This window comes from Thermobia domestica, chromosome 12 (genome assembly GCF_964235325.1).
Source record: "Thermobia domestica chromosome 12, izTheDome1.hap1.1, whole genome shotgun sequence".
Lineage (NCBI taxonomy): Eukaryota > Metazoa > Arthropoda > Insecta > Zygentoma > Lepismatidae > Thermobia > Thermobia domestica.
This window is the reverse complement of record NC_137465.1, coordinates 79,254,876-79,399,054: the sequence shown is the minus strand read 5'-3', so window position 1 is coordinate 79,399,054 and position 144,179 is coordinate 79,254,876. Positions and strand designations below refer to the sequence as shown.

Sequence of the window (144,179 nt, the reverse complement as noted above, 5' to 3'; positions counted from 1 at the left end):
TAATTTACAATCTAAGCATTAAGTCGCCGCACCCCAAGTTTGCATTCTCGAGTTGTCCTGTTACATTTGATTGTGATGTTGCTCACTAAATCAGTGAGGCACATTAAGACGGTGGGTGTACGATACCACTCGTACTTCAATGCGGGAGTGTCAGAAGTCTAGTCTAATTTCATTGGCTGGTTTTGTGTTCCCCATAATGTGCTACAGAGTTTAATGTTATTACCGCCGCTGCTAATAGTAAATGTCGAGGGAAATGCCCTCTTAGCAGTTGGATGCGGGTGAAGTGGAGAAGTTATGTACTAAAAGGGGGAAGGTTAATCGACGCAGCCGTAGGTCTCTCTCTCTGCAAGGAGATGGTTACGAGTGGTAATGTAATTGGTAAATTTCCTTTGGTGAAGTAGCCTACCAAGGACTTTGTGCTATTGTCTAGAAATGTAAACAACTCTCTTACTGTTAGTACAGTGTGGCTTAATTTATATTGTTACTTACCTTTGAGTTGTGTTGGCGTTAAAAGGTTTGAGAAACTTAAACGGAATACAAAGATTTTTTTCCTGAATCTAGCTATCCACGATCATAAATGTCAATGAGAGTCTTTTGTTATACGTTTATTACAAGGAAAGTTAAATAAACAGAGATGCAAGATATATGGTGTTATCTTAAATGATTTTTTTTTCTTTCCTCGTCTTTTCCTTAGCATTGACAACGCAAGTAGTGTACAAGAATCTGGAGTAAGTAGCGTTGTGTTTACTGGTCTATAAATTATAGTGTAAGAAGGAATAACGGCGACCCAATGTTTTTTTTTCTTTTCTTTTCCTTCGTTTCCTTAATGTCAGCTAAGGATACAAATTCAAGGTAATATAAGACGCAAGGTAGCGCTTTTCAGGTTTGGTTCCCATAGCCAAAATTCTAATTATTGGAAAAGGTGACGCCGCAAGTTTGGCTATCTAGCCATGGAATCGAACTAGCGTAACCAGCGCTTTTCAACCTATGACAACATCTTACAAATTCAGCCACTTCCTCTTTCATATTTCCCCAAGTGAATCCTTTCATTAGCTTCTTTAGAGTCCGATATGTGCCAGCATGACCTCCTACAAGCTTATCATCATGGTAGTACTCTATCAGAACTCTTCGTAGAGCCTTACGGATAAAGATCTTAAAAGGGTTATGGACTGAATTAGTTTTCTTCATAAGAATCTTTTTGTTTAAAACAAAACCAGGAATGATGTCGCCATTTTCTAATCTCTCTATTATTGCTTTCAATTCTGGGTCTTCTCTTTGAAGATCTTCGATTGGTTCCTGAATCAGAGGCAACTTCCATCTATGAGCTAATCTTAAGTTGCTATCAAAGGCCGCTAACCCCAAAGGTCCGTCTATTACTTTAAACTCTTGTGAGAGTGTCAGCTATAACGTTATCTGCAGATCTAACGTGTTTAATCTTAAATGAAAACTGACACAATGTCTCAACAAGAGGGCCATACTTTAATAGACGCTTTGAGTTGCTTAAAATCCAAGTCAGGGCCTTATTATCCGTCAGGACGTCATATTCTTTAACCAAATAGTGTTTAAATCGGGACATAGCTTTTACTAGGCTTATAAACTCTATTTCGTATATGCTTCTATGTTTGTCTGCTTCTGATAATTTTTTATTAAAAAAACAAACAGCTTGAAGTTCCCCGTTACTGTTTTCTTGAGACAAACAAGCAGCTATGTTTTTTCCTGATCCGTCCACATTTAATACAAATCGTTTATTTAGATCTGGGGTCTTTAATACAATATTTTTCACCAATATGTCTTTTAATTTGTCTAGAATTCTTTGGTGTTCCGGACTCCAGACAAATTTATTGTTAGGAGATTTTAATTCACTGAGAGGTCCCATTAGATCCTGGAACTCAGGAGCGAATTTCGCGTAATAACTGAAAACCCCAAGATCTTCATAAGACCTCTCCTATTCCGTGGAGGTGGTATGTTTCTAATTGCTGAAACCCTAGCCGGGTCGATTTCCATCTGATCTCCGGTAATAATGTAACCTAGATAGTTAATCTTTGTCTGAAAGAACAAACATTTATCCGGAGATATGGTAACGTTAAATTCCCGAAATCTTTCTAATACCTTTATTGTAGTATTTTTATGTTGTTCAATAGTATCTGAAAATATGAGAACATCATCAAAAAAAGATCGTACTCCTTCCCCTTCCAAATCTCCAAGTATTTTATGCATCACTCGGTTAAGAATGTTACTACCAGTTTTAATACGTACTGGGACTCTCGTAAACTGAAAAAGACCCTTTGGCGTAACAATTGTAGTGATGTCACGTGAGCTAGAATCTAGTACAATTTGAAAATATGCTTTCTTTAGATCAATCTTTGAATAGAATTGCTTGCCTGATAGGCCAGCTAAACATTCCTCTATGTTCGGAGACGGGAAAGGATCATTTACAATAAGTTCATTAGCTTTAACAAAGTTCCCTACAATTCGAAAACTATTATCCTTATTCTTAACTAAAAAACTACTACTGGCGTAGTTCGAATGGTCAACTTCAATTAAAATACCCTGCCTAACTATTCTGAAATTTGAGCATCAAATTCTTTCTCTTTATTCTTAGGAACAGGGAACGGATTTTGCTTAAAAGGTTTGTTTTCAGCTAGATACAATTTGCCTATACAACCCTTAATACATCCGATTCTATTGGTAATTACGTCAGAGTACTGATCTCTTATCGAACCCATGAAAGAATCTATATCAGGATTCCGAAAACTCCACGATTCTCGAATAGAGTTTTTCACCTGTATGTTTTCTGGGTTTTCACCTGCGGGAATCGATCATAACAATTAACTGAATCTCGATTAATTTCCTCCCCAATATATTTCTTATTCTTCTTTAACAAGTGGAATTTCTCTGACTGCTCGACGTCCACGTCAGAAGCCTCCGAAGAACTAGATGGATCATCGTTCTTAACTTTAGAAGTCGCTGTAGGAACTAAGACAACGTTCTTCTTTTCTTTTTCACACACAACACTACGATCGCGCTTAATCTGTTGTTCATTTGCACCATCCATAATGTTTATTTCTTCTTCTTTTTCTTTGGCTTTTTCTTCTTCTTCGATGGTTTCTGTTTCTTAACATTGGGATCCTTCTCTGAACGGTTTAAGTCTGGAACAGTCTTATAACCAGTGTCACACTTTATATCTTCTTCGGAATTGTTCTTATCTCCTGTCATCAACATTTGTCGAAATCATCGCTAAGTCCACTGAAGATCTACTATGTAAGCTATCTTGATCACTATCCACTGACTTGTGCGTAATGGAAGAGGTTTCTGGACAACCCTGATCCGTATCCATCCTCCGAATTTGCTGGTCAACACTAATGGTGTCTCTCGATAACTCTCCCTCAAATTTCGTAGCCCAAGAAGCTGCGAAACATCAGGAGCATTTATAGTTAATAAATGTTTTTCCAGATGTTGAAGATCGGGGGTCACATTGCACGCCCTTTTCATTAGGACGGATTGAATACGAATCTGCCCTAATAAACATAGAAGATATTCCAGTAGATTTGGTTGATAAGTTCTTCTTTCGAAACTTTCCACCATTCCATTTTTGTTGACTAAGCTGTTCACCAGATCTAAATCCCTTTCGGAATGATTCAACAAAATCCCTGCGATAATTAAATTGCACACGTTTCTTTCCATTACAAAGAACCAACATATGTTTATCGTAATCTACTATCGCCGACGTTGAACGCAGATATGGAATTCCTAATAAACAGTCGCAAGGAAGATTATCAGTTACTCTAAATATCACAGATTGGAAAAATCCGGATAAGTTTATCACCAAAGTCACCTCTTCATCCGTAACAAAGTTAAGACCAGAAGGCGCATTTATGGTTCTTTCTTCCACCTTACGAACATATTCTTCCACATTGCATCTTTTCACCAAGTCTCGATTAACTAAGTTAAAGCTAGAGCCCCCATCGACACAAATATTTGTTAAAATATTTATTTTTCCAATGACGAACGTTGCCACAAATCCGTCCATTTCTGATGGGACACTATTATTCTTTTTAACTGGAGGAAGAAATCGATTCCTATTAAATTTCCCAGAAAATCTTCAAGCATCCGAAACCCTAAAACTATTCTTCATGAGATTCGATTGTACATTAGGTAAAGTAGAATTCGGATTACTATTACAATATTGTTTCTTATTTATTGAAGAACCTATATTCGAACCAGACATTTTCTCCTTTCCTTTATTACTCCACTGCAATTTAATATATTCCATTTGTTCTCTATTTTGCGAAACATGTTGTTCGGATATTTCTAACAATTCCTGTCTATTAGCTGGACAATAATAATTTAACATCCGAAATCGTTGATTCGGATTCATGCCATTCAATATGATACCTACTAGTTGACCTTCATTTAAACCGAGTTGTAAAATATGCATTGATATCATTACGGATTTAACATAATCGTTAAATGATTCTGTCAACCCCTGTTTTCTATAGACCTTTTCACTTATTAGTTAATGCAAAACTGTGGGTGTAATATATCTATACATAATATTATTCCTAAAATAAACCCAATCAAAGTTATTATTCAAAGCTGATGTAACTTCCTTTAATATAATACCATCACATTTAGAAAGAAGTACTGATAGAATCATATTAAATGAATAACTAGTATCTATTAATATTTCTTCGATTTTAAATAACATATCAAAAGTTTGAATGCTATTATTTCCACTAATGTTCTTAAATTCTGACAGTTTATTCTCTAAATATGTCAAAGATTTATGATAGGTATATTTAGTCATCAGCTTGTGTTCTAAATTAAGATCTGAATATACATGATCTTGTCTATTAGTAAAAAAGTTATCAACCCTATCACCTTCAGAACTATTCTCGTTTCTATAATTCGGATTATGACCATGCATTCTGAGACTAGGATTATTTAAACCCACTTTCGGAGTCGAACTCAAAACATTAGAAACTCTCTTATAATAGTTTCCTAGATTAAGATATCTATTCTGTATACCAACTCGTTCTCCTGAGTTACTACTAGAAGTATTCGGAATGTTTCTACTCAAAGGCAGTTCCGAAAAAGTTACTCTAGGATCATTTCTCTTAATATGACTATTGGATGGATTAGCCATACGACTGGCTCTATCTAGATCAACTGAGTTCATCAATGATTGATTATTATTAATAGGAACACTAAACGATCTTACATGAAAACTATTCGCTAATGGAGGAGTAAGTTCCATGCCAATATGACCAAAACTTGAGTTTTGATCTAAACTAGGATAACCAGCAACGTCTACTGTTAAGAAATCTGCATTCGACATATCAATACTAACATATTCTTGTCGAGACTCCATTATTTGATCAGGATTTAAATAAACAATATTAAAAAGAACAACAAAACAATATAAGAATAGTATACTATAACTAAACATATACAAATATTACTATTTTCTACTCTACAATAATACTAAGATGGAAATTTACTCGACCAAAGCAACAACGCTGGAAGGAAAATCGAAATTGTTCAAATATTCCGATAATTATAATAATAAATGCAAAATTTTTCAAAAGCTGGAAGAATATTTCTGTCATAAATTCTTAAATTCAATGAAAAAAACTATTTTATTGAATTGAATTGGTTGAGTCACTATAATTTTCAAAAATAAATCTATATTTAATTTTATATTCCAAATTCAAAAAAAATGGGTAGAATTATAATGTTGGAGGAAAAAATTATTTTTATTACAAATTACTATACAAAAATTATTTTAAAGTATAATTCAATACTCAAAGAAATTATTAGAGACTGAGATCTATTCATGAATATTAATAATAATAATAATATTCTAAACTAAATATTAAAAAAACAAAAAAGTACTTGTATTCGTATCTTGTAACGCCCCTTCCACCTAGCATCCACAGAAAGCTTCCAGTCCAACAACTATTATCATACAAAGTAATAATAATAATAATAATAATAATAATAATAATAATCATCGTCAGACCGAATGTAATCCGATTAACACCTAGTCGATGGGACTTGGACCGGAAGATTTAGTTCTCCATCGTACACTTCGTCAGTGTGAAAGTTAATTATTACTCCAATATTTCCAAATACCACAGAAAATTCCAGCAAAAATAGGAAATAAATTATATATAAAATAAATAACCACAAAAGAAATTCAGTTTTAAATAACAATTTTATTAACAAACTTGGGTTGTGTATTTACACTATTGCGTTAGAATAATGTAGATACACTCACGAAATAACATAAGAAAAAATTAAGTAAAAAATATACTAACGAAATATCTGAGTGATTCTAATATGCAGTAAAGTTTCTTTAGTATTCTTGAATTCTAAATAGAAATATAATTTCAAAAATTATTCTGCAAAGAAGATTCTATTTGTTAAGCAAATATAACTGGAACAAATTAGGTTAATTTCCTCTTAATGTCATAGATTATTCTCAACAATAATTCTATCAACGTTAATTCAAATCAGAATTCATAAAGTTAAGCAAAATTTTAACAATTTACTAGCGCGCTTCTAAGTTTCTCTTTCTTTACGAAAACCAACAAGATCCAAGTTACTGAGACAATTAATTTCAAGGAAATAAGTATATATAATGTCTCTTATGCTGCATTAAATAATTCTTCTTAAATTTGAACACTCAGTCTCAACTTTAAAACAGTAGAATGAAAATGTTGAAAACTTCAATTCTTAATTACACATATATTATTGAACATTTCACGCAATTCTCAGTCAATACTATATTCATATTTCTAATTACTATTTTCAATAAACGTGGAATGAGAATGCTAGAGGAAAATAATTTGCAGTCTGGTTTTTTACGGCAAAATACTCTGAAACTCAATATGGAACGAATATTAACTATAAACTGAAAAAGAAACCAAATAAATCTGGAAATATTGGAATTATAATGATTTCCAAAAAAGGCGATGTTTCTCCCCCTTACTACTTAGCTCTCCGAGAAAGATCAAAATTGCAGAAAATTCTGGGAATTTCCGTAAGGGTGAAAAAACGTTGGAATTGCATTAGCAATACAACCTGGAGTGGATCACAAGTCAGACAACCGGACAAAACATAAAATTAAACAAGCCACAGCGACTACTTGGAATAGGTCAGAAATTTCACTCACCTTGACTTGTTTCGAATACGGATTTACCTTCAATGTGTTACCCTCTCTCTCTTTGGGTAATATGGCTTCAGTCTGAGCTTTTCAGGTATTCGAATAAAATCAAATCGGTGGAAAAACGTCAGTTTTCTTATGTAACGTAATTCTTCACAAAAATCTTTCCGTGCCTTAGTTTCCTCACAAAAATATAAAGCAAGAAAGATTTATAACTGGTTTTTAAGCCAACTAAACCAGCTACTGCCCAATAGGAATTACTATTAATGTGATCTAATCGGGCTTTCACTTGGCACAATAGGCCCCGCACAACACTGCCCTTTAAATTCACTATTTCTCTGCACAGAATTAAAAGAAATTGATAACAAAAGCTTATAAAGCAAATAATTATCTGTGTTATCAATTCACAAGCATATAACACACTCTCAAAGAAAGCTTTCACTCTCCGATTCACTTTCATAACTTAGTAGCCACAAAAAGAGGAAAGAAAAAGAGCCCGTTTGACTTGCCACTAAGTTAGCTTGCGAGAATTGAATAATCAAGAAATAAAACATTCCTTTTTCCACTGATCACTTTGTAATATATAACTGACATATCACCAATAAGATTTTATCGATAGACGTCGATAATACACACATCACACTAACAAGAACAACAACGTTGAACTATTCTCAAATAAAGAGAAACCCTGTCGAAACGAAACTACACTCCATAGACTGAACAATCCTCTGGCTGGACAATCTTCCGGCTATACAATATACTCCGTCTGGGTAATCTTCCGGCTAGACAATACGAATACAGTAGTATTATACAAGTAAAGTAGGAGCGGAACCTACTTTAAATTATAGAGTCGGATACGATGACCACGCCCACTAACGCGACTGCAATCTTTTCCTCTACCAGTCTTTCCAACTGTCATTACTTCAATTTTCAACATATTTTTTATGATTTTTTCTTCCTTCTTTTTTAACTTTTTTTACTTTTTCTTTTCTTTAAAAGAAGACCATAATAAACCAAACGAATGAATCTCACACATCCTATAGTGACTCTTACAATAAATTATAATTAACTCAATCTAATTTACAGTGTTTTTATCATTTATTCGATTGATTACTCTTGTGTCGCGTCCATATTCGTCGGCCTCATTCCGCACGAAGACGACACGGCACACTTCCAACCAAATGTGATTCCCAGATCTTTCATAATGTCTGTTTTTCTCTATTTCCACACCATTGACTTCATATTAGTACCATAATATTGTGTTTTAATTATGTACGTCATAGGTTTTGCTTTCCTTGTGTTGTTTTGAAGTAAATTATTTTTACACATATATTTCTTGTACAGAAGTCTTTCTGTAGCAAATAATTGTCATACTCGTAATTAACTACTCCTTACTCGTTATCATTATTGGCCCCTGCCAAGTGAACTTTGTGGTGGACCGTGTGCGTGGGTTTCCTCGTGGTTCTCCCGTTTCCTCCCACTTTCTTCATTCCACCATTTCATTCATTACTAATCATCACCGTCTCCTTTAGCCTAACCGGTATACGCGTGGGACGTAAAACTCAAAGATTTCATTTCATTTTTCGTTATCATTATTAATAATAATTTTAGTGTTACTAAGATAGTTGTTACCGTTGGAATTAAATACGTTCATATTGGTATTGTGCAACTACTTACTACTGAAATAATTTATCGAATATTTAAGTCTGTAGTTTGTAGCAGGGTGGCCATAGAAGTTAATGGCTTATAGCCCATAGTGTGTCACTGAAATTTTAGAGGATCTTTGAAAAGCAACTTAATTGAAATTAATGAGAAAGATATATTTAAAATAAATTTATTTAATACAAGAACATTACGTTTAATCAATTCCGCAACCATGGTTGAGGGAGGGATGTATTAAAGTACGAACCATTGAAATAGTGCAGAAGCAATAGCTGAGTTTTTTATAAATGTATATATAAATGAAAGTGTACTAGAATGTAACCAACTAGACTAGAAATGAAAGAATGTAAGGATATATATATATATATATATATATATATATATATATATATATATATATATATATATATATATATATATATATATATATATATATATATATATATGAAAGTAACTATATTTGTAACTTAACAACACTTGAACCACCAGACTGATCTCGACAAAAAATTACAACATAGATGAGGTTCGGGCCTGAGATGGTTTTATCATTTCACTTTGAAGGTGCAACTTGGAGGAAGGAAGTGCGGATATATATTAAAAATTATCGATCTTAGTGTCGAACCCATAGTTTTCGGGGTTGCTGAGATGAACACTGACATTCCCGATGCAGCTTAAATTCTAATTCATCACTGCAACTTGGGGGAAGGAGAGGAAGATGTATAAAATGATCGAAAATGACCGCTATAAGTGTCGAATCCATAGTTTTTGCGGTCGCTGAAGTGAACAGTTACACTTTCGATGCCGTTTAAATTCAAATTTACTCCCGCAAATTGAGGAAGGTACATAAAAATGATGCAAAATAATCTATATTAGTGTGAATCCATAGTTTTCGAGGTCGCTGAGGTGAACAGTGACACTTTCGATGCCGTTTAAAAAATTTAAATTTATCCCCGCAAATTGAGGGAGGGAGAGGTATATTAAAATGATGCAAAATAATCGATATCAGTGCGAATCCATAGCTTTCAGGGCCACTGAGATGAACAGTAACATTTCCGATGCAGTTTAAATCCAAATTCAACGCCGAAACTTTAGGAAGGGGGTGATATATAAAAAATGATCGAAAATGACTGAATCTATAGTTTTTGGGGTTGCTGAGGAGAGCAGTGACGCTTCTAATGCCGTTTAACGCAAATTCAGCGCCGTGACCTGGGGACAGAGGAGAGGAATATATATATATATAACCGATATTATAGTCGAATACATCGTTTCCGGGTTGCTTTGATGAACAGTAACACTTCCGATGCCGTTTATATACAAATTCAGGGCCGCAACTTGGGTAGGAAGAGATATATAAAAATGGCTGAAAATGGCCGATATTAGTGTCAAATTAATAGTTTTCGGGGTCGCTGAGATGAGCAGTGACATTTCTGATGCAGTTTAAATCCAAATTCATCTCCGCAACTTGGAGGCGGATTTATATATATATATATATATATATATATATATATATATATATATATATATATATATATATATAAATGATCCAAAATGACCGATACTAGTGTTGAATTCATGGTTTTTGGGGTCCTGAGATGAACAGTGACACTTCCGATTACATTTAAATCCAAATTCAGCACCGCAACTAGTGGAGGAAGAATATGTGAAATGGTCGAAATGGTATATAAAATGGTCGAAAATGGTCGATATCAGTGTCGAATCCATACTTTTCTGGGTGGCTGAGATGAACAGTGACACTTCCGATGCCGTTTAAATCCAAATTCAGCCCCCATTATTACTCCTAAAGGAAGATGATGACATGTAATAGTGAGTCAAAATGACTGATACTAGTGTCAAACTCATAGTTTTGGGGTCCCTAAGTTCACTGGTGACAGTTTTGATGCTCCTTATACCGAAAATGAAACTATTCTCCCCGTATGAAGAACGGGTATTCTGCTAGTCTTTAAGAATAACGAACGGAAGTTTCACATGTTAAATTCTTTAATATATTTGTCGCTGCTCAAATATACGCACTTATGCGGTGTATGTATGTACATGTAAAGAAAATCCTCTCTCTTTTTGAGTTCTTCGAAAAATATACAAATAATAAAGAGGTGTTTATATCAGAAAACTAAAAAGTAAAATTAAAAGATGTTTCTTTAACTATTTTTCCTGCTTGCGAAATACGTTGTATGTATAGATGCTGCAGACACGTTACAGCAAATAAGATTAGCATCAGGCGAATAAATAGTTTTTAAATTACATTATCCGGGTTTTGCCAATATTTCCGAACAAAAGACTTTTTTGTAATGGGTTCGAAATTTACAAAAATTTACACAGGACAAGGAAGATACGTGTCCCCATAAAATAAATACTTGATTTTAACATACTGGCATTAACTAAAATGATTCTGGCCCTGTTATTTTAACACTTCCCTGCCATAAAACGATAACATTATAAGATTACTTAAGATAATTTAAATGCGTATATATTATTTAATCTAACTTCGATTATATTTCAGTATTTTTTGTAGCCATAACTCCATTCTATCACGGTGCTAACTTTAAAGGAATGGTGTAAATTTATTTATTGCCATAAAATTTCCCTATTCTAATACAAGAAACATAACTACTCAATGATCTTAACTGTAAAGTAGTAAATATAAAATAGTTTTTTATTTTAAAGGCATAATGTGTGAAACATTCGAAAATTTCCATTTTCCCAATCTTTTCGTTTTTTTCAGGTTCGGGAAAAACGGTAAAAAACTGGTTTTTTACCCAAAATTTCCGTTTTTTTTCTAGACCTTTGCAACACTAGTCGCACATATTGTGAACATTCATCAGGCACGAAGACACATGATTAATCACTAAAACTCCTATTCGCCAATCATCAGCAGTCCAATGTTCTTTGCCTCGTGCCCATTTGAGGCGCTTCTTTGCAATGATTGGAGTAATTTTTGCTTTCTTTCTTGGCCTGAGTGCTTTTATTCCCTTAATACAAAGAACGCTTCGAACATTTTCAGGTGAAATGTCTACACCATACTCAGCCATTTTTATGCTTAAGTCTCTAGAAGTTGCGTTTCTGTTTCCCAGAGCCAATCTTTTTTAGTTTTTTGATACCTCTTAGTGATAGCTTTGGATCTCACCCACACTTCCAAAGCCTATTTTGCTGACACATTTACTTCTTGCTCATCGCAACGGAGATTTTACTCACAGATTTTTGCCCTACTCCAACTCTAATAGCAATTTGTCGTGTATATTTTCCTTTCACCAGAAGTGTTTTGACAACTTCCAAAAAAGGTCTTTGGCTTTTCAAATTATGCCGCGAATACAGGACTTCATAGAATGAAAGATTAATACACAAAACACGACAAGATCACTTCGAACTGACCCATACGAACTGATGAACGCTTTGAATGTCGTAACCGCTTACGACACAATACTTCAGATTGTAACTTGTTGTTCGAAATCACAACAGCTGTCTAAGCTGAAATACCACTTTCAGAACTCTCTCTCCTCTACTAATGCCATCTGCTGTTCAACGGTGATATCATCACTTCAAGTCTACAGTAAACAAATGAAGAATCCTATATTGGTGGTTTAAACAATTAATTTACATGTTCAAGAACTCCGAAATTAGGACTGCAACATCAATTTCGCATTTTTCGAGAGTGAGTCTAATAATTTGAACACGTCTGTTCCATTGTCTAACGTGTTTTATTGAGTTTTCAGTATTTTAAACAGGTTACTTATAAAGTGAAGAATTACAGATAACATTTTAGGTGCATGACATCATCATCATCATAGGTATTCTGCCATTATTGACAGGTCAGTTGCTACAACTGAGAAGCTTCCGTGCTCCACGGTCTTCTGCTAACCTCTTTCTCTTCGCGTACGATTTTTCTGTTTTGATATCGTCCATCAATTGTAGTCTTCTTCGCCCCTCCCTCTGTCAAAGATGTGTGACAGTTGTAGAAAAGACTAAACATCCTTCTATTAGGCTGCGCCTATGATTCTGTCCCTTGATTCTGTCAAGGTCTTACCCTCTTGGATTTTGTCCTGCATTCATAATCATCTGTTTAGTAATTCTAACGAAGTCCGTAAGAAGAATAACCATATCTTCAAGTTTCATCATAAATTTTAGATGTTATTCTACTTGTTCTTTTCGAAAAAATGACTAGAATACAGTTCTGTCATTAGCAGTGTTATTCACATCACTTTAGTAGAAATGAATGTAATTTTTAACACCTGCAGGGAAATGGAAAATCGATTGATTCAGTAGCAGGAAAGCCGTCTGACATTGTGAGTTAAACGAACATAAAACATACCTAATGCGGCCTAATATCAAGTCATTTCACATCAAAATTTTATTTAATTTTCCAGAAGTTCATTTCCAACATGCTAAGGCTCTCAGTACGCAAAATGTGTCACAGTTCACATCCTCAAGAGATGTTTGGCCACATATTAAGTAAGCAATGCAAGAGAACGCATAAGGAGTACCTTAAGAAAGAGTCTTACTCCTGTACATCACAACTTCTTTTTCGGCATCACTTTATCAGCTTATTTGTCTTCTATACATAAATCTATACTATATGCGATAACACTTCTATTCTCATATTTATATTGTCAATGTACAAGCTTGTAAATAGCACCAATTCAAAATATCAATATAACACTTTCAAATACTTGCATGTTTTTTATAGGATTCATACCAAATCAAAAGGTCAGATAATCGGGGATAAAGGCCGTCTTATGCACCCTCTTGGATTATTTGTTTAATGTGTGGCCAAACATACATTGGGGATGTGAAATGTGATACCTTTTATTTACTGCTAACCTTAGCATGTTGGGCATGAATTACTAGAAAACTGAGAGAAATTTTGTTTTGAAATGACTTTATATTAGAACGAATTAAGTTTGATTTATGTTTGTTTCAGTTACAATGTCAAACGACTTTCCTGCAACTGAGTCAATCAATTTTCCATTTCTCTGCAGATATTTAAAGAAATCACATTCATTTTTACTAAAATAGATATGGATGATACTGCTAATAGCAAAACTGTATTTACTCAGTTTTCCGAGAAGAACAAGTAGAATAACATTTAAAATTTATGATGAAACCTGAAAAAATAGTTATTCTTCTTACAGGATCTCTTACAATTAAGAAGAAAAACATTCCTAGGAGAAATCTCTCCTATACAGAATTCGCACCTTCAAAGATTAAGCAGAACGGAAATTCCCGTTCTGCCTAAAGACAAGAATATTTATAATATTTTTTACAAAGTGCTAGAGGGCTCTTAGGCAGAACAGAAAGACACAGAGTTCATAAGGAAAAGACCTCTCGCTTTCCTCTTCGGAGAAATTGACAGAAGAGTAACGTAAGAATATACTGCATATTATGAGGGGATTCCAAATAGTAAATAGCTTTCCAAAGTGAATAGTTTTTATGTAGAATACGGTTCACTAGATGCTCTGCTTCTGTGATGTGTACATTCGATGTTCTTTGGAAAAGAAAGGAAAAAATAGAAAACATAGAAACATCAATTTAAACACAGAAGCATTATTTACTTGTTAGGAAACTATTTATACTGTACGAATACATTTCACATTGAATTGAAGTATTGATAGCAACGAGAGTATATGCATTCATGCTCTGAGACAGAGTCAGAGATTTAAAAATGGAAACGACTTTTAATAATAATAATAATAAAAATAATAATAATAATAATAATTATTATTATTATTATTATTATTATTATTAGTAGTAGTAGTAGTAGTAGTAGTAGTAGTAGTAGTAGTAGTATTTAGAGATGCAAAAAAGCCGGCTTTTTTGAATCGATGGTTTTTCACATAAAAAGCCGGCATTTTTGGGAAAAAAAACGAGAATTTTGGAAATTTTGGCTTTTTTCATTTTCATGATTTTTCTATCTAAATAGCTTTCTTATAGTATATTCTATAGTTAGATAAGAATTCCATGACCTAAATGCCGTTTTTAACTCTGTAATTCACCATCAAGACGGATGGAGCACATGTTTTACGAATTAAAGCTAACATGAAGATTGTAGTATTTGAGGGCAATTTTACAGGCTATTTAACTTTATTCCTCCCCGATAAACACCACCTTTACGAAGACACTTATGTGTCGGGTGGGGAGGATTGCGTGCTACAGTGAAATTTCGAGCTGTGTCGGTCGTAGTTCACTACCAGAAGGGCCACCCTTACCGAATTGGTCTAAATGGAGTAGCCAGACGAAGAATGTTCTGGGAGAAGGCAGCAGTTCTCCAGTAGCCAAGTTGGCGGAAATCATAGTGATTGGTACGGCAACTTGGACATTAGTCCCCAGGCGTGGTCAGAGTGACTTTAACGGCTGGTATACTGCGAGGTGGAAGGCAACGGGAAACCACCACTCTATTTTCCCTAGTTTGCTGGCAGCAAAAAAGAGAACATATGAACAATGGTCTTTCGCAGGTCAAAATGTAGTTCCGGAGGTAAAAATATCCCCCCATTCGGATCTCCGGGAGGGGGATGGCTTGGGAAGGACTATTGGACGAGAAAGTAATAATGAAGGGAAGACAAACAGAGAAAGAAAGACAAGGAAGAGCAAAAGGTTTAGGATAGGGACGTGGAACGTACGTACTATGTTACAGGGAGGGAAAATTAGAAAATCTTAAAGAAGAAATGAAAACAAAATAATTTAGATTTGGTAGGGCGTTTGTGAAGTTAGGTGGGAAGGTACTGGGGTATTGAACAGCGAAGGATATAGAATGTTTTTACTCAGGTAATGAAAAGGGCGGGTCATAATGGCGTAGGAATAATTCTTGGAAAGCGCTTAAAGGAGAAGGTAGTGAAAGTAGAATTTATTGATGATAGAGTTATGATGTTAAGACTTAAAGGGAAAAACGAAGGAATCTAGTGGTGATACAGACATATGCACCGACGACTTCGCATGCAAATAAAGAAGTAGAGGAAAATAATGAGAAAATAGAAGAAATTATAGATAGGGAGAAGAAGGGGTGCATGCATAATTCTAATGGGAGATTTCAATGCAGTTGTGGGAGAAAAACAGGAAGGTAGTATCGTAGGCAAATATGGTTTAGGCGAAAGAAATGAAAGGGGAGAGGGACTGGTGAATTTCTGTAGACAGAATTCACTAGTAATTGGGAACACTTGGTTCAATCAGCACAAAAGAAGAAGATATACAATGGAAATCACCAATAGACGGCGGAAGATATCAGATAGACTATGTTATGATTCAGGACAGGTATCGGAATAGCTTAAAGAACGCGAAGACCCTTCCCGGGGCTGATATTTTCTCTGATCATAATCTTGTGCTGGCCGCAGTAGATATTCAACTGAAAAACGTAGGCAGAATAAAAGTAGGTAATAAAGTGTTGTATACTGAAAAGTTGAAAAACGAGGAAATAAGAAATCTTTTCGCTGAAAAATTCGAAGAAAAATGTTCAAACGAGGAAAGGATAGGCGCAGGTAATAACGCACGGTGGGAACATATTAAACGTTGCTTACAGCTGGCTGCAGAAGAAGCAGTAGGTTACCGCGAACACAAAACTGCTAAGAAACCATGGGTTACAGAACAGATGTTGCAGAAAATGAGGGAGAGGGAGATGTGGAAACAGTTTGATACAGAAGAGGGCAGAAAGATGTACAGAAAGTTAAATAATGAATTACGAAGAGAAACAGACAGAGCGAGGGAAGAGTTTTACAAAAGAAAATGCGAGGACATAGAAGAGTTAGAAAGAGTTGGGAAATAAGAGGAAATGTACAAGGAGGTGAAATCTATGGAATTTCGGAGGAAACAAGGGGTTTTTATGATGGCAGTAGAAAATAAGAATGGGAAGGTAGTCACCGAGAAAAATGAGTCATAGGAAGGTGGAAAGAATACGTTGAAGACTTATATGAGAGTAGGGATAGACCGTGTAGCCTAAATGTTGAAGTGGAAAATGAGGTAGGCGAGGATGATAAAGGATTTAGTATTCTTCGGGATGAGTTTGAAAAGGCTATATCCGAGATTAGGAATGGAAAGGCAACAGGAATAGATAACATACCAATCGAATTCATTAAAAATATAGGAGACAAGGGAAAGAAAGAATTGTGGCGACTATGCAATGAAATATATGAAACAGGAGAATGGCCAAGAGACTTTCTGAAAACGATTATGATACCGATGGCTAAGAAATCGAACCCAAAGAGATGTGAGGATTATAGAACTATTAGTCTCATATCTCATGCAGCTAAAATTCTGTTCCGAATACTGAACAGAAGGTTATATGGAAGAACAAATAAAGATGTTGAGGAAGAGCAGTTCGGGTTCAGAAGAGGCAAGGCCACAAGAGATGCTATTGGACTATTAAGAGTGATCGGTGAAAGATTAATAGAAAAAGGAAAAGAGGTGTATGTTGTATTTATTGATCTAGAAAAGGCTTTTGACCGCGTGAATTGGGAATTGTTGTTGGGAGTTCTAACAAAGATAGGGTTGGAATGGAAAGATAGAAGACTCATAAGAAACTTATACATGAACCAACAAGTAAGTGTTAGGATAGGGGAAGAACTGACGGAAGAGAGTGCAATTGGAAGGGGAGTTCGACAAGGATGCTGCCTCTCGCCAACACTATATTTAATGTCTATCTAGAAGAGATAGTGAAAGATAGTGAAAAAGAGCCTACATGATGATGATGGCATTTCGGTAGGAGGTAGAATGATCAGATGTATAAGATTTGCAGACGATATGGCGCTTGTTGCAGAATCTGAAGAGAAAATCAATAAAATGTTAGAAAAAATGAGAAAGGGCTCTGAAGAATATGGGATGAAAATAAATGTTAGAAAGACAAAAGCCATGGTGATTGGAACGAAGGGGTCTGTGTCAAATATAAAAGTAGGAGGGGAGAAAATAGAACAAGTGAATAGTTTTCGATACCTGGGTAGTATTCTTAGTAATGACATGAAATGTGAACGTGAAATAAAAGCAAGGATAGGAATGGCGAAAGAAGCCTTTAAAAGAAAGAAAAGTCTGTTTTGTGGGACCTTGAACAAAGAGTTGAGAAAAAGACTCATAAAATGCTTCGTGCGGAGTGTTGTACTGTATGGGGCGGAAACGTGGACATTACGTAAAGGTGATGAAAATCGACTGGAAGCCTTCGAAATGTGGGTGTGGAGAAGAATGGAAAGAATTAGTTGGATCGAGCGGAAAACAAATGAGAGAGTGTTAGAAATGGTGGGTGAGAAAAGAACACTTTTAGATATTATTAGGAAGAGGAAGAGAAACTGGTTGGGACATTGCCTAAGAAGAGATTGTATCATGAAGGACGTCCTAGAGGGTATGGTGGCGGGAAAGAGAGGGAGGGGGCGAAGGAGACTACAATTAATAGATGATATTAAAACAGAAAGATCATACGCGAAGACGAAAAGGTTAGCGAAGGACCGTGGAGCATGGAAGCTTCTCAGCTGCGGCAAGTGACCTGCCAATAAAGGCAGAATACCTATGATGATGATGATGATTAACTTTATTTTAACTTTTAAGTTATCGACATTTTTTCTTCTCCAGATCATTTTAGTTTGTCATCCGTGTTTCATTTCTGAGAGCTTAGTACTCTAGCTTCTAGCACAAAAGTTAAACTTACGTTTTTCTATATATCCGTCAAAGCATACGTTTTTCAATATGTCCGTCAAACCGTACTTCCACATTTCTGTTATACTGTAGTTGTGCAATGATTTAGCAATAATTTTCCGGATACAACCTTGAATTCCAATTTATACAAATAATCAGTAGCGGATTTAGAAAAGTACTTTGGAAGGAGTTTTTCTGATTGTTTCGTTTTCTAAAAAGTCCTAATTTTATTTGGGAGATGCTTGAAGTTTATGAGTACAGGCATAACTAATATTTCGTTTCGTTTATATGTTTAGCAATAATCTTCCGGATACAACCTTGAAGATCATTTTATACTGAGAATCAGTGGCGAATTTAGGAAAGTATTTTGGGAGGGGTTTTTCTTACTTATGTTTAGTTTTTCTAAACATTCGTAATTTTTATTTGACGGGAGCTTAAAGTTTATGAGTAAAGGCATAACTAATAGATGTTTCGTTCGTTTTAGACATTCTGCAACTTTGGGGAACAAGCTTCAGTCCGAAAGACCGACCCCCTAACCTTCGCAAAACCGCCACTGCTGGCAATTAGTAATAATAACAATTTAAAAACAATAAGAAAGGAAATCTGCCAACTCCTACACTCCTAGTCGGCCAGTACACGCACTATTTCTACATTCGCAGGTGGAATGAAGAAAAGCTTTGTCGGAATGGTCGAATGCTGGGTTGAATCCCGGACTTCCCGATAGAAGCGCAAAAGCTAACCACTCAGTCATGTTTGTTGTGCAGTAGTATTTAGTTTAAATATATTTCGTAGTCCTTTTTTGGTAGGGGGGTTCCGTAATGATATGTTGAATCCCTCTTGTTAAAAATTCAGAAAACTTGAGGATTGGGTAAACCGTGATGGTGGTTATATAAAACTTAAATGTAGAATTTCAAGAATATACAGAACCAAAAGCTCTAGATGTGCAGTCTTTAAGTGTATCATATAAATCTAAGTATTTTTCTTTTGTTTTATTTTAATTTTATTGTGTTTCAAAAAGAGGGAATGGAATATTTTGAAGTAAAAATACTACATACAATTTTTTTAGTTATTTGTTTATTTTTTAAAAAGAAGTTTTTATTTTTAGGGTTCGCTCGTTTACACCAGCTGTTTTTTTTTAATAACTGGTTTAAACCAAAAAAATAAAAAGAACAAAAATGCGAACTTCATGGTGACGTTTCCACATGTCAAATCATCTGCATTAGTCTTATTTCCTTTTTACCTTTTAATCAAGGTGTCCCATGTACAATTCTCGATCGAACCACAGCCCTTCTTTCATGTCTAAACCAAGTAGCGGTTCAGAGGTCACTTTAAGCGAAAGTCTTCTCCTTGATAACCTCGGTATTACGTAAGTATGTTAAGCCTAAACATACGAAACGAAACCAAATTATATATTTCTGCATGCCTGTTGTTTTATAAAGAAGCCAAGGTTGCTTAAATATATTGATAGAAATTGGCAAAATTTATCGATTGCCTACGTAGCTTCCAACATTAGCTTGGATTGGACTTTCAATGATATCTACATTCTAAATTTGTAATTTAATACCTCGGTTTCAGCGTACTGATTATGTTCGCTCGTTTACACCAGCTGTTTTTTTTTAATAACTGGTTTAAACCAAAAAAATAAAAAGAACAAAAATGCGAACTTCATGGTGACGTTTCCACATGTCAAATCATCTGCATTAGTCTTATTTCCTTTTTACCTTTTAATCAAGGTGTCCCATGTACAATTCTCGATCGAACCACAGCCCTTCTTTCATGTCTAAACCAAGTAGCGGTTCAGAGGTCACTTTAAGCGAAAGTCTTCTCCTTGATAACCTCGGTATTACGTAAGTATGTTAAGCCTAAACATACGAAACGAAACCAAATTATATATTTCTGCATGCCTGTTGTTTTATAAAGAAGCCAAGGTTGCTTAAATATATTGATAGAAATTGGCAAAATTTATCGATTGCCTACGTAGCTTCCAACATTAGCTTGGATTGGACTTTCAATGATATCTACATTCTAAATTTGTAATTTAATACCTCGGTTTCAGCGTACTGATTATGATACGTTGACCTTTAAATTTTACATGGAAAGCAATAACAGGATTTTCCCGTTATTGTTTTACATTTAAAATAATGACGGGATTTTCCCGGTGGCTAGGGCGGGAGTTTCTCAATTTAAGAAATTTACTGACCGGACTTCTTTAAGCTTATGGGACCTCTTCCAGCATAATCCCGTTGTTGCATAATAACACCAAGGCGAGACGAACTTATTTCTGTGAATAGTAATATAAATACATAAAGCAAAATATCTAAGTAAAAAAACTGGTTTAAACCCAAAAGACCTGGTTTTAACTCCCCCCCAAAAAACGGGTTTTTGGCATTTTCAAAACAAACCATGGTTCTTGCCAACTCTGCTTGCTTTTGTATATAGGAGGTTAAAAAAGTTTTATTATATACACTGGTTAATCCTTTGGAATTCATAATGTAAAAATGTTGAAGCAAAATTGTTTGAAATATCTTTTCGAAATTCATGGTTTATTTTCGAGGTTTAATATTATTATCGGCATCAACCACTAATTAAATAGCTTTTTGTGTTATAGAGAAGCGAGAAGCGAGTTTTTCCCAAAAAGCCGTTTTTTTTGAGCCATTGCATCTCTATTATTATTATTATTATTATTATTATTATTATTATTATTATTATTATTATTATTATTATTATTATTATAACAATAGGGTTTACAACTAGAGTCCCGTCTCTTTATCTTGCATGGGAGGGCAGCAAGTCTGCTACGCCACTGGTGTCCCCTATTGTGTTTGTTTCTTTTTCGTTTCGCGTAGATATTTGTTTTTGCGCTGTTAGGCTTTTATATGAAACTTTTATATTATGTAACTTTCTTTTTATGAGTTTCTTTTTTTAGGTGGGGTGGGGGAAAGAGAGAAATGCTTCCTTCTGATATCTGTTTCTTACCATTCATCTTGTTGAACTGCTTAACTAAGTCATTTTGTAACTTTTGATGTCATCCAACTCCGTCACAATAATAAAATTGTCACAATAATAAAATTGTCACAATAATAAAATTGTCATTCTTAAGAATTTGTTTTATTCCCTTAATTGCAGTTTGCCACACTGATATATTTGTGACAAAATTGAGGTTTAGTCCAACGCCTTTTGAATTTGCAACCAACCGAACCGCCGAGCTTTTTGGGTTGCCTGCTATTGCAGGAAAAGGAGAATTGCAGGTGGTAATGCACTTTTGGAGTCGTGTATACAATAGGAGTATTGGTGAAGGCTACAAGCATATTATTTGAAGTGCGGGGATTGAAGAGGTCCCAATCCTTTCACGGACCCCGGCGCCGAGTCAAGGAGTTTTCGAAGTCTGTACTTGTTGAATATTAACTTATTACATAATGTAACGTTTGTCATGCCGTCAAGTCTAGGAGAGTTAGTAGTGGCTACAATTTCGCTCAAGTTGCTTATGCTCAGATGCAAGTAGATATGGGATCGTACCTTTACAATAGGCCAAACGTTTGTTTCTATTTTAATTCATTCTATTCTATTGAGTGTAAGGAGTGTAATCTCTCTCTCTCGACTTCAGATAGTATATTTAGGGTGCAGAGTCTATCACGCAAATAGAAATAGGGAAATAATTGACAAAAGTGAAACTGGATTATGCTGCAAATTAATTTAGAAATTATTGTAAATAAAGCATAAATTCAATCATATATGTACTACGTATTAAAATAAAGATAAAAACGACGTCTTTGTAAGTTAGCCCTAATGCGAAAAGAATGTCTCTACCCTCCTCCCGTATTAAATCTATGTCATATTTATGTATAAAATATTAGGTTAATAAAATATCAGAACTCGATACACTCCACGTAGGTGTAATAAACTTACAATTTCAGTTTTAAAAAATGACAAATTTCCAATTTAAAAAATGTTGACTAAATTATTGATACACAAGCATATATCCTATAGTATAGTGGAATAGATTAAGGATACGAACATATGAAAAGTATTGTTATTATCAACATTTTCTATTGTCTGACGAAGCCATGAACTCAGAGTTCTTAAGGTAGAAAATAAATAAATAAAAATTTTCTAGCTTTACGTACCATAATTATGAACTTTGGACTAAAAGGAACGATTGAATGAAGAAAATGAATTATTATGAAGAGTGCTGGGATGAGAGTGTATTAGCACCCAGAGTAAACCAATGGACACCGAGTTGTCCGCCAAAAATTCACATGGTCTGGGCTCGAACCAGGCTCCTTTCATACCAGAGGTGAATACTTTACCACAGAACCACCTTATCCCATCCCTTAGAAATCAATATGAATCATTATATGATATTATAGGGATGCGCACGAGTCGAGACACACTTCATAAAATTCGAGACGAGTCGAGATAAATGTATTTCTCGACTCGACTTTTCGAGTCGAGCCGAGACAGCTGATAAAAATCTCGACTCGACTCGAATGTCTCGAAAATTTTTCTATAATTTTTAATATTATTTTGAAGAAAGTGCTCGCTCAGAAACACTCGGCACGAGAATTTCGGATACTGCAGGACTTCTCAGGTGTTCGAGGAGTGCTGTGGTGATTGTCTTCAGCAAGTAGCGAAACCAAGGGGAAAAGACGTCCAAATGTCGAAGGATTGGGTGCCCCCACCTCATTACAGATGTCGAACGTCGTAGGCTGGGCAGATTGGTAAAACAGAACAGGCTGCGAACTAAGTCGGAACTAAGATCAGAGTTTAATGCTGGGCAAAGTACAAGTGTGTCTGAACTAGTGTTGTCAAATTTCCGGAAATTTTCAACCTGTTTTTTTTAAACGTTTTTTTTTCGATTTTGCGGAAAAATTCAAAAAAATAAATATGTTTGTATGAGGTTAATTTTACTAGTAATAATATCTCCTTTTTTTTCAAACACGCGAAAAATGTAAGTTCAAGAATTTCAATATTGCGAATATTAAAAAATAGCACTCGAAAATAAAACTATTCCAATTATTATCTATATATTAAAATACTAGATTTACGCGTATATGTTTCTCCTCACAGAAAAGTTTGTATGTTTGTCTCCAATCCCTTCAACAATGAGATCTCGAACCCACAAGTTCTAGAAACGTGCCGTTTTCATTTGTCGATTCCAAATTTTATGTAAATTGTCCAGTTCTAATTGAATATTTTTATTTAAAAAACATGGCAATTAGTTCTTTATTACATTTACAAGAAGTACTGTGGAGGCGCGGTGGCTTAGTGGTAGGGCGTTCACCTCCGGTGTTTGGGGTCCCTGGTTCGATCCCAGATCGCGCCGTGTGGACTTTGTGGTGGACAAACACCATGCTCGTGGGTTTTCTCGGAGTTCTCACATTTCCTCCCACTTTCTTGATTCCACCATTTCATTCATTTCTCATCATAACCGTTTCCTTTAGCCTAATCGGCTAGAAGTAATGAAATTTTTGAAAAAGTAAAGCATCATACCCTACGAGTTATATATTCCAACATCACATAGTTGTATATAGGGGTTGTATATCTGTCAGGCGTTTTGTTTCATGGCCAAATGATAATGAAAACGAAGGATAACCATTTCTCCAGTCTAAGATTAATCTTCATTGTTTGGAGAGGTTATTTTTTTCAATAAAAACCCTTTATCACTGGCAAAATTAATTGTGTGTGTACTTTATTTACTTATTAAATAATGCATGCAAATGCATGCATACACGATATGGGCATTCAGTAAATGGATACTTGAATATTTGAATTCAATTATCTATACAAGCCGGCTACGCGTTTTTTGTTTTGGCCATGGGTGCAGTTCAAACTACTCTTTGGGATGAGCTTCTTACCGGATGTGTAGCCTACCGAAGGACCACACAGATGTTATCAAAACTATTGTGCTATTGTTTCTTTTATGCTTTGGCAGAAAGTTCTGTAGATATCGAAGCCCGCAAGTGAAGCCATATCTAGCATCTTGGTGCTAGATCTAGCATAATTCACTCCCATTTAGCATCTAGCATCTTGACTTTGGCATCTTGGCAAAATCTCATTCTTTCCTCTAGAGAACAGAAAAAGAACGAAAATTTAGATGGCTCACTGACCGTTGGGAATTATCCCTTAGTTGAAGCGATGGTTGGAGTAATAAAACCAGTTAGTATTTCCGCTGTTGTATTGTTGAATTCACAGAAATGTTCAAAAATAAGCAAAACGTTACTCTGTACAAGATGTTTACTTACCCATAGTTTTATTATTGTCAACTGAACCCTGAGTGTCTGGGATGTTTCTGTCCCTTCTCACTTTACAACTTGAGAGGGGAGAGGGTATGACCGCTAAAAGAAATGCTTCAGTGCTGCGTCGGAAGCGCGGCATGTTTTGTATATATTTCTTAAAATGTTATCCATTCATAAAGTATAAATTCCCCCTTCCTCCCCTGATTCTTTTTCCAATACAGAGAAACGACTCTTTAAATAAAGAAAGAACCCTGAACCCTCCCGAAAATGCAAAAATGAATGATGCGTACAAAAATAACAAATCTGTGGATAAATCAAATAATGCAGATACGTGAGAAGATGATGACGAAAATAACAGTGCTTGATGCAGCGCAGTCCACTACATGTAAATAGATTTGAAGTGTTCATATTTGTGTATGTGTACGTGTGTATGTGCTTGTTTCTGAGTATTTATATGCGCGTGTGTCTTGTAATTGTTATATTAATATCCACTGGATTAAGTGAAAGTATAAAATGGATTTGATGACTGCCAAATTGACGTCACCTTGGTAACTCATTATTTTCTAATATTTAGTAATATTAAATTAGATTATAGTTTAGCGTCGTTTTCAGGAGCAAAGCTCTACAAGACGTGAACGTACAGTTTAACGTCGGATTTGATCACATGAGCTCCGACCATGAATCAAACCTTCGAGAAAGGCGCATACGCTAACCACATAGCAACGGGGAGCTCAACATTTAGTGATATGTATATTAACTTGTAAAATTATATTCGTTTAATTTTCACTAATATAATCTTCACAATGTAAAGCATTCGCTAGACACGTTATCTTGTTTAAAAACAAAAAGCCTGTCTCTTATGTTTCCGTCTCGGGGTTGGACTGCGGGATGATAGAAATCCGAAAGAGATGTTTTTATTATATTTTGTACAGTAGATCTGCTCCTTCATATTCTCCATGTTTGATAAGAATGAACCTCCTTGGCTCAAGAAAATGTATACGTAATATAACAAACCATGCACATTAAATGCCAGACTAATATAGCAAACATTGAAGATGCCCCCCTAGAAAATTTTCTTCGGCCGCCCATGTCTGGAGGCACACAATTTCGTAACTCACTGGATACGATGTGGATGTATTCAGTCTACTGATTTACCCATAAAATTTAAATTTTATAACAATATTCTCAGTGAATACTAATCTGAGAAATATTTTTTTTAATTCGATCGCTAGTTTTTTTTTTTTTTTTTTTTTTTTTTGTTTACCAGGTCTCGGTAATCGTCCGGCACGAAAACTGAAGTTTCTACAAGTGTTTCCCCAGCAATTTTTTTGAGAAAGGGGTCCTTGAGGAGCGTTTTTTAGGGGGTAATTCCTGCATTTGTTATATACATATATAGATAGAGATAGATATAAATATAGATATACTGTGTATATATATAAAGATAAGTAGGAGCGGGTCTTTAAAATTAGTTCGGAAAGATATGAAAATCTGGTATAATTTGCAAGAATCTATCTAGTCTAAAATAAATAAAATAAATGTTTGTATTTGTCTGTCTGTATGCGGCCTGGGGACCAGAAGAGTGGATCGAGAGCTGCCAAATTTTGGTCAGGGGTACCTTGGCCCAGACCCCAGATCAGACGAATCTTTTTTTTAATTCGAACCAGGGAGTGTAACGAACCTTGTGCCGGTGATTGTTTGACACTTTTCTTAGTATCAAGCAAAATAAAGAAATACTGATTAATATTAGTCAAACTATCATATGACACGGTTCTAGTTGCTGGAAAAAACTTCGTAAGAAAAATACCTCTAAATGTGCAGGCTTCAATCTCCCTAAAAATGACTCGCAAATTTACCTGAATCAGTAGTATTCGTAATATACCAATTATAAGATACAGATTGAAATAAAAGAAAATATTCGATCTGAACTTTATTACAAAAATTTAAATATTTAAAAAAAAAGATTTAACAAACCAACAATAATAATAACTTGAACTCTAAGAATGATTTAACTAATATAAAGCTTTAAATGCGATTAAATATAATTGAACAAGAAGTTTATATTGATTGAAAAATAGTAGTCAAATACAATAAATTACTTTTCGTTTTATAATTCAATGTGAGAACAATCTGATCCCTCTTCACAATTTCAAAGGTTGCCTGAAAACAACCAGAATAGAAAGACGCCAAAAACTAAATCAAATGACCACGACTTTAACGGCAAATCTAAATATCACGAAAATTTAAATACTAATAAACGCGTGAAGCAAACAAGAAGTAATAATTCGATGTCTAAGAACTATTTCTTCCAAGATAAATTCTTGAAACAAAAAGTAAATGACAAAATAGGACGCTAAATATAACCTATTTTTAGAAAAGAAAGTTTCTGAAAACAACGTTAATAGAATTTTCTTACCAAGATTTAGTCTAGTAATCTAATAATCTAACAAATCTAGCTACTTTGGTTAGTAGGAAAAAGTATTAGCAGAATTAATAACCAGGGTTTATAGGAATTAAGGTTCTAATAACTACACTCAGGTTTATACTCACCAATTCAAGACTGCTCCATTCCACCTCTGGTATGGTCTGTCAAAATTATCCTCTACTAGCCTCTACCCTTCCAAATTAGTTTTGTTAAACATACGACTCTTGGCTGAAAATTCGATATAATTAACGAACGCAAAATCAAATAACGAACGCAAAGCCAAACGGTTGCTATTAAATTCTTCGTATTCTATCGATCACATAATTCCGTCAAAAGCGATCAGATATATTCCACTAGGTACTCCCAGACAGACATTCCAGACAAACATTCCAAACAAACATTCCACGCAGCAACTGACTGGCTCACGGCTTCCGCACACGAGCGAGGCAGCTGCCCACGCGCAATCGAGCAGACATAACGTCATAATTCTTAACCTTGAAAATGTCACAAGCAAACTTCGCTTCTATATCCTTCGTTTATTTTCTCATTACATAAGATTTTACCTTTTCTCTTTTTTTTTACAAAATTAGGAATAACTTATACAATCAGAAAGTTATACATTTTTCCTTTCATTCTTTCATATTCTTGTATATTCTTGATATTAGTCCATTTTTTTCCGATTCACTCCAAAACACCAGGATATACAGGTTGTTCCAAAAATCAAAGGCAGCTCTAACTCAATGTAGCTGAGCATGCTACAGGGGTCTCAGGGGGCGGTTACAGGGACATGTAAAAGTGGTAGAAAATGGCCGATATTACTGTCGAATTCATAGTTTTCGAGGTCGTTGAGATCAATGGTGACACTTTCATTAGCGAGGACTTGGAAATTCAGCTGCGGGCCGGGAGTTAACGGGGTCTCACGGGGACGGTATCCGCTCCCCGGTGACCCCCGGCCCGAAGAGGGTGAATTTGGAAGTTAATGCGATGAGAGTTTCACCATTAATTTCAGCGACCGTGAAAACTATGAATTCGACAGTAATATCGGCCATTTCCTACCACTTTTACATGTCCTTGTAAACGCCCGCTGAGACCCCCTGGATGGATTCCGAGACATGTAAAAGTAACCCAAAATGATCGATATTAGTGTCAGATTCATAGTTTTTGCGGTCTCAGAAATGAATGGTAATACTTCAACAGGCGTTGTCTCCCAAATACTGCCCTCATGCGAAGAATGGGTATATTCAGCTGTATAATATAAATAAAATAAAAGAGTTTGTTTGTGTGTTTGTCTGCCTGTGTGCGGCTTGGGGACCAGACAAGTGGACCGAGAGTTACCAAATTTTGGTCACGAATACCTTGGTCCAGGCTCGAGACCAGAGTTAAACGATTTTGTCAAAATTCGAACCAGGGGGGTCTCAGGGGTCGTTTACTGGGACATGTAAAAGTAGTAGAAAATAACCGATATTAGTGTTGAATTGATAGTTTTCGCGGTCACTGAAATCAATGGTGAAACTCCGATCGCATTAACTTCCAAATTCATGCTATACAGCACCGGGCCGGGGGTCACCGGGAGGGGGCGGGGGCGGGATTTGAGATATCAAGACCTATAAAAGCAATCCACAATGACCGATATTAGTGTCAAATCCATAGTTTTCGCGGTCGTTGAGATCAATAGTGACACTTCCATTAGCGATGATTTGCAAATTCAGCTACAATGTATGTGGGCCGGAAGTCAGCGGGGGGAGGGGTACCGAGACAAGTAAAAGTAATCCAAAATGACCGATATTAGTGTCAAATCCATAGTTTTCGCGGTCGCTGAGATCAATGGTGACACTTTCATTAGTGATCACTTGCAAATTCAGCTACCATTGTATGCGGGCCATGAGTCAGCGGGGGAGGGATACTGAAACATGTAAAAGTAATACAAAATGACCGATATTAGTGTCAAATCCATAATTTTGAGGTCGCTGAGATGAATGGTGACACTTTCATTAGCGATCACTTGCAAATTCAGCTATCACTGCATGCGGGTCGGGAGTCAGCGGGGGGGGGGGATACCGAGACATCTAAAAGTAATCCAAAATGATCGATTTAGTCTCAGATCCATAGTTTTCGCGGTCGCGGAAATGAAGGTAATACTTCCACAGGCCTTGACTTCCATGCGAAGAATGGGTATATTTAGCTTATATATATATATATATATATATATATATATATATATATATATATATATATATATATATATATATATATATATATATACTGATCAAAAATTAGGGAATCAGATGAAAACACATGTAAAACTTCTTCCGAATAATGTGAGAACACTGTATCTTGTCCAGTTCAGATTAAAATCATGAAGGCCCAACGTGCAAACGAACTGTTTGGAACATCTGTGCACGTGATCAGTGACGTGGCGCTATCAGATATCATTTTGTAGTGTGGCGCTGCCAACACATTCCAGCTTCAGGATACCTTTGTTCTCATTGTGTTTAGTGCGTCACAAATCTACGTAGTGAAATTGCGCAACAACGCCATTTGCCAGAATATGTGGGCATGGCGAGCTGTCGGCAGATTGGAAGCTGGTCAGTCATGGCGGAAGGTGGCACATGCCATAGGAGTGGCACAAAGTGTGATTTCCCGAGTGTGGAATCGATTTCAAACAACTCGAAGTATTCAAAGAAGACAAGGACAGGGCCGTCCACTAGCAACCAAAGCCAGAGACGATCGTTATCTCTTGTTAACAGCCCGTCGAAACCGGCCTCAGAATACAACTCTGCTCCCGCGAGCCTTTTGAACAGCAACAGGACGCACAATATCTACTCAAACGGTCCGCAATCGCCTTCGAGAAGGTGGTTTCTACGCACGTAGGCCTATGGTGTGTGTCCCATTAACTGCAAGACACCGTGTTGATCGAAGAGCGTAGACGGAGGAACATCGTGGGTGGGGACGCAATGAATGGGGCAATGTTTTGTTCTCTGACGAGTCTCGATTCAGTGTAGAGCCTGATAATCGACGTGTTTTCATCTGGAGAGAGTGTGGAACATGACACAATCCCATGTTTGTGCGAGAAACATCCCAGTATCATGGTGGTGGACTGATGCTGTAGGCAGGAATCAGCATTGGTGGGCGTACTGAGCTCCACATCATCCGAAATGGCTCTTTGACGGCTCTCAGATATAGGGATGAGATCATGAAAACTCTTGTTCCCCCTTATGCTGGTGCCATTGGCGATTCGTTCCTTTTTATGGATGACAATACTCGTCCTCACAGAGCTCGGTTAGTGGATGAGATGCTGGATGCTGAGGGTATCGCTCGGATGAAGTGGTCAGCATGCTCTCCGGATCTCGTTCCAATTTAGCATGTCTGGGATATGCTTGGCAGACGAATTGCCGCTAGGCCAGTAAATCCAACAACCACTCCAGAGCTGGAAGTCGCTCTTCTGGATGAGTGGCACAACATCCCCCAAGAACTCATCGATAATCTGATTGAATCCATGCCATGCAGGTGCGAGGCTCTGTTGGCTATTCGAAGTGATCAGATGACATATTAAGGAACAATCAATGTTGTTGCCTTGCCTGTTTGTGAGCAATTCGAGAGGTGCACACATAAACGTCTTGTGTCATGAGCCATGTGAACAAGGTTTTCCGTGCCCCATTTTTCTAGTGTATCTTAAAGCATTCCTTCTTGTATGATATATATGAGTCAAACACAAGCTTATTCATACACTATCTTAAGGTCTTGTGTGATATTTCAGCTGAACCCCTAATTTTTTTGAGCATTATATACAGTATATATATATAGTGGCGGATCCAGGATATGATCAAGGGAGGGGCTAAATCATAGTTTGCAGTTTTATCCAGTGTAAAGCAGGATTGAAGCCCATTTTATGCAGTGTATATTTGAGTGTGTATAGCCCCCTTGGATCCGCCTCTGCATATATATATATATATATATATATATATATATATATATATATATATATATGATCGAAAATGGCCTCGAATCCATACTCGCTGAGATGAACAGAATATGCCGTTTAAATCCACAAATTCAGCCCCATTAGTACTCTAAGGAGGATGGTGACATGTAAAGATAATTGAAAATTATCAATATTAATGTCAAATTCATAGTTTTGCGGCTCCACAAGTTCATTGGTGACAGTTTTGGTGCCCTTTGTGTCCAAAATGAAACGTATTCTCCCAGTGCGAAGAAGGAATATTCTGCTAGTCTGTAATAATAACTAACGGAAGTTTCACTTAATATATTTCTCGCTGCTCAAATTTACTCACTTTTGTGGTATATGTGTGTAAAGTAGAATTAAAACCTGTTGCTTTAAGTATTTTTCCGTTAGCGAAATACTGTACATTGTATATACAGTAGGACGTCGATAGTCCTAACGTCAAAAATTCGAACGCGGTCCCTAGAAGCTTTTTACATTTTGTCTTAACGCTAGCGATAAACAAACAATAGCGTGTCCATCCACGTTATGTGAAGTCAGTGTTTTTACAGAAGTTCATTTATATGTAATTGTTTGTCATGTATTTTTATTTTTTTCTTAGGCCTATAAGTTTTAAGTGTGACTTACAAGAACAGTGTTATTTAGAGTACAAGCAAGTTCTTCAGAAGCATTAAATGTAAGTAGCCTTACGTACGGTATTGTAATTACTGTATGTACTGAATAACCACTGTTTCGATAGAAGAACATAAAGTACAGTATATGTAAGCCTAAATGGCATTTTCTTGGTCATTTTCGAAAATCCGAACAATTTGAAAATCCGAATACCTGTGGTCCCAATTAGTTCGAATTTTCGACTTCCCACTGTATATGTTGCAGACATGTTATAGCAAGTAAGATTACTAGCATCAGGCCAACAAATAGTTTTTAAACTACATTTCCCTGTTTTTGCCAATATTTCTGAACAAATGATTTTTTTCTAATGGTTTCAAAATTTCCGGAATTTTACACAGAACAATGAAGATATCTCTATGAAATATATGTTTGATTTAACATACTACCTAAAATGATTCTGTGATTAACAAAAATGATGATTCTAACACCCAAATTTTCCGTTTTTTCCCTAGCTCGGGAAAACAGTAAAAAAAAAAAAAACTTTTTTACCCCAAATTTCCGTTTGTTTTTTTTCACAGGCCTTCACAACACTAGTCTGAACACACAGTGCACCGAACACTCCTAACGATGGCGAATGTTAACACCACGACATCGGCAACTATAACTGAAATGAACACGTGACCATCGCCACTAGACCTTGGCACAATGTCAGAGCGGTGCATTGTCTGACGAATCCCGATATCTTCTTCATCATGACGATGTGAGGGTGCGAATCCGTCGTGTTCCAAGGGAACAGCTCCTTGACATCTGTACTGCGGGACGGAGACAAACTGGCTGCGGCTTAATTATTATCTGGAAAACATTCAGGTGAGCATCCATGTGTCTAGTGGAGCTCGAGCAAGGCGCCATGATTGCCGAGGCCTCGCGCGCTGCTTGCAGACTACGTACACCCCTTCATGACGGCAATGTTTCCCATCGATAGTGGCATTTTTCGACAAGATAATGCACCAGGTCACAAGGCCAGGAGTGTGATGCTGTGGTTCGAGGAACGCAGGAGCGAGTTCCAAGTGATGTGTTGGCCCCCAAACTCTCCGGGTCTGAACCGATCACATCTGGGATGTGATTAAACGTAACGTGAGGGTGCATCACCCCCTCCCCGGAATTTACGGGAATTAGATGACCTGTGTGTGCATATGTGGTGCCAACTCTCTCCAGCGACCCACCGAGGAACATTGCGACCATACCAAGACGCGTTGCCGTTGTTATTCGTGCCAAAAGGTGGACATACTAACAATTAGGTAGGTAGTCATAACGGTCTTGCTGATGTGTGTGTATATTTTAACTCGTATATATTTTCTCGACTGGAATTCGAGTCGAGTTGAGTTGAGTTGATTTTAGTTTAGCGTCCCTTTCAGCAGCGAGGCTATATGAGACGTGGACCTACCGATTAACGTGGAATCCGAACCACATGAGCTCCCGCCGGGAAGGAATTCGAGTCGAGTCGAGACAGAGACTGTCGAGTCGAGACAGCAACACATTTTCGAGTCGAGACATCATTTTCTCGAGACGAGCCGAGACAGGCTTAAATCTCGACTCGACTCGACTCGTGCGCATCCCTAGATATGTATATGACATGATAAGTACAGAGAAGGTGTTTACACCACTTACGCAAAACTAATCGTGGGTACGGTTTTGATAATAAAGCATGCAAGCAAATGAAAATATTTTTAAAAGTAACAAGAAAATTAATCATTCTGAGGGTAATTTTCAGGCGCCTTGTCCCGCCAAACAGCAGAATACTACGTATTTCTTTTTTCGTTTGCCTTGACCTCATATACAATCATTTATTTATATTTCTGTTTGAATCATTCTACGGAAATGGTGGAAGGTAATTTTCTATCAATGAAGGGCGGGAACGATCGATTCGAAGGCAAGGTCAATGGTCTTCGGGGATGTTGGTTTATTACACATGTCCACTGCCCGCTCCTAAACGAACTCGTACAATTGAAGATGCCCACAATACCGACTATTCAAAGAGAAAGAAAAATGAAAAGAGTAGCTACCTGACTTGTCATAAACATGTCGGAGTACTTTTAGGATATCTCTGACTATGCAGAAAAGGCGCCCAGATGAATTTGATATATCAACTCTGTGGGTGAACACTCGTTTTTCCTCTTAGTTAAGAAAGGAGATATTTGTTTCTCTCTTTTTCACCTACACACTATGAAACGATTTTTTCAGTTTTTCTTTACATAATGTCATTACATCGATGATACAAATAATAATATTATTAGAACATGTATAAACATATCTAAATACTAAAAAAATATATTATTTGTTTACTGGTTAACTGCCGGTTTCGATCGTCGAGAAGTCTAGGAGGCAAGGAAGGACATCGTTTACGAGGTTCTGGGTTTGAGTTCCGGAGGAGCAACTATTCGAGCTCGAGCCAAAAATTGTTATAAGTTATAAGGCGCCAGCCAAACATGTTCAAAACTGATCGCCCCGGGTTTAGGGTTGTCAATGACTCAAGCGGCTCGGCTCACTATCTAGCTGGACTGAGAAGTGAGCCGAACCAACAGCTCACCCAATCGAGTCGGCTCGAACCCTCAGAAGCTGATCTCAAAAGTTCGTTTTCAAAACCTTTTAATGTCCTTTCTTATATCAACGTTCACAGCACTGCAGGCAAAATAATTGTTTTATGATTTTAGTCTTTAAATCCTTAGATAGTGCCTTGAATTCTTAACATTTTCGTTGGAGACAATATATACCAATGACAATTAACATACATTTTCTTTACTCTTATTGAACTCTGCTGGTTTGTTGCATTTATCAGTAAAAGCGTTTAACCAGTATCAATTTGGGAAACAACGACACTGAGGTTCACTTAGGCTTCACAGTATAAAGCCTCTTTCACATTATCCGGCGATTTGCCGGATCCGGTTTCGGCCCCTTTCATATTATCCGGCGTTTTGCCGTGGATGAAAAATATGCGAGCAGGGTCGTGTTGTGGTGGTTGTAGTGGACAGACGCAAAATGTGTTTTCTACTCGCCTTGTTAAGACACAGGCAGAAAAAAAAACGTCAGAGACACATATGGGTTCACCCTTTTTTAGAGAAGCGGTATCTTGAAGGAGATTTTTCTATACTGTTTTCACAATTAAGGGAAGACGAAGGAAAATTCTTTAATTACTTTCGTATGGGCTACAGCTTATTTCAGTTTTTTTAACATTATTCAGTTGTACCCAAGTATATATATGAGCATGGTTGTTATGATATTTTCGGAGTACAGAAGGAGGAAAAAATCTCTGTTGATTCGAGTTGTCAACCTCAACTATTGTCATTCATTAGTTTTGATAACGCGGTTGCAGTGGACAAATGCAAAATAATATGCATTTTATTCGCTTTCTTACCAGGCCCGTAACCAACCCAAAAATTTAGAGGGGGGCCCGGTAGAAGTTAGGGGGGGCCGACCCAATCATAGTATACTTCATCACCATATTATAGTTCATTTGCAAGCCTACCGTGAAACTTTTAGAGGGCCAGCCAAAGTTTAGGGGGCCCGGCCCCCTAGCCCCCGTGGATACGGGTCTGTTTGTTGCCGAAATGAGAGAACATGCCACATACAGAAAAGATGTGCACTTTTTATTAGAGAAACGGTGTTCTGGAAGAGATTTTTCTATACTGTTTCCACAATTGATAAACTTGGGCAAAACAGCGGCCCGGTTCTGGATATTTAAAGTACCGTTCCGGTATTCAACTGTTGTGACTGAGAAAATCAGGCTAAAGTCCTCTCGGGTTGTTGAGGTCTATCCGAGAATCTCAAGCCAACATTCAGCCACTGACCCCAAGACTGGTCTGTAGGAATTATTATTATTATTATTATTATTATTATTATTATTATTATTATTATTATTATTATTATTATTAGCTGTTATGCCCATTTTTCGCACGGGTCAGATAAAATATCAATGTAAACAAACTGAAAAATGAGAGAAGAATTAAGAAACATTTCTAAAATTAGATACATTTTGTGTGAATATATATCCAACAACGTAAGTGTTTTCATTGGGAAGGCCGATGGGGGCTGAATTTGAACGTATACACTATCGGGAGTGTTAAATGTGACACTAACATCTGTCATTTTCTACTATTTTTACATAGAAAGTAAACGCCTCTGTGATCCTCTGGTTCCAATTTTGAAAAAACAACGCCTCTGGCTCCCAGTCGACGGGTGCTGTATTTGTAAGTCAACGCCTTGGGAGTATCACCATTCATCTCAGCGACAGAGAAAACTATTGGTTTGACACGAATATCGGTCATTTTAGATTATTTTTACATGTCTCACAATTCTCCACCCCGGTGACTCCCGGCCCGCATACAATAGTGGCTGAATTAGAAAATCATCGCTAATGAAAGTATCACCATTTATCTCAGAGACCGCGAAAACTGAATTCACACTAATATCGGTCATTCTGGATTATTTTTACATGTCTCGGTGATCTCCTGGCCCAAGGTCCTTAGCTGATGGGGACTAAATGTGAAAGTAAACGCTATCTTGAGTTTCACATTGAGCTCAGTTACCCCAGAAGCTATGGATTTGACATTATCGGTCATTTTCGATTATTTTTACATGTCTCGAAATTCCTCCACCCCCCTCTGGTGACCCCCAGCCCGCATACAAATGGTGGCTGAAGTCATCGCTAATGGTAGTGTTACCATTGATCTCAGCGACCGCGAAAACTGTGGATTTGACACTAATATCGGTCATTTTCTACTACTTTTACATGGTAAACGCCCCCTTGAGACACAGCAAGGAATATTTCCTCAATCAAAAGAAAATATTTTCCTTGATTTCCAAAAGATTTTCCTTCTCTGGACATTTCCATGCTGGTTTCCCCAATGTATTCCGAATATTTCCCGAAAATATTTACCCAAAAATGTTTGTAAAACATTTCAGAAATTACCTGGAGTACATTTTGAGAATACTTGCAGGACAGTAAATCCAGGAAAATATTCACAAAATATATTCGAAATATTGTTTTGGATCTAATTTAATATGTTTTCACTGTTGAGAAGGGAAATATTTTTGAAATGATACTAAAAATGTTTTCCATATGTGATACGGAATATTTAAAAAATGTTTTCTGCAATATTTTCTATTTTTACGAGAAAACGTATTAAGTATATATTATAAAAAACATTTAGAATATTTTTTAAAAAATCTTGCGTAATATAAGAAATATTTTTCAGAAATGTTTTAAAAAGGTTTACTTAATTTTTACAAAAGTATTTTGGTAATCTTCTCCTATAACTTAAATGAAATATTTTTGTATGATATTTTAGTATTATTTCCAAAATATTTTATCAAATTTTAAATATAAAACTTTAAAACAGATAAAAGAAAACATTAAAAATGAATAGAAAAATTGTTTCCATTGTGTTTTGGAAAATATTTTGTGTCTTTAGTGAACAACATTTTCTGATATAGGTCTATTATAGAAACATTTTTACATTGTTTCCAGAATATACTCTTCCGTTACTGGAGAAAACATATTCCTTGTTAGATCTCAGAAGTATCCCAAATATTTGCCGGAAATATTTTTTAAAATGTGTTTGGAGAACATTTAATGAAGTACAGGAAGCAGTGGCGTTAAATAAGCTTTCCGGGCTTAAGCCCCACCGAAATTGTTTTACTATATTAAAGTAAATGAAATATCCTGCACAATTTTCACATTTCCAGGAATAGTTAGCAAAAATTCACTCCACGAAACAAAATCGTAAATACGCCACTGACAGGATGTGCATTTTTAGAACGTTAGTAGGAAAATAATGCAAGGAAATTTTTCACAAATTGTAATAGGAATATTGTGTTGAATGTAATGTAATATGTTTTCAATGTTGAGAGCAGTGATAAAAGTGGATCTGAAAAGGTGGGGTGACGGTGGGTAGCGGATGACGTCACGCCGCCCCTGTCTATCTTTGACCATTGTATTTTTTTTTAGGAATTGGGAAGACGCCGTACATATTTTTTCCAGGTGGGGGCGGCGTCCCCCCGCACTTTTTTTACCCCTAGTTGAGAGAGAAAATGTTTTCAAAGTAATACTGAAAATGTTTTACATACATGATATACATATATAAAAAAAATAGGAAATATATTCCATAGATTTTACAAATGTTGTCCAACGTGTTACTTGCAATCTTTTCTATTCTTACAAGAAAACATATGAAATATAATTTTTAAAATATTTCGAATATTTTAAAAATAAATTCGTTCGTAATATGAGAAATATTTTTAAAACGCCTATTAATTTTGTATGGAAATGTTTTTGTTACCTTGTCCTGTAACTTAAATGAAATATTTTCATGCAATATTTTAGAATTATTTCCAGAATATTTTATCGAATGTTGAATAAATTCTCTCACAAGAGTATCGTAGTAGCATTATTACCAATAATTATACTAATTATGGCAGCATCAAATAAATATATTTGTTAAAAATTTGAAATTTATAATAACCTGTGACAAGGCATTTATTTGAGATTGCAAAATAGCATCGCTACATCAACCGTCATTTGTTTATCAAAAGTACCACCATTCCTTGCGCGATATGTTGAATTTGAATGTTCATCTGTCTCTGTGAAGTTGTGACAATAAATAAATAATGACATGACGTATAAGGTGTTACATAGATATATCTAAATTACTTCAAATACTTGGAAAGTCTGGGAAATAACTATTGCCACTATAATTCATTTGTAAGAGCATGATCATGAGAAATTGAAGAACTAATTTGCGCATTTCAACAAAAGGGGAAAAAAATCAACATTTAAAACTCCCAGTTTTTCCTCTAGCATTCAAATGTGATACAACCTTATTTTGGACAATTATAGGGAACAGGCCATTTGAATCTATGTTTGGGCCAAACTACACGGCATTTTACAGATGCCGAATGGAATGGAAGTTGTCTTTAAATCTTATGATTTTAGTCTTTAAATCCTTAGATAGTGCCTTGAATTCTTAACATTTTCGTTGGAGACAATATATACCAATGACAATTAACATACATTTTCTTTACTCTTATTGAACTCTGCTGGTTTGTTGCATTTATCAGTAAAAGCGTTTAATCAGTATCAATTTGGGAAACAACGACACTGAGGTTCACTTAGGCTTCACAGTATAAAGCCTCTTTCACATTATCCGGCGATTTGCCGGATCCGGTTTCGGCCCCTTTCATATTATCCGGCGTTTTGCCGTGGATGAAAAATATGCGAGCAGGGTCGTGTTGTGGTGGTTGTAGTGGACAGACGCAAAATGTGTTTTCTACTCGCCTTGTTAAGACACAGGCAGAAAAAAAAACGTCAGAGACACATATGGGTTCACCCTTTTTTAGAGAAGCGGTATCATGAAGGAGATTTTTCTATACTGTTTTCACAATTAAGGGAAGACGAAGGAAAATTCTTTAATTACTTTCGTATGGGCTACAGCTTATTTCAGTTTTTTTAACATTATTCAGTTGTACCCAAGTATATATATGAGCATGGTTGTTATGATATTTTCGGAGTACAGAAGGAGGAAAAAATCTCTGTTGATTCGAGTTGTCAACCTCAACTATTGTCATTCATTAGTTTTGATAACGCGGTTGCAGTGGACAAATGCAAAATAATATGCATTTTATTCGCTTTCTTACCAGGCCCGTAACCAACCCAAAAATTTAGAGGGGGGCCCGGTAGAAGTTAGGGGGGGCCGACCCAATCATAGTATACTTCATCACCATATTATAGTTCATTTGCAAGCCTACCGTGAAACTTTTAGAGGGCCAGCCAAAGTTTAGGGGGCCCGGCCCCCTAGCCCCCGTGGATACGGGTCTGTTTGTTGCCGAAATGAGAGAACATGCCACATACAGAAAAGATGTGCACTTTTTTATTAGAGAAACGGTGTTCTGGAAGAGATTTTTCTATACTGTTTCCACAATTGATAAACTTGGGCAAAACAGCGGCCCGGTTCTGGATATTTAAAGTACCGTTCCGGTATTCAACTGTTGTGACTGAGAAAATCAGGCTAAAGTCCTCTCGGGTTGTTGAGGTCTATCCGAGAATCTCAAGCCAACATTCAGCCACTGACCCCAAGACTGGTCTGTAGGCATTATTATTATTATTATTATTATTATTATTATTATTATTATTATTATTATTATTATTATTATTATTAGCTGTTATGCCCATTTTTCGCACGGGTCAGATAAAATATCAATGTAAACACACTGAAAAATGAGAGAAGAATTAAGAAACATTTCTAAAATTAGATACATTTTGTGTGAATATATATCCAACAACGTAAGTGTTTTCATTGGGAAGGCCGATGGGGGCTGAATTTGAACGTATACACTATCGGGAGTGTTAAATGTGACACTAACATCTGTCATTTTCTACTATTTTTACATAGAAAGTAAACGCCTCTGTGATCCTCTGGTTCCAATTTTGAAAAAACAACGCCTCTGGCTCCCAGTCGACGGGTGCTGTATTTGTAAGTCAACGCCTTGGGAGTATCACCATTCATCTCAGCGACAGAGAAAACTATTGGTTTGACACGAATATCGGTCATTTTAGATTATTTTTACATGTCTCACAATTCTCCACCCCGGTGACTCCCGGCCCGCATACAATAGTGGCTGAATTAGAAAATCATCGCTAATGAAAGTATCACCATTTATCTCAGAGACCGCGAAAACTGAATTCACACTAATATCGGTCATTCTGGATTATTTTTACATGTCTCGGTGATCTCCTGGCCCAAGGTCCTTAGCTGATGGGGACCAAATGTGAAAGTAAACGCTATCTTGAGTTTCACATTGAGCTCAGTTACCCCAGAAGCTATGGATTTGACATTATCGGTCATTTTCGATTATTTTTACATGTCTCGAAATTCCTCCACCCCCCTCTGGTGACCCCCAGCCCGCATACAAATGGTGGCTGAAGTCATCGCTAATGGTAGTGTTACCATTGATCTCAGCGACCGCGAAAACTGTGGATTTGACACTAATATCGGTCATTTTCTACTACTTTTACATGGTAAACGCCCCCTTGAGACACAGCAAGGAATATTTCCTCAATCAAAAGAAAATATTTTCCTTGATTTCCAAAAGATTTTCCTTCTCTGGACATTTCCATGCTGGTTTCCCCAATGTATTCCGAATATTTCCCGAAAATATTTACCCAAAAATGTTTGTAAAACATTTCAGAAATTACCTGGAGTACATTTTGAGAATGCTTGCCGGACAGTAAATCCAGGAAAATATTCACAAAATATATTTGAAATATTGTTTTGGATCTAATTTAATATGTTTTCACTGTTGAGAAGGGAAATATTTTTGAAATGATACTAAAAATGTTTTCCATATGTGATACGGAATATTTAAAAAATGTTTTCTGCAATATTTACTATTTTTACGAGAAAACGTATTAAGTATATATTATAAAAAACATTTAGAATATTTTTTAAAAAATCTTGCGTAATATAAGAAATATTTTTCAGAAATGTTTTAAAAAGGTTTACTTAATTTTTACAAAAGTATTTTGGTAATCTTCTCCTATAACTTAAATGAAATATTTTTGTATGATATTTTAGTATTATTTCCAAAATATTTTATCAAATTTTAAATATAAAACTTTAAAACAGATAAAAGAAAACATTAAAAATGAATAGAAAAATTGTTTCCATTGTGTTTTGGAAAATATTTTGTGTCTTTAGTGAACAACATTTTCTGATATAGGTCTATTATAGAAACATTTTTACATTGTTTCCAGAATATACTCTTCCGTTACTGGAGAAAACATATTCCTTGTTAGATCTCAGAAGTATCCCAAATATTTGCCGGAAATATTTTTTAAAATGTGTTTGGAGAACATTTAATGAAGTACAGGAAGCAGTGGCGTTAAATAAGCTTTCCGGGCTTAAGCCCCACCGAAATTGTTTTACTATATTAAAGTAAATGAAATATCCTGCACAATTTTCACATTTCCAGGAATAGTTAGCAAAAATTCACTCCACGAAACAAAATCGTAAATACGCCACTGACAGGATGTGCATTTTTAGAACGTTAGTAGGAAAATAATGTAAGGAAATTTTTCACAAATTGTAATAGGAATATTGTGTTGAATGTAATGTAATATGTTTTCAATGTTGAGAGCAGTGATAAAAGTGGATCTGAAAAGGTGGGGTGACGGTGGGTAGCGGATGACGTCACGCCGCCCCTGTCTATCTTTGACCATTGTATTTTTTTTTTTAGGAATTGGGAAGACGCCGTACATATTTTTTCCAGGTGGGGGCGGCGTCCCCCCGCACTTTTTTTACCCCTAGTTGAGAGAGAAAATGTTTTCAAAGTAATACTGAAAATGTTTTACATACATGATATACATATATAAAAAAAATAGGAAATATATTCCATAGATTTTACAAATGTTGTCCAACGTGTTACTTGCAATCTTTTCTATTCTTACAAGAAAACATATGAAATATAATTTTTAAAATATTTCGAATATTTTAAAAATAAATTCGTTCGTAATATGAGAAATATTTTTAAAACGCCTATTAATTTTGTATGGAAATGTTTTTGTTACCTTGTCCTGTAACTTAAATGAAATATTTTCATGCAATATTTTAGAATTATTTCCAGAATATTTTATCGAATGTTGAATAAATTCTCTCACAAGAGTATCGTAGTAGCATTATTACCAATAATTATACTAATTATGGCAGCATCAAATAAATATATTTGTTAAAAATTTGAAATTTATAATAACCTGTGACAAGGCATTTATTTGAGATTGCAAAATAGCATTGCTACATCAACCGTCATTTGTTTATCAAAAGTACCACCATTCCTTGCGCGATATGTTGAATTTGAATGTTCATCTGTCTCTGTGAAGTTGTGACAATAAATAAATAATGACATGACGTATAAGGTGTTACATAGATATATCTAAATTACTTCAAATACTTGGAAAGTCTGGGAAATAACTATTGCCACTATAATTCATTTGTAAGAGCATGATCATGAGAAATTGAAGAACTAATTTGCGCATTTCAACAAAAGGGGAAAAAATCAACATTTAAAACTCCCAGTTTTTCCTCTAGCATTCAAATGTGATACAACCTTATTTTGGACAATTATAGGGAACAGGCCATTTGAATCTATGTTTGGGCCAAACTACACGGCATTTAACAGATGCCGAATGGAATGGAAGTTGTGACAACACAAAAACTTACAAGAAAAGTCGGTAAGTAGAACGATTACATAAAATAATTTAGCTTTATTGTCTGTAAAAGTTATGACAAATTTATGTATAAAGGCATGTGGGAGTCTAGATTTCCATTTTTTATGTTTATACATAAAATACCGTGCAGGTTTCTTTTGGCTCACCATTCGAAATGATTGCTGAAAAACGGATTATTTTAATAATTTTCTTTTTATTGTCTCCTAAGTGATTTTCGATAGGAGATTTGAAATACGTCACATGGCATAGACGAAATTCAAAGGGAGCGTCAGAAGTAATTGTCGAAAAATTACAGTTATATTTTATGATTTGCTTAAAAAGATACGGGGCCGGATGTATGACGTAAAAACTACAGTGCAAAAAATAAAAATCAGCCTGTACTACGTGGCCACTAAAAAGCACCAATAGGCAGGGCTCTAGAACACAGGTCTCTCTTCCCATTTATCTGTAATATAAACAGAAATCAACGTGCCCTGCGGGGCTCTAACCCGCTTTCACTTGCTAACGCTCGCTCGGCAATACTATGTGAATTAAATATTTTACTTTGGTACAGAAAAAATCTATTAACCTATATAGGGACCTGTGTTCTAGAACCTTCCCGTACCAATACTATCTGAATCAGAGCAGGGTGAAGGTGGAGGACAGCAGGAGCGAGTGGATGCTTTCCAAAGGGAAAAGATGTGGGCAAGTCTACTTTAGGCAAGGCAGTGGCAATAACCAATTCATCTGAACCTGTTCCTGCAGTTCGTTACAGTTCCCAAGAAGGAAAGACAGAAAACAACGTGCCCTGCAGGGCTCTAACCCGCCTTCACTCGCTAACGCTCGCTCGGATATTTATACTTTATAATGTTACTGCCTTGCCCAAAGTAAAGAGTTACCAGGCGTATATTACCATTTTAATGACAGGTTATAATAATTCTGCGTGTAGTTTTACTTCTGGCGTGCCACTCGAAATCTGTGTTTCTATCAGAAGTAATGTTCCGGGGGCATTGCTAATACTATTCTAGTTATTATTATAAACGTATTCTTTTGGATGCTCCGGGGGGGGGTACTGCCCTCCCAAAAACAGGTCTGGAAGAAACACTGCTCGAAATACTTAGTGAGATATAATTCTTTCTTGTTGTGTATTCAATGATTTTCGCCAAGCGAAGTATAAATTTTTCACTTGGCATAGATAAAATTCAAAAGGACCGTCAGAATTAATTGTCGAAAAGTTACAATTCTTTTACGATTTGCGTATTTATACTGAGTCCTGATGTGTGGATAAGAAGTACAGTACAAAAAATAGAAATCAATCTGTGTTAGGGTGCTACTAAAAAGCACGAATGCCTTCTAACCGAGTCATGGAGGGTGAAGTCGGGGGCCCAAGGGGGTGCTTCCGAAGGGAGCAGGCACTTACTCTTCTATTTTGATGACGGGATAATGGCGCGTATATTGCCATTTTAATGACGTATTCACGATGTTTTTTAGGGGAGAGGGGTTTGGCTAACTTTGTTCCTGGAGATGAGAAAATTCTGCAAGATAATTTATTTACTTTAATATAGTAAGTACAATTTCAATGGGCTTAAACCCGAAAGCCCCCCTTAAATACACCACTGGGTTATAATAATTGTGGGGTTCGCTCGAGCAGACGTTTACACCGAGAACAAAATTTATAGGTAAAATGTGAAATATTTTTCGTGAAGGAATAAGAGTGTGAATGTAAGTTATTTCTGTCATTGCACAGCTTATTGAAATGGATTTTGAATGCAAATAGGGTAGAAGTAAGGGGCGGGAATTTCCGGTTCATACGTCAGTTGTGAACATCTGCGATGGCCTTTTTTTTAAGAATTGTGTAATAAAGAGTTAAGTTAAGGATTATAAAGTTTCTGCAGAGTCATGGTATGGTGAAGCGCGTAAAATCAACTGCGCAAAGTGTGGAAAAGATGTATTCACGAAGAAAAATTCAGAACAGAGTCAATAGCCCTACATACACTATTTTCAGTCGTAAAGGTGAGAAAGAAAGGGGGTGTAACACACGTGTATTAGCTGTGAAAGGTGTTTTTTTAAAGGATCGAAATTAAGTATTTTTGAAGATAAGAATAATTACAAATATTGTAAATGACCATCCTCTTTTATGCGTACCCCCACCCCCTGTCGCTGACGTGCCTGCTCCCTACGCTGTCGCTCGGGCCCCCTTGCTGTGCTTCTGCCCTAACTCGGTTAAATAGCGTTCTTGCTTTTTTACTGGCCACCTAGCACAAGTTGTTTCGCTTTTTCTTTTAGAGCTCCTCATTTAGTGCATGTTTTGCAAAAAGAAACCGGAAGATGCAAGAAATGCGTCAAAATTTGGTAAAACAGCCTGCTCGAGTATTGCCTAATTCTGTGTGCAGGTTTACTATTGGCGTGCCGCTCGAAATATTTGTTAAAAGTTATAATTCTTTCGCTAATTTTATTATTGTCTCTTAATGATTTGCGGCAGGCGAATGTAAATATTTCACCTAGCATATATAAAATTCAAGGGGGCCATCAGACTAGATTTGCCGAAAAATTACAATTATTCTTGTATTGTATTGTATTGTATTCAGGGTTTGCCCAAGTGAACCCAGCCCGGAAAAAAACACCGAGTTTTTTCGGGTTGAACCCACGTGGGTTTTTGAGATTTTCGTTAGTATATTATTGGTGCAATTAAGGAGATCACATTGGAAGTGATTCTTATCAGATTTTGGACTTTCCTTGGGCAAATTAGTTGCTTTCACGTTAAGGTATACAACATCCAAAGTAAGGCCTTTATAAAGTTCTGAATGCACTGAATGCATTTAAAAAAAGCCGTACCTTAGATTGAGATAATTATAGAACAAATTAATTTATGGAATGTGCTTATATCCTATTTGAAGTATGTGCTTATATCCTTATATGCAATTTTATATTTTAGAAAATACTTTCCGTGAAGAGTGTGCTCGGTTACTCGGCGACGCCGAAGGACATTATCCCTCATACATCTGATGGGTTTAGGGCCATAGGTGCTGGTAGTACTAGTAAATATGTAGTGTATTAATTAAACTATTAGTATTATTTTTTATTACCTTTAATGGTAACACTGGTATTCTTCAGTAGAGTTTGGTTTTCCAAGAACAGTTTAGTTATTTGTTGCTACTTTTCAAATAAGCTTTCTGTAGAATCAACAGCAGCAATAGCGTAAAAATTCGTGTCAAATTTAAGAATCTTAATGCTCGAAGTTTCGAAGAGTGCGTAACGCTTACTATTTCAAGTGCTGAATTCAAACTTTGTACTAGTGGAAGTTTCGATGTACAGTAAAGAAAGCTTGCATTTTCGAAAAATAATAATAAACCTTCGTCGCGAAAGAAGTGCTCGGGAAATTCCTGCAATTAAACGCACAAAGCATCGGAACTGAATACTTCAACAATAAAACTATTTGAAAAAAATGAAATGAAATCTTTCAGTTTTACGTCCCACGGTTATGCCTGTTAGGCTAAAGGAGACCGTGATTATGAGAAATGAATGAAATGGTGGAATGAACTAAGTGGGAGAAAACGGAAGAACGCGAAAAAACTCACGAGCATGGTGTATATCCACCAAGAAGTCGACACGGCGCGAGCTGGAATCGAACCAGGGACCCCAAGCACCGGAGGTGAACGCTCTATCACTGAGCCACCGCGTCCCTAATAAAACTGTTTATTTTACGCTGTAAGATATTTAGTTTCATTTGAGACATATTGAAACATTTATTTGATGAAGTTGAATTATACAGGGTGTTTCAAAACAACACCGACAACGTTTTTGAGATGATTCCTAACACCAAGATAAGACAAAAAGTATAGACCAACCTGGGTGCACAATTGCTTCCTTTCGGACTTGTAGGCTGCCGAAAATATGAAAAGATGAACTTTAAACGTCTATAGCGCCAAAACTATGGAACCTACCGTAGTCGTGTCGAGACTTCACTTAAAAACTGAGATGTGCACTCTCCAAAAATACACGTTTCAGAATCCTGCGATACTCACGCAACAATTTTTATAGAGTTAGCCTTGCTACTGGCATATAATTTGGAGTACTGGCCAACTACCTCTTGTTCATGTTTTTGGCAGCTTATAACTCCGAAAGGAAGCATTTGTTCACCTAGGTTGATCTATACTTTTTTGTCTTACGTTGGTGTCAGGTATCACCTCCCAAACCGGTGTCGGTGTTGTTTTGAAACACCCTGCATATATGTTAATTGTTTTAAATTAATTTTCTGGAAGAACGGTCTTGCAACATGTGCTCGGGAAATTCCCGTAATTGAACGCACAAAGTATCGGAAGTGAACTTCAACAATAGAACCATTTATTTTCCGCTAGAAAATATTTAATCTATATATATAAAAGAGAACGTACAAATCCTTTGTCCGCTCATCACGCTAATACGGCTGAACCAATTTCTTTTATTTTTGGGGGGTTATTAGGATTTGGACCCTAGATGGTTTTTATCATATCACTTTAATTTTCAATTACCAGTGTCTTGAGATAATTGACCATTCAGGTGTCCATTACGTACAAATCCTTTGTTAGTTCATCATAGGTATAAAAATAAACGTATGTATATGCAACCCGCATGACCGTGTCACTCGGCGGGTTAACATAAATGACAGGCGTTATAATGGTTTTTATCATATCACTTGAAAGCGAAAAAGTAAAAATTATCTAAGTAACAAAGTTTATTGCGTTCGGGGGTGACCGCAGCGAAGCGGGGCGGGTTAACATAAATGACAGGCGATATAATGTTAACATTTACTGCAATCTTCTATGGTTTTTATCATATCACTTGAAAGCGAAAAAGTAAAAATTATCTAAGTAACAAAGTTTATTGCGTTCCGGGGTGACCACAGCGAAGCGGGGTGAACGCTGCTAGTTTTATTTAAGACATTTTGAAACATTTATTTTATAAAACATGAGTTATAGATTGATTTGTTCTAAATTCAATTAATATATTTGTTTCCAATTAATATATTTGGTGTTCATATTTGGCGAAGGTCAGTGAGGGTATTAGGCTGATTCGTTCTATATTTGTTCGTTCGTCTGCCTGTACCACACGCACAACAGGGTACGACTTTCCGTCATTTAAGTTTAAATTTTCAGGGTGCAAGTACGAGACAAACTAAATTTCATGTTCAGATTTCAAAATTTCAAAATAGCGGGTATCCACGCCGCAATTTTCAGTTTTTCAAGTTGAAATTTTCAGAGTAGAAGCACAAGACACTCTAAATTAACTGTATATATATTTTGGCGGCGATCCAACGTAAAATTTCAAAATGACATTTTTTAAAACAGCAGTGAATAGAAAATTGTTGCAAGTTGTGACAATCATAATCTTGAAATATAAATCACATTTTAACACTTTTACCCTAAAGGCATTGGAATATGTTTAAAAAAACCTCAATTAAGCCCGAAAATACCCGAAAAACCCCATATGGGTCCAGGTGTGTTGGGCTTTTTCAAAAAAAAGTCCGGGTTTTTCAAACCCTGATTGTATTGTATTTATTTTCACACGTTTTCATACAAATTGTTCACAACGTGAACGTATGAGTTGGACACGTCACAAGAACATTGAATGTGTACATATTTATACATTTAAATCTACATCCAATAGTAAAATAGCGTCAATTTAAGTAAAAGAGGTACGATTTTTCATTATTCTGATTTACATACAACGATATGAAACAATATAACAGTTAATAAAGCATTACATTATACATATGCAAAAATATATATACACTTTAAACCTTATTTACTACAGACATTTTTAATATAAGTGATTATGGATTTGCGAGATATTCTCCTACAGAATAGAAGCAGTGCTCGAATAGTTAGTACTTGATTGCTTTATTGAAACCGGATGTTTTGTTTTTTTAAAGTGGAAGGAAGCTTGTTATAAATATTCACTGCCATAGGAAATGTACTATTCTTATGCACTTTTAAACGTGAAGACTACATGAAGATCCGACGCTTGTCTTGTATTATGCATATGAATATCTGAGTTCAACCGGAAATTGCTTGTTATACCTATCTATATATCTCTTTTACAAATTTTAGAAGTTCATATAACATGGAAGAGATAAGATTTCAAGAAATTTAAATAGAGGTTTAAAAGAAGTTCGAGAAGAACTACAGTGCCGAGAATAAAAACCAACCAAAAGTCATACTAGTAGTGCTTCTCTTGTAAATATAAAATACAGCTTCTGTACAATATGTAGGAATACGGCGCCGGTGGAAAATAGTATCTTATACAGTTGTCTTTCATATTTTATCCATCGTAAAGCATTTGTAATTATTTTACACTTGTAACGCTTCACTTATAAACCTAAAATACATGTATATTACTTTGAATTTAATTCCATCGCCTGCAGAAATTTATTTTTTATAAATGTGTCTTTTCACGCATAGTTTTAAATTTTACCTGCATATCTTCCAAAATGTGGTGCGCCGAAAGTAATCCAGCACCTAAAATTTAAAGGTCTGAGTGACGACTGACTGATCCTCGCACAAGCCAAGCAGATTAATTTAAAAACTTGAAATTTCGACAGTACATAGGATTTGTGACGTATGGTACCACTAAGGAAGATTTTTTGGAAATTCTACGTGAAAGGGAGAATAAGGGGTGGGAAGTACTTTAATAAAGTGGCCATATCTCTGAATGTCTTAGGCTTAGATGCTTGAAGTTTTATTTGGACTTCTCATTTAAAATAATTTGATACGTTTTTAAGTTTTTTTTTTTTGATATTTTAGTAAAAATGGGAAGATAAGAAAGGAAAATGAAAAACAGGGGATGGGTTTGCAATTATTATAATCAAATGTCGATATCCCGGAAGATTTGAAGGTTAGGAGCATGGAGTTTGGAATTCGGACTCATCATTTAACATAATTAGACACGTATTTCAGTTTTTAATTATAATTTTGACACAACTTAGAATAGAAGAAATAGGGCGGATACGCGGAAAGGGGTGAAAAGCATTTTAATAAGATAGCCACATCTCCGAATCCCTTAAGCTTAGAAACTTGATGCTTTGTATTTAGGCTCCTCAATCAAAATACTTTGTACGTGTTCCACTGATTTTTGATATTTTAGTAAAAATTTGAAGAAAAGAGGGGCAAAGGAAAAAAGTTTTGGTTTGAAGGTTAGAAACATGAACTTCTAATTTAAAATAATTAGATAAGTAAATAAGCTTTCTTAGTTAAATATATGTCCTAGAAGGGAAGAAGAAGGGTGCTGATGGCAATGGAGAATGGAGGTGGTAAAAATTATGAAATGAAATGAAAATGAAATCTTTCAGTTTAACGTCCCAAGATTATGTCTATAAGGCTAAGGGAGATGGGTGGTAAAAGTTAGTAGACACGTGTCCGAGAGTTTTTGAAAATTCCGTATATTGGCTCAATTGAGTGAAAGAGGCTCAATTGTTGGTCTGACAGTGAAGCGAGTACGTTTAGAACTAGTTGAAACGTTTAAAAAGTACGTAGTTCATCTCTGCTGCATGGGGTCCTTGGTTCGATCCCAGCTAGCGCCAAGCGGGCTTTGTGGTAGACAAATCGTGTGCGTGTGTTTTCTCGGGGCTGTCCCGTTTCCTCCCACTTACTTTATTCCACTATTTCATTCATTTCTCATCATCAGCGTCTCACCCTAGATGCATAAACGTGGGACGTTAAACTAAATGTTTTATTTCATCTTAATTTCCATGTATACACGACTCCAAAAGTGCATTACCACCTGCAATTCTCCTTTTCCTGCAATAGCAGGCAACCCAAAAAGCTCGGCGGTTGGATTGGTTGCGAATTCGAACGGCGTTGGACAAAACCTCAATTTTGTCACAAATATATCAGTGTGGCAAACTGCAAATAAGAGAATAAAACAAATTTTTAAGAATGACAATTTTATTATTGGGATGGAGTTGGATGACATCAAAAGTTACAAAATGACTTACTTAAGCAGTTCAAACAAGATGAATGGTAAGGAACAGATATCAGAAGAAAGCATTTCTCTCTTTCCCCCCGCCCCACCCAAAAAAAGAAACTCATAAAAAGAAAGAGTTACATAATATAAAAGTTTCATATGAAAGCCTAACAGCACAAAAACAAATATCTACACGAAACGAAAAAGAGACAAACACAGAATAGGGGACACCAGTGGCGTAGCAGACTTGCGGCCTTCCCATGCAAGATAAAGAGACAAGACCCTAGTTGTAAACCCCATTGTAATAATAATAATAATAATAATAATAATTATTATTATTATTATTATTATTATTATTATTATTATTATTATTATTATTATTATTATTATTATTATTAAAAAGTCGTTTCCTTTTCTAAATCTCTGACTCTGCCTCAGAGCATAAATGCATATAGCGATCATGTGTGCACCTTTTGTCAATTAGCGGTCCCAAAGGCCAAAAGGGATGGAAATCTCCAAGAAAGAGAAACAAAAAACTTTCTTACGGTAAATTCTAGTTCAAAGTTCGAAGTACTTGCTTTTCCACGTGATTTTTTGTTTCTTTCTTCAGGGAACAAAAAAGTTCTAGCGCCTAAGAAATTACATCATATAATATTGCAAATTTGCAAGTGGATGTATTTACATTGCAATGTTTGGTAATAAAGATATTATAATTAGAAAACAATCTTGCAAAAAGTAAGTTTAATTTCTTCATCCAACGCAAGTCTTAGGGGACCTTTATACCTCGCATCCCCACTCCCCGAATATCGATATCGAAAATTTGGAATGATTATATTCATGTCCATATATTTGCGATATCGAATGTTGATGTATGATAATATAGATATCGATGATAGCGATATATCGACATATCACAGGCCCAGATTCCGAGAAGTGATGCTTGAAATATACTGGAATCACCAATCAAATTCTAAATAAGTTTTTAATTTCCGTATCCAATGTTGAGGGGGAAGGGTGGGAGTCTACTTAGCTACAGAGGCCATATCAATTGTGTTCTCAAACCAGCGATTACACCAGCTATTATCAAAGTGTTAAGTCAGCCATTGTCTGCGAGTTACCCCAGTTCCATTTGAAGTTTGAATTGAAAACCTGAATTACAAAACATCCCGAGTCCACTCTTTTTCTTCGTATTTTTCGTTTTCTGTTTTTTATGTTAGCATCTATGTTTCAGGGCTATTCACTTGCATAATACGTAAGTCCAAGTCAAAACTTTTTTTAAAAAAATCAAAATAATTTCAGCTAAACAGAATAGCATTCCAAGTATAATCTTCTTGTCTTTCTTCTAAAAACAAAAAAGTACTCCGGTGGACTTCGGATGTTCTGCAATTCAGATCTTCAATTTTATTTACGGTGTTTAACCATCTTTAACTCGCAGGCTCCTTGCTTTCATAAAAAGCATTTGTTGTGTAGATTAAAATCAAAAATGATTTAATCTATATTCTTGGGAACTTATTGTTGCACCAACACACATATATACAGGGTGTAACAAAAAGGTACGGCAAAATTTCAGAGGTGGATTCCTTATGGGCAGACAAGCAAAATCGTTCATATGACCATATGTCGGGAAATGTATCATTACAGAGTTAAGGCCATTGAGTCGCCTAATGGTGGAAATAGTCATATTCTGGTCGCTCCTTAATGTGACTCAATTTAAACCTCAATAACTCAGACCCTAATTAACCTAGGAAGATATTTTTGATATCTATGTATTTCTAAAGGACGATGCTTTCCGCCTATATATATATGGTGAGTCAAAAGTCTTGGACACCTGCATAAGTTTTAAAATCGACGGGAAAAGTAAAAAGTGATGATGGGAAAAGAGGTTTGATAAGGGGCTGTAACTTTTGGAGTGTATGTCATTCATGGCCTCCATCTCGAAATCCGTCATTTTAGATTCAAGTCTTTTTTAAATGGGAAAGTGTATGTCACATCAAATAACACTAGCTTGAGCTCAGAAATTTAGTGGTGTAATTTGTTTTTTTCTATCTTGTACAGTTTAGAAGTTATTAATGTTCAAAAGTGGGAAATTACCTTGATACTGACCCAATTCTCTCTGTTCCAGGTGATCTAAAATAGGTCTGACACGTGAACAGAAGATCAAAATCATCCTTGTATCAGTGGAACGCAGCTACCGAACAATAGCAGCTGACTACAACCGACGGCACTCAGACAGAGAACCGGTATCGCACAGCACGGTGGCTCACGTGATCACCAAATTCCGAGAGACGGGCTCTGTTCAAGATAGGGCACGTAGTGGGCGACCAAAGACTGCCACCAATGACGAAACTGCAACGGCGGTTGTTGCGTCGTTTGTGAAAAGTCCTACACGAATTACCCGTCGTGTGTCCCTAGCATGTCCAATAAGCCAATCCTCCGTTATCCGGATATTGCACACCAATCAGTGGCATCCTTACAAGCTGCACATGCAACATAAACTGAACGAGGATGACCCTGATCACCGGTTGGAGTTCTGCATGTGGCCTACTGAACAACACGAACTGGATCCTGCGTTTGTCAAGGGCATACTGTTCAGTGACGAGGCGTATCTCACTTTGAACGGGGAGGTTAATCGACATAATTGTCGACACTTGTGTGACGCAAATCCGGTCTGGGTTGACCCAAGTCGAGAACATAGTCCAGCGAAGGTGATGGTTTGGTGTGGCATATGGGACACCCGCATCATTGGGCCATTTTTCAGTTACAACACCTTAACTGCACCACAGTATCTGATGCTGTTGCAGGACTTTGTGTTCCCTGCCACACTGACCGCTGACGGCATTTTCCCATGTTATTTTCAGCACGATGGACCACTCCACACTATAGACTTGGTGTCCGTCAATGGTTGGATGAACAACTGCCACGGAAGTGAATTGGTCGCCGTGGTCCTGTGGAGTGGCTGCCCAGATCCCCTGACTTAACGCCCCTTGATTTTTATCTATGGGGACATCTTAAGCAGATAGTGTATGCTGAGACAATCCGTGATTTGAGACACCTGGAGGAACGCATCCAACAAGCCTGTGACCAAACTTCAGGAGACATCTCCTCCGTGTGAGACTCCAGTCAGAGTGGTTGCAGGGACTACAGTTGTGCATTGCACGAAATGGACAACACGTAGAACATGTGTTGTAGCATTCAGTATCAAGGCAATTTCTCACCATTGAACATTAATAACTTCTAAACTGTACTAGATAGGAAAAACAAATTACACCACTAAATTCCTGAGCTTAAGCTAGTGTTATTTGATGGGTCATACACCCCCTTCCCATTTGAAAAAAATGACGTAAATCCAAAATGGCGGATTTCAAGATGACATACACTTCAAAAGTTGCGGCCCCTCATCAAGCCTCTGTTCCCATCATTACTTTTTACTTTTCCCGTCGATTTTCACTTATGCAGGTGTCCAAGGACTTTTGACTCACCCTGTATATTTTATGTATGGGTGGGAGTACCACGGTGGACATGGGAGGGTAATTACTTGTTTTTTGTTTGATTTTTGCATCAGCATTTTGGAGATGGCATTCCTTGGGGATATACTCATAAAATGCATATCAGCGGAAAGCTTAATTTTTGCAGAACACGTTGCTACTAAAATTACCTTCCTATCTTAATCAGAGTTTGATATATTGAGGTTTAAATTGAGACACATTAAAGAGCGACCAGAATGTGACTATTTCACACCAGTAGTCGGCTCAAAGGCCGTAATTCTGGAACGATGCATTTCCCGACATATGGTCATCGGAACGTTTTTGCTTGTCTACCAATAAGAAACCCACCCATGAAGTTTTGTCGTATCTTTTAGTTACACCCTCTATATACAAGATCTGTTTTGTTGATTTACGAAATCACTCTTTTTTCCTCAAACAATTTACAAAAATGGTCTTGAATGAGGTGGTCGCACTAGTAATGACATCCCGTAGCGTCGTTACGTAACACACACAGTATAAATAAAGCTTCAAAACCACAAATTGCAAGTTCTGCCGCAGATAATTCGGTAAGGTGTCTGCTTGTTGAGTGGGCAACCCAGATTCATATCACGGCTGGTACGGTTTGCTTTTTTTCCCTTTCAAAATACGTTTCTATATGTTTATATTCCTTCTTAATAATTACTTTCTTGCAATCTTAAATTAGTCGGGGTTAAGTAGTCAGAAGATTAAAATACATGTATGACTACTTTATCCGTGTGTGTGTACTCATATATGTATCTTTACATATTTGTTTCTTTCTTGGGGCTGCGGCGGCTCAGTGGTAAAGCGTTCAACTTTGGTGCTTGGGGTCCGGATTCGATCCTAGTCCCCGACCAGTGAACTTTGCGGTGGACAAACACCGTGTGCGTGGGTTTTCTCGGGGTTCTCCCGTTTTCCCGCTTTGTTCATTCCACCATTTCATTCATTACTCATCATCACCGTCTCCTTTAGCCTAACCGGCATAATTGGTACGTAAAACCCAAAGATTTCATTAGTTTCTTTCTTTCAACTAGTGTTGCCACGAGACCAGACAGAAACCTTTGATACGAGACACAAGACGAGACAGACTACTTGTCCCGTCTCGTTTCCGAGACGAGACGAGACGTCTCTTGAAATTCCTCGTATCGTCTCATATCTCAAAAATGAAAAGACAGTTTTTGAAATTGTTTAAAAATTTATTAACTCGGAATAAATTATTGCCTTCGAAAGTATACCAGAGTTTATTATTTCAAATGAGGACTATCCTAAAAGAACAAGGAAGACCTAAAGTTATTTTTTAAATGATTCTTACAAACAGCTTTCATTTCTATTTTCCAACCGATTCAAGTTTAAATATTTAGTGATACTCTTCCAGATTCAAGTAAAATGTTAAACCATTCTTTGAGATCAGTGTTTCAGAATATTTCATTCCGAGGGCTGGTGGTTATATCTATGTATAAAAATCCTTTATAGAAATACAAGTTCTCTTAATGCCAGTTTCATCAGCAACTAACCATTGTTCATGAGTTTTCTCGTTCCAAACAAAGACAGAAATGTGTAGGCCTTTTCCTGTACTGAGTTTGAAAGGATGCTGGTTTGACAATAAAATTTAGTTTCGTTTTATTGTTTTATGATGTTATTCTAACCAAAGTCATTTTTGAAATCAGAAAATCACATGGGCCTTCTTATATTCTGAAGTGGCGCCAGAGGTTTTGAAAAAAGGATTTCAGAATAAGTGGGGAAGGCTTGCCTTTCGACTGTACCGTCGATATTGACAAATATTCCTGTCGTAATAATTCATTACTGGAAACCCTTGGCGCCCGAAGAATTTTTAAGTGAGTCATCTCCTTGATTGCTATATTACGCCTGATATTTAATATACGTAGTTTGCTATATTACACATATATTTTCGTGAGCAAGGGCGGCTGGGCACCTTCCCCCTCCCTTCGGGCGCCCGTGGTCGAAACTAAGTAGTCGTTGTTTTAAGCAGTGTTTCTTCCAGACATGTTTTTGTGGTGCTGCCCCCTGGAACTCTAAGAGTACCCCCCACGGGGAGACCAAAATAATACATCTATAATAGAATAATACCAGCAGTACCCCCGGAATCCTAAATATACCCTCCCAGGAACATTTTTCTGAAAGAAACACTGATTGGAAGATTGTAGTCGTGTTGTGTGTTGTGCTGATAACCAAGTAACAGTGGTTAAAAGCTGTAATTTTAACCACTTTGTATAACAGCTCCTTTTTGTGGGCCTCATCCGCTCTAGTGTTGCCACGAGACGAGACATTTCTCGTGTCTCGTCTCACGAGACTAGACAGCTTGAAGTCTTCTCTCGTCTCATCTCGTGGAAACACTACTTTCGACCATGTGGGTTACTGCCTCGATCTTGGAAATGTCCTCGAAGGGATTGTGCTATGAATAAGAGATTTTATTCGAACTAATTGACTGACTCCGATGCAACATTGTTCCAATTTCGCCTATTCGCAATGTAATGTAATAGACAAACATACGTTTATATGGTTACATGAAGGCGGTCCCGTGTTCGATTCCTGGTGGGGGCACTCGTTCGAAAAATTTAAAAGTTTTTCAGGCCAGTCACCTTGAATGAGATTTTCCTTGTTTTCCACATTCACACCAGGAAGATGCCAGGGTGATACCAGGGTGATCACTTCCTTTCTTCCCCAATCCTTTCTTCCTTCCCTTTCCCCGGAAAGTGTGTTCGCCTAGAGATGTCATCCCTCGAACGTGGCGGGTTAAATGGTCTCAGATGCCGAAAGCCCAGAAATCTAAATCCTAAATCCTAAATTTACAAAGTTACTTCTGGGAAACATTGTTCTTTCATATTTCAATTTATATTTCAATATATATTTCTATATATTGATATTTATTATTATTAATTGCTTTCTTGCATCTTTCCTACATTATTCTAGATTAGTTACCATCGGTTACTTTAGTCACATTATGTGTAGTTAAATACGGTTACGTATGTTTACCGTTTCTTTTCTTTTTTTCAAAATACATTCCTATCTGATCACATGTATTGTTAATAATTTATTTGTTGCATTTTTTAATAATTTATTTCATGCACACAACAGATAAAACAACTCATACATTTTAATTACACAGCACATAGTTCTTTGACATGGAGGGAAATCTCCTTTGGCTATAGGAGCATATAGTATTACCAATGGGGATTTCCCTCATCCCCCTTGTAATTCGCACATCGTCAACAGATATAGAACATTGCTGAACATTTCTTGAACCCCTTCATCACACTCCTGGCCTTGTGACATGGTGCATTATTTTGTCGAAAAATGCCACTACCGTTCGGAAACATGGTCGTCATCAAGGGGTGTACGTAGTCTGCAAGCAGTGTGCGATACGCGTCGGCCGTCATTGTGCCTTGCTCGAGCTATACTAGATACATGCTCACGTGTATGTCCCCCAGAGCATTATTATTATTATTATTATTATTATTATTATTATTATTATTATTATTATTATTATTATTATTATTATTATTATTATTATTATTATTATATTTGAAGTACAATCAAATATCACGACATTAATTATTAGTTTTAATTAACGGAATTGAGCTGAAAATTAAATCTTGATTTCGAAAGATTAACCATTAAGTTTATGCGTTCGGTACCTTTCTAAAGTAATAAATACTGGAATTGGTTTCAAGGCTGTTTCTGACTGAATACTTTCTTCAAAATAATAGTAAAAATTATAGAAAGATTTTCGACAAATTCGAGTCGAGTCGAGATTTTTACGAAAAGTCTCGACTCGACTCGTGTCTCGGCTCGAAAATTAGAGTCGAGAAATAAATTTGTCTTGACTCGTCTCGAATTTTACAAAGTGTGTCAACTCGAATTTCAGTCCAGATTCGAGACATGTCTCGACTCGTGCGCATCCCTAAATATTCATATTTTAAATGTGCAATACTACCTCGCGAAAAATGACCCCGAAGTTAATTTACCAAAGTCTACTTTCTTCTTGTTAGATTAGTGATCGTGGTTTAGGATAGATTATATAAATTCAGACATGGTTATATATGTTTACAATTTCGTTTCTTTCTTTCAAAATGCATTCCTATCTGTTCCCATTTATTATTAATAATTTATTTCTTGCATTTATTAATAACTATCAGAAAAACTCATTATTCGCATGGTGGCTGTATTTGGAAGTCAACGCCTCTATAGTATCACCGTTGATTTCAGCGAGTGCGAAAACTTTGGATTTGACATTAATATCGGCCATTTTGGATTATTTTTACATGTCAGTTATCATCTCCGGTACCCCGACCCTCAACTAAGTGGGGTTAATTTGGAAGTTAATGCAATCGGAGTTTCACCATTGATCTCAGCGACCGCCAAAACTTGGAATTCGACACTAATATCGGTTATCTTCTACTACTTTTACATGTCCCTGTAAACGTCTCCTGAGACTTCCTGGTTCGATTTAAAAAAAAAAACGCTTCGTCTTGATCCGTAACCTGGGCCAAGGTACCCAAAATCAAAAGTTGGTAACTCTCGGTCCTCTTGTCTGGTCTCCAGGCAGCACACAGATACATGCATACACACAGACAGACACACAAACAAACTTTTTATTTTATTTATATTAGATTAGGTGTATTTCAAACAGTGCTTCTTCCAGAAGTGTTTTAAGGGATACTGCCTGCCCGAAGCTCTGAGAGTGCCCCCCGGAAGAGACCAAAATAATACATCTATAATATAATAAAAAATAGAAAGTTATCGATAGTGCCCCCGGAATACGAAGTGTCCCCCCCCCCCGGAAAATGGTTTCTGAAAGAATCACTGATTTCAAACACAACAGATAGAACCAACGGCGCCGACTTTCCAAAATGTATGTGGGTGCATATAAATGGCGGGACGAGTTATATGTTTTCAGGGAGTCTCGATTTTTTTTTGATTGATTTCTTTTTAGTTAAAATCTTTTATGAACACTGTCATAAAGGGCTGTGCTGTGTTAAAGTAAAATATACCGGTAATATAAGGATAAGTTGGGACTGTCCTAGCTCAGTCGGTAAAAGAAACAGGTTGAAACCCGGGTTCAAGTTTAATTCCTGTAATGCATATTCCCAACATATATAATCGTGGTATTTAGTGTATATTTTCAACAACTTACATGATGCACAATGAGTGCAAGAGGCAGTGATATTATCAAACGTTACTAAAAGAAAATACTACATTCATACAAATTAAAATGAAAATATCACCATAAAAGAAAATAATTTTAATGGTACTGCAAAAAGAACCTGCAAGGATTTTGAAAATGAAATCTTTGAGTCTTGCGTCCCACGGTTATGCCGGTTAGGCTAAAGGAGACGGTGATGATGATTGATGAATGAAATGGTGGAATGAAGAAAGTGGTAGGAAACGGGAGTGGCCCGAGAAAACCCACGAGCACGGTGTTTGTCCACCACAAGGTTCACTTGGCGGGGACTGTGGTCGAACCCGGGACCCTAAGCACCAGAGGTGAATATTCTATCACTGAGCCACCGCGCCCCCTGCAAGGATTTTGTTGTGGACATAAAGTATAAAGTGACTAACTTAGTGTGTTCCTTGGTTGCCTTTGCAAAAACACATTTGAAACAATCAATTATGTTTTAGAGGTTAGAAATTTTAACTCCCATCTCTATGTTTTAACTGTTTATTTTTTAATAGTGTCAAGCGAGAAATATTTATTTTATTATGTTTATTATGTTTCGAAACTAAAAAGCTTGCCTGCAGCGCCCTGACAAGATTATTTGTGTGAGTGCTTTAACCAGGGAACACCAAGGAGGCGGCGCACATAGACAGAACAACCCCTAGCATTTCTTACACAGTACAACGCTGTTTGGCATATAACGTTGCTCCTGTACTAGCGAGTTCCAGCTAGTTAAGCCTTTTATTAACAGCCGGAGGCAGCATTCTGTTATATCGTTGTAGTGAGTGGCGTGTTAAAATACTCCTAGTATCAGTTTTTTCATTGTTCGATTGACCTTGAAGGACCAACAAATGCCTTTCGAGGAATACAAGTTCCCTTTAATTCATGAAGTTAATATAGAAATGACCTTCAAACCTATGCTGTGCATAAATGCTGGAAGTCTTATAAAACGGTTTTATCCGTGTGTCTGTAGACCAGAGCCCTGCAAAGCCAGGCCCGAAGACGGCCCGGATGGATCTGTATTCTGTGTCCGTCTCGACCCGATCCGGCCCGAATCTCGAGTCGGGCAGAGAATGGGCCGGACTCTAAACTGGCCGGGCACAAAGGAGCCGGGCTCTAAACGCGCCGGGCGTAACCGGCCTGAGAACAACCAAGTTGATAAATCCAGTCAATCCTTCAATATGTAATGGAAAATGAGAAATATGTCGTCATAATATTGCACTGTCTATTTGTCCTTCTCAAATAGGAAAATCGTGTGAAAAGTTACCCAAGGTTTGTTTTCTATATTTCTATACTGTCTGTCTATTTGTTATTTGTGCTTGCACTGTCCAGCCATGTTTAGTATACAATAATACAGCTCATGGACGTAAAAGTCTTATACTACACTCATTAATGCATTACAAGTAACAGAGAAGATATGTAAAACTTCTACACCGTATGTGATACTAATACTACAACTACTACTGCTAATACTATTATTACTATTGCGATTACGAATGCTAGTGCTAATTCCACTAATGCTACTACTGTTACTATTACAACTACTGCTACTACTTATTACTATACTAATACGACAGCGAATACCACTACTGCTATTACTAGTAATACGAAAACAAAACAATGCAAATGAAATCTTTGAGTTTTACGTCCCACAAGTATGCCGGCTAGGCTAAAGGAGACGGTGATGATGGTGGAATAAATGAAATGAAATGGTGGAATTAATAAAGCGGGAGGAAACGAGAGAACGTCGAGAACCCCCACACACGGTGTTTGTCCACCACGAATTTCATTTGGCGAGACCTGGGATCGAACCAGGGACCCCATCAACCAGTGGTGAACGCTCAATCACTGAGCGACCGTTCCAGGAACACCTAATCCGCCCTGGCGTCTTGGTGATTTATTTTATCATAATATTTTGTTATATTTGTAGTATTATACTATGATATAAAGAATTCAGGAACATGTAACATCATTTGGTATTTGGCTTGCTAATTGAACATTACTACAAATTGTACTGATCTTATGAGCACGCCAGTTCACGGTTTTGGCCTCCGTGGTCTAAAGGTAGCGTAACAAATTCTACTTACTAGGTCAAGTACTTGACTTTGTCATACGTTCTTTAGGTAACTACGGCTCAGGCTGTATGGATGATGATGGGATGAATTGGTGGAATGAAAACAGTGGGAGGAAGCGGGACCACCCCGGAAACTCCCACGCACACGGTATTTGTTCACCACAAAGCTCACATAGCATCTGGGTGGTAGTTCTGTACGGATCCAATGAACTACGGAATAACGTAGCAGAAATTCCCTACTCTGTAAATATATACTGCTAATATTCGTAAGTTTCAAGCTTGTAAAAGAACGTAGCTGTTTTGTCTTTCTATTAAGGTTTACGATATTTCTATCGTATCTTGTCTGAGCTGCAAAACGAGAGGTAATACGTTTATCGATTTATGGTTAGGGATTGGTCCTTTAAAACATTTAATTACATCGAGAGGTGATAGAAACATACTATCCCGCGAAAAACGTACATTTTCTTTTGTGACAGATGCTAACACTACTTCAAGTTTCACTATTGAATTCATATTGTTTGGAAATCTTCGTTTCATACTGTGAAACGATACTCACTTCTTTTAGTTTGGTATTGGTACTGGTAACTCCTCTAATATATGCAACAAGTTGAAACTCTTAGTAATAGATTAAAAATGTAGCAATACACGTTGAAACCGAGCTTGGCTAACTTCAGCTACTTCTTTTTTCAATAGGAATTGGTGGAAAGTATTCTTGGGATGCTGAATTCTTGGAGGAACATTTCCTTACGACTCTGATATATTTAAAAAACCCGTATCTTGATATCTCCTATTGTTTTGATTCCTGTAAACAAGAATTCAAATAGGAAATGATAGTTAATTGGAACCACTTCCTGTTGATCGTAAAAAAAACTTATCCTGATATATCCTATTGTTTTGATCTATGGAAAAAAAGAATTGAGATAGGAAGTAATAGTTAATTTGAACCACTTCCTGTTCCGGTAGGGTGTTGACAATAATTATGGTATGTTGCCTAGAGACGGTAAATCGTTTGGACAAAAATGTTCTATCTGTTACTGTTTTTGCTCTATGGCGAGGAACGTTCGAACATAATATGACTAATTTTAACAAATTCTGCTTTGATCAAAGCTGCCACGGAAATGGAGGAGGCTATTCTTGAGACGATGAATCGATTGCAAAAAGCCACTTTTTAATATCTTGTACCATTTTTGCTCTACGGAAATCAGTATTGGAACAGGAAGTACTAGTAAATTTGAACAATTTCCAGTTTTAGTAGAGTTATATGGATAGTAACGATATGTTTGTTGAGAGGCTGAATCGTTTGCTTAAAACTGTTTCTAGCTATCTGCTGCCGTTTTCATTCTATAGCGATAAACGTTGAAACCGTTATTGAAACCAGAAGTTATAATAAATTCTAACTACAGCCGAATTTAGTATTGTAGATATTTGTCTTTAGACTCTAAATCGTTTGCAGAAACCACTTCTCACTATCCGTTATCATTTTCTTTACATATCGACAAACGTTGAAATCGGAAATGGCTAATTTGAAGCAATTCCGGTTTGAGTAGAAGGTTAACGGAGGAAATAAAATATATTCTTTGGATACTGAATTAATTGCAAAAGACCACATCTTGAAGCATTTACTATTTCTATTAGGCGGAAATTGGAAATGGAAACCGGAAGTAATAGTAAATTTCAACCATTTATAATTTCGGTAGAATATTTTGTGTACCCATGATGTTGACTCTAGATGATAACTCGTTCTCAAAAATCAGTTCTCGCTATGTTACCGTTTTATGCTATGACGATGAAAGGTGAAACTGTTGTTGAAACCGGAAGTAATAATAAATTTAAACCATTTTCAATTTCAGTAGAGATTGTGAATGACCATGATATGTTGCCTATACACGCGCAATCGTTTACAAAAAAAAAAAAAAAAAAAACGTTTTCATGTATGTTACCGTTTTCATCTATGGGTTAAATGTTAGAACCGGAAATTGCTAATTTGAACCACTTTTGGGTTCAATATAAAGTTAACGGATGAGATGGAACCTATTCTATTCATTGGATGAAGAATCAATAGCAGAAAACCATTTCTCTATACAGGGGCGGATCCAGGACCGACTTCTGGGGGGGCGGTGGGTTGTCATAATGCTACTTTTAAGGGTTCCAAACTCTGGGATGGATTTTATTTATATATAAAAAATAAGAAAGTTTCCTCTTCTGGGGGGACGATCGCCCCGATCGCCCCCCCTAGGATCCGCCCCTGTCTCTATATCACTTTCTGTCTTTGCTTTGGTATCTGTCAACAGACACACGGATGAAACCACTCTATAAGATTTCCGACTTTATGCACAGCACAGTTTGGTAGTTTAAAACCTGTCTTTGGTTCCATAAATATTATTAACACTAACATATCAATGATACTCTTGTGTATGATTCAAAAAGTTAGCCAGCCGTGAAATTTAATCTAGATTGGAAGTAGTTGTGGAAAGGCCTCTTGCTATAACAGATTTGTGGGTGTTCAGATAAAACCAACATAATATTTCTATTTCACAACGGGTGAGTAATGCATAGGTCATTTCTACTGTATATCAACTTCACGGACCAAAGCGACTTGTGACTTGATGTAAAACCATTTGTTAGTTCTTCAAGGTCAATAACAACAAAATAGCTAACACTAGCACTACACGCGACCCATTACTTCGATAGAAGAGGCAGATTCAATAGACGTGTTTACGTATAAAAGAAGCCCTCCGGCACTTAGGCTGGGTGGAAGCAACAACATTCTATGCGAAAGAACGCTGTTTGTTCTATCTGTTCGAGTTTGCTTGTGTGTCTGTCTGTGTGCGGCCTGGGGATCAGACGAGTTGACAAAAAGTTACTAAATTTTAATAACGGATACTTTTGTCCAGGCCCCAGACCAGGACCAAGTGGTTTTTATTTTTAAAAATCGAACCAGGGGTCTCAGGGGAGGGGGACGTTTACCGAGACTTGTAATAATATTAGAAAATTGCCGATATTTGTGTCGAATTCATAGTTTTCACGGTCACTGAGATCAATGGTGACACTTCAATTAGCGATGACTTTCAAAATCAGCTACCATTGCGTGCGGGCCGGGGTCACCGGGAGGGGGAGATGTACAGAAACACGTAAAAATAATCCAAAATGACCTATATTAGTATCAAATCCTTAGTTTTCACGGTCGCTGAGATGAATGGTGATTCTTCCAGAGGCGTTGAATTCTAAATACAGCTCCCATCGCTTGAGGGCCAGAGGCGTTCTTTTTAAATTTTGAACCAGGGGGTCTCAAGGGGCATTTCCCGCGATATTTCTATGTAAAAGTAGTAGAAAATTACCGATATAATTTCGTTTCGTTGTTCAGTTTGTTTACATAGATATTTTATCTGACCCATGCGAAAAGTGGTTATTTTCAGCTAGTTATTATTAAATGCAAGAAATAAATTATTAATAATATACAGGGTGGCCCAAAAGTACGTATACAGTACCGTACTGATCAGCTCATTGCATTTTATATAATTTCTTATTTTTATCCATCAGGTAGACTTAGTTTCTTTATTATTTGTTCTTAATATGTTTTTACTTACATCTTAAGCTCAGAAGAGCCGAAGCAAATAAACTCATACACTAGAATGTTATAGTTGATCAATACAAAGGTGTATGCCTACGTTTGGACTACGTGAACAAATAGGAGTGCATTTTGAAAGAAAGAAACGAAAATGTAAACATACATAACCGTATTTGACTTTACATAATCTATCCTAAACTGCGGTCACTAATCTAAGATAATGTAGGAAAAAATACAAGAAAGTAATTAATAATAATAATAAATATGAACATATAAAAATATATTTTGAAAGAAAAAAGTTCCCCTGGCAGAACTTGTTTACTCCAGACGCCGAAACGTTAATCAGAGTTGGAGTGGGTGAGTGGGTCAGTGGGTCGGTGGGTCGAGTTTTCTGAGTGGGACGTGGGTCAACAGCATGTGACCCACCACCCACCATGACCCACTGCGACCCATCACCCACCATGACCCACTCTGCTCACTGCATTGTAAACAGCATTTTCTGAACAGCATATTTTTTTTCACCCTCTACTCTAGCCATAGAAAGTAAAAACTAAAAAGAAGAAGAACATTGAAGAAGCAGTTGAAGTTAAATTTATATCATGGCAGTCACGGTGGTTCATATCAAGGACTGCCTAATATCAATATTAGGCAGTCAACTAATATCGATCGTTTTCGATTATTTTTAGAAATCAATCCTATATATAGAAAATGCCCCCCCAACAAAAGGGAGTTTTAAAAAATGATATTGAGATTAGGGCCTAACTATGTATATGCCAAATGTAATTTCAGTTGACTTTGATGTTGATGATCACACATACATAGTTATATTAAATTTTTATATAATAATTCATACATTATAGGTGATTCAAAATAAAACAAGTAGTTAGCTCCTCTAAAAACTCTTAGGCTGTGTCTGAAAAGTCAAGAAGTAAGTCCTATTGCTATTATTACAACTGCAAATATGATCAATTTCCTAAAGTTCTGCAAGAGTGCCTGAAGTTCTTTCTTCAATAGAAACAAATGAAAAAGAAGAAAAAAGAAGGCCTTGAAAGTAAAACGTAGACAAATTCACCAGTGCTCAGAAGAAGCTGTCTACAATGCACTGAGCAGAATGGGTTGGTGAGTCACAGTAGTTCGGTGGGTCAGCGTGGGTCAGAACGGATTGTTTGGTCAAAGTGGGTCACGGTAGGTTGTGTGTCGCAGTGAGTCATATCCTGTTGACCCACAACCCACTTAAAAATCTTAATCCAATTGACTCACTGACACTCCATTATTTCAGTCATTTTTACCGAAATCTAGAACATCAACATTTTCGATTACTTTCCAAAATTGGCCCTGTAGTGGCGAAACGGTCAGTGAGTACTGGTTGTGCCTATTAAATCCTTTTCTCAGAATCACAATATCTACAACATATCACAGTTTCAGTCATTTTTACCGAAATCCAGAATATCACCATCTTTGGTTACTTTCAAGTGGCCTGGTTGTGGCCAAATGGTCAGTAATTATTGGTTGTACCCATTAGGACATTTTCTCAGAATCACAATATCTACAACATATCACAGTTTCAGTCATTTTTACCTAAATGCAGAACATCACCATTTTAGCTTACTTTCAAAAAAGTCATCTCGTAGTGTCCAAACGGCCAGTGATTAGTGGCTGTGCCCATTAAGATTTTCTCTCAGAATCACAATATTTACAACATATCACAGTTTCAGTCATTTCTACTGAAATCCAGGACATCAACATTTTCTTTTACTTTCAAGAAAGTGGCCTGTAATGGCCAAACGGAAATTGATTAGTGTGTGTGCCCATTAAGACATTTTCTCGGAATCACAAGATTTACAACATATCACAGTTTCAGACACTTCTGTCGAAATCCAGAACATCACCATGTTCCGTTACTTTCAAGAAAGTGGCCCGGTAGTGGCCAAACGGTCAGTAATTATTAGTTGTGCCAATTAGGACATTTTCTCAGAATCACAATATCTACAACATATCACAGTTTCAGTCATTTTTAGCGAAATCCAGAAAATCAACATATTCGATTACTTTCCAAAACGTGGCCCTGTAGTGGCCAAACGTTGAGTGATTAGTGGTTGTGCCCTTTTCTCAGAATCACAAGATCTACAACATATCACAGTTTTATTTTTTCGAAATTCAGAACATCATCTTCGATTACTGTCAAGAAAGTGGCCTGGTTGTGGCCAAAGGTCAGTGATTAGTTTGTGTGCCCATGGAGACCTTACAAGATCTAAAACATATCACTTTTCAGTCATTCGTACCTAAATCCAGAACATCACCATGTTCCGTTACTTTAAAAAAGTGGCCCTGTAATGGCCAAACTGTCAGTGATTAGTGGGTATGCCCATTCAGACCTTTTCTCGGAATCACAAGATCTACAACATATCACAGTTCCAGTCATTTTTACCGAAATCCAGGACATCAACATTTTCGATTACTATCCAAAAAGTGGCCTTGTAGTGGCCAAACGGTTACTGATTAGGTGTTGTACCATTTTCTCCGAATTAAAGATCTACAACATATCACAGTTTCAGTCATTTTTACCGAAATCCAGAACATCACCATCCTTGCTTCCTTTCAAGAAAGTGGCCTGGTTGTGGCCAAACGGTCAGTGATTAGTGGGTGTGCCCATTGAGACCTTTTCTCGGAATCTCAAGATCTACAACATATCACAGTTTCAGTTATTTTTTTAAAGAAATCCAGAACATCACCATGTTCCGTTACTTTAAAAAAAAGTGGCCCTGTAGTATCGAAACGATCAGTGATTAGTGCTTGTGCCTATTAAATCCTTTTCTCAGGATCACAATATCTGCAACATATCACAGTTTCAGTCATTTTTACCGAAATCCAGAAAATCAACATTTTCGATTACTTTCCAAAATTGGCCCTGTAGTGGCGAAACGGTCAGTGAGTAGTGGTTGTGCCTATTAAATCCTTTTCTCAGAATCACAATATCTACAACATATCACAGTTTCAGTCATTTTTTACCGAAATCTAGAATGTCACCATCTTTGGTTACTTTCAATTGGCTTGGTTGTGGCTAAACGGTCAGTAATTTTTTGGTTGTTCCCATTAGGACATTTTCTCAGAATCACAATATCTACAACATCTCACAGTTTCAGTCATTTTACCTAATTCCAGAACATCATTTTAGCTTACTTTCAAAAATGTGGTCTCGTAGTGTCCAAACGGCCAGTGATTATTGGCTGTACCCATTAAGACTTTTTCTCAGAATCACAATATCTACAACGTATCACAGTTTCAGTCATTTTTACCGAAATCCAGGTCATCAATATTTTCGGTTCTTTCAAGAGAGCGGCCTGCTTCTGGCTAATGGTCAGCGATTAGTGGTTGTGCCTATTAGGACCTTCCCTCAGAATCAGCAATCTACAACATATCGCAGTTTCAGTCATTTTTACCGAAATCAAGGACATCAACATTTTCGAATACTTTCAAGATAGTGGCCTGTAATGGCCAAACGGAAACTGAGTAGTATGTGTGACCATTGAGACTTTTTCTCGGAATCACAAGATCTACAACATATCACAGTTTCAGTCATTTCTATCGAAATCCAGAACATCACTATGTTCCGTTATTTCAAGAAAGTGGCCCGGTAGTGGCCAAATGGTCAGTCATTATTGGTTGTGCCCATTAGGCCTTTTTCTCAGAATCAGAATATCTACAACATATTACAGTTTAAGTCAGTTTTAATGAAATCCAGAAAATCAATATTTTGGATTAATTTCCAAAAAGTGGCCCTGTAGTGGCCAAACGATCAGTGATTAGTGGTTGTGTCCTTTTCTCAGAATCACAAGATCTACAACATATCACAGTTTCAGTCATTTTTCCCTAAATCCAGAACATCAACATCTTTGGTTACTTTCAAGAAAGTGGCCTGGTTGTTCCCAAAGGTCAGTGATTAGTTTGTGTGCCCATGGAGAACTTTTCGTGGAATCACAAGATCTATAACATATCAAAGTTTCAGTCATTTTTACCTAAATCCAGAACATCACCCTGTTCCGTTACCTTAAAAAAAGTGGCCCTGTAATGGCCAAACGCTCAGTATTTATTGGTTGTGCCCATTAGGACATTTTCTCAGAATCACAAGATCTAAAACATATCACAGTTTCAGTAATTTTTACCGAAATCCAGAACATCACCATCTTTCGTTACTTTCAAGAAAGTGGCCTGGTTGTTGCCAAACGGTCACTGATTAGTGGGTGTGCCCATTAAGACTTTTTCTCACAATCACAATGGTTACAACATATCGCAATTTCAGTCAATTTTACCGAAATACAGTCCATCAATATTTTCGGTTACTTTCAAGAAAGTGGCCTGGTTATGGCCAAAGGTCAGTGACTAATGGTTGTGCCTATTAACACCTTTTCTTAGAATCACCACATCTACAACATTTCACAATTTGTCATTTTTACCGAAATCCAGAACATGGCCATCTTCGGTTACTTTCAAGAAAGTGGCCTCGTTGTGGCCAAACGGTCATTGATTAGTGTTTGTGCCCATTAAGACATTTTCTCAGAATCACAATATCCACAAAATATCACAGTTTCAGTGATTTTACCGAAATCCAGAACATGGCCATCTTCGGTTACTTTCAAGAAAGTGGCCTCGTTGTGGCCAAACGGTCATTGATTAGTGTTTGTGCCCATTAAGACCTTTTCAAAGAATTACCACATCTACAACATATCACAGTTTCAGTCATTTTACCGAAATACAGAAAGTGGCTATCTTCGGTTACTTTCAAAATAGTGGCCTCGTGGTGGACAAACGATCAGTGATTAGTGGTTGTGCTCATTAAGACCTTTTCTCAGAATCACAATATCCACAAAATATCACAGTTTCAGTGATTTTACCGAAATCCAGAACATGGCCATCTTCGGTTACTTTCAAGAAAGTGGCCTCGTTGAGGCCAAACGGTCATTGATTAGTGTTTGTGCCCATTAAGACCATTTTTCAGAATTACAATATCCACAAAATATCGCAGTTTCAGTGATATTACCGAAATCCAGAACATGGCCATCTTCGGTTACTTTCAAGAAAGTGGCCTCGTTGTGGCCAAACGGTCATTGATTAGTGTTTGTGCTCATTAAGACCTTTTCTCAGAATCACAATATCCACAAAATATCACAGTTTCAGTGATTTTACCGAAATCCAGAACATGGCCATCTTCGGTTACTTTCAAGAAAGTGGCCTCGTTGTGGCCAAACGGTCATTGATTAGTGTTTGTGCCCATTAAGACCTTTTCTCAGAATTACCATATCTACAACATATCACAGTTTCAGTCATTTTACCGAAATACAGAAAGTGGCTATCTTCGGTTACTTTCAAAATAGTGGCCTCGTGGTGGACAAACGATCAGTGATTAGTGGTTGTGCTCATTAAGACCTTTTCTCAGAATCACAATATCCACAAAATATCACAGTTTCAGTGATTTTACCGAAATCCAGAACATGGCCATCTTCGGTTACTTTCAAGAAAGTGGCCTCGTTGAGGCCAAACGGTCATTGATTAGTGTTTGTGCCCATTAAGACCTTTTCTCAGAATCACAATATCCACAAAATATCACAGTTTCAGTGATTTTACCGAAATCCAGAACATGGCCATCTTCGGTTACTTTCAAGAAAGTGGCCTCGTTGTGGGCAAACGGTCATTGATTAGTGTTTGTGCTCATTAGACCTTTTCTCAGAATCACAATATCCACAAAATATCACAATTTCAGTGATTTTACCGAAATCCAAAACATGGCCATCTTCGGTTACTTTCAAGAAAGTGGCCTCGTTGTGGCCAAACGGTCATTGATTAGTGTTTGTGCCCATTAAGACCTTTTCTCAGAATTACCACATCTACAACATATCACAGTTTCAGTCATTTTACCGAAATACAGAAAGTGGCTATCTTCGGTTACTTTCAAAATAGTGGCTTCGTGTTGGCCAAACGATCAGTGATTAGTGGTTGTGCCCATTAAGACATTTTCTCAGAATCACAATATCCACAAAATATCACAGTTTCAGTGATTTTACCGAAATCCAGAACATGGCCATCTTCGGTTACTTTCAAAATAGTGGCCTCGTTGTGGCCAAACGGTCATTGATTAGTGTTTGTGCTCATTAAGACCTTTTTTCAGAATCACAATATCCACAAAATATCACAGTTTCAGTGATTTTACCGAAATCCAGAACATGGCCATCCTCGGTTACTTTCAAGATAGTGGCCTCGTTTTGGCCAAACGGTCACTGATTAGTGTTTGTGCCCATTAAGACCTTTTCTCAGAATCTCAATATCTACAACATATCACAGTTTTAGATATTTTTACCGAAATCAAGAACATCGCCATCTTCGGTTACTTTCAAAACAGTGGCCTCGTAGTGGCCAAACGATCAGTGATTAGTGGTTGTGCTCATTAAGACCTTTTCCCAGAATCACGATATCCACAAAATATCACAGTTTCAGTGATTTTACCGAAATCCAGAACATGGCCATCTTCGGTTACTTTCAAGAAAGTGGCCTCGTTGATGCCAAACGGTCATTGATTAGTGTTTGTGCTCATTAAGACCTTTTCTCAGAATCACAATATCCACAAAATATCACAGTTTCAGTGATTTTACCGAAATCCAGAACATGGCCATCTTCGGTTACTTTCAAGAAAGTGGCCTCGTTGATGCCAAACGGTCATTGATTAGTGTTTGTGCCCATTAAGACCTTTTCTCAGAATTACCACATCTACAACATATCACAGTTTCAGTCATTTTACCGAAATACAGAAAGTGGCTATCTTCGGTTACTTTCAAAATAGTGGCCTCGTGTTGGCCAAGCGATCAGTGATTAGTGGTTGTGCTCATTAAGACCTTTTCTCAGAATCACAATATCCACAAAATATCACAGTTTCAGTGATTTTACCGAAATCCAGAACATGGCCATCTTCGGTTACTTTCAAAATAGTGGCCTAGTTGTGGCCAAACGGTCATTCATTAGTGTTTGTGCTCATTAAGACCTTTTTCAGAATCACAATATCCACAAAATATCACAGTTTCAGTGATTTTATCGAAATCCAGAATATGGCCATCTTCGGTTACTTTCAAGAAAGTGGCCTCCTTGTGGCCAAACGGTCATTGATTAGTGTTTGTGCCCATTAAGACCTTTTCTCAGAATTACCACATCTACAACATATCACAGTTTCAGTCATTTTACCGAAATACAGAAAGTGGCTATCTTCGGTTACTTTCAAAATAGTGGCCTCGTGTTGGCCAAACGATCAGAGATTAGTGGTTGTGCCCATTAAGACATTTTCTCAGAATCACAATATCCACAAAATATCACAGTTTCAGTGATTTTACCGAAATCCAGAACATGGCCATCTTCGGTTACTTTCAAGAAAGTGGCCTCGTTGTGGCCAAACGGTTATTGATTAGTGTTTGTGCCCAATAAGACCTTTTCTCAGAATCACAATATCCACAAAATATCAAAGTTTCAGTGATTTTACCGAAATCCAGAACATGGCCATCTTCGGTTACTTTCAAGAAAGTGGCCTCGTTGTGGCCAAACGGTCATTGATTAGTGTTTGTGCTCATTAAGACCTTTTCTCAGAATCACAATATCCACAAAATATCACAATTTCAGTGATTTTACCGAAATCCAGAACATGGCCATCTTCGGTTACTTTCAAGAAAGTGGCCTCGTTGTGGCCAAACGGTCATTGATTAGTGTTTGTACCCATTAAGACCTTTTCTCAGAATTACCACATCTACAACATATCACAGTTTCAGTCATTTTACCGAAATACAGAAAGTGGCTATCTTCGGTTACTTTCAAAATAGTGGCCTCGTGTTGGCCAAACGATCAGTGATTAGTGGTTGTGCCCATTAAGACATTTTCTCAGAATCACAATATCCACAAAATATCACAGTTTCAGTGATTTTACCGAAATCCAGAACATGCCCATCTTCGGTTACTTTCAAGAAAGTGGCCTCGTTGTGGCCAAACGGTCATTGATTAGTGTTTGTGCCCATTAAGACCTTTTCTCAGAGTCACGATATCCACAAAATATCACAGTTTCAGTGATTTTATCGAAATCCAGAACATGGCCATCTTCGGTTACTTTCAAGAAAGTGGCCTCGTTGTGGCCAAACGATCATTGATTAGTGTTTGTGCCCATTAAGACCTTTTCTCAGAATTAGCACATCTACAACATATCACAGTTTCAGTCATTTTACCGAAATACAGAAAGTGGCTATCTTCGGTTACTTTCAAAATAGTGGCCTCGTGGTGGCCAAACGATCAGTGATTAGTGGTTGTGCTCATTAAGACCTTTTCTCAGAATCACAATATCCACAAAATATCACGGTTTCAGTGATTTTACCGAAATCCAGAACATGGCCATCTTCGGTTACTTTCAAGATAGTGGCCTCGTTTTGGCCAAACGGTCATTGATTAGTGTTTGTGCCCATTAAGACCTTTTCTCAGAATCTCATATCTACAACATATAACAGTTTTAGATATTTTTACCGAAATCAAGAACATCGCCATCTTCGGTTACTTTCAAAACAGTGGCCTCGTAGTGGCCAAACGATCAGTGATTAGTGGTTGTGCTCATTAAGACCTTTTCCCAGAATCACAATATCCACAAAATATCACAGTTTCAGTGATTTTACCGAAATCCAGAACATGGCCATCTTCGGTTACTTTCAAGAAAGTGGCCTAGTTGTGGCCAAACGGCCATTGATTAGTGTTTGTGCTCATTAAGAGCTTTTCTCAGAATCACAATATCCACAAAATATCACAGTTTCAGTGATTTTACCGAAATCCAGAACATGGCCATCTTCGGTTACTTTCAAGAAAGTGGCCTCGTTGTGGCCAAACGGTCATTGATTAATGTTTGTGCCCATTAAGACCTTTTCTCAGAATTACCACATCTACAACATATCACAGTTTCAGGCATTTTACCGAAATACAGAAAGTGGCTATCTTCGGTTACTTTCAAAATAGTGGCCTCGTGGTGGACAAACGATCAGTGATTAGTGGTTGTGCTCATTAAGACCTTTTCTCAGAATCACAATATCCACAAAATATCACAGTTTCAGTGATTTTACCGAAATCCAGAACATGGCCATCTTCGGTTACTTTCAAGAAAGTGGCCTCGTTGTGGCCAAACGGTCATTGATTAGTGTTTGTGCCCATTAAGACCTTTTCTCAGAATCACAATATCCACAAAATATCACAGTTTCAGTGATTTTACCGAAATCCAGAACATGGCCATCTTCGGTTACTTTCAAGAAAGTGGCCTCGTTGTGGCCAAACGGTCATTGATTAGTGTTTGTGCTCATTAAGACCTTTTCTCAGAATCACAATATCCACAAAATATCACAGTTTCAGTGATTTTACCGAAATCCAGAACATGGCCATCTTCGGTTACTTTCAAGATAGTGGCCTCGTTTTGGCCAAACGGTCATTGATTAGTGTTTGTGCCCATTAAGACCTTTTCTCAGAATCTCAATATCTACAACATATCACAGTTTTAGATATTTTTACCGAAATCCAGAACATGGCCATCTTCGGTTACTTTCAAAACAGTGGCCTCGTAGTGGCCAAACGATCAGTGATTAGTGGTTGTGCTCATTAAGACCTTTTCCCAGAATCACAATATCCACAAAATATCACAGTTTCAGTGATTTTACCGAAATCCAGAACATGGCCATCTTCGGTTACTTTCAAGAAAGTGGCCTCGTTGATGCCAAACGGTCATTGATTAGTGTTTGTGCCCATTAAGACCTTTTCTCAAAATTACCAAATCTACAATATATCACAGTTTCAGTCATTTTACCGAAATACAGAAAGTGGCTATCTTCGGTTACTTTCAAAATAGTGGCCTCGTGTTGGCCAAACGATCAGTGATTAGTGGTTGTGCTCATTAAGACATTTTCTCAGAAACACAATATCCACAAAATATCACAGTTTCAGTGATTTTACCGAAATCCAGAACATGGCCATCTTCGGTTACTTTCAAGAAAGTGGCCTCGTTGTGGCCAAACGGTCATTGATTAGTGTTTGTGCTCATTAAGACCTTTTCTCAGAATCACAATATCCACAAAATATCACAGTTTCAGTGATTTTACCGAAATCCAGAACATGGCTATCTTCGGTTACTTTCAAGAAAGTGGCCTCGTTGTGGCCAAACGGTCATTGATTAGTGTTTGTGCCCATTAAGACCTTTTCTCAGAATTACCACATCTACAACATATCACAGTTTCAGTCATTTTACCGAAATACAGAAAGTGGCTATCTTCGGTTACTTTCAAAATAGTGGCCTCGTGTTGGCCAAACGATCAGTGATTAGTGGTTGTGCTCATTAAGACCTTTTCTCAGAATCACAATATCCACAAAATATCACAGTTTCAGTGATTTTACCGAAATCCAGAACATGGCCATCTTCTGTTACTTTCAAAATAGTGGCCTCGTTGTGGCCAAACGGTCATTGATTAGTGTTTGTGCCCATTAAGACCTTTTCTCAGAATCACAATATCCACAAAATATCACAGTTTCAGTGATTTTACCGAAATCCAGAACATGGCCATCTTCGGTTACTTTCAAAATAGTGGCCTCGTTGTGGCCAAACGGTCATTGATTAGTGTTTGTGCTCATTAAGACCTTTTCTCAGAATCACAATATCCACAAAATATCACAGTTTCAGTGATTTTACCGAAATCCAGAACATGGCCATCTTCGGTTACTTTCAAGATAGTGGCCTCGTTTTGGCCAAACGGTCATTGATTAGTGTTTGTGCCCATTAAGACCTTTTCTCAGAATCTCAATATCTACAACATATCACAGTTTTAGATATTTTTACCGAAATCAAGAACATCGCCATCTTCGGTTACTTTCAAAACAGTGGCCTCGTAGTGGCCAAACGATCAGTGATTAGTGGTTGTGCTCATTAAGACCTTTTCCCAGAATCACAATATCCACAAAATATCACAGTTTCAGTGATTTTACCGAAATCCAGAACATGGCCATCTTCGGTTACTTTCAAGAAAGTGGCCTCGTTGTGGCCAAACGGTCATTGATTAGTGTTTGTGGTCATTAAGACCTTTTCTCAGAATCACAATATCCACAAAATATCACAGTTTCAGTGATTTTACCGAAATCCAGAACATGGCCATCTTCGGTTACTTTCAAGATAGTGGCCTCGTTTTGGCCAAACGATCATTGATTAGTGTTTGTGCCCATTAAGACCTTTTCTCAGAATCTCAATATCTACAACATATCACAGTTTTAGATATTTTTACCGAAATCAAGAACATCGCCATCTTCGGTTACTTTCAAAACAGTGGCTTCGTAGTGGCCAAACGATCAGTGATTAGTGGTTGTGCTCATTAAGACCTTTTCTCAGAATCACAATATCCACAAAATATCACAGTTTCAGTGATTTTACCGAAATCCAGAACATGGCCATCTTCGGTTACTTTCAAAATAGTGGCCTAGTTGTGGCCAAACGGTCATTGATTAGTGGTTGTGCTCATTAAGACCTTTTCCCAGAATCACAATATCCACAAAATATCACAGTTTCAGTGATTTTACCGAAATCCAGAACATGGCCATCTTCGGTTACTTTTAAAATAGTGGCCTCGTTGTGGCCAAACGGTCATTGATTAGTGTTTGTGCTCATTAAGACCTTTTCTCAGAATCACAATATCCACAAAATATCACAGTTTCAGTGATTTTACCGAAATCCAGAACATGGCCATCTTCGGTTACTTTCAAGATAGTGGCCTCGTTTTGGCCAAACGGTCATTGATTAGTGTTTGTGCCCATTAAGACCTTTTCTCAGAATCTCAATATCTACAACATATCACAGTTTTAGAAATTTTTACCGAAATCAAGAACATTGCCATCTTCGGTTACTTTCAAAACAGTGGCCTCGTAGTGGCCAAACGATCAGTGATTAGTGGTTGTGCTCATTAAGACCTTTTCCCAGAATCACGATATCCACAAAATATCACAGTTTCAGTGATTTTACCGAAATCCAGAACATGGCCATCTTCGGTTACTTTCAAGAAAGTGGCCTCGTTGATGCCAAACGGTCATTGATTAGTGTTTGTGCTCATTAAGACCTTTTCTCAGAATCACAATATCCACAAAATATCACAGTTTCAGTGATTTTACCGAAATCCAGAACATGGCCATCTTCGGTTACTTTCAAGAAAGTGGCCTCGTTGATGCCAAACGGTCATTGATTAGTGTTTGTGCCCATTAAGACCTTTTCTCAGAATTACCACATCTACAACATATCACAGTTTCAGTCATTTTACCGAAATACAGAAAGTGGCTATCTTCGGTTACTTTCAAAATAGTGGCCTCGTGTTGGCCAAGCGATCAGTGATTAGTGGTTGTGCTCATTAAGACCTTTTCTCAGAATCACAATATCCACAAAATATCACAGTTTCAGTGATTTTACCGAAATCCAGAACATGGCCATCTTCGGTTACTTTCAAAATAGTGGCCTAGTTGTGGCCAAACGGTCATTCATTAGTGTTTGTGCTCATTAAGACCTTTTTCAGAATCACAATATCCACAAAATATCACAGTTTCAGTGATTTTATCGAAATCCAGAATATGGCCATCTTCGGTTACTTTCAAGAAAGTGGCCTCGTTGATGCCAAACGGTCATTGATTAGTGTTTGTGCCCATTAAGACCTTTTCTCAGAATTACCACATCTACAACATATCACAGTTTCAGTCATTTTACCGAAATACAGAAAGTGGCTATCTTCGGTTACTTTCAAAATAGTGGCCTCGTGTTGGCCAAACGATCAGAGATTAGTGGTTGTGCCCATTAAGACATTTTCTCAGAATCACAATATCCACAAAATATCACAGTTTCAGTGATTTTACCGAAATCCAGAACATGGCCATCTTCGGTTACTTTCAAGAAAGTGGCCTCGTTGTGGCCAAACGGTTATTGATTAGTGTTTGTGCCCAATAAGACCTTTTCTCAGAATCACAATATCCACAAAATATCAAAGTTTCAGTGATTTTACCGAAATCCAGAACATGGCCATCTTCGGTTACTTTCAAGAAAGTGGCCTCGTTGTGGCCAAACGGTCATTGATTAGTGTTTGTGCTCATTAAGACCTTTTCTCAGAATCACAATATCCACAAAATATCACAATTTCAGTGATTTTACCGAAATCCAGAACATGGCCATCTTCGGTTACTTTCAAGAAAGTGGCCTCGTTGTGGCCAAACGGTCATTGATTAGTGTTTGTACCCATTAAGACCTTTTCTCAGAATTACCACATCTACAACATATCACAGTTTCAGTCATTTTACCGAAATACAGAAAGTGGCTATCTTCGGTTACTTTCAAAATAGTGGCCTCGTGTTGGCCAAACGATCAGTGATTAGTGGTTGTGCCCATTAAGACATTTTCTCAGAATCACAATATCCACAAAATATCACAGTTTCAGTGATTTTACCGAAATCCAGAACATGCCCATCTTCGGTTACTTTCAAGAAAGTGGCCTCGTTGTGGCCAAACGGTCATTGATTAGTGTTTGTGCCCATTAAGACCTTTTCTCAGAGTCACGATATCCACAAAATATCACAGTTTCAGTGATTTTATCGAAATCCAGAACATGGCCATCTTCGGTTACTTTCAAGAAAGTGGCCTCGTTGTGGCCAAACGATCATTGATTAGTGTTTGTGCCCATTAAGACCTTTTCTCAGAATTAGCACATCTACAACATATCACAGTTTCAGTCATTTTACCGAAATACAGAAAGTGGCTATCTTCGGTTACTTTCAAAATAGTGGCCTCGTGGTGGACAAACGATCAGTGATTAGTGGTTGTGCTCATTAAGACCTTTTCTCAGAATCACAATATCCACAAAATATCACAGTTTCAGTGATTTTACCGAAATCCAGAACATGGCCATCTTCGGTTACTTTCAAGAAAGTGGCCTCGTTGTGGCCAAACGGTCATTGATTAGTGTTTGTGCCCATTAAGACCTTTTCTCAGAATCACAATATCCACAAAATATCACAGTTTCAGTGATTTTACCGAAATCCAGAACATGGCCATCTTCGGTTACTTTCAAGAAAGTGGCCTCGTTGTGGCCAAACGGTCATTGATTAGTGTTTGTGCTCATTAAGACCTTTTCTCAGAATCACAATATCCACAAAATATCACAGTTTCAGTGATTTTACCGAAATCCAGAACATGGCCATCTTCGGTTACTTTCAAGATAGTGGCCTCGTTTTGGCCAAACGGTCATTGATTAGTGTTTGTGCCCATTAAGACCTTTTCTCAGAATCTCAATATCTACAACATATCACAGTTTTAGATATTTTTACCGAAATCCAGAACATGGCCATCTTCGGTTACTTTCAAAACAGTGGCCTCGTAGTGGCCAAACGATCAGTGATTAGTGGTTGTGCTCATTAAGACCTTTTCCCAGAATCACAATATCCACAAAATATCACAGTTTCAGTGATTTTACCGAAATCCAGAACATGGCCATCTTCGGTTACTTTCAAGAAAGTGGCCTCGTTGATGCCAAACGGTCATTGATTAGTGTTTGTGCCCATTAAGACCTTTTCTCAGAATTACCAAATCTACAATATATCACAGTTTCAGTCATTTTACCGAAATACAGAAAGTGGCTATCTTCGGTTACTTTCAAAATAGTGGCCTCGTGTTGGCCAAACGATCAGTGATTAGTGTTTGTGCCCATTAAGACCTTTTCTCAGAATCACAATATCCACAAAATATCACAGTTTCAGTGATTTTACCGAAATCCAGAACATGGCCATCTTCGGTTACTTTCAAGAAAGTGGCCTCGTTGTGGCCAAACGGTCATTGATTAGTGTTTGTGCTCATTAAGACCTTTTCTCAGAATCACAATATCCACAAAATATCACAGTTTCAGTGATTTTACCGAAATCCAGAACATGGCCATCTTCGGTTACTTTCAAGATAGTGGCCTCGTTTTGGCCAAACGGTCATTGATTAGTGTTTGTGCCCATTAAGACCTTTTCTCAGAATCTCAATATCTACAACATATCACAGTTTTAGATATTTTTACCGAAATCCAGAACATGGCCATCTTCGGTTACTTTCAAAACAGTGGCCTCGTAGTGGCCAAACGATCAGTGATTAGTGGTTGTGCTCATTAAGACCTTTTCCCAGAATCACAATATCCACAAAATATCACAGTTTCAGTGATTTTACCGAAATCCAGAACATGGCCATCTTCGGTTACTTTCAAGAAAGTGGCCTCGTTGATGCCAAACGGTCATTGATTAGTGTTTGTGCCCATTAAGACCTTTTCTCAGAATTACCAAATCTACAATATATCACAGTTTCAGTCATTTTACCGAAATACAGAAAGTGGCTATCTTCGGTTACTTTCAAAATAGTGGCCTCGTGTTGGCCAAACGATCAGTGATTAGTGGTTGTGCTCATTAAGACATTTTCTCAGAAACACAATATCCACAAAATATCACAGTTTCAGTGATTTTACCGAAATCCAGAACATGGCCATCTTCGGTTACTTTCAAGAAAGTGGCCTCGTTGTGGCCAAACGGTCATTGATTAGTGTTTGTGCTCATTAAGACCTTTTCTCAGAATCACAATATCCACAAAATATCACAGTTTCAGTGATTTTACCGAAATCCAGAACATGGCTATCTTCGGTTACTTTCAAGAAAGTGGCCTCGTTGTGGCCAAACGGTCATTGATTAGTGTTTGTGCCCATTAAGACCTTTTCTCAGAATTACCACATCTACAACATATCACAGTTTCAGTCATTTTACCGAAATACAGAAAGTGGCTATCTTCGGTTACTTTCAAAATAGTGGCCTCGTGTTGGCCAAACGATCAGTGATTAGTGGTTGTGCTCATTAAGACCTTTTCTCAGAATCACAATATCCACAAAATATCACAGTTTCAGTGATTTTACCGAAATCCAGAACATGGCCATCTTCTGTTACTTTCAAAATAGTGGCCTCGTTGTGGCCAAACGGTCATTGATTAGTGTTTGTGCCCATTAAGACCTTTTCTCAGAATCACAATATCCACAAAATATCACAGTTTCAGTGATTTTACCGAAATCCAGAACATGGCCATCTTCGGTTACTTTCAAAATAGTGGCCTCGTTGTGGCCAAACGGTCATTGATTAGTGTTTGTGCTCATTAAGACCTTTTCTCAGAATCACAATATCCACAAAATATCACAGTTTCAGTGATTTTACCGAAATCCAGAACATGGCCATCTTCGGTTACTTTCAAGATAGTGGCCTCGTTTTGGCCAAACGGTCATTGATTAGTGTTTGTGCCCATTAAGACCTTTTCTCAGAATCTCAATATCTACAACATATCACAGTTTTAGATATTTTTACCGAAATCAAGAACATCGCCATCTTCGGTTACTTTCAAAACAGTGGCCTCGTAGTGGCCAAACGATCAGTGATTAGTGGTTGTGCTCATTAAGACCTTTTCCCAGAATCACAATATCCACAAAATATCACAGTTTCAGTGATTTTACCGAAATCCAGAACATGGCCATCTTCGGTTACTTTCAAGAAAGTGGCCTCGTTGTGGCCAAACGGTCATTGATTAGTGTTTGTGGTCATTAAGACCTTTTCTCAGAATCACAATATCCACAAAATATCACAGTTTCAGTGATTTTACCGAAATCCAGAACATGGCCATCTTCGGTTACTTTCAAGATAGTGGCCTCGTTTTGGCCAAACGGTCATTGATTAGTGTTTGTGCCCATTAAGACCTTTTCTCAGAATCTCAATATCTACAACATATCACAGTTTTAGATATTTTTACCGAAATCAAGAACATCGCCATCTTCGGTTACTTTCAAAACAGTGGCTTCGTAGTGGCCAAACGATCAGTGATTAGTGGTTGTGCTCATTAAGACCTTTTCCCAGAATCACAATATCCACAAAATATCACAGTTCCAGTGATTTTATCGAAATCCAGAATATGGCCATCTTCGGTTACTTTCAAGAAAGAGGCCTCGTTGTGGCCAAACGGTCATTGATTAGTGTTTGTGCCCATTAAGACCTTTTCTCAGAATTACTACATCTACAACATATCACAGTTTCAGTCATTTTACCGAAATACAGAAAGTGGCTATCTTCGGTTACTTTCAAAATAGTGGCCTCGTGGTGGCCAAACGATCAGTGATTAGTGGTTGTGCTCATTAAGACCTTTTCTCAGAATCACAATATCCACAAAATATCACAGTTTCAGTGATTTTACCGAAATCCAGAACATGGCCATCTTCGGTTACTTTCAAAATAGTGGCCTAGTTGTGGCCAAACGGTCATTGATTAGTGGTTGTGCTCATTAAGACCTTTTCCCAGAATCACAATATCCACAAAATATCACAGTTTCAGTGATTTTACCGAAATCCAGAACATGGCCATCTTCGGTTACTTTCAAGAAAGTGGCCTCGTTGTGGCCAAACGGTCATTGATTAGTGTTTGTGCTCATTAAGAGCTTTTCTCAGAATCACAATATCCACAAAATGTCACAGTTTCAGTGATTTTACCGAAATCCAGAACATGGCCATCTTCGGTTACTTTCAAAATAGTGGCCTCGTTGTGGCCAAACTGTCATTGATTAGTGTTTGTGCCCATTAAGACCTTTTCTCAGAATTACCACATCTACAACATATCACAGTTTCAGTCATTTTACCGAAATACAGAAAGTGGCTATCTTCGGTTACTTTCAAAATAGTGGCCTCGTGTTGGCCAAACGATCAGTGATTAGTGGTTGTGCTCATTAAGGCCTTTTCTCAGAATCACAATATCCACAAAATATCACAGTTTCAGTGATTTTACCGAAATCCAGAACATGGCCATCTTCGGTTACTTTCAAGAAAGTGGCCTCGTTGTGGCCAAACGGTCATTGATTAGTGTTTGTGCCCATTAAGACCTTTTCTCAGAATCACAATATCCACAAAATATCACAGTTTCAGTGATTTTATCGAAATCCAGAACATGGCCATCTTCGGTTACTTTTAAAATAGTGGCCTCGTTGTGGCCAAACGGTCATTGATTAGTGTTTGTGCTCATTAAGACCTTTTCTCAGAATCACAATATCCACAAAATATCACAGTTTCAGTGATTTTACCGAAATCCAGAACATGGCCATCTTCGGTTACTTTCAAGATAGTGGCCTCGTTTTGGCCAAACGGTCATTGATTAGTGTTTGTGCCCATTAAGACCTTTTCTCAGAATCTCAATATCTACAACATATCACAGTTTTAGAAATTTTTACCGAAATCAAGAACATTGCCATCTTCGGTTACTTTCAAAACAGTGGCCTCGTAGTGGCCAAACGATCAGTGATTAGTGGTTGTGCTCATTAAGACCTTTTCCCAGAATCACAATATCCACAAAGTATCACAGTTTCAGTGATTTTACCGAAATCCAGAACATGGCCATCTTCGGTTACTTTCAAGAAAGTGGCCTCGTTGTGGCCAAACGGTCATTGATTAGTGTTTGTGCTCATTAAGAGCTTTTCTCAGAATCACAATATCCACAAAATGTCACAGTTTCAGTGATTTTACCGAAATCCAGAACATGGCCATCTTCGGTTACTTTCAAAATAGTGGCCTCGTTGTGGCCAAACTGTCATTGATTAGTGTTTGTGCCCATTAAGACCTTTTCTCAGAATTACCACATCTACAACATATCACAGTTTCAGTCATTTTACCGAAATACAGAAAGTGGCTATCTTCGGTTACTTTCAAAATAGTGGCTTCGTGTTGGCCAAACGATCAGTGATTAGTGGTTGTGCTCATTAAGGCCTTTTCTCAGAATCACAATATCCACAAAATATCACAGTTTCAGTGATTTTACCGAAATCCAGAACATGGCCATCTTCGGTTACTTTCAAGAAAGTGGCCTCGTTGTGGCCAAACGGTCATTGATTAGTGTTTGTGCCCATTAAGACCTTTTCTCAGAATCACAATATCCACAAAATATCACAGTTTCAGTGATTTTACCGAAATCCAGAACATGGCCATCTTCGGTTACTTTTAAAATAGTGGCCTCGTTGTGGCCAAACGGTCATTGATTAGTGTTTGTGCTCATTAAGACCTTTTCTCAGAATCACAATATCCACAAAATATCACAGTTTCAGTGATTTTACCGAAATCCAGAACATGGCCATCTTCGGTTACTTTCAAGATAGTGGCCTCGTTTTGGCCAAACGGTCATTGATTAGTGTTTGTGTCCATTAAGACCTTTTCTCAGAATCTCAATATCTACAACATATCACAGTTTTAGATATTTTTACCGAAATCAAGAACATCGCCATCTTCGGTTACTTTCAAAACACTGGCCTCGTAGTGGCCAAACGATCAGTGATTAGTGGTTGTGCTCATTAAGACCTTTTCCCAGAATCACAATATCCACAAAATATCACAGTTTCAGTGATTTTACCGAAATCCAGAACATGGCCATCTTCGGTTACTTTCAAGAAAGTGGCCTCGTTGTGGCCAAAAGGTCATTGATTAGTGTTTGTGCTCATTAAGACCTTTTCTCAGAATCACAATATCCACAAAATATCACAGTTTCAGTGATTTTACCGAAATCCAGAACATGGCCATCATCGGTTACTTTCAAGAAAGTGGCCTCGTTGATGCCAAACGGTCATTGACTAGTGTTTCTGCCCATTAAGACCTTTTCTCAGAATTACCACATCTACAACATATCACAGTTTCAGTCATTTTACCGAAATACAGAAAGTGGCTATCTTCGGTTACTTTCAAAATAGTGGCCTCGTGTTGGCCAAACGATCAGTGATTAGTGGTTGTGCTCATTAAGACCTTTTCTCAGAATCACAATATCCACAAAATATCACAGTTTCAGTGATTTTACCGAAATCCAGAACATGGCCATCTTCGGTTACTTTCAAAATAGTGGCCTAGTTGTGGCCAAACGGTCATTGATTAGTGTTTGTGCTCATTAAGACCTTTTTTCAGAATCACAATATCCACAAAATATCACAGTTTCAGTGATTTTATCGAAATCCAGAATATGGCCATCTTCGGTTACTTTCAAGAAAGTGGCCTCGTTGTGGCCAAACGGTCATTGATTAGTGTTTGTGCCCATTAAGACCTTTTCTCAGAATTACCACATCTACAACATATCACAGTTTCAGTCATTTTACCGAAATACAGAAAGTGGCTATCTTCGGTTACTTTCAAAATAGTGGCCTCGTGGTGGCCAAACGATCAGTGATTAGTGGTTGTGCTCATTAAGACCTTTTCTCAGAATCACAATATCCACAAAATATCACAGTTTCAGTGATTTTATCGAAATCCAGAACATGGCCATCTTCGGTTACTTTCAAGAAAGTGGCCTCGTTGTGGCCAAACGGTCATTGATTAGTGTTTGTGCCCATTAAGACCTTTTCTCAGAATTACCACATCTACAACATATCACAGTTTCAGTCATTTTACCGAAATACAGAAAGTGGCTATCTTCGGTTACTTTCAAAATAGTGGCCTCGTGTTGGCCAAACGATCAGTGATTAGTGGTTGTGCTCATTAGGACCTTTTCTCAGAATCACAATATCCACAAAATATCACAGTTTCAGTGATTTTACCGAAATCCAGAACATGGCCATCTTCGGTTACTTTCAAGAAAGTGGCCTCGTTGTGGCCAAACGGTCATTGATTAGTGTTTGTGCCCATTAAGACCTTTTCTCAGAATTACCACATCTACAACATATCACAGTTTCAGTCATTTTACCGAAATACAGAACATGGCCATCTTCGGTTACTTTCAAAATAGTGGCCTCGTTGTGGCCAAACGGTCATTGATTAGTGTTTGTGCTCATTAAGACCTTTTCTCAGAATCACAATATCCACAAAATATCACAGTTTCAGTGATTTTACCGAAATCCAGAACATGGCCATCTTCGGTTACTTTCAAGATAGTGGCCTCGTTTTGGCCAAACGGTCATTGATTAGTGTTTGTGCCCATTTAGACCGTTTCTCAGAATCTCAATATCTACAACATATCACAGTTTTAGATATTTTTACCGAAATCAAGAACATCGCCATCTTCGGTTACTTTCAAAACAGTGGCCTCGTAGTGGCCAAACGATCAGTGATTAGTGGTTGTGCTCATTAAGACCTTTTCCCAGAATCACAATATCCACAAAATATCACAGTTTCAGTGATTTTACCGAAATCCAGAACATCGCCATCTTCGGTTACTTTCAAGAAAGTGGCCTCGTTGTGGCCAAACGGTCATTGATTAGTGTTTGTGCTCATTAAGACCTTTTCTCAGAATCACAATATCCACAAAATATCACAGTTTCAGTGATTTTACCGAAATCCAGAACATGGCCATCTTCGGTTACTTTCAAGATAGTGGCCTCGTTGTGGCCAAACGGTCATTGATTAGTGTTTGTGCCCATTAAGACCTTTTCTCAGAAACTCAATATCTACAACATATCACAGTTTTAGATATTTTTACCGAAATCAAGAACATCGCCATCTTCGGTTACTTTCAAAACAGTGGCCTCGTAGTGGCCAAACGATCAGTGATTAGTGGTTGTGCTCATTAAGACCTTTTCCCAGAATCACAATATCCACAAAATATCACAGTTTCAGTGATTTTACCGAAATCCAGAACATGGCCATCTTCGGTTACTTTCAAGAAAGTGGCCTCGTTGTGGCCAAACGGTCATTGATTAGTGTTTGTGCTCATTAAGACCTTTTCTCAGAATCACAATATCCACAAAATATCACAGTTTCAGTGATTTTACCGAAATCCAGAACATGGCCATCTTCGGTTACTTTCAAGAAAGTGGCCTCGTTGATGCCAAACGGTCATTGATTAGTGTTTGTGCCCATTAAGACCTTTTCTCAGAATTACCACATCTACAACATATCACAGTTTCAGTCATTTTACCGAAATACAGAAAGTGGCTATCTTCGGTTACTTTCAAAATAGTGGCCTCGTGTTGGTCAAACGATCAGTGATTAGTGGTTGTGCTCATTAAGACATTTTCTCAGAATCACAATATCCACAAAATATCACAGTTTCAGTGATTTTACCGAAATCCAGAACATGGCCATCTTCGGTTACTTTCAAAATAGTGGCCTAGTTGTGGCCAAACGGTCATTGATTAGTGTTTGTGCTCATTAAGACCTTTTTTCAGAATCACAATATCCACAAAATATCACAGTTTCAGTGATTTTATCGAAATCCAGAGTATGGCCATCTTCGGTTACTTTCAAGAAAGTGGCCTCGTTGTGGCCAAACGGTCATTGATTAGTGTTTGTGCCCATTAAGACCTTTTCTCAGAATTACCACATCTACAACATATCACAGTTTCAGTCATTTTACCGAAATACAGAAAGTGGCTATCTTCGGTTACTTTCAAAATAGTGGCCTCGTGGTGGACAAACGATCAGTGATTAGTGGTTGTGCTCATTAAGACCTTTTCTCAGAATCACAATATCCACAAAATATCACAGTTTCAGTGATTTTATCGAAATCCAGAACATGGCCATCTTCGGTTACTTTCAAGAAAGTGGCCTCGTTGTGGCCAAACGGTCATTGATTAGTGTTTGTGCCCATTAAGACCTTTTCTCAGAATTACCACATCTACAACATATCACAGTTTCAGTCATTTTACCGAAATACAGAAAGTGGCTATCTTCGGTTACTTTCAAAATAGTGGCCTCGTGTTGGCCAAACGATCAGTGATTAGTGGTTGTGCTCATTAGGACCTTTTCTCAGAATCACAATATCCACAAAATATCACAGTTTCAGTGATTTTACCGAAATCCAGAACATGGCCATCTTCGGTTACTTTCAAGAAAGTGGCCTCGTTGTGGCCAAACGGTCATTGATTAGTGTTTGTGCCCATTAAGACCTTTTCTCAGAATTACCACATCTACAACATATCACAGTTTCAGTCATTTTACCGAAATACAGAACATGGCCATCTTCGGTTACTTTCAAAATAGTGGCCTCGTTGTGGCCAAACGGTCATTGATTAGTGTTTGTGCTCATTAAGACCTTTTCTCAGAATCACAATATCCACAAAATATCACAGTTTCAGTGATTTTACCGAAATCCAGAACATGGCCATCTTCGGTTACTTTCAAGATAGTGGCCTCGTTTTGGCCAAACGGTCATTGATTAGTGTTTGTGCCCATTTAGACCGTTTCTCAGAATCTCAATATCTACAACATATCACAGTTTTAGATATTTTTACCGAAATCAAGAACATCGCCATCTTCGGTTACTTTCAAAACAGTGGCCTCGTAGTGGCCAAACGATCAGTGATTAGTGGTTGTGCTCATTAAGACCTTTTCCCAGAATCACAATATCCACAAAATATCACAGTTTCAGTGATTTTACCGAAATCCAGAACATCGCCATCTTCGGTTACTTTCAAGAAAGTGGCCTCGTTGTGGCCAAACGGTCATTGATTAGTGTTTGTGCTCATTAAGACCTTTTCTCAGAATCACAATATCCACAAAATATCACAGTTTCAGTGATTTTACCGAAATCCAGAACATGGCCATCTTCGGTTACTTTCAAGATAGTGGCCTCGTTGTGGCCAAACGGTCATTGATTAGTGTTTGTGCCCATTAAGACCTTTTCTCAGAAACTCAATATCTACAACATATCACAGTTTTAGATATTTTTACCGAAATCAAGAACATCGCCATCTTCGGTTACTTTCAAAACAGTGGCCTCGTAGTGGCCAAACGATCAGTGATTAGTGGTTGTGCTCATTAAGACCTTTTCCCAGAATCACAATATCCACAAAATATCACAGTTTCAGTGATTTTACCGAAATCCAGAACATGGCCATCTTCGGTTACTTTCAAGAAAGTGGCCTCGTTGTGGCCAAACGGTCATTGATTAGTGTTTGTGCTCATTAAGACCTTTTCTCAGAATCACAATATCCACAAAATATCACAGTTTCAGTGATTTTACCGAAATCCAGAACATGGCCATCTTCGGTTACTTTCAAGAAAGTGGCCTCGTTGATGCCAAACGGTCATTGATTAGTGTTTGTGCCCATTAAGACCTTTTCTCAGAATTACCACATCTACAACATATCACAGTTTCAGTCATTTTACCGAAATACAGAAAGTGGCTATCTTCGGTTACTTTCAAAATAGTGGCCTCGTGTTGGTCAAACGATCAGTGATTAGTGGTTGTGCTCATTAAGACATTTTCTCAGAATCACAATATCCACAAAATATCACAGTTTCAGTGATTTTACCGAAATCCAGAACATGGCCATCTTCGGTTACTTTCAAAATAGTGGCCTAGTTGTGGCCAAACGGTCATTGATTAGTGTTTGTGCTCATTAAGACCTTTTTTCAGAATCACAATATCCACAAAATATCACAGTTTCAGTGATTTTATCGAAATCCAGAGTATGGCCATCTTCGGTTACTTTCAAGAAAGTGGCCTCGTTGTGGCCAAACGGTCATTGATTAGTGTTTGTGCCCATTAAGACCTTTTCTCAGAATTACCACATCTACAACATATCACAGTTTCAGTCATTTTACCGAAATACAGAAAGTGGCTATCTTCGGTTACTTTCAAAATAGTGGCCTCGTGGTGGACAAACGATCAGTGATTAGTGGTTGTGCTCATTAAGACCTTTTCTCAGAATCACAATATCCACAAAATATCACAGTTTCAGTGATTTTACCGAAATCCAGAACATGGCCATCTTCGGTTACTTTCAAAATAGTGGCCTAGTTGTGGCCAAACGGTCATTGATTAGTGGTTGTGCTCATTAAGACCTTTTCCCAGAATCACAATATCCACAAAATATCACAGTTTCAGTCATTTTACCGAAATACAGAAAGTGGCTATCTTCGGTTACTTTCAAAATAGTGGCCTCGTGTTGGCCAAACGATCAGTGATTAGTGGTTGTGCTCATTAGGACCTTTTCTCAGAATCACAATATCCACAAAATATCACAGTTTCAGTGATTTTACCGAAATCCAGAACATGGCCATCTTCGGTTACTTTCAAGAAAGTGGCCTCGTTGTGGCCAAACGGTCATTGATTAGTGTTTGTGCCCATTAAGACCTTTTCTCAGAATTACCACATCTACAACATATCACAGTTTCAGTCATTTTACCGAAATACAGAACATGGCCATCTTCGGTTACTTTCAAGAAAGTGGCCTCGTTGTGGCCAAACTGTCATTGATTAGTGTTTGTGCCCATTAAGACCTTTTCTCAGAATTACCACATCTACAACATATCACAGTTTCAGTCATTTTACCGAAATACAGAAAGTGGCTATCTTCGGTTACTTTCAAAATAGTGGCCTCGTGTTGGCCAAACGATCAGTGATTAGTGGTTGTGCTCATTAAGGCCTTTTCTCAGAATCACAATATCCACAAAATATCACAGTTTCAGTGATTTTACCGAAATCCAGAACATGGCCATCTTCGGTTACTTTCAAGAAAGTGGCCTCGTTGTGGCCAAACGGTCATTGATTAGTGTTTGTGCCCATTAAGACCTTTTCTCAGAATCACAATATCCACAAAATATCACAGTTTCAGTGATTTTACCGAAATCCAGAATATGGCCATCTTCGGTTACTTTCAAGATAGTGGCCTCCTTGTGGCCAAACGGTCATTGATTAGTGTTTGTGCCCATTAAGACCTTTTCTCAGAATTACCACATCTACAACATATCACAGTTTTAGATATTTTTACCGAAATCAAGAACATCGCCATCTTCGGTTACTTTCAAGAAAGTGGCCTCGTTGTGGCCAAACTGTCATTGATTAGTGTTTGTGCCCATTAAGACCTTTTCTCAGAATTACCACATCTACAACATATCACAGTTTCAGTCATTTTACCGAAATACAGAAAGTGGCTATCTTCGGTTACTTTCAAAATAGTGGCCTCGTGTTGGCCAAACGATCAGTGATTAGTGGTTGTGCTCATTAAGGCCTTTTCTCAGAATCACAATATCCACAAAATATCACAGTTTCAGTGATTTTACCGAAATCCAGAACATGGCCATCTTCGGTTACTTTCAAGAAAGTGGCCTCGTTGTGGCCAAACGGTCATTGATTAGTGTTTGTGCCCATTAAGACCTTTTCTCAGAATCACAATATCCACAAAATATCACAGTTTCAGTGATTTTACCGAAATCCAGAATATGGCCATCTTCGGTTACTTTCAAGATAGTGGCCTCCTTGTGGCCAAACGGTCATTGATTAGTGTTTGTGCCCATTAAGACCTTTTCTCAGAATTACCACATCTACAACATATCACAGTTTTAGATATTTTTACCGAAATCAAGAACATCGCCATCTTCGGTTACTTTCAAGAAAGTGGCCTCGTTGTGGCCAAACGGTCATTGATTAGTGTTTGTGCTCATTAAGACCTTTTCTCAGAATCACAATATCCACAAAATATCACAGTTTCAGTGATTTTACCGAAATCCAGAACATGGCCATCTTCGGTTACTTTCAAGATAGTGGCCTCGTTGTGGCCAAACGGTCATTGATTAGTGTTTGTGCCCATTAAGACCTTTTCTCAGAAACTCAATATCTACAACATATCACAGTTTTAGATATTTTTACCGAAATCAAGAACATCGCCATCTTCGGTTACTTTCAAAACAGTGGCCTCGTAGTGGCCAAACGATCAGTGATTAGTGGTTGTGCTCATTAAGACCTTTTCCCAGAATCACAATATCCACAAAATATCACAGTTTCAGTGATTTTACCGAAATCCAGAACATGGCCATCTTCGGTTACTTTCAAGAAAGTGGCCTCGTTGTGGCCAAACGGTCATTGATTAGTGTTTGTGCTCATTAAGACCTTTTCTCAGAATCACAATATCCACAAAATATCACAGTTTCAGTGATTTTACCGAAATCCAGAACATGGCCATCTTCGGTTACTTTCAAGAAAGTGGCCTCGTTGATGCCAAACGGTCATTGATTAGTGTTTGTGCCCATTAAGACCTTTTCTCAGAATTACCACATCTACAACATATCACAGTTTCAGTCATTTTACCGAAATACAGAAAGTGGCTATCTTCGGTTACTTTCAAAATAGTGGCCTCGTGTTGGTCAAACGATCAGTGATTAGTGGTTGTGCTCATTAAGACATTTTCTCAGAATCACAATATCCACAAAATATCACAGTTTCAGTGATTTTACCGAAATCCAGAACATGGCCATCTTCGGTTACTTTCAAAATAGTGGCCTAGTTGTGGCCAAACGGTCATTGATTAGTGTTTGTGCTCATTAAGACCTTTTTTCAGAATCACAATATCCACAAAATATCACAGTTTCAGTGATTTTATCGAAATCCAGAGTATGGCCATCTTCGGTTACTTTCAAGAAAGTGGCCTCGTTGTGGCCAAACGGTCATTGATTAGTGTTTGTGCCCATTAAGACCTTTTCTCAGAATTACCACATCTACAACATATCACAGTTTCAGTCATTTTACCGAAATACAGAAAGTGGCTATCTTCGGTTACTTTCAAAATAGTGGCCTCGTGGTGGACAAACGATCAGTGATTAGTGGTTGTGCTCATTAAGACCTTTTCTCAGAATCACAATATCCACAAAATATCACAGTTTCAGTGATTTTACCGAAATCCAGAACATGGCCATCTTCGGTTACTTTCAAAATAGTGGCCTAGTTGTGGCCAAACGGTCATTGATTAGTGGTTGTGCTCATTAAGACCTTTTCCCAGAATCACAATATCCACAAAATATCACAGTTTCAGTCATTTTACCGAAATACAGAAAGTGGCTATCTTCGGTTACTTTCAAAATAGTGGCCTCGTGTTGGCCAAACGATCAGTGATTAGTGGTTGTGCTCATTAGGACCTTTTCTCAGAATCACAATATCCACAAAATATCACAGTTTCAGTGATTTTACCGAAATCCAGAACATGGCCATCTTCGGTTACTTTCAAGAAAGTGGCCTCGTTGTGGCCAAACGGTCATTGATTAGTGTTTGTGCCCATTAAGACCTTTTCTCAGAATTACCACATCTACAACATATCACAGTTTCAGTCATTTTACCGAAATACAGAACATGGCCATCTTCGGTTACTTTCAAGAAAGTGGCCTCGTTGTGGCCAAACTGTCATTGATTAGTGTTTGTGCCCATTAAGACCTTTTCTCAGAATTACCACATCTACAACATATCACAGTTTCAGTCATTTTACCGAAATACAGAAAGTGGCTATCTTCGGTTACTTTCAAAATAGTGGCCTAGTGTTGGCCAAACGATCAGTGATTAGTGGTTGTGCTCATTAAGGCCTTTTCTCAGAATCACAATATCCACAAAATATCACAGTTTCAGTGATTTTACCGAAATCCAGAACATGGCCATCTTCGGTTACTTTCAAGAAAGTGGCCTCGTTGTGGCCAAACGGTCATTGATTAGTGTTTGTGCCCATTAAGACCTTTTCTCAGAATCACAATATCCACAAAATATCACAGTTTCAGTGATTTTACCGAAATCCAGAATATGGCCATCTTCGGTTACTTTCAAGATAGTGGCCTCCTTGTGGCCAAACGGTCATTGATTAGTGTTTGTGCCCATTAAGACCTTTTCTCAGAATTACCACATCTACAACATATCACAGTTTTAGATATTTTTACCGAAATCAAGAACATCGCCATCTTCGGTTACTTTCAAAACAGTGGCCTCGTAGTGGCCAAACGATCAGTGATTAGTGGTTGTGCTCATTAAGACCTTTTCCCAGAATCACAATATCCACAAAATATCACAGTTTCAGTGATTTTACCGAAATCCAGAACATGGCCATCTTCGGTTACTTTCAAGAAAGTGGCCTCGTTGTGGCCAAACGGTCATTGATTAGTGTTTGTGCTCATTAAGACCTTTTCTCAGAATCACAATATCCACAAAATATCACAGTTTCAGTGATTTTACCGAAATCCAGAACATGGCCATCTTCGGTTACTTTCAAGAAAGTGGCCTCGTTGATGCCAAACGGTCATTGATTAGTGTTTGTGCCCATTAAGACCTTTTCTCAGAATTACCACATCTACAACATATCACAGTTTCAGTCATTTTACCGAAATACAGAAAGTGGCTATCTTCGGTTACTTTCAAAATAGTGGCCTCGTGTTGGCCAAACGATCAGTGATTAGTGGTTGTGCTCATTAAGACATTTTCTCAGAATCACAATATCCACAAAATATCACAGTTTCAGTGATTTTACCGAAATCCAGAACATGGCCATCTTCGGTTACTTTCAAAATAGTGGCCTAGTTGTGGCCAAACGGTCATTGATTAGTGTTTGTGCTCATTAAGACCTTTTTTCAGAATCACAATATCCACAAAATATCACAGTTTCAGTGATTTTATCGAAATCCAGAACATGGCCATCTTCGGTTACTTTCAAGAAAGTGGCCTCGTTGTGGCCAAACGGTCATTGATTAGTGTTTGTGCCCATTAAGACCTTTTCTCAGAATTACCACATCTACAACATATCACAGTTTCAGTCATTTTACCGAAATACAGAAAGTGGCTATCTTCGGTTACTTTCAAAATAGTGGCCTCGTGGTGGCCAAACGATCAGTGATTAGTGGTTGTGCTCATTAAGACCTTTTCTCAGAATCACAATATCCACAAAATATCACAGTTTCAGTGATTTTATCGAAATCCAGAACATGGCCATCTTCGGTTACTTTCAAGAAAGTGGCCTCGTTGTGGCCAAACGGTCATTGATTAGTGTTTGTGCCCATTAAGACCTTTTCTCAGAATTACCACATCTACAACATATCACAGTTTCAGTCATTTTACCGAAATACAGAAAGTGGCAATCTTCGGTTACTTTCAAAATAGTGGCCTCGTGTTGGCCAAACGATCAGTGATTAGTGGTTGTGCTCATTAAGACCTTTTCTCAGAATCACAATATCCACAAAATATCACAGTTTCAGTGATTTTACCGAAATCCAGAACATGGCCATCTTCGGTTACTTTCAAGAAAGTGGCCTCGTTGTGGCCAAACGGTCATTGATTAGTGTTTGTGCCCATTAAGACTTTTTCTCAGAATCACAATATCCACAAAATATCAGAGTTTCAGTGATTTTACCGAAATCCAGAACATGGCCATCTTCGGTTACTTTCAAAATAGTGGCCTCGTTGTGGCCAAACGGTCATTGATTAGTGTTTGTGCTCATTAAGACCTTTTCTCAGAATCACAATATCCACAAAATATCACAGTTTCAGTGATTTTACCGAAATCCAGAACATGGCCATCTTCGGTTACTTTCAAGATAGTGGCCTCGTTTTGGCCAAACGGTCATTGATTAGTGTTTGTGCCCATTAAGACCGTTTCTCAGAATCTCAATATCTACAACATATCACAGTTTTAGATATTTTTACCGAAATCAAGAACATCGCCATCTTCGGTTACTTTCAAAACAGTGGCCTCGTAGTGGCCAAACGATCAGTGATTAGTGGTTGTGCTCATTAAGACCTTTTCCCAGAATCACAATATCCACAAAATATCACAGTTTCAGTGATTTTACCGAAATCCAGAACATCGCCATCTTCGGTTACTTTCAAGAAAGTGGCCTCGTTGTGGCAAAACGGTCATTGATTAGTGTTTGTGCTCATTAAGACCTTTTCTCAGAATCACAATATCCACAAAATATCACAGTTTCAGTGATTTTACCGAAATCCAGAACATGGCCATCTTCGGTTACTTTCAAGATAGTGGCCTCGTTGTGGCCAAACGGTCATTGATTAGTGTTTGTGCCCATTAAGACCTTTTCTCAGAATCTCAATATCTACAACATATCACAGTTTTAGATATTTTTACCGAAATCAAGAACATCGCCATCTTCGGTTACTTTCAAAACAGTGGCCTCGTAGTGGCCAAACGATCAGTGATTACTGGTTGTGCTCATTAAGACCTTTTCCCAGAATCACAATATCCACAAAATATCACAGTTTCAGTGATTTTACCGAAATCCAGAACATCGCCATCTTCGGTTACTTTCAAGAAAGTGGCCTCGTTGTGGCCAAACGGTCATTGATTAGTGTTTGTGCTCATTAAGACCTTTTCTCAGAATGACAATATCCACAAAATATCACAGTTTCAGTGATTTTACCGAAATCCAGAACATGGCCATCTTCGGTTACTTTCAAGAAAGTGGCCTCGTTGATGCCAAACGGTCATTGATTAGTGTTTGTGCCCATTAAGACCTTTTCTCAGAATTACCACATCTACAACATATCACAGTTTCAGTCATTTTACCGAAATACAGAAAGTGGCTATCTTCGGTTACTTTCAAAATAGTGGCCTCGTGTTGGCCAAACGATCAGTGATTAGTGGTTGTGCTCATTAAGACATTTTCTCAGAATCACAATATCCACAGAATATCACAGTTTCAGTGATTTTACCGAAATCCAGAACATGGCCATCTTCGGTTACTTTCAAAATAGTGGCCTAGTTGTGGCCAAACGGTCATTGATTAGTGTTTGTGCTCATTAAGACCTTTTTTCAGAATCACAATATCCACAAAATATCACAGTTTCCGTGATTTTATCGAAATCCAGAATATGGCCATCTTCGGTTACTTTCAAGAAAGTGGCCTCGTTGTGGCCAAACGGTCATTGATTAGTGTTTGTGCCCATTAAGACCTTTTCTCAGAATTACCACATCTACAACATATCACAGTTTCAGTCATTTTACCGAAATACAGAAAGTGGCTATCTTCGGTTACTTTCAAAATAGTGGCCTCGTGTTGGCCAAACGATCAGTGATTAGTGGTTGTGCTCATTAAGACCTTTTCTCAGAATCACAATATCCACAAAATATCACAGTTTCAGTGATTTTACCGAAATCCAGAACATGGCCATCTTCGGTTACTTTCAAAATAGTGGCCTAGTTGTGGCCAAACGGTCATTGATTAGTGGTTGTGCTCATTAAGACCTTTTCCCAGAATCACAATATCCACAAAATATCACAGTTTCAGTGATTTTACCGAAATCCAGAACATGGCCATCTTCGGTTACTTTCAAGAAAGTGGCCTCGTTGATGCCAAACGGTCATTGATTAGTGTTTGTGCCCATTAAGACCTTTTCTCAGAATTACCACATCTACAACATATCACAGTTACAGTCATTTTACCGAAATACAGAAAGTGGCTATCTTCGGTTACTTTCAAAATAGTGGCCTCGTGTTGGCCAAACGATCAGTGATTAGTGGTTGTGCTCATTAAGGCCTTTTCTCAGAATCACAATATCCACAAAATATCACAGTTTCAGTGATTTTACCGAAATCCAGAACATGGCCATCTTCGGTTACTTTCAAGAAAGTGGCCTCGTTGTGGCCAAACTGTCATTGATTAGTGTTTGTGCCCATTAAGACCTTTTCTCAGAATTACCACATCTACAACATATCACAGTTTCAGTCATTTTACCGAAATACAGAAAGTGGCTATCTTCGGTTACTTTCAAAATAGTGGCCTCGTGTTGGCCAAACGATCAGTGATTAGTGGTTGTGTTCATTAAGGCCTTTTCTCAGAATCACAATATCCACAAAATATCACAGTTTCAGTGATTTTACCGAAATCCAGAACATGGCCATCTTCGGTTACTTTCAAGAAAGTGGCCTCGTTGTGGCCAAACGGTCATTGATTAGTGTTTGTGCCCATTAAGACCTTTTCTCAGAATCACAATATCCACAAAATATCACAGTTTCAGTGATTTTACCGAAATCCAGAACATGGCCATCTTCGGTTACTTTCAAGATAGTGGCCTCGTTTTGGCCAAACGGTCGTTGATTAGTGTTTGTGCGCATTAAGACCTTCTCTCAGAATCTCAATATCTACAACATATCACAGTTTTAGATATTTTTACCGAAATCAAGAACATCGCCATCTTCGGTTACTTTCAAAACAGTGGCCTCGTAGTGGCCAAACGATCAGTGATTAGTGGTTGTGCTCATTAAGACCTTTTCCCAGAATCACAATATCCACAAAATATCACAGTTTCAGTGATTTTACCGAAATCCAGAACATGGCCATCTTCGGTTACTTTCAAGAAAGTGGCCTCGTTGTGGCCAAACGGTCATTGATTAGTGTTTGTGCTCATTAAGACCTTTTCTCAGAATCACAATATCCACAAAATATCACAGTTTCAGTGATTTTACCGAAATCCAGAACATGGCCATCTTCGGTTACTTTCAAGAAAGTGGCCTCGTTGATGCCAAACGGTCATTGATTAGTGTTTGTGCCCATTAAGACCTTTTCTCAGAATTACCACATCTACAACATATCACAGTTTCAGTCATTTTACCGAAATACAGAAAGTGGCTATCTTCGGTTACTTTCAAAATAGTGGCCTCGTGTTGGCCAAACGATCAGTGATTAGTGGTTGTGCTCATTAAGACATTTTCTCAGAATCACAATATCCACAAAATATCACAGTTTCAGTGATTTTACCGAAATCCAGAACATGGCCATCTTCGGTTACTTTCAAAATAGTGGCCTAGTTGTGGCCAAACGGTCATTGATTAGTGTTTGTGCTCATTAAGACCTTTTTTCAGAATCACAATATCCACAAAATATCACAGTTTCAGTGATTTTATCGAAATCCAGAATATGGCCATCTTCGGTTACTTTCAAGAAAGTGGCCTCGTTGTGGCCAAACGGTCATTGATTAGTGTTTGTGCCCATTAAGACCTTTTCTCAGAATTACCACATCTACAACATATCACAGTTTCAGTCATTTTACCGAAATACAGAAAGTGGCTATCTTCGGTTATTTTCAAAATAGTGGCCTCGTGGTGGCCAAACGATCAGTGATTAGTGGTTGTGCTCATTAAGACCTTTTCTCAGAATCACAATATCCACAAAATATCACAGTTTCAGTGATTTTATCGAAATCCAGAACATGGCCATCTTCGGTTACTTTCAAGAAAGTGGCCTCGTTGTGGCCAAACGGTCATTGATTAGTGTTTGTGCCCATTAAGACCTTTTCTCAGAATTACCACATCTACAACATATCACAGTTTCAGTCATTTTACCGAAATACAGAAAGTGGCAATCTTCGGTTACTTTCAAAATAGTGGCCTCGTGTTGGCCAAACGATCAGTGATTAGTGGTTGTGCTCATTAAGACCTTTTCTCAGAATCACAATATCCACAAAATATCACAGTTTCAGTGATTTTACCGAAATCCAGAACATGGCCATCTTCGGTTACTTTCAAGAAAGTGGCCTCGTTGTGGCCAAACGGTCATTGATTAGTGTTTGTGCCCATTAAGACTTTTTCTCAGAATCACAATATCCACAAAATATCACAGTTTCAGTGATTTTACCGAAATCCAGAACATGGCCATCTTCGGTTACTTTCAAAATAGTGGCCTCGTTGTGGCCAAACGGTCATTGATTAGTGTTTGTGCTCATTAAGACCTTTTCTCAGAATCACAATATCCACAAAATATCACAGTTTCAGTGATTTTACCGAAATCCAGAACATGGCCATCTTCGGTTACTTTCAAGATAGTGGCCTCGTTTTGGCCAAACGGTCATTGATTAGTGTTTGTGCCCATTAAGACCGTTTCTCAGAATCTCAATATCTACAACATATCACAGTTTTAGATATTTTTACCGAAATCAAGAACATCGCCATCTTCGGTTACTTTCAAAACAGTGGCCTCGTAGTGGCCAAACGATCAGTGATTAGTGGTTGTGCTCATTAAGACCTTTTCCCAGAATCACAATATCCACAAAATATCACAGTTTCAGTGATTTTACCGAAATCCAGAACATCGCCATCTTCGGTTACTTTCAAGAAAGTGGCCTCGTTGTGGCCAAACGGTCATTGATTAGTGTTTGTGCTCATTAAGACCTTTTCTCAGAATCACAATATCCACAAAATATCACAGTTTCAGTGATTTTACCGAAATCCAGAACATGGCCATCTTCGGTTACTTTCAAGATAGTGGCCTCGTTGTGGCCAAACGGTCATTGATTAGTGTTTGTGCCCATTAAGACCTTTTCTCAGAATCTCAATATCTACAACATATCACAGTTTTAGATATTTTTACCGAAATCAAGAACATCGCCATCTTCGGTTACTTTCAAAACAGTGGCCTCGTAGTGGCCAAACGATCAGTGATTACTGGTTGTGCTCATTAAGACCTTTTCCCAGAATCACAATATCCACAAAATATCACAGTTTCAGTGATTTTACCGAAATCCAGAACATGGCCATCTTCGGTTACTTTCAAGAAAGTGGCCTCGTTGTGGCCAAACGGTCATTGATTAGTGTTTGTGCTCATTAAGACCTTTTCTCAGAATCACAATATCCACAAAATATCACAGTTTCAGTGATTTTACCGAAATCCAGAACATGGCCATCTTCGGTTACTTTCAAGAAAGTGGCCTCGTTGATGCCAAACGGTCATTGATTAGTGTTTGTGCCCATTAAGACCTTTTCTCAGAATTACCACATCTACAACATATCACAGTTTCAGTCATTTTACCGAAATACAGAAAGTGGCTATCTTCGGTTACTTTCAAAATAGTGGCCTCGTGTTGGCCAAACGATCAGTGATTAGTGGTTGTGCTCATTAAGACATTTTCTCAGAATCACAATATCCACAGAATATCACAGTTTCAGTGATTTTACCGAAATCCAGAACATGGCCATCTTCGGTTACTTTCAAAATAGTGGCCTAGTTGTGGCCAAACGGTCATTGATTAGTGTTTGTGCTCATTAAGACCTTTTTTCAGAATCACAATATCCACAAAATATCACAGTTTCAGTGATTTTATCGAAATCCAGAATATGGCCATCTTCGGTTACTTTCAAGAAAGTGGCCTCGTTGTGGCCAAACGGTCATTGATTAGTGTTTGTGCCCATTAAGACCTTTTCTCAGAATTACCACATCTACAACATATCACAGTTTCAGTCATTTTACCGAAATACAGAAAGTGGCTATCTTCGGTTACTTTCAAAATAGTGGGCTCGTGTTGGCCAAACGATCAGTGATCAGTGGTTGTGCTCATTAAGACCTTTTCCCAGAATCACAATATCCACAAAATATCACAGTTTCAGTGATTTTACCGAAATCCAGAACATGGCCATCTTCGGTTACTTTCAAGAAAGTGGCCTCGTTGATGCCAAACGGTCATTGATTAGTGTTTGTGCCCATTAAGACCTTTTCTCAGAATTACCACATCTACAACATATCACAGTTTCAGTCATTTTACCGAAATACAGAAAGTGGCTATCTTCGGTTACTTTCAAAATAGTGGCCTCGTGTTGGCCAAACGGTCATTGATTAGTGTTTGTGCTCATTAAGAGCTCTTCTCAGAATCACAATATCCACAAAATATCACAGTTTCAGTGATTTTACCGAAATCCAGAACATGGCCATCTTCGGTTACTTTCAAGAAAGTGGCCTCGTTGTGGCCAAACTGTCATTGATTAGTGTTTGTGCCCATTAAGACCTTTTCTCAGAATTACCACATCTACAACATATCACAGTTTCAGTCATTTTACCGAAATACAGAAAGTGGCTATCTTCGGTTACTTTCAAAATAGTGGCCTCGTGTTGGCCAAACGATCAGTGATTAGTGGTTGTGCTCATTAAGGCCTTTTCTCAGAATCACAATATCCACAAAATATCACAGTTTCAGTGATTTTACCGAAATCCAGAACATGGCCATCTTCGGTTACTTTCAAGAAAGTGGCCTCGTTGTGGCCAAACTTTCATTGATTAGTGTTTGTGCCCATTAAGACCTTTTCTCAGAATCACAATATCCACAAAATATCACAGTTTCAGTGATTTTACCGAAATCCAGAACATGGCCATCTTCGGTTACTTTCAAGAAAGTGGCCTCGTTGTGGCCAAACGGTCATTGATTAGTGTTTGTGCTCATTAAGACCTTTTCTCAGAATCACAATATCCACAAAATATCACAGTTTCAGTGATTTTACCGAAATCCAGAACATGGCCATCTTCGGTTACTTTCAAGAAAGTGGCCTCGTTGATGCCAAACGGTCATTGATTAGTGTTTGTGCCCATTAAGACCTTTTCTCAGAATTACCACATCTACAACATATCACAGTTTCAGTCATTTTACCGAAATACAGAAAGTGGCTATCTTCGGTTACTTTCAAAATAGTGGCCTCGTGTTGGCCAAACGATCAGTGATTAGTGGTTGTGCTCATTAAGACATTTTCTCAGAATCACAATATCCACAAAATATCACAGTTTCAGTGATTTTACCGAAATCCAGAACATGGCCATCTTCGGTTACTTTCAAAATTGTGGCCTAGTTGTGGCCAAACGGTCATTGATTAGTGTTTGTGTTCATTAAGACCTTTTTTCAGAATCACAATATCCACAAAATATCACAGTTTCAGTGATTTTATCGAAATCCAGAATATGGCCATCTTCGGTTACTTTCAAGAAAGTGGCCTCGTTGATGCCAAACGGTCATTGATTAGTGTTTGTGCCCATTAAGACCTTTTCTCAGAATTACCACATCTACAACATATCACAGTTTCAGTCATTTTACCGAAATACAGAAAGTGGCTATCTTCGGTTACTTTCAAAATAGTGGCCTCGTGTTGGCCAAACGATCAGTGATTAGTGTTTGTGCCCATTAAGACCTTTTCTCAGAATTACCACATCTACAACATATCACAGTTTCAGTCATTTTACCGAAATACAGAAAGTGGCTATCTTCGGTTACTTTCAAAATAGTGGCCTCGTGGTGGCCAAACGATCAGTGATTAGTGGTTGTGCTCATTAAGACCTTTTCTCAGAATCACAATATCCACAAAATATCACAGTTTCAGTGATTTTATCGAAATCCAGAACATGGCCATCTTCGGTTACTTTCAAGAAAGTGGCCTCGTTGTGGCCAAACGGTCATTGATTAGTGTTTGTGCCCATTAAGACCTTTTCTCAGAATTACCACATCTACAACATATCACAGTTTCAGTCATTTTACCGAAATACAGAAAGTGGCAATCTTCGGTTACTTTCAAAATAGTGGCCTCGTGTTGGCCAAACGATCAGTGATTAGTGGTTGTGCTCATTAAGACCTTTTCTCAGAATCACAATATCCACAAAATATCACAGTTTCAGTGATTTTACCGAAATCCAGAACATGGCCATCTTCGGTTACTTTCAAGAAAGTGGCCTCGTTGTGGCCAAACGGTCATTGATTAGTGTTTGTGCCCATTAAGACCCTTTCTCAGAATTACCACATCTACAACATATCACAGTTTCAGTCATTTTACCGAAATACAGAACATGGCCATCTTCGGTTACTTTCAAAATAGTGGCCTCGTGTTGGCCAAACGATCAGTGATTAGTGGTTGTGCTCATTAAGACCTTTTCTCAGAATCACAATATCCACAAAATATCACAGTTTCAGTGATTTTACCGAAATCCAGAACATGGCCATCTTCGGTTACTTTCAAGAAAGTGGCCTCGTTGTGGCCAAACGGTCATTGATTAGTGTTTGTGCCCATTAAGACCTTTTCTCAGAATCACAATATCCACAAAATATCACAGTTTCAGTGATTTTACCGAAATCCAGAACATGGCCATCTTCGGTTACTTTCAAAATAGTGGCCTCGTTGTGGCCAAACGGTCATTGATTAGTGTTTGTGCTCATTAAGACCTTTTCTCAGAATCACAATATCCACAAAATATCACAGTTTCAGTGATTTTACCGAAATCCAGAACATGGCCATCTTCGGTTACTTTCAAGATAGTGGCCTCGTTTTGGCCAAACGGTCATTGATTAGTGTTTGTGCCCATTAAGACCGTTTCTCAGAATCTCAATATCTACAACATATCACAGTTTTAGATATTTTTACCGAAATCAAGACCATCGCCATCTTCGGTTACTTTCAAAACAGTGGCCTCGTAGTGGCCAAACGATCAGTGATTAGTGGTTGTGCTCATTAAGACCTTTTCCCAGAATCACAATATATACAAAATATCACAGTTTCAGTGATTTTACCGAAATCCAGAACATCGCCATCTTCGGTTACTTTCAAGAAAGTGGCCTCGTTGTGGCCAAACGGTCATTGATTAGTGTTTGTGCTCATTAAGACCTTTTCTCAGAATCACAATATCCACAAAATATCACAGTTTCAGTGATTTTACCGAAATCCAGAACATGGCCATCTTCGGTTACTTTCAAGATAGTGGCCTCGTTGTGGCCAAACGGTCATTGATTAGTGTTTGTGCCCATTAAGACCTTTTCTCAGAATCTCAATATCTACAACATATCACAGTTTTAGATATTTTTACCGAAATCAAGAACATCGCCATCTTCGGTTACTTTCAAAACAGTGGCCTCGTAGTGGCCAAACGATCAGTGATTAGTGGTTGTGCTCATTAAGACCTTTTCCCAGAATCACAATATCCACAAAATATCACAGTTTCAGTGATTTTACCGAAATCCAGAACATGGCCATCTTCGGTTACTTTCAAGAAAGTGGCCTCGTTGTGGCCAAACGGTCATTGATTAGTGTTTGTGCTCATTAAGACCTTTTCTCAGAATCACAATATCCACAAAATATCACAGTTTCAGTGATTTTACCGAAATCCAGAACATGGCCATCTTCGGTTACTTTCAAGAAAGTGGCCTCGTTGATGCCAAACGGTCATTGATTAGTGTTTGTGCCCATTAAGACTTTTTCTCAGAATTACCACATCTACAACATATCACTGTTTCAGTCATTTTACCGAAATACAGAAAGTGGCTATCTTCGGTTACTTTCAAAATAGTGGCCTCGTGTTGGCCAAACGATCAGTGATTAGTGGTTGTGCTCATTAAGACATTTTCTCAGAATCACAATATCCACAGAATATCACAGTTTCAGTGATTTTACCGAAATCCAGAACATGGCCATCTTCGGTTACTTTCAAAATAGTGGCCTAGTTGTGGCCAAACGGTCATTGATTAGTGTTTGTGCTCATTAAGACCTTTTTTCAGAATCACAATATCCACAAAATATCACAGTTTCAGTGATTTTATCGAAATCCAGAATATGGCCATCTTCGGTTACTTTCAAGAAAGTGGCCTCGTTGTGGCCAAACGGTCATTGATTAGTGTTTGTGCCCATTAAGACCTTTTCTCGGAATTACCACATCTACAACATATCACAGTTTCAGTCATTTTACCGAAATACAGAAAGTGGCTATCTTCGGTTACTTTCAAAATAGTGGCCTCGTGGTGGCCAAACGATCAGTGATTAGTGGTTGTGCTCATTAAGACCTTTTCTCAGAATCACAATATCCACAAAATATCACAGTTTCAGTGATTTTACCGAAATCCAGAACATGGCCATCTTCGGTTACTTTCAAAATAGTGGCCTAGTTGTGGCCAAACGGTCATTGATTAGTGGTTGTGCTCATTAAGACCTTTTCCCAGAATCACAATATCCACAAAATATCACAGTTTCAGTGATTTTACCGAAATCCAGAACATGGCCATCTTCGGTTACTTTCAAGAAAGTGGCCTCGTTGATGCCAAACGGTCATTGATTAGTGTTTGTGCCCATTAAGACCTTTTCTCAGAATTACCACATCTACAACATATCACAGTTTCAGTCATTTTACCGAAATACAGAAAGTGGCTATCTTCGGTTACTTTCAAAATAGTGGCCTCGTGTTGGCCAAACGATCAGTGATTAGTGGTTGTGCTCATTAAGACATTTTCTCAGAATCACAATATCCACAAAATATCACAGTTTCAGTGATTTTACCGAAATCCAGAACATGGCCATCTTCGGTTACTTTCAAAATAGTGGCCTAGTTGTGGCCAAACGGTCATTGATTAGTGTTTGTGCTCATTAAGACCTTTTTTCAGAATCACAATATCCACAAAATATCACAGTTTCAGTGATTTTATCGAAATCCAGAATATGGCCATCTTCGGTTACTTTCAAGAAAGTGGCCTCGTTGTGGCCAAACGGTCATTGATTAGTGTTTGTGCCCATTAAGACCTTTTCTCAGAATTACCACATCTACAACATCACAGTTTCAGTCATTTTACCGAAATACAGAAAGTGGCTATCTTCGGTTACTTTCAAAATAGTGGCCTCGTGTTGGCCAAACGATCAGTGATTAGTGGTTGTGCTCATTAAGACCTTTTCTCAGAATCACAATATCCAAAAAATATCACAGTTTCAGTGATTTTACCGAAATCCAGAACATGGCCATCTTCGGTTACTTTCAAAATAGTGGCCTAGTTGTGGCCAAACGGTCATTGATTAGTGTTTGTGCTCATTAAGACCTTTTTTCAGAATCACAATATCCACAAAATATCACAGTTTCAGTGATTTTATCGAAATCCAGAATATGGCCATCTTCGGTTACTTTCAAGAAAGTGGCCTCGTTGTGGCCAAACGGTCATTGATTAGTGTTTGTGCCCATTAAGACCTTTTCTCAGAATTACCACATCTACAACATATCACAGTTTCAGTCATTTTACCGAAATACAGAAAGTGGCTATCTTCGGTTACTTTCAAAATAGTGGCCTCGTGGTGGCCAAACGATCAGTGATTAGTGGTTGTGCTCATTAAGACCTTTTCTCAGAATCACAATATCCACAAAATATCACAGTTTCAGTGATTTTATCGAAATCCAGAACATGGCCATCTTCGGTTACTTTCAAGAAAGTGGCCTCGTTGTGGCCAAACGGTCATTGATTAGTGTTTGTGCCCATTAAGACCTTTTCTCAGAATTACCACATCTACAACATATCACAGTTTCAGTCATTTTACCGAAATACAGAAAGTGGCTATCTTCGGTTACTTTCAAAATAGTGGCCTCGTGTTGGCCAAACGATCAGTGATTAGTGGTTGTGCTCATTAAGACCTTTTCTCAGAATCACAATATCCACAAAATATCACAGTTTCAGTGATTTTACCGAAATCCAGAACATGGCCATCTTCGGTTACTTTCAAGAAAGTGGCCTCGTTGTGGCCAAACGGTCATTGATTAGTGTTTGTGCCCATTAAGACCTTTTCTCAGAATTACCACATCTACAACATATCACAGTTTCAGTCATTTTACCGAAATACAGAACATGGCCATCTTCGGTTACTTTCAAAATAGTGGCCTCGTGTTGGCCAAACGATCAGTGATTAGTGGTTGTTCTCATTAAGACCTTTTCTCAGAATCACAATATCCACAAAATATCACAGTTTCAGTGATTTTACCGAAATCCAGTACATGGCCATCTTCGGTTACTTTCAAGAAAGTGGCCTCGTTGTGGCCAAACGGTCATTGATTAGTGTTTGTGCCCATTAAGACCTTTTCTCAGAATCACAATATCCACAAAATATCACAGTTTCAGTGATTTTACCGAAATCCAGAACATGGCCATCTTCGGTTACTTTCAAAATAGTGGCCTCGTTGTGGCCAAACGGTCATTGATTAGTGTTTGTGCTCATTAAGACCTTTTCTCAGAATCACAATATCCACAAAATATCACAGTTTCAGTGATTTTACCGAAATCCAGAACATGGCCATCTTCGGTTACTTTCAAGATAGTGGCCTCGTTTTGGCCAAACGGTCATTGATTAGTGTTTGTGCCCATTAAGACCGTTTCTCAGAATCTCAATATCTACAACATATCACAGTTTTAGATATTTTTACCGAAATCAAGAACATCGCCATCTTCGGTTACTTTCAAAACAGTGGCCTCGTAGTGGCCAAACGATCAGTGATTAGTGGTTGTGCTCATTAAGACCTTTTCCCAGAATCACAATATCCACAAAATATCACAGTTTCAGTGATTTTACCGAAATCCAGAACATCGCCATCTTCGGTTACTTTCAAGAAAGTGGCCTCGTTGTGGCCAAACGGTCATTGATTAGTGTTTGTGCTCATTAAGACCTTTTCTCAGAATCACAATATCCACAAAATATCACAGTTTCAGTGATTTTACCGAAATCCAGAACATGGCCATCTTCGGTTACTTTCAAGATAGTGGCCTCGTTGTGGCCAAACGGTCATTGATTAGTGTTTGTGCCCATTAAGACCTTTTCTCAGAATCTCAATATCTACAACATATCACAGTTTTAGATATTTTTACCGAAATCAAGAACATCGCCATCTTCGGTTACTTTCAAACAGTGGCCTCGTAGTGGCCAAACGATCAGTGATTAGTGGTTGTGCTCATTAAGACCTTTTCCCAGAATCACAATATCCACAAAATATCACAGTTTCAGTGATTTTACCGAAATCCAGAACATGGCCATCTTCGGTTACTTTCAAGAAAGTGGCCTCGTTGTGGCCAAACAGTCATTGATTAGTGTTTGTGCTCATTAAGACCTTTTCTCAGAATCACAATATCCACAAAATATCACAGTTTCAGTGATTTTACCGAAATCCAGAACATGGCCATCTTCGGTTACTTTCAAGAAAGTGGCCTCGTTGATGCCAAACGGTCATTGATTAGTGTTTGTGCCCATTAAGACCTTTTCTCAGAATTACCACATCTACAACATATCACAGTTTCAGTCATTTTACCGAAATACAGAACATGGCCATCTTCGGTTACTTTCAAAATAGTGGCCTCGTGTTGGCCAAACGATCAGTGATTAGTGGTTGTGCTCATTAAGACATTTTCTCAGAATCACAATATCCACAAAATATCACAGTTTCAGTGATTTTACCGAAATCCAGAACATGGCCATCTTCGGTTACTTTCAAAATAGTGGCCTAGTTGTGGCCAAACGGTCATTGATTAGTGTTTGTGCTCATTAAGACCTTTTTTCAGAATCACAATATCCACAAAATATCACAGTTTCAGTGATTTTATCGAAATCCAGAATATGGCCATCTTCGGTTACTTTCAAGAAAGTGGCCTCGTTGTGGCCAAACGGTCATTGATTAGTGTTTGTGCCCATTAAGACCTTTTCTCAGAATTACCACATCTACAACATATCACAGTTTCAGTCATTTTACCGAAATACAGAAAGTGGCTATCTTCGGTTACTTTCAAAATAGTGGCCTCGTGGTGGCCAAACGATCAGTGATTAGTGGTTGTGCTCATTAAGACCTTTTCTAAGAATCACAATATCCACAAAATATCACAGTTTCAGTGATTTTACCGAAATCCAGAACATGGCCATCTTTGGTTACTTTCAAAATAGTGGCCTAGTTGTGGCCAAACGGTCATTGATTAGTGGTTGTGCTCATTAAGACCTTTTCCCAGAATCACAATATCCACAAAATATCACAGTTTCAGTGATTTTACCGAAATCCAGAACATGGCCATCTTCGGTTACTTTCAAGAAAGTGGCCTCGTTGTGGCCAGACGGTCATTGATTAGTGTTTGTGCTCATTAAGAGCTTTTCTCAGAATCACAATATCCACAAAATATCACAGTTTCAGTGATTTTACCGAAATCCAGAACATGGCCATCTTCGGTTACTTTCAAGAAAGTGGCCTCGTTGTGGCCAAACTGTCATTGATTAGTGTTTGTGCCCATTAAGACCTTTTCTCAGAATTACCACATCTACAACATATCACAGTTTCAGTCATTTTACCGAAATACAGAAAGTGGCTATCTTCGGTTACTTTCAAAATAGTGGCCTCGTGTTGGCCAAACGATCAGTGATTAGTGGTTGTGCTCATTAAGGCCTTTTCTCAGAATCACAATATCCACAAAATATCACAGTTTCAGTGATTTTACCGAAATCCAGAACATGGCCATCTTCGGTTACTTTCAAGAAAGTGGCCTCGTTGTGGCCAAACGGTCATTGATTAGTGTTTGTGCCCATTAAGACCTTTTCTCAGAATCACAATATCCACAAAATATCACAGTTTCAGTGATTTTACCGAAATCCAGAACATGGCCATCTTCGGTTACTTTCAAGATAGTGGCCTCGTTTTGGCCAAACGGTCATTGATTAGTGTTTGTGCCCATTAAGACCTTTTCTCAGAATCTCAATATCTACAACATATCACAGTTTTAGATATTTTTACCGAAATCAAGAACATCGCCATCTTCGGTTACTTTCAAAACAGTGGCCTCGTAGTGGCCAAACGATCAGTGATTAGTGGTTGTGCTCATTAAGACCTTTTCCCAGAATCACAATATCCACAAAATATCACAGTTTCAGTGATTTTACCGAAATCCAGAACATGGCCATCTTCGGTTACTTTCAAGAAAGTGGCCTCGTTGTGGCCAGACGGTCATTGATTAGTGTTTGTGCTCATTAAGACCTTTTCTCAGAATCACAATATCCACAAAATATCACAGTTTCAGTGATTTTACCGAAATCCAGAACATGGCCATCTTCGGTTACTTTCAAGAAAGTGGCCTCGTTGATGCCAAACGGTCATTGATTAGTGTTTGTGCCCATTAAGACCTTTTCTCAGAATTACCACATCTACAACATATCACAGTTTCAGTCATTTTACCGAAATACAGAAAGTGGCTATCTTCGGTTACTTTCAAAATAGTGGCCTCGTGTTGGCCAAACGATCAGTGATTAGTGGTTGTGCTCATTAAGACATTTTCTCAGAATCACAATATCCACAAAATATCACAGTTTCAGTGATTTTACCGAAATCCAGAACATGGCCATCTTCGGTTACTTTCAAAATAGTGGCCTAGTTGTGGCCAAACGGTCATTGATTAGTGTTTGTGCTCATTAAGACCTTTTTTCAGAATCACAATATCCACAAAATATCACAGTTTCAGTGATTTTATCGAAATCCAGAATATGGCCATCTTCGGTTACTTTCAAGAAAGTGGCCTCGTTGTGGCCAAACGGTCATTGATTAGTGTTTGTGCCCATTAAGACCTTTTCTCAGAATTACCACATCTACAACATATCACAGTTTCAGTCATTTTACCGAAATACAGAAAGTGGCTATCTTCGGTTACTTTCAAAATAGTGGCCTCGTGGTGGCCAAACGATCAGTGATTAGTGGTTGTGCTCATTAAGACCTTTTCTCAGAATCACAATATCCACAAAATATCACAGTTTCAGTGATTTTACCGAAATGCAGAACATGGCCATCTTCGGTTACTTTCAAAATAGTGGCCTCGTTGTGGCCAAACGGTCATTGATTAGTGTTTGTGCTCATTAAGACCTTTTTCAGAATCACAATATCCACAAAATATCACAGTTTCAGTGATTTTATCGAAATCCAGAATATGGCCATCTTCGGTTACTTTCAAGAAAGTGGCCTCGTTGTGGCCAAACGGTCATTGATTAGTGTTTGTGCCCATTAAGACCTTTTCTCAGAGTTACCACGTCTACAACATATCACAGTTTCAGTCATTTTACCGAAATACAGAAAGTGGCTATCTTCGGTTACTTTCAAAATAGTGGCCTCGTGTTGGCCAAACGATCAGTGATTAGTGGTTGTGCTCATTAAGACCTTTTTCAGAATCACAATATCCACAAAATATCACAGTTTCAGTGATTTTATCGAAATCCAGAATATGGCCATCTTCGGTTACTTTCAAGAAAGTGGCCTCGTTGTGGCCAAACGGTCATTGATTAGTGTTTGTGCCCATTAAGACCTTTTCTCAGAATTACCACGTCTACAACATATCACAGTTTCAGTCATTTTACCGAAATACAGAAAGTGGCTATCTTCGGTTACTTTCAAAATAGTGGCCTCGTGGTGGCCAAACGATCAGTGATTAGTGTTTGTGCTCATTAAGACCTTTTCTCAGAATCACAATATCCACAAAATATCACAGTTTCAGTGATTTTACCGAAATCCAGAACATGGCCATCTTCGGTTACTTTCAAAATAGTGGCCTCGTTGTGGCCAAACGGTCATTGATTAGTGTTTGTGCTCATTAAGACCTTTTCTCAGAATCACAATATCCACAAAATATCACAGTTTCAGTGATTTTACCGAAATCCAGAACATGGCCATCTTCGGTTACTTTCAAGATAGTGGCCTCGTTTTGGCCAAACGGTCATTGATTTGTGTTTGTGCCCATTAAGACCTTTTCTCAGAATCTCAATATCTACAACATATCACAGTTTTAGATATTTTTACCGAAATCAAGAACATCGCCATCTTCGGTTACTTTCAAAACAGTGGCCTCGTAGTGGCCAAACGATCAGTGATTAGTGGTTGTGCTCATTAAGACCTTTTCCCAGAATCACAATATCTACAACATATCACCGTTTCAAGCAATTGCTATGAAATCCAAAATAACGTTAAGTTCTGCTGTTGGCAAAAATGTGGCTCTGTAGTTACCAAACGGTCAGTGATTGGTGGTTGTGCTTATTGAGACTTTTTCTCAGGATCACAACATCTACAACCCATCACAGTTTTACTGATTTTCATTGAAATCCAGAATATCACTATGTTTGGCTGTTTTCAAAAAAGTAGCCCTGTAGTGGCCAAATATCAGTGTTTGGTGGTTATGGCCATTAGGACCTTCTCGGAATCACAATATCTACAACATCACGGTTTTAGTATTTTTGTCCAAAATCTAGAATGTCGTTTTCTTCGGCTTTTTTTAAGAAAGTGGCCTCATGGTGGCCAAACGGCCAACGATTTTTGGTTGTGTCCATTGAGACTTTTTCTCAGGAACATAATATCTACAACCTAACACGGTTCCAAGCAATTCCACCGAAATCCAATTTCCATAAAGATTGTTCGGAGTCCTTTCTCATTTCGAAGGAGCATTGCCTCTGTAAAACATCTCTGTAAAAAACTTCAAAACCCGTATTTTGTACTTTGAAGTCATCTTTGCATCGGCAGAGTATCGTTCCTTTAATTTGGTCCTTTTAAATGAAAGGTACCCTTTTTTAAACGGGACCCTTTGCCTCCTTTAACCTGTTCTCCGAAAGAAACAAAAAAGACATGTGTGCATTTATTTTCGGTCTAGTATATATGTGCCAAGTTTGAAGAAAATCAGATGAATAGAAATCCTTGTGAAGCTATCTCCTTTATAGTTTGGGGGGCGCGGTGGCTCAGTGGTAGAGCGTTCACCTCTGGTGCTTGGGGTCCCGGGTTCGATCCCAGCCCCCGCCAAGTGAACTTTGTGGTGGACAAACACCGTGCTCGTGGGTTTTCTCGGGGTTCTCCCGTTTCCTCCCACTTTCTTCATTCCACCATTTCACTCATCTCTCATAATCACCGTCTCCTTTAGCCTAACCGGCATAACCGTGGGACGTAAAACTTAAAGATTTCATTTCATTTCATTTTTCCTTTATAGTTTCACTTTTTGGACTTGACAAGTCGTTTGTCCCGAAGTCCTCAATTTCTTTATTACCTCAAATTGCATTGTAAATAAATGCACTTGCAAATTTGCAATATTATATACTGTAATTTCTTAGCCGATACAATTTTCCGTCCCCGAAAAACAAGAAAGCACCCGTCAAAAGCAATTCCTCGAACTTTCCCCTAGAATTTATCATAAGAAAGTTTTTTGTTCCTCTCTCTCAGAGATTTGCATCCCTTTTACCTTTAGGGCCACTCATTGACAAAAGGTACTCACATGACCGCTATATACAGACATGCTCTTAGGTAGGTCAGAGATTGGGAAAGTAGACGATTTTTAATAATAATAATAATAATAATAATAATAATAATTATTATTATTATTATTATTATTATTATTATTATTATTATTATTATTATTATTATTATTATTATTATAACAATTGGGTTTACAACTAGGGTCCCATCTCTTTATCTTGTATGAGAGTCCCGCTAGTCAGCTAAGCCATTGGTGTTCCTTATTCTGTGTTTCTCTCTCTTTCTGTGTCGTGTGGATGTTTGTTTTGGGGTGTTAGGCTTTTATATTAAATCTTTACATTATATAATCTTTTTCTTTTTTACGAGATTTTCTTTTGGAAAAGGAAAGAAACTGCTTTCCTCTTATGTGTGTTTCTTACCATTCACCTTGTTTGAACTGCTTAGGTAAGATGATTTTGTAACTTTTATGTCATCCATTGCCATCACGATAATAAAATGGTAAGTCTTAACAATTTATTTTATTCTCTTATTTGCAGTTTGCCACACTGATATATTTGTAACAAAATTGAGGTTTGGTCCAACGCCTTTCGAATGTGCAACCAACCCAAGCGCTGAGCTTTTTGGGTTGCCTGCTATTGCAGGAAAGGGAGAATTGCAGGTGGTAATGCACTTTTGGAGTCGTGTAGACAAATAAACGGAATCCCCTTGCTTACTACAGAAATCAGTATATGGTTATCCATATCCTACATATGTACTGCCCTTAGATGTTACATCATGCTGTTGCAGGATGTCTGATGTCTAACAGTCTTCCTTATAATACTTACATAGGGTCTATATGTATGTTACCTTCGTCAGCTATATGTTATATACATCCAGTGGCGTATTTAAGGGGGGGCTTCCGGGCTTAAGCCCCCGAAATTCTACTTACTATAGTAAAGTAAATTAAATATCTTGCAGAATTTTCACATTTCCAGGCAAAGCCCCCCTCCCGAAAGTTAGCAAAGCTCCCCCGAAACAAAATCGTAAATACGCCACTGTATACGTCCATTTGTATGTGAGATCCTGACCGCCTATACTGTTTCATACAGAAAGTACGTATAGATGGAGCACATATACGGAAAGTATTATAAAACATGCGTTTTCAGTTATACGTTTGCTGTATGTCAAGTCCAAAAAATTCAGGTTTTACAAATGTAACATACGATTTTACGTACGCCACATACATTTTTTTCTCAGTTTACTTTGTTGTAATCGACTACGATAGTAACTGATAATTAGAAGTATATTTTATTGGAGCGTAACTTCTCTTTACTTGGGCGTTCGGTTATATGAATACTCCTCCGAGATGCTTGAACCACTTTTAACTAAATGTGAGGTGGTGATTCGAGAGCGCAAACTAAGTGTCGCGAGGGGCCGTATGTCCCGATCGAGCATGCCATTGAGATATAATCATCGAAAAACTAGATCTCCGAGATGAATGGACCATTCTTCATCAAATTTGAAATGGTGATTCTAGAGTGAGCTCTGAGTGTCGTAAGCTGTTGCATGTTCAGATCGAACATACCATTCAGGAATAATTACCAAGAAACAGGAGGCCCATAGATTTAACATTGAAAAAACATTTGGTGCGCGAATTCTGATTGTAAGCAATAGAAAATAAAATTTTTAGTATTAGAAATAAGGCGAAACTCTTTTCGTTTTGTTCTGCGAACACAATTTTTTAAGGCGGGGCTCCTCTTCAATAGACTTAGACATACGTTTGACTGGATACTGCTCCAAATGTCTGAACCAAAATTATTCTTAACCAAATTTGATATAATGATTCGAGAGCGAGCGCTGAGTGTAGTTAGGAGCGTATGACGATCCCTTCGCTCCAAGGTTGCAATTATTGTATAGACCTAGTTACTTTTAAATTATTATTAAAACTAAAGTGCTTATCTTACTAATTTAATACATTTTTGGACATGCGGCTCATCTTCAGAATTTGTGTCTCCACCTAAAACAACAAAATAAATTAAATTATTAATAATAGTACCATATTTATTCGTTTAGTAATAGAATACTTACATTATAGCAAACACCTATCTATAACGTATTACAAAATATAAGTATTAGAAATTTCTAACAGGGTAAATCAATCAAACACTACTAGGTAGGAAATTTTCCTTTCACTGATGAATGTCGCTTTCTTTTCTACAAAACAGCAACTTGTTTTACATTCTTTTTTTAAAAAAAATGTGTTAAATTTGGAATTCTATTCTAAATTTGTGATTTTGTAAGCTTCTTTTGTAAACGTCAACACGTCTATATTTATAATTTTAAATGTTACAATTTAATATTTATAAATTATTTATCATTCTCATTCCACCAATTTCCATCATCGCCTTGCTCAGCCTAAATGGCATAACCGTGGGACGCTAAACTGAAAGATTTCATTTCATTTTTCCTGTATTTTTGTTGTTTACTGAAAATCTACAGCCAATTGCACAGTTATTTAAAGCTTAAGAGGTACTAAACTTACATCTGGAAAGCAAGAAATAACTATGCTCATTGTTATGATGTAGATAGTTTTCTTAAGACTTAAGAAGGAAGAATATTTTAAAGGTGTTCTTGATTCTGGTATTAAAACGAAATACCTTTTAAAAAGGAAGCACTAAATATAAAACAAATAAACGTACAACTTTATAATGGCTTGCACAAAAACTTAAAATTCTACTACTTTGTTTCTTTGGCTACACAACTTGCTCCCCAATCTTAGTCTGGGGAGCAAGTCTTTAATCTCGCTAAGTTAAGGCTCCAGTCAGTATCCGTTCCTTATATCTGGCATTGCCCCAGGACGTTGACAGTGTGCCGACAATGAACTAAAAACAGTGTGACAAACATCTTGGCATTTGAAGCCGGCGCTCCAAATTTCCTTTAAATGCTGCTAGCAAATGAAAGGCCAGCGGTATTGCCACGTTTATTTTGCACACATCCAGGTCTATTCCTTGTCACCTGATCGCGCTGTAGTTTGTCTGCTTAGCCATAGCCACACCCCTTTACCACTTGGCAACGTCGCGACAGAGCTTGCGTTTTATTCGTTTAGCTGAAATGCCAAGATGTTTGTTACAGGCTTTAAAATTCTTCAGCAACAGTAGGGTAGGAATAACGAACTCACATGTATCCACTTCTTCATTTTCTTTCCTCTTACTGGTAATGAACTGCATAATGCTTAGTATTGAGGGCAAGGCTTATGATTGGTTAATTCCCCTTTCTCCTCCCATTTTCATAGCAATAATAGCGGTGCAAGTTTTTTTTTTTTTTTTTTTAATGGAAAATGTTTATAACACTGGGCGACCTTCGCCCTTACTCTGTCATAAGAAATTTTATTACATTAACATATCACAACCTTGACTTCCTGTTGTTGTTCTTACAACAAGATAAGGAGTAATATCATGTGAAAGTGCTACTGGTATACTTTGGTCCTGAACAATGTATTGAGAATTTGGTTTCCACCGAACCCAAGGCTAGAAATCGGAAAACAAAACTATATCTCTGGGTCGTTTTCGAATCACCAAAAGAACATTTTCCGAACACTTCAACATTTGTCATCTATTAAAACAAAAGAGCATCTCATCTTTGTATATTCAAGGTCACGGTGGCTCAGTGGTAGAGCGCTAACCCCTGGTGCACAGGGCTCTGGTTCGATCCCCGATTTAGTAAGTTTGTGGTGGACAACATCATGTCCGTGGGTTGTCTGGGGTACTCCCGTCTTCTCCCACAATCTCAATTCACCAATTCTTCCATCATCATTCATTTGCCTTCATTATCTGTCTCTCTCAGCCTAATGGACATAATCGTATGTTGTTAAACTAAAAGATTTCATTTTTCATTTTCAGAGTGATACAACTGAATATAGAAGGTAACAGAAGCTTTTAAAAGATGGCACATGCAAAAGCAGAATAGCTTCTGTTTCTCTTCATAGATCGTAACTGCAAGTTTGAAACATCATTATAACAAAGATGAGCTCAAGCAAGCACCTCCCGTGCTGAATGTTGTTTGCAGGCAACGTGATAGGAAGGCGCTCCTGCAGCGCTGTCAAGATTTCTCACGCGCGGTTACACAGGTAAGAGTGACGGAATTTACTCGCTTCCCTACTGAGCTAGGAAAAAGTCCGCTCTCTACACAAGAAAACGCGTGTCGTTACTTGGGAGACGTTAACAAATCAAACCTTATGAACCAGTATTATTTTTATTATTTATTATTATTATTATTATTATTATTATTATTATCATTATTATTATTATTATATTTTGCATGATCTTTTGGAAGTTATTAAAGTGAAATAATTGATTACATGAAATATATATACTACTGAAAAAATGGAACTACTATTGTCAGACAACTATTGCATAAAATTTGTAATAGCGAACATAAAGTTTCCTCATCCCAAAAAGTTTCTACCGAAAATAAAGAATAGAAAGAAACCATAGGGATCATGTCCTGCTGCGCTATGGTCAGGCCCCCGGCCTGTCATACGCTACTGTACTAGACGGCTGTTATCAGTCTGTCGGCAGTGGGCAAACCCGCAATGGTCTCCACATATCTCTCACTCTCTCTAAAATTATCCACAGTGACTATGAGGCTACTTATGAATTTCATCTTCAAATAAAGCCAAATAACTGTCTTAAAGCTTTCTGCTCTTTGAAGCAATTTAGTTGCCTCTCAACTTCTAGAAAATGCATTTATGTCAAATTATATAAAAGTTTTGATAAAATTCTTGAGCTGAATTTTTCTTCAATGTCATACCTAGCATTTTGAACGAATCATAAACCAGGCAAACTGGAAAGCAAAACGAAAATTTTAACAGTAGGAGTTATTTTCGGAAGAATTTTTTTCTAATTTCCTCTGGAGTTCAGGATCAAATATCAATTATGTTTTTGTTTACAGTCACGATCTCGCAAACTCTCATAAAAACCAGTTAATGTTTAAAAAGAATTAAAACGAATGTTATTGTATACACAACTCCAAAAGTGCATTACCACCTGCAATTCTCGTTTTCCTGCAATAGCAGGCAACCCAAAAAGCTCGGCGGTTGGGTTGGTTCCGAATTCAAAAGGCGTTGGACCAAACCTTAATTCTGTTAAAAATATATCAGTGTGGCAAACTGAAAAATAAGGATATAAAACAAATTGTTAAGAATGACAATTTTATTATCGTGACGGATGACATAAAAAGTTACAAAATGATCTTACTTACGCACCTCGAAAAAGATGAATGGCAAAAGACACATATCAGAAAAAACTTTTCTCTCCTTCTCCCCTAAAAAAAGAATTTTGAAAAAGAAAAAGTTACATAAAGTAAAGGTTTAATATAAAAGCCTCACCCAAAATTTTGAAAATTGACACTCGAAAGGCAAGAATAACTGAACTGAAGTGAATAGAATTGTGCACAGATATTGCAGACGTAAAATGTGGGAATACAGGCTTCATATTTTCCTGAAAAAAAAACGGCAGGGTGGGGCACGGACTACTCCAAACCCTTGATCATGAGATATAAAAAATGCTAGTAACAGTATGTCAGATGTGTGTAAAGGACATGAAGAATTGTAACGAAACTTTTTCTATGGACAACTCGCAAAAAATAAAGGAATACGAGTTTTTAATGTTCTGCGGAAAACAGTTTTAGGGGGCAAAAGCCCCCACGAAAAATTTTGAAATTTGACGCCCGAAAGGTAAGAAGAAGTGAACCGAACTGAATGAAATTCTGCACAGATATTATAAACAAACAATGAGGGAATACGGGTTTCTTATTTTCCTTTAAAAAAGAGCTGGGTAGGGCACGGACCCCTCCAAACATTTGATCACGAAATAGCAAAATGTTAGTAACAGTATGTGAGATGTGTGTCAAGAACATGAAGAATTGCAACGAAACTTAGTGTAGGGATAATATGCAAGAAACATACGAATACTGTTTTTTTATTTTCTGCGTAAAAATGGTTTTACGGGGAAAAGAACCCACCCAAAATTTTGAAAGTTGACGAACGAAAAGCAAAGGCAAGTGAATCGAAATGGATGAACTTCTGCACACATATTGTAGGCGTAAAATGAGTGAATACGGGTTTCGTATTTTCCTGAAAAAAACTGTTGGAAAGGGCACGGACCCCTCCAAAGTTTTGATCACGAAATATCAAAAGTACTAATAACAGTATGTGAGGTGTGTGTGTAAAGCAAACGAAGAATTGCAACGAAACATTTTGTATGGAAAATAACCATAAAATAAATCAATACGAGTTTCTTATTTCCTGCGGAAAAACTGTTTTAGGGGTCAAAAGCTCCCACCCAAAATTTTGAAAGTTGACACCCGAAAGACAAGAAGAAATGAGCCGAAGTGAATGAAATTTGCATAAGTACTGCAGACGTAAAATGAGGATAAGGGTTTCGTATTTTCCTAGAGAAAACAGTTGGGTGGGGCGGCGACCCCCCAAACGTTTGGTAACGAAAAATCAAAAATATTATTAATAGTATATGAGATGTGTGTAAAGGAAATGAAGACTTTCAACGAATTTTTTTTATGGGAAATGCTCTGAAAACAAAAAATACGGGTTTTTCATTTTTACGGAAAAACGGTTTTATAGGGCAAAAGACCCCATTCCAAAATTTTGAAATTTAGCGCCAAAAGGGAAGAAAAAGTGAACCGAAGTGAATAAAGTTTTGCGAAAAATATTGTAGACATAAAATGAGGGTATACGGGTTTCGTATTTACATAAAAAAACACGGTTAGTTGGGGCCCGGACTCTTCTGAACCTTTGATCACGAAATATCAAGAGTGCTATTAACAGATTGTCAGGTGTGTGTGAAGACCAACAAGAATTCCAAACAAACTTTCTGTATGGACAATACGCAAAAAATAAAGAAAAACGTTTTTTTTTATTTTCTGCGGAGAAACAGTTGTAGGGGGCAAAAGAGCCCACCCAAAGTTTTGAAAGTTGATGCCCGAAAGGCAAGAAGAAGTGAGCCGAAGTGAATTAAATTGTACACAGATATTGTAGACATAAAATAAGGGAATACGAGTTTCGTATTTTCCTGGGGAAAGCGGAAGCGTGGGGCGCCGACCCCCCCCCAAACCTTTGATCACGAAATATGAAAAGTGCTAGTATGTCAGATGTGTGTAAAGGACATGAAGAACTGCAACACAACTTTTTTATGGACAATACGCAAAAAATAAAGGAATACGGGTTTTTTATGGTCTGCGTGAAAACGGTTTTAGGCGGCAAGAGACCCACCCAAAATTTTAAAAGTTGACGCCCGAAAGACGGCAAGAAGTGAACCAAATTGAATCAAATATTGCACAGATATTGTAGGTTTAATTTGAGGGCATACGGGTTTCGTATTTTCCTGAGAAAAACGGTTAGGGGGCAGGGACCCCTCCAAATCTTTGATCACGAAATATAAAAAAATGCTGGTAACAGTATGTCATATGTGTGTAAAGACCACGAAGAATTCCAATGAAACTTTTTGTATGGACAAATACGCAAAAAAAATAAAGGAATACTTTCTTTATTTTCTGCAGAAAAACAGTTTTAGGGGACAAAAGAACCCACACCAAAGTTTTGAAAGTTGACGCCCGAAAGGTAAGAAGAAGTGAACCGAAGTGAATCAAATATTGCACAGATATTGTAGGTTTAAATTGAGGGCATACGGGTTTCGTATTTTCCTGAGAAAAACGGTTAGGGGGCACGGACCCCTCCAAACCTTTGATCACGAAATATAAAAAACGCTGGTAACAGTATGTCATATGTGTGTAAAGGCCACGACGAATTCCAACGAAACTTTTTGTATGGACAAATAAACAAAAAAATAAAGGAATACTTTTTCTTCTTTTCTGCGGAAAGACGGTTTTATGGGACAAAAGAACCCACCCAAAATTTTTGGAAGTTGACTCCCGAAAGGTACATGTTGTCTCAAAGGTCGAGGGCATTCTTTATTGCTATTTTGAGGCAAAAATTTTCAAAGTCCAGCTTCGGGTATCTTCGGAAAAAAGTAAACCAGGTTCGAACCTCGAAGCCAATCTTTGCAATCGGGAGAAATTTTGCAGATGTGTTTTTCTTCTTTTAAATATAATAAGACTTGCTATTAATTGTATAAAATAGCAACATTGATTCAAATACTTAATAATACAATATTTCGAAACTTTGTATTAATATCAGCACATGCTTGTTTGTCATTTAGCTCTCCATACGTAATGAAACATTTAGATACGTAAACGAATATTTCCATATGTGAAAGAATGCAGAAAATTAAGACATAGAACACAATAAATTCTCGCCTGAGTACTAAAATAAAAGTCAAAATAGAACAAAAACAGCGTTTGCAGTGGATATGAATCAGAGCCCTGCACGGGCTGGGTGTGTCCTGTTCGACCCGGACACAAATGCTATAGGGCCGAACCGGGTGGATGTATTTCCGGGCCGAGCCAGGCCGGCCCGGCTCGGCCCGGGCAGACAAAGACGGGTTGGAAACTAATGTTGTCATTTTTTTACTTAATTGTCCTCCACTACCCCTGCGTTTGCCGTGTTCGTACGGTCTTACTGTCAGTCTATGTTAATCGTAGTGTGTTTGGGAAACTGACTCTTTATTCAAGACTGCAAAGTACTTTAATACTACTAATATTACTACTTCTATTACTGCTACTTCTATTATTACTACTACGACCACAGTTAATACTACTATAACTGCTACGATTTCGCGTCAGAGTTGACATGTCTGGTGGTACAGAATTTACCTTCTAAGTTCAGTATTTTATAACAAGACGTTTCAAACAGGGTGAAATATCCCTATTTTCATTTACCAACCATTTTTGACCATACATCGACTTTTGCGAGGTGAAAAAGGAAGATACGACAGAAGGAAAACAACATTATTGTAAAAGCATTATCATCAATATTTTGCATTCCAAAATACGAAATGTTTCTTAAAAAAACATAACTTTAAAAAAAAAATATATTCTAAAATGAAAGAACAAATCATGGCATTTTAGGCGTGTGCGTAACAGTAATATACAAAATAAATAAATAAATATTACAATACTTTTGAAGGTCTAGATCATTTAGATTATATATTGGTATTCCAAAGGTAAACAAATGAAATGTTTTTTTTTTACTTTTGACTGAAAACGTGATTTCGAATTATATACAGACTGTTCCATAATTCGTGTAATTTTCTACAGCACTGGGAGAAGATGAAGTTTTCACACCATTAATATAAAATTTGGCACTCTTATTGAGAAATATCTGAATTTTTCGAATTTTTAAAGGAAATAGGAGAAAATTGCTGTTTAGCCCCCCTTTTAGGGGTGTAAACACAAAAGTTCATTTTTCCTTATGGGAGATTCAATGTTAAATTTTGGAAGCAGTTTTCTCCAATAATTATTCGTAAAGATTTTGGGGCAAATGAGTTGTATTTGTTACGAAATGCAAAAACACTCATTCACAAAGCTAGTAAAGCCGTCTCAAACATTATTTTGGGAATCCCCCCTTTCGGGGGTCAAGGGGCGTAAAAAGATGGTGGGTGACGTGTTACCAAAATCCCAAAATTTATTTTTGGAGTGCCAGTAAACGTCAGATTATTCACAAATGTCACAGAATTAATATTCTAATGCTCCTTGCATGTGTCAGTGACTTATATGGGGCCATAGCCCCTTTCACAATAAAAAAAATAATAAATATCCTTAGTATTGACATACGGGAAGAATGATTTTTTCTCAATTAATGTGCAACTCGGCGTCGAATTAGCAAAAAGTTATGCGTTTGCCAAATCTGGAATATTATTTTGGTAATGTACCGGCTTAGGGGGCACAGGGGGTAAAGCATAAGCTATTGGATCTTTTCAAAGTTTCAAATTTTATTTTGGAAAATCCAGCGTGTGTCAGATTGATCGTAAATAATGCAAAATTAATATTCCGATGCTCTTTGCATGTGCCAGTGACTGATATTGAGCTACAGCCCCCCTTTCAACAATTACATTAAAAATTGTAATAAATATCCTTAGCAGGAACATACGGAAGAAGCTATATTTTGTCAATTAATGTGAAATTGGGCGTTGTGCTAGAAAAAATCTGGAATATTATTTTGGGAATAGGAGGCGCAGGACACGGAGGGTAATTTAGTACTTTTGGGGATCATAGGGAGGGGGCTGATAGAAATTCCAAATTTTATTTTGGGAGTGCTCATGAGTGTCAAATTAGTTGCAAGATGCGCAGAATTAATACTTCGTAGTGCTTTTATGTGCCAGTGACTAATATATTACTACAGCTATCTTTGAAGAGCATCATAAATTCAATATGATTATTCTTACGCAAAGACCTACTGGCAGAAGCATTTTTTTTTTTGCAATGTGAAATTTGGCATTATTTTTTTAGAAAATAAATGTTTGTGACAATAAGATAATACCCATATGTGGATTTCTTTTAGGGGCGTGGACTCAGAATTTCTTTTGCCTAATGGGAGTGTGACATAGGTAAATTTGCATTTTTAGTTAGAAAATACAATACCACTCTTTCGCTTGTATCTATAATGGTGCATGTGTCTGGAATTTTATTACGTCCATTCCTCCTTATTGGGCAACATAAAACAAAGAATTGTCCAGAGCGTAGTCATCCAGATATGTTGGAGAAGGTGTTCACAGTGGCTCTAGTAAATCGCATTAATTCATTCATGTCTTGCTCGTTTACGATAGCATGCTGAATAAAGTAAGTTCATTTTATCTGTCTTACACTTAGATTAATGAAATATTTAAGCAATTTAGTTAATGACAACGGAGCCAAAGAAAAGTGTTGTTTTTAGAAAGGGATAATATGTTTTCTTGGATTTATGGTATAGCCTGACTCAACCTAATCCTTATCCCTCGCGAGACATTTGTTTTTACTATAACTATGTGTCCATAGTATACGATTTCCTGACGTGCTTACATGTGCAGTATACGAGTAGGCTAGTATGTGGAAAGTGGGATCATAAAGTTATTGTGGAAGAAGTAGGGAAAAGATACGCTTTTTCTATGAATAAAGAAAACAATATTTTAATTTTTAAAATATTACTTCTCTTTTCGTTCGTGGTACCTGCGGCATTTTCCATTGTCATTTTGTGTTCTATTTCGAGCTGGTTTGCTTAAGTGTGCAAAAAATGTGCTGGTAACTTTATGTATGATTTTATGCTATAAGAAGAGACCAACTTAGTTTTTAAGAACACAAAATTCTTTGATTATATTCCAGTGATGCCAAAAAAAGGAAGCTATATCCTCAATCTGTTACACTGACAGACGATATTCATTAACACTAGATTCGAAATTTAAAAAGAAATTAAAACATTTTTCTACAATAATGACAAATTGCACATTAATTGTAAAGCATATTTACCTCCTTCCCGCACGTTCCTACTAAGGATATTTACCGTAAATTATGTGATTTTTGGAAGGGTGGCTGTAGCCCAATATGTAGTCACTGGCACATGCAAGGAGCATCGGAATATTAATTTTGTATTATTTGTGATCAATCTGACACACATTGGATTTTCCAAAATAAAATTTGAAACTTTAAAAAGATCCAATAACTTATGCTTCACCTCCTGTGCCCCCTAAGGCGGTACATTGCCAAAACAAATATTACAGATTTGATAAATACATAACTCTTTGTTAACACGACGCCGAGTTTCACATTAATTGAGAAAAATCATTCTTCTCGTATGTCTCTACTAGGGATATAAATGGTGATTTTTTTATTTTTGAAAGGGGGCTATAGCCCCACATAAGTTACTGGCACATGCAAGGAGCATTAGAATATTAATTCTGTGACATTTGTGAAAAATCTGACGCTCACTGGCATTTCCGGAACAAAATTTGCTAATGCTTCGTCCCCTGTGCCCCCTAATGCGGTGCGTTACCAAAATAGCATTCCAGATTTCAAAAATGCATACTCTTTTGCTACAATGACGCCAAATTTCACATTAATTAACAAAAAATAACTTCTTCTCGTATGTCTCTACTAAGGATATTTATGGTGATTTTCTTACTTTTGAAAGGGGGCTGTAGCCCCATTATCAGTCACTCTTACATGTAAGGAGCATTGGAGCATTGATTCTGTGACATTCGTGATTAATCTGACGTTTGCTGGCACTCCAAAAATAAATTTTGGGATTTTGGTAACACATCACCCACCATCTTTTTACGCCCCTTGCCCCGAAAGGGGGGATTCCCAAAATAATGTTTGAGACGGCTTTACTAGCTTTGTGAGTGAGTGTTTTTGCATTTCGTAACAAATACAACTCATTTGCCCCAAAATCTTTACGAATAATTATTGGAGAAAACTGCTTCCAAAATTTAACATTGAATCTCCCATAAGGAAAAATGAACTTTTGTGTTTACACCCCTAAAAGGGGGGCTAAACAGCAATTTTCTCCTATTTCCTTTAAAAATTCGAAAAATTCAGATATTTCTCAATAAGAGTGCCAAATTTTATATTAATGGTGTGTAAACTTCATCTTCTCCACGTGCTGTAGAAAATTACACGAATTATGGAACAGTATATATATATATATATATATATATATATATATATATATATATATATATATATATATATATGTGTGTGTGTGTGTGTGTGTGTGTGTGTGTGTGTGTGTGTTATAGTATTTTGACTCAGTTTTTTGACCAACGTTACGTTACTTCTTAGGAATCTACAATTGCATCAGTTTTGAACAAAGTGACGTTTATTCTTGTTTTCCCTATGTAGTTCATAACACTTCATAATTTTAGATAAAAATACCTGTAATGTGTATCACTTCTACTCTGCTGATTTACATAAAGAACCAATTATCGGTTGGTCGCAAACTGGGATTATTATTTTCCGCTGAGGAATCTTATCAAACTCTCAATCACATTTGGCCGACACATGAAAAGTAATGGCCTTGTCGCAGAGGAATGATCACAAATTGCATGAAATCAATAAAAATATATCCACAGAAAGCTATATTGGTCCGTATATCCACCCAAATTTGTTGATGATTTCGAATGAAACATCGCAACCAAAATCTCACGGCCCAGAATCTCGCCTGGCGAAAATCTCACATAAAGAAAATCTTGCCAGACGAAATCTAGCCTGGCTAAATCCTCGAGGGATAAAACTTAGCCATCTAAACTCTCGCGGGACCAAACCTTGCAGTAGCGATTTCTTCTGTATAGAATGTTTAAAATATATATTTAAAATATTCACTGTACACTTTGAAAATAATAATAATTATTATAAATAAACTACAAGACAGAACATAAGTGATTTTATTAATTTTTAAAAGAGGAAAAGAAAGATAGATAAGTAGTTACTTCCCGGCTTATTAACATTTGTGTCGAAAATAGATCTTTACATTTCACGTTCACCAAATAATTTAATGAAATAGAGAGACAGAACAAGAATTAGGTGGCCACTTGTTTTGGAAAATTTACGGATAAAACCCGTCAACTCAAAAACGAAGAACTTATTTATGTAGGCGGATAACTTGTAACTCATGTAACTGAGATACAGCACTAGAAAGTTTGTTCCATCACCATGATATTGTTCTATATGAACAATGCAATGAACATACGTATTTAGTAAAATTATGAAGTGTAACTTGTATTTATGGACTAAAAATTATGAAAAAATCTTTTGATCAGTGGCGTATTTAGGGGCTGTCGGGCTAATACCCACAGAAATAATTTCATTATTACGTTTTCGCATCATACGTACAACACAAATGATGATATAAAAGCAATATGAAGAGCATTTATCTACGTTTAAAATATTCTGGTCATTACATAATTTACTCCAATAATAAATGTGGTTTAAATGTTCTTATATCACACTATTCGTGGAACAATCGTGACGCGGAACAGTTGTGAAAACTCCTAATTGAAATTAAGAAAAAATAAGACATAAATTTTTTAAACATAAATTAACAAAACTCAGCAATAAAATTTCGAGACAAGAGCGAAAAAAGTCTTCAATGATCGAGACTAGTCTAGGCCTATTAAACATAGGAGACGAGACGAGAAAACCTTACTTCTCGTCTCGTCTCATTAGGAATATTATCTGAACGAAGCAGATATCATTCTTGCTTGTAGTGACTAGATGGGAGATGTTGGTGCATTTTTTGCATGAATAGTCGATTTTATGGCATATCAATTTCCAAGCATATCATCAATCTGTACGCTATTATTGGTTATTAGCCAAGAATAGAACGCTGTAGAATGCATTACGTTATTATTTAGAAATGAAATTAAGTCTTTTAGCTTTACATCCCACTCTTATACCGGATACACTAAAGGAGACTCTGATGATGAGAATGAACACGAAATGCTGTAATGAAGAAAGTGAGAGAAACGTGAGGACCCCAAGAAAACCCACACACATGGCGTTTGTCCACCACAAAGCTTACTTGGCGCGAGCTGAAATCGAACCTGGAACCTCATACACCAGAGGTGAGCACTCTACCACTGAGCCACTATGGTCCTCGTTATTATTCAGGGCATAATAACTGATGCAAAAAGAATTCTTGAAATTCCCATATCCTTAATCTGCACGAAAATAGATTTAATGAATAATATTTCTTCTTTCTGTGTTTATTATACTTCCAAACGATGTTATGCATAAGTATTGGAAGTCTAATAGAACGGCTCTGCCTGTTGACAGGTATCAGACCAAAAGCGGTAAAAAAAATATTGAGAAGGATTTTCCGGAATAGATTTAGCGTCATAAGAACAGCTTCTATCTCCTCCGTCAATTTTCTATATAAATCGGAAGTTATAGAGATCGACTACTTGCGGGTCATAATAGCTAGCGACAAGCAAGTTTAGGGAATTGATTCAATGTCCCTCAAAAATGTGCCATTTCTACCCCTATCTTTCTATCAAAACCGGAACTGGTAGAAATTTACTACTACTTCCAGTTTCAATATTGATTTTCATAGTGCAAAGACGATAAGATATATCGAGAAGCAGTTTTCTGGAATCCATTCAGCACCCCAAGAATAGGTTCCGTGTCCGTCTCCTCCAACAACCTTATATTTAAACCGTAAGTGGTAAAAATCGACTACAACCAGTTTCAGCATTAATGGCCATAAATCAAAGACGGAAATAACTAGGGACGAGAGGATTTCGGAAATCGATCAAACGTCAAGAAAATTTACCACCTATACCGTATCTCATTATTAAAACCGGAAGTGGTAGAAATTTACTACTATTTCCGGTCTCAATATTCAGTTTCATAGAGTAAAAACTGTCAGAGAGGTCGAGAAGTGTTCGGGAATTCAAACAACGTCTCAAGAATAAGCTTTCTTTCTTCCGTTAATCCTGCATTGAAATGAGAAGTGGTAGGAATAAACCGTTTTCGTTTTTAACATTGATCGCCATAAAAATAAATTGGTAGTAGATAGCGAAAGTTTTCGAAAATCGATTGAGCATCTCAAGAAAAATACCATCTTCACCTATTTCTCTCTACTGAAACCGGAAATCGTAAAACAATTTTACTCTTCCAGTTTCAATATTGATCCCTATAGCTCCATTGAGCTCCCTCAGGCCTATGTGGGTAGCATACGCGTCTTTGGCGCGGGAAACCCGGGTTCGATTTCCGGTGGGTTCGTATTCCCTCGCTGTAGGTCCATGTCTTATATAGCCTCCCTGCTGAACGGTACTCGAAGCTGAAATCAAACTAAAATCAAATCCATAGATCCATAAAGCAAAATCAATAAGTGATATCAAGAAGCAATTTTTTTATTATTATTAAAGTTCACCCACAATTTTCTTCTGTCCCACCAGGCGAATATCACCAGGATGATGTAAATGAAATCTTTGAGTTTTACGTCCCACGGTTATGCCGATTAGGCTAAAGGAGACGGTGATGATGAGTAATGAATGAAATGGTGGAATGAAGAAAGTGGGAGGAAACGGGAGAACCCCGAGAAAACCCACGCACACGGTGTTTGTCCACCACAAAGTTCACTTGGCGGGGGCTGGGATCGAACCCGGGACCCCAAGCACCAGAGGTGAACGGAACGCTCTACCACTGAGCCACCGCGGCCCACAGGATGATGTACTCCCCACATATGCTTTGCCTCATTTCCATATTTCTTTGCCTTTGTTATTAATGTTTCGGTATAAAATGGCCTTTCGGCTCCATTTGACATTTCGTTTTCTAAAATAAATATTAATTAATGCATTTAAATTTACTCCCCAGTTGTGTGTGTGTCTGACACAGCAGCGGTCTATTTCTCAAAACTACTCGTCTTGTAATGTTTTTTGAGAATCCATCAAATATAATGACGCAGAAATACTAGAATAATAGTAAAATTTATTTCTAAGTACTATTGCTGACAATTTTAATTTGCCGCTTTTTCTTTACAGTATATACAAGTGTAAAATATTTGATTTTGAGAAGTTTCACTAGCATTACAAGACTAGTAGTTTTGAGACGTAGGCCCCTGTAGTCTCAAGTTTGATTTTTAAAAAAGGAAAAGAATTGGGTTCTCGATGTCATTCAAAACGCAGATATGTAAATAAAATATATATAGTAAAAGAATCGTACGGACCGTTCTTTATTTTTACTCATTTCTAGATTTATTAGACAATTTTGATATAAATATACCTAACAGACAGTAAGTACCAGCATTTAGTATGTCGTCCGTTTTTCCTAAGACTTCTCTTTGATCTGTATGTAAACTTCTGTCAGCTGATGCAACAAATAAGCAAGTTTGCTCTACGCTCTACAGTTCGAAACTCATTTTATAAGATGAATAGACTTCCCTCACTTGAAAACAACATAGACAGATTTTCTGAAACTGTCGTACCTTGTTAGCTGCAATATTCTTATACAGGTAATTATTCGCGGAGATGTTTACGTAGTTTTTATAAAATTTTGGAAAGAAATATGCTATGTTATTATATATATAATGTTCCCCTCGCGTTCCCCCTCAGTTTTACCCCTACCAGGCACGTAGCCAAAGGGGGGTCCGGAGGGTCCGGACCCCCCCCCCTCTTCGAGACCAGAAATGAAAAAATTAAGGAAGGATAAAACAAAATGAAATTACAAAAAGAAGGATCAGCGTTAAAAATTAAAAAGAAAACTACAGGAATCTTTTGCTTACTCTTTCTTATGAGGAGCTTTGTATTACTTGCAATATGGTGGCGAGGTAAGCGAGGTATTCTGGAAGAGTCAGGGAACTTGAAATTTCAAGAAAAGTTATAGAATTCTCAGAATTCCTGCTACTAGTCAGGGAGATTTCAAGCTTTCGAAAGCATAAGTGCCGTTGTGTAACAGCGTAGACATTTTTAATCATGACTTTCGTCATCGCATCCTTGCAGTATCAAACATGTTATTTCAAGGACAATTTTCTGTTGATCCTTTAATCTGTCATTTGGAACCGACAGTATTTGACGGAATAATAAAAACAAAAAATATGTTGAAAGAAAGTTTTGTTAGCATTTGATTCAACAGAGAAAGGAACGCATATATTGTAAAACTAGTTGAATATACACATGCTTCGCACAGGGGCTGTATTTGGAAGTCAACGCCTGAGGGAGTATCACCATTGAACTCAGCGACCGCGAAAACTATGTATTTGATACTAATATCGGTCATTTTGGGCTATTTCTTTACATGTCTCGGTATCCACCCCCCGCTGACTCCCGGCCCGCATACTTGCAAGTCATCGCTAATGGAAGTGTCACCATTGATTTCAGCGACCGCGAAAACTATGGGTTTGACACTAATATCGGTCATTTTGGATTACTTTTACATGTCTTGGTATCTCACCCCTCTCCGGTGACCCCCGGCCCGGAGCCGCATAGCGTAAATTTACAAGTTAATGCGACTGGAGTTTCACCATTGATTTCAGCGACCGCGAAAATATGAATTCGACACTAATAGCTCAAGTGGTAGAGCGTTGGCTTCGCATTCGGGAGGTCGTGGCTTCGAATCCCGCTGCCTACCATCCTGACAGGTTTTCCAGAGTTTCCCTCAGTCCTACCAGGCAAATGCCGGGATGGACCTACTAAACAGGCCCTGGTCGATACCTTCCCAAATCCTTTCCATTGTGATTGTTGTTGGATATTCAATGTAAAATGGCCTCTGAGCTGTATCTGGTGATTGTTAAATAAATAAATAAATAAATATCGGTCATTTTCTACTACTTTTACATGTCCCGGTAAACGCCCCCCTGAGACCCCCCTGGTTTGAATTTGGACAAAAACGTTTAACTCAGGTCTGGAGCCTGGATCAAGGTATTCGTGACTAAAATTTGGTAACTCTCGGACAATTTGTCTGGTTCCCAAGCCGGTTCCGGTAAACGCTCCCCCTGATACCCCACTGTTTCGAAATTTTAAAAAAACGCTTCGTCTTGATCTGGGGCCTGGGCCAAGGTACCCCTGACCAAAAGTTGGTAACTCTCGGTCCACTCGCCTGGTCCCCAGGTCGAACATAGACAGACAGACAAACACACAAACAAACTCTTTATTTTATTTATATTAGAAGATAGTTTACAAGACAGAAATTAAGTGTGTACTTCTTATAATAATTGAGGTCATAACGGAAGGAAAATTATTAAATTTGAATACACAGGAGAAGGTCGTAAATATTGCAAAATCTTTTTCAATCCTTTTTTTATTATTTTGCTCGAAATTTCTTCAAAGTTTGTTATTAAAATACTTGCCAACATATCCTCATTTTATTGTCCTAAACAAAACAATATATGTTGATAGTAAAGTAGTTTAGATTGATCGAGCTCCTGGGCCTTCAGAATTTCATGCCACTCCCTCCCCCCCCCCGTTACGAATTCCTGGCTAAACGAACCAATATATGTTCCAGTAAAATAGTTTAGAGTGATCGAGCCCCTTTTGTGATGACCACAGTATTTCATGTCACGGACCCCCCCCCTTCACGAAATCCTGGCTACGTGCCTGCCCCTACTATATATGAGAATTAACATTTCCCTTTATACTTATTATGGAAATAACAAAATGGATACTCAGAACAGTTTTGGTTTTCAAACACTTAATGCCAAGAAGCAAGCATATCTCCATGAAACAAGCATATCGTTTTGTTTATTTCTTTCTTGATTGACTCTTCAGGCTAGCTATCTAGTCGATCGCCTGAAGGCAAAACATCGTACAGCAAACAAGCTGATTCGACACGTGCCAACGACGGAACGAAAGTCTTGAGTTTAGTACTGAAGCTACACTCAGGCAAAAAAAAAGCATGCCCGCAGGCTTCTGTGCCTTGTAACATTGAGCTAAAAAAAAAGAAAAACAGACACAAGGTCAGTTGTGACTTGTGAGTTCCTTACTTCTTTCTAAAACATCTAATAAGACTTTAATACAAATCGTTGTTGTTTGAAGCCTCTTTATTCCTCATAAAAACAATACATCCAGATTCGCGAAAGCCCACAGGGATTGTATTAGAAAGTTAAAAAAATATATTTATCATTCAGATCCTTTATTATTATTATTATTAGTAGTAGTAGTAGTAGTAGTAGTAGTAGTACCACATAATATTTTTCTTTAGTCCTTACAGCAATTAATACTTAGCAGCAGAGGTAAAAGTGCTTGGGAATGCAGGGGACGCCGTACCCCACCTTCAAAAAATGTGTACGGCGTCCCCCAGTTCCTAAGAAATTACAATGGGCAAAGATAGGCATGGGGGACGGCGTGACGTCATGCCGCTACCTACCGTTCCCCTACCTTTTCAGATTAACTTTATCTTTGCTTAGCAGGAAATCGATACAAGAGTTAGTAGGACAGCTACTCTTTATTGATAAAAATCGTAATTTGTAGGTTATTAAAAACAATATTTCTGTGTCTAGAGGTAGAAGAGAGGGGACCATGGAAGTTACTATTGCCACGTACAAAAATGAAACCTGTATTCAACACTGACTACGTATAATTCAAGGTTTAAAAAAAAAAAGCAAAATGCTTACACCTTTTCAAAGGTAAAATTAAAATAATTACTAAGAAATACATTCATTGAAAAACTCAGAGGTGGCAAGTCCACCGTCTCAAATCCGCTTGAGAGGCCGCGGTGGCTCAGTGGTAGAGCGTTCACCTCTGGTGCTCGGGGTCCCGGGTTCGATCTCAGCCCCCGCCAAGTGAACTTTGTGGAGGGCAAACACTGTGTGCGTGGGTTTTCTCGGGGTTCTCCCGTTTCTTCCCACTTTCTTCATTCCACCATTTCATTCATTACTCATCATCACCGTCTCCTTTAGCCTAACCGGCATAAACGTGGGACGTAAAACTCAAAGATTTAATTTCATTTTTTCATTTTTTTCAAATCCGCTTGAGAGCGCTCGAGTCCAAATTCAAGTAAAGTTAACACATGGAAGACCTAAGTTCGATTCCCGGTGGGAGTTCATGTGATACGGATTCGACGTTAACTAGTAGGTCCACGTTTCATATAGCTTCGCTGCTGAAAGGGACGTTAAGCTCAAAATCAACTCAAGAAAAGTTATAACAATGAGAATGTTTTCTACTGTTTTGGCGTATGCAATTCTATGTTAAATAAAACTACATACACTATTTGATAATGGAGGCATCGTCAGAAATACAGTATCCAATAAATAAAACTTTTCACGGAGGGTTTATCTGAAGATACATACAAATATTGAAAATAGTTTAAAAAGGTGCATAATGCAGAAATACTATTTTATCGCGTATGAACTTGAGGCTTCTAGAACAGCAAGTTCTGACCAGATATTAACACCGCAGAACCAGGATATGATCAAGGGATGGACTAAACCATAGTTTCCAACTTTACCCAGTGTAAATAAAGTAGGATTGAAACCCACTCTATCCAGTGTATACCTGAGCGTCATGGGGGGGGGAAGCTGTAGACCCTATAAAATTCCTCTTGGATCCGCGCCTGTTGAAACCAATTCATAATTCATAACTTCATACACGGCACGATCAAGCACTGAATCTATTGAAATCTTACTATGTAAATTAATTATCGAGTGTCTACACTTTTTCTATTAAAGCTCATAGTATATTCTATCATAACATAAATTGTCACTCATTTAGTGTGTGCTAATGTAACTAGGGATGCGCACGAGACAAGATTTGTGGCTGTCTCGTCTCGAAAATGTGCTGTAAAAGTGATGTCTCGACTCGAAAAATGTATATTTCTCTATTGGAAGTGCCGTGTCTCGACTCGAATTTTGTCAGGAAAATCCTGTCTCGATTCGTCTCGTGCGCATCGCTAAATGTAACTCATGACAAAAATGTTTCGTTTTAAAACAAAATGAAACGGTTGAGGTGGACTCTGCCGAGTAGAAGACATCCAATTTATTAAATCGCCTCGCAACCCACTTGGCCGCACACTTAGGTTACAGTCTTCACCTTTTCCCCATGCTATCTAAAGTATTGGCTAATCTTAAATTCGCATTGCCGACTCGGGTTTTCTAACAAAAATGATTATGTTCCAACTTAATTTGGATGTGAAATCCTTACTTAATTAACATTTAAAAACTTCGCAGTGTGCATTAAAATCATGACAGAAATATAGTTAAATCTCTGTTTTAAATTTCATGTCTACCTTGCATCCAAATACTTGTGCTGTCATTTCTTTCAATGTTGGTAGGAGCCGAAAGTTTTAATTGATTCCAATTTTTCGCTTTAATTCCCTCTATTTGTTCATACAATTTTAAAGAAATATTATTATTAACAAGCAACACTTCTGAAATGTAACACTCCGATTTTGATAAAATTTGGATGGTAGATACTACACATGAAATAAACGAATACGTGTTTCTTATTTTCTGCGGAAAAACGGTTTCAAGGGGCAAAAGACCCCACCCACAATTTTGAAAGTTGACGCCCCAAAGGAAAAAACCAAGGAAACCGAAGTAAAAGAAATTTTACACACATATTGCAGACATAAAATGAGGGAACACGTGTTTCGCATTTTCCTGGAAAAAACGGTTAGGTGGGGATCGGACCCCTCCAAAACTTTCATTACGAAATATTGAAAGTGATAATAACAATATGACAAAAGTTTGTAAAGGACACAATGAATTGCAACGAAACTTTGTGTATGAACAACATACCAAAAAATAAAGGAACACGGGTTTTTTATTTTGTGCAGAAAAACGGTTTCAGGGGGCAAAAGCTATCACCCAAAATTTTGAAAGTTAAGGCCCGAAGGCCAGAGGAAGTGAACAGAAGTGAATGAAATTGTGCACAGATATTGTAGACATAAAATGAGGGAATACGTTTTTCTTATTTTCCAGGAAAAAAGAAAACCGTTTAGGTGGGACACACACACCTCCAGAACTTTGATCGTGAAAAATCAAAACTGCTAATAACAGAAGTGTTTGAAGGACATGACGAATTGGAACGACACATTGTGTAGGGACAATACGCAAAAAATAAACGAATACGGTTTTTCTTTTATTTTCTGCGGAAAAAAAGGTTTTAGGGGGCAAAAGCCCCCACCCCAAATTTTGAAATTTGAGGCCCAAAATGCAAGAAGAAGTGCACCGAATTAAATGAAATTGTGCGCAGATGTTGTAGACGAAAAATGAGATAATTGGGTTTCGTATTTTCTTGGGAAAAGCGGTTGAATGAGCACGGCCCTTCTAACCGTTGATTACGGAATATCAAAAGTGCAAATAAGCATACGCAAAAGTTCCTAAAGGATATGGAGAATTGCAACGAAACTTCGTAAAGGGACTATTTGCAAAACAGTATATGAGACATGTTTTAATTTTTGCGGAAAAACAGTGTTGGGGCCTAGGTCCCATCCGAAAAAAAAAGAAAATATTACCGTAATAGCTCAGAGAGGAGCGGACCCAAGCAAATCAAATTGTGTGTAGATATTATATGTAAAATAAGGGCTCTCGTGTTTCTCAAGTGTTCCTATCCGTTTTGCTTCAAATTTGGCATATCAATAGCAAACTGGAGATAAATCGACACGTGTTTTTCTTTATGCTGAAAAAACATTGCAAGGGTTAAAGGTGCCTCCTCAAATACTATAAAAGACGCTTTACTGTTTGTGTTTGCTGTTACTTGATCTGACAAATTTGAAAAAATCGGATGGAGACACGACACTTGTGAAACACGGAAGGCCTTATTTTACATATCCAATATCTACATACAATTGCTTTCGCTTCGGTCCACTTCTCCCGCAACTCAACGCCTCGGTTCACTCACATTTTTTTTTCTTTCAGGAAAATACGAAACACGTATTCCCTCACCTTACCTCTACAATATTAATGCACATTTCATTCACTTCGGCCCACTTCTTCTTGTCTTTTGGGGTTAAATTCCAAAACTGTAGACGAGGGCTTTTGCCAACCAAAACCGTTTTTAACCAAAATTTAAAAATGTATTCGTTTATTTTTTGCGAATTGTCCACACACGCAGTTTGATGCAATTCCTCATGTCCGTTACACACATCTAATATACTGTTACTAGATATTTTGATATTTCGCGATGAAGGGTTTGGAGGGGTCCGTGCCCCACGTAACCGTTTTTTTCAGGAAAATACGAAAACCATATTCCCTAATTTTGTGTCTACAATATCTCTCCAAATTCCATTCACTTCAGTTCACTTCTTCTTACCTTTCGCGCGTCAACTTTCAAAATTTTGGTTTTGGGTTCTTTTGCCCCTAAAACCGTCTTTCCGCAAAAAAAGAAAAAAACATATTCCTTTATTTTTTGTCCATACAAAAAGTTTTGTTGCAATTCTTCATGTCTTTTACACACATCTGACATATTGTTACTAGCATTTTTCATTTTTTGTGATCAAAGGTTTGGAGGGGTAGGTGCCCCACCCAACCGATTTCTCCAGGAAAATACGAAACCCGTATTTACTCACTTTATGTCTACAATATCTGTGCACAATTTCACTCCCTTCGGTTCGCTTCTTTTTGCCTTTCGGGAGTCAACATTCAAAATTTTGTTTGGGAGGTTTTGCCCCCCAAAAACCGTTTTCCCGCAGAACATAAAAAACCCGTATTCATTTACTTTCTGCGTATTGTCCATACACAAAGTTATGTTGCAATTCTTCATTAACTTTACACACATCTGACATACTGTTACTATTACTTTTGATTTTTCGTGATAAAAGGTTTGGAGGGGTCCGCGCCCCACCCAGGAAAGTACAAAACTCGTGTTCTCATTTCACGTCTGCAATATCTGTGCACAATTTCATTCACTTCGGCTCACTTCTTCTGGCCTTTTGGACGTCAACTTTCAAAATTTCGGGTGGTGGTTCTTGCCCCTGAAGCCGTTTTTCCGCAGAACAAAAAAAAAAGGATTCATTTTTTTGCGTATTGTTAATACACAAAGTTATGTTAGAATTCTTCATGTTGTTTGCACACATCTGACATACTGTTGGTAGCATTTTTAATATTTCGTGATCACAGGTTTTGAGGTGTCCATGCAGCACCCAACCCTTTTTTCCAGGAAAATAGGAAACCGTATTCCCTCATTTTACGTAGAAATTCATTCACTTCGGTTCATTTCTTTTTGCTTTTCAGGCGTCAATTTTCAAAATTTTGTGTGGGAGCATTTGCCCCCTAATACCATTTTTCAGCAGAACATAAAAGAACCCGTATTGCTTTATTTCTGGCGTATTATCCATACATAAATTTCATTGCAATTCTTCATGTCCTTTATACACTTTCTACATATTGTTAATAGCATTTTAATTTTTTGTTATCAAAGGTTAGGAGGGGTCCGTGCCCCACACGACCATTTTCTCCAGGAAAATATAAAACCCGTATCCTCATTTTATGTCTACAATATATGTGCACATTTGCACTCACTTCGGTTCACTTCTTTTTGCCTTTCGAGCTCAACTTTCAAACTTTAGGGTGGGAGCTTTTGCCCCTAAAACCGTTTTCCCGCAGAACTTAGAAAAACCTGTATTCGTTTACTTTTTGCGTATTGTCCATACACAAAGTTATGTTGCAATTCTTCATGTCTTTGACACACATCTGACATACTAGCACTTTTGATATTTTGTGATCAAACGTTAGGGAGGGTCCGTGCCCCACCCACCCCTTTTCTCCAGGAAAATAGCAAACTCATATTCCCTCATTTTATGTCTACAACGTCCGTGAACAATTTGATTCACTTCGGTTCACTTCTTTTTGCCTTTCCGGCGCCAACTTTCATAATTTTGTGTGAGAGCTTTTGCCCCTAAAACCGTTTAGCCGCAGAAAAAATCCTTCTACATTTTTTGCGTATTGCCCGTACATAAAGTTTCATTGGAATTCTTTATGTCCTTTACACAAATCTGATATACTGTTACTAGCACTTTTGATATTTCGTGATCAAATGTTTGGAGGGGTCCGTGCCCCACCTAACAGTTTTTTTTTCCAGTTAATACGGAACTAGTATTCCCACATTTTATTTTCACAATATGTGTGCAAAATTTCATTCACTTCGGTTCATTTCTTCTTGCTTTCCCGACGTCAAATTTCAAATTTTTGGGGTGGGTTCTTTTGTCCCCTAAAACCGTTTTCATGCAGAACATTAAAAAACGTATTCTTTTATTTTTTGCGTATTGTTCATACACAAAGTTTCGTTGCAATTCTTCATGTCCTTTACACACATTTGACATATTGTTACTAGAACTTCTTATTTTTCGTGGTCAAATGTTTGGAGGGGTCCGTGCCCCACGCGGCCGTTTTTTCCAAGGAAATACGAAACTCGTATCCTTCGGTTCACTTCTTGTTGCCTTTCGGACGTTAAATTTCAAAATTTTGGGTGGCACCTTTTGCCCCTAAATCCGTTTTTCCGCAGAAAATTTAAAAAGCCCGTATTCCTTTAGTTTTTCGTATTTTCAATACAAAAAGTTCCGTTGCAATTCTTCATGTCTTTTACACACTTCTGACATACTGTTACTAGCAGTTATGATATTTCGTGATCAAAGGTTTGGAGGGGTCCGTGCTCCACCCAGCCGTTTTTTTCAGGAAAATACGAAACTCGTATTCGCTCCTTTTACGTCTACAATATCTGTGCACAATTTCATTGACTTTGGTTCAGTTGTTCTTGCGTTTTGGGTGTCAACTTTCACAATATAGACTGGGTCTTTTATATTAAAACTTACGTAACTTTATGTAACTTTTTCTTTTTTATGAGATTCTTTTTTTGGGAGGTGAGGAGAGAAATGCTTTCCTCTTATATATGTTTCTTGCCATTCATGTTGTTTGAACTGCTTAAGTAAGATCATTTTGTAACTTTTCATGTCATCCATCTCCATCACGATAATATTATTGTCATTTTTAACAATTTGTTTTATTCCCTTATTTGCAGTTTGCCACACTGATATATTTATTACAGAATTGAGGTTTGGTCCAGCGCCTTTCGAGTTCGGAACCAACTGAACCGCCGAGCTTTTTGGGTTGCCTGCTATTGCAGGAAAAGGAGAATTGCAGGTGGTAATGCACTTTTGGTGTCGTGTATACAAGTACCTGCTTCTTGAGTTATACATAATATTTTCAATCTGTGAACAATGCTAAACTAGTGTATTAATATAGGTTGCTGACGTTATAGTGCCTACAATTCTCCGCAGAATTTGATATTTATGAATTCTGATAGAACAACTTCGTGTAGGCTTTGCTTTGGAAGTCATTTGGAAATACGTGACTTGTTAAACAATGCATGCCGGAAAGTATCTCTCATCCATGTTCGCGAATAGTTTGTTTTCTGCATTACTACTCCCTGAATACAGCGTGGGTGTAAAGTCAGTTCTTATTTGTAACAATGAATATTTCTAAAACTAAACAACCTATCACAGTTTTATTTTCATCGAATACATTATTAGAGTATACCATTTGGTTATTAAGTTACATTTCAACGTATGCACCCGCATTTTCCACAACTTCTAAAATGTTAATAGTATCACACGCCAGCTAAGCGGATGCTAGTTTCTAGGATAATCTAGATTAAAAGTAGGTATTGACTTTACAACCACCGTGTATATTCTGAAACTGTTAAATTATTCCTCGTTTTCCTGTAGATTTTGTAATATTTTTTATAGATATGTTGCTTTCATCAATTTCTAATTTACAACGGCAGGGTTGGCTGGTTTAAACAGCAGTTTTTTTTTTCAAAAAAACCAACAGGTTTAAACCAAAAAAGAAAAAAAGAACGAAAAATGCTTTAAATCGTGTGAACTTCATGGTGATGTGTCCACATATCACACCATCTGCATTACGTTTATCTACTTTTCACCTTTTAATCAAGGGGTCCCGTGTTCAATTCTCGATTGAACCACAACCCATCTTTCAAGTGTAAACCAAGTAGCGATTCGAGGTGTCCCTTTAAGCGAAAGTCTTCTCCGTGATAACTTTGGTATTTCATAAGGATGTTAAGCCTAAACATACGAAACGAAACCAAATTGTATATTTCTACTTGCCTGAATGCCTGTTGTTTTATAAAGAAACCAAGATTGCTTAAATATATTGATAGAAATTGGCAAAATGTATCAACTGCCTACATAGCTTCCAACGTCAGCTTGGATTTGACTTTGTTTTAATTTTATTGAATGTTATCTACATAACAAATTTGTAATTTAATATGATACATTGACCTTAAAATTTTACATATAAATACATTTAAACTAATAATAGGATTTTCCCAATGGCTAAGGCGGGAGTTTCCCGATTTATATGTAATTCTGTATAATGTTTTTACTTCTGTAACTACTTATCTTTTTGTCCTTCTGAAATGACTCTTGACAATTATATTAACAACTAGGCCTATGTAAAGATCAGTATAACGTATTTTTATCAGGAGTCCTTCGTGAGTGAGTTGACAATCTCACTTGTGACAAATTAGTCCCGGTTTCGTGTCGAAATGGACAAATTCTCTTGGATGTAAGCCGAGAAGCGGTTTGGATTCCCTTTCAGCATAACCTTGTTGTTGCATAATAACACCAAGATGAAACAAATTAATTTCTGTCCATATCTAATATAAACACGTAGAGTAAATTATTTAAACAAAAAAAACTTTTTTTCAATAAAAACCATGGTTTTTACCAACCCTGTACAACTGCTTGAAAATTAATATGTAATTTTTCTTTTATTGGAAAAATAAAACGTCAGTGCAAATATTAATTTTCGAGGATGCGCCAATTGCAACTGTCTCGGTGACACTGTCGTCTAAAATCAATGTAATTTGTTTAAGGGCATCAGTTGTATGCTCTAAATTTCCATTACTATTACTTGAGTGTTTAATGTGTATTTCATTACAGGTCTAAGGAATGAAAAACTGGGATGTCACAGCTTAGAAGCCATCACAAGAAACATCATGAAAAAGACAAGTGCAATAGCGGAGCAATTTAGTTGGTACGGTGCAAAAGGAAAGATCTTTCCTCGTTAATCATTAACGCAATAATAGGTAAGAAACTCTCCCTACTGTTCTTTAATCTCATTTTCAGAGTGGAAAAAAAAATATAGAAGTTGTCATTTGAAGAGGGATACACTATGTTTAAAATATTGTAAAAAAGAAAAAGCATTCTGGTGCCCTTTTTATTTTCTTCGCTTTAAATACTTACTATTGTGCCATGAATACTTCTCAGATTCATCTTCCTGTAAACTTTATTTCCCAAAAGCATATACTGCAACCGCTGTTATAACATTTAAAAGGCTTTGGAAATCCTTATTTTACCAAAATGTGCAATTTTCCTGTCCTCAAGTGACACGTTACATTTAAGTGTCCGTGGAAGAGAGAGCTGAATATGTATAAAATATAGTTCATCCTTTTCTGAATTGTCCTGTCATGTTGGTACTTTTCTTGAGCATTTCACGATTAATTCCTACATTATCAAAATTATTCATTTGTATAAGGCAAAGTAATATGTATGGCCTGCTCCGTGGCAAAGAAATCGAGCAAGGTAGCGGTCATCAAAGCCTTAGTAACCATCTCGGCATTCATCTGGTGCGACTGAGGGAAAAAGAATGATCGGGCCCAGATTTGAGATCGGAACCTTCGGAATGAGACGCTAGTTCTTCATCAACTCAAATGCTGCCACATGTTTTCAAATTATTATTATTTTTAATATTAGGTTTAATATTTATAAGATGCTATACTTTTTAAAAATAAAAGTGCGACCGCTTCAACATGTTACAACATCCGTAATTAAGCTACAGTCTGAGGTATGTCACTTTCAGCTTTAGCTGTTGTCTTCCTTGCCCTTTATATTTTCTTCAGGATGTTACTTTTGTAACATATTATTGTCTTCACAAGCTGCTGTAGGTCCTTCACAAACATTTTAAATATTTTTGTAAGTTTAAGATGTAATAATTGATCTCTAATCATTCCTTGCGGTTATTATGTTATTAAACACTGCCTATTATTTTTATTTTCAGAAACTGCAACACGAGAGAAACGTAACTAACGATGAGATCGCGTAGATTATTGGGATTTGGCTTCAACATGCCATACAGAGACGAACTAGAAAATCAGTTAAGAATTCAGCTGCAGTTCCACAGAACTTGAACTGACAATTCGCAGCGTCGAAATTAGAGTTAGTTGTGGTAATCAAAAGTGAGATAATACAGAAGCAAATAATTGTTGTTGATTTTTATTGAATTAGCGTGTCAGTGACAATTTTCTAGAACAAGTTTTTACAAGTTAAAATGTGAATTTCTGATATTTGAGAAGATTGTTCATAATGTATAGAAACAAATAATACGAGCAGTATGAAGATTCTGCTGAAGAGAATTTAAATAAATAAAGCCAGAATAGTGTACATTTATATTTTTATTTAACTACTAACCGATATAAACTGATATATATGTTTATTTATTATAGTGGACAGTGTAAATTATAACTACATAATGTTAGCTTACTCTCATAATTTTATTTTTTTTCCCTCAAAATCTTATTTATGCACAGAATGTTTCTGGGTGTTCCACTGCTACTACTGGTATGTGGCCACGCCGTGTATGTATGTTGGGGTGTATTATGTCATATTGCGAGGTTCAGACTGCAAATTAGTCTTCACAATCATCGCGTGCCAGTTTTCAAAGCGGCTATATTGGATTTATTATTTTTAAGATAGGAAAAGGATTGCCAACAATTGTTTCTTGAATTGGATGTCTAAACCTCAATCCTTTTCGTTTATTATTATTATTTTTTTTAATGGATCCAATACAGCCGGTTTCAAAACTGGCAGGCGACGATTGTGAACACACTGATATCCAGTTTGAATCTCGTAAGTCACATAAGACATCCCAACATATATGCACGGCGTGGCCACATACCAGTAGCACCAGTGGAACACCCAGAAACCATTTGTGTAAATAAGATTTTGAGTAAAAAAAATGCTTAAAATTATGAGAACAAGCTAACATTATGTAGTTACAATTTACACTGTTTATTATTATTATTATTATTAATTTTTTATTTCTATTTATATATATATATATATATATATATAT

The 144,179-nt window shown here is 37.3% G+C and overlaps 1 long non-coding RNA gene across 2 annotated transcripts; it reads left to right on the top strand.

The window, feature by feature from the left end:
- Positions 1-42,580: 42,580 nt before the first annotated feature.
- LOC145666530 (uncharacterized) lies at positions 42,581-143,837 on the top strand. 2 transcript variants are annotated; one of them, XR_014127768.1, is made up of 3 exons: positions 42,581-42,957; positions 141,989-142,134; positions 143,106-143,837. It is a non-coding gene; the product is annotated as an uncharacterized LOC145666530 (long non-coding RNA). The 2 variants fall into 2 exon arrangements; XR_014127770.1 differs by lacking the exon at positions 42,581-42,957 and adding an exon at positions 113,955-117,842.
- The last annotated feature ends 342 nt before the right edge of the window (positions 143,838-144,179 follow it).